This window comes from Pararge aegeria, chromosome 26 (assembly GCF_905163445.1).
Source record: "Pararge aegeria chromosome 26, ilParAegt1.1, whole genome shotgun sequence".
Taxonomy (NCBI): Eukaryota; Metazoa; Arthropoda; class Insecta; order Lepidoptera; family Nymphalidae; genus Pararge; species Pararge aegeria.
Genome location: NC_053205.1, coordinates 3,256,243 through 3,363,333, shown reverse-complemented (window position 1 = coordinate 3,363,333; position 107,091 = coordinate 3,256,243). Strand labels below are relative to the sequence as shown.

Here is a 107,091-nt window from a genome sequence, read left to right as displayed (position 1 = left end):
AATTAGTGACAATAATAGAGTGTATATATGAATAGTTCTTTGACGCTTAGGAATGAATAAGGAAAGTAGAGGTAGAGTTTATACAACTTCATTTTGTCTTACATTTCTTATTGTGAAAACAGGCTTTCAATTACTTTTTAGTGCAAATTCGTTTTGAAATTATAAAAAAGTAATAAAAGCATACATTCTTAAAGAATATCTTTTTGTTTTATTAATTTTTATTAATAACAATACATATTATGTTTATCTTCTATTTTTGAAACAAACTTTATACTAAAAAATATGAAAAGATTTTTATAATCAGACATGTTAAAAAAGTAGACTACGCGAAAAAAAGCAAGCTGTATGAAGTTGATACTAAAATGGCGACCAACGCTAAAGCATCCCATTGCTGCAAACGAATTTTTTTTTTTAAAACCTCGTAATCCAAATAACATTTATGTTTTTCATTGCTAAATGGAGTCTAGTTACTAACTTGCCTGTTCGAAACTGTACTAAAGTGGAGTGGTTTTTGATGCTCCAATATTAGTTGTGTACACGGTTTCTGCATGTTCTTTATTCTGTGGCGTAATATTAATTATTGGTATTTTTTTTTGTACCTCGAAGACCAAGTACCCGTTTTATAATTTAAAAAAATATTTGTAATCACATGTAGGTACTTTCTTTATACATAAACTTATCATAGTTGATTGTTGGTACCTTTTCAGTGTAACGTTTGTTTAAAAAATAGGAAATAAAACATTAATTATTGTATTAAAATTCAGCTTTATGTATTATACTAATATATAAAGATGAATAGTTTGTTTCATTACTTGAACTGGATGATCTCAGGAACTACTGGTCCGATTTGAACAAATATTTTAGTGTTGGATAGCCGATTTATCGAGAAGGGTTTATATATATAGCACATTGTAAGACCGATAGGAGAATAGCACCAATGAAGAATGTTTTTAAATCGGGGTTTTTTCCTTTTGAAAGCTTCCGCTGTGTGCGCTGCGTAAACGGTTAGTTTCGATAAAATCATGTATGACAAAGTTTTAAAGGTTCTAAGAAAAGTCTGTGGTAGCATATATCTTTTAAGGTTGATTTATACGTGGACGATGTCGCGAGGGACCGCTAGTATTATATTAAAGATCTGTTTTTTTTTTTATTATACTTTCGAGACAAAAGTAATTGAATTATTTGTATTTTAAAGTTGGTAAGAAAAATTTACAAGCTCTTTGGAAGTTGAGATTGGGGGATATGATGTGTTGAGAGTCATAGCATTAAAAACATACAGAACTCATTCAGCCTTTATCGTATGAAGTGCATTGTGTCCAAAACAATATTAGTCGTATACACGGTTTCTGTATATTCTTAATTCTATGGTTGTAGTAATTCTATTATATTATAACGCAGAGACTAAAAAGAAAATTCTCGATCGCTTGGAAGTTAACTAATACAAATTCGATTGAATGAGCGCCATCTAGTGTATGGAGGGTAGAGGTAAGGAGAGTCATCTGTGTATATGAAAAAGTGTCGTCAAAATGTATTAAATTAGGATGGCGCCACATTTGCATCAGGGTAACTCTTAAAAGAAGCGCCAAATATAAATATTGTTAGAGTAGGCTTGAAAAATAAACAAGGAAGGTTATATTTACCACAATATTTTGTACAACGTAAGTTGTTGAAATTCTCAATAATTAACTACTTTAGTCGATAATGACATTAAATTTTTTAACTCGGCATACTTCAATTCATCTACGATTGCTACATTCATACCCTGTGCATCCACCAGCGCCATTGTGGAGGATTTTTGAACTGTTATTTAGCGCATACACTGGACACTTTTTCAACTTTTCTCCCATATAAGATGATTCTCCTTACCTCTACCCTCCATAATCTAGTGACAATACTGCGCAGCAATGTTACAGATAAATGAAATTAAAATTTCACCGTGCAGATATGCCTGGTATGAGCAAATTGAGCTTTATATTCAATGTATATGATGGAATTCCGCAAAGTAACGCCTTATTCTATCCGATATTTAAGAAAATGCGAGGAAATGTTCTAGCACATTTATTTTCAATTGTTGTGTTTTTTAATTGAAGGCTTTACTTTTTTTTTCTTATGTGCTGGAACCTATAATGATATTGTATTATATAATATAATTGTATGTAATTATTAAAACTAAAAAAAAAAAATTCGGCGACCGTTAATCAAACAAATTGTGATATTGTAAACATATTATTTATGATATGGATGAATGAATAAAATGCATTTATGAGGAAAAGGAATCGAATTTTCATTTATTTGCCCGACCGCCTGTTACACCGGCAACCGCGCGCTGCAGATCGGAACACAGTAACAAAGATGGATTGTTGTACAAAAAGCTTGACTGATAAATTCTATGTTGTCTATGCTTGTTTAAGTTTATTTAAAATTGTTTAAAAAAAAAAAACACTTCACCATAATCACCACGTATCCGTTATCCTTAGTCGCCTCGTACGAAACCCGCGGGAAGTGGTGGTGACATAACTGTATTCTAATCTGCCATCACCAGACAAGTTTTTATTTATTTTATCGAACTTTTCATTTTGTATTTTTGAAAATTCATCATCATATCAACCCGTTATCGGCCCACTACAATGCACGGGTCTCCTTCCACAATAATAACTAAATAAATATACTACGACAATACACACATCGCCATCTAGTCCCAAAGTAAGCGTAGCTTGTGTTATGGGTACTGAGATGACTGATGAATATACACAAATACTTATAACAAGCACCAAGAAACTGTCATTTTCCAGTTGTGGGGATCGAACCCACTCACGTGGACTCAGAAAGCAGGGTCGCTGCCCACTGCGCCGATCGGCCGTCTGAATGGTTTTTCTCTCTCGACGTTCTTTGTTCACCGTTCGAGCAAGTGATATTGTAATCGCTTAAAACACACATAACCTTGAAAAGTTAGAAGCGCGTGCTGGGATTCGAACTCGGCCCCTGATAGCGAAGGCAAAGTCCTGCCCGCTGGGCTATCACCGCTTCTTTTTTTAATAACTTTACAATAAATAGTAATTAAAAGACTGTAAACATTATAAGACCAAGTTATAAAACTTTAATAAAACAAAGTAGGTGTACGCTTCGAAACCATTTATTTATTTATATTTATATTGCGTATTATCTGTGTGTGTGTGTGTTTTCGTTAGTCAAGCTCGAATTCTATTATATTGTCGAAGTCTATGTCCGCGTCGCTGTCGCTACTTCTCCTCTCCGCCGCCTGTAATACAAAACAATCTTCATCAAAATCGGTTCATCCGTTACACTCTTGCAATAGACAAATCTATACATAAAATATATATATAAATACTGGCTGATCTGTAACTTCTATGGAAAGAATAAACTATAGTCGAATCGAAAACGAAACCTCATCCCTTTTGTGAGCTGTCAAAAATATCATCCCAAATTAGACAAAGCGTGTATGGTGAACTTTGTTATTCATAAAAAAATACGCAGTGACAGCCACAAAATCAGCTGTGTTTGCATGTAGGGTCAAATCGGTACACGTATAACTAGGGCAACAGAAAAATATTAAATACACAATAGTAGTTGGTATATTGGTTAGGTTATTTGAATACAGATCCCGCGCATACAGTCCTGCGTTCGATTCCTGGGTCGGTGAGACCAAAGGCAAGAGTTTTTAGACCAGAATTTCTCTGTTAATTACTCTCAGAATCAGCCCGGTGTTAGTAAATTAAAGGCTAGCCCACGTACCTCGAAAAACATATTTAAGCCCACCAATCCGTATTCGAGCAGCGTGGTGGATGATATATAATGTTGTTGTATATTTACAATGTTGATTGTCATCTTTCATTAATTTGTCTTACAGTTATCCATAAATTATGTAGTTCTTTCTAGTTTATGTAAGTGGCCCTGTCGTACTAACAAGATGTAAAATAAATACATAATAAATAACTCATTCTGCTATGAGATAGAAGGCCTGTATCTAGTAGTGAGACTTTAATTAGTTATCGAGAGTGACCCACCCGTCGTCGCGTGCGCATCCGTCGCGGGCGTCGCCGCGGCGGCTCCTCGTCGCGCTCGAGCTCGTCACGCGAAGACTCGCCCGAGCCGGAGGCGGAGCCCGAAGCGGAGCCCGAGCCGGAGCCCTCCGCTAACTCCATCACTGCGTTGTACCGCTGCAGCAGGCTGGAAGCTACTGCGAAAGGAACAGCGTTAGCGTGTATGTCAAGAAAAATGTTACAGACGGACGCTGCTGGCACCATTGAATGAATGAATACACTTTTATTGTCCACCACATAAACATATAGTAAAATTATAAATAAAAATTTAACAAAAAGTATACAATTGGACGGCCTTATCGCTACATAGCGATCTCTTCCAGGCAACCAAAGGCGTTAAACACATTTAAGAGTGTTCCGCCACTGTTTTTTAGCGTTCAGTTACCAAAATTTAAAGCGGGGCTCCGTTACACCGTTTTTTAGCGCTTTGTAGCGTTTAGGGACTCTATTACTTAGAATACGCTGTCAGTCCGTCTGTCACTGTTCCAAAATGCCGGGGTCATTGCAGGTACGTGAGGTTTCATATGACTGTAATAACACCGGCACCTTACCGTTCAGACTGGAACACAGTTTAGCGGCATAAATAAGCAAGGCGAGTACTTCCCTGGACGAGCTCTGTCACATAAAGCTATACTAATCAAAAGTTGTAACTAATGCTATCCTTTTCCAGACGGTACAGTATAAGAAGGAAAGCACTATTTTAAACTTATCAGCACCGTTTAGTTCAGAGTTTTGTGTACAACAGCATTGTCACCAAACATTTAGTAACAATGTTTAACCCAGTTACATTGAACCCGCACCCATAATCGGTTTCTACGCGACATCGTACCGGAACGCTAAATGGCTTAGCAATTCTTTGTCGTGGTAACTAGCCACGGCCGTAGCCTCCCACAAGACCGGGATTAGAGAAAATTGAGAAATTATTAATTCCCCAATATCCCCTGTCGGGAACCGAACCCACACCCAAAACTACAGCGCTCACCGCTAAACCAGGGAGGTCGTCAAGGAGGGAGGGAGATAACAAGTAAATCAATAAAAGCTTTCAGAAGTGGGATAGAGAAGTAGCGCACTCACAGTCGTCGACGTTGTCGGACCCGGAGTCGGAGCCGTCGTCGTTGTCGGACCCAGCGGCCAACTCTTCCTCATCTTCCTCGTCCTGTAATGGAGAAGAACAATGTGTTAGGCATTTCTTAAAAATAAATAAATGCGCCTAGGAACTGTCTACCCTAAAATTAATAAAAAGTGAAAATGAAAACCGAAATAATACTTCCCAGGCTTTAGAGGTACATTATGTTCTGTCTAACAGTTTTTGAGTAAACAACTGCCATAATTTTTATTGAAAAAAAATTTGATACAGCCCTAACATCACATGCAAAATTTAAATCAAGTGACACCTGTCACTTTTTCATCTATTGTCAAGGCACGCGACGCGTAGGTAAGGTACTATGCGCGTGTCGGTCTTTTATCTTCAATAGGGTTGTCATGAGTAAACACTTAGAATGTTTTGAATTCGTCTGTATGGAAAAATAAATATGCTTCTTTGATTTAATATTTTAACCGGGTTAAATTCGGTTACACGTTGTATATGGGTATGTTTTAGGACCGACCATGCATCTAATGCTTAATAATATAAAATAATCTCTAAATATTTTCTAATGACAATGTGAGATGGTGATAACAAAAAGAACACCCGGCTAAGTTTGTTGTGGGCTTCTTCTTAGACCAGGGCGCGATTGGAACCCTCGTAGCTTTAGTTTTAAGTTTACGATTGTAGTTATCGCCATCACTACTCACTGCTATGTACACATTTTGTATATAATAACGCATCAAAAGTGCCATCTATGTGCCTATTTGAATAAAGATAAATTTGACTTTGACTTTGACTTTGACATCTATAGCATTTTCTTTTACGCCTTTAGTCGTCTGGAAGAGATGTTATAATACTGTTATTATAATGTTATTGTAATGTTATTATTATATTGTACTTTCTACCCTAACGCTCGAATGTATTAGCATTAACTGTGTTAATTTATTTGTAGTTAGGCAAAAATATGACACTCACCGCGTCGTCATCGTGGTCCCGTTTCCTTCCCACGTCATATAACTTGACGCACGACTCTTGCACTTGTTCGAAGTCGCCCATGTTCTCCACCAGCGATATCTGAGTGCCGTAGCGAGACACGCTAAGCGAGTAAATGTTTCTTTTCACGTCAATCGTTGCTGCGGAAGACGTTGTAATAATTAATCAAGTGTTTGTTTTGTTTGGCAGCTACGGGTCATGGTCGGTTCATAGGTCAGCTTTCAGAGTTAGTGTCGGTTCTTTGGTCAGGTAAAACGAAACACGGTCGGTTTATCGGTCAGGCATACGACTCACGGTCGGTTTAACGTCAAGTACACAAGTTACGGTCGGTTTATTGGTCAAGTATACGAGTTATTAAAGGTTCCATTGCTTTGTCACTAGTATACTAGTCAGGGTCGGTATATTGATCAGCTAAGATTTATGGTCGGTTCATAGGTCAGCTACGATTCGTGGTCGATTAGCTTTGTGAGTCACTGTCGGTTCTTTGGTCAGATAAAGTCACAATCGGTTCGTTGGTCAGGTCAGGACGAGTCGCGAACGGTTTATTGGTCAAGTACCCAAGTCACGGTCGGTTTATTGGTCAAGTATACGAATTATATATAATATAAAATGTAATGAATGAATGTTAAAATATAAAATGTAAATTTTTGATGTTGGAAAAGAGCAACTGCTGAGTTTCTTGCCGGCTTCTTCTCGGTAGAATCTGCCTTCCGGACCGGTGGTAGAGTCACTACACACGGACAGACTTGACGTTTCAAAAGTGCTTGTATTAGGCCTACTTGAAATAAATGAATTTTGAATTTTTGAATACGAGATTTAGGTGGATTCAGAGCTCACCTATACTGGAGTAGTCGTAGGGGTCGAGCGTCTTGAAGCTGGTGTCGAACTGGCTGCGCTCCTCCGAGTCCTGGTCGGAGCACACCGCATACAGCGCACTGCATGTGGGGTTGAATATTACCTACGACCACAATCACATACAGACTCCGCGTGCACAGACTTAACTTTTCAAAGGAGATGTTTCAACAATGTACGTGCCATTGGCTACGACTTTGTACGGTATACTCGGATATAGTCAATGTAGTGTTTGTATCTATATACAACGTGAAAACAAAAACCGAAATAACACTTAAGAGGCTTTAGAGGTACATTATGTACTGTCTCTGAGACTTATCTGCGAAACCGAAACGCTAACAGTTTTTGAGTAAACCTTTGCCATAAATTTTACATGAAAAAAAAAACTGATACAGCCCTGACATCACATGCAATTTTTTTTTTTTTTTTATATATTAATAGCGGGCAAACGAGCAAGTGGGTCACCTGATGGTAAGTGATCACCGCCGCCCATAAACATCTGCAGCACCAGAGGAGCCACCGATGCGTTGCAGGCTTTTAAGGAATTTGTTTATCCGCCCCTTGAATAACCCCAGATTGTATTTTTGAGGAAACACATCAGATGGGAGATTGTTCCATAGTTTGCAAGTGCGCGGTAGAAATGATCTGGTATTTCGAATAGTAGAAGAATACCAGGCATCCAGATGATGAGGGTGGAATTTATTTCTACGGCGTGAGGTGCGGTCAGAGAACAGGGAAGGAGGTATCAACGCAAACAACTCTTCGGAACACTCTCCATTATAGAGTCGATAGAACACACAAAGGGAGCTAACATCTCTTCGGTGCCCCAGGGACTCCAAACTGCAAGTCAATTTGGGATTGAAAATTAAAATCAACTGACTCCTGTCACTTTATTAAATACGCGTCGCGTAGCTTAGGTACTATGCACGTGTCGGTCTGTTATCTTCGTTAGGGTTGTCAAAAGTAAACACTTAGAATGTTTTGAATTAGTTTGTATGGAAAAATAAATATGCTTCTATTAATTTAATATTGTTACAGGGTGATTCCTTATGAAATGTACTTATGCACCCTTCAACATTGTTTCGTAATTCTGTTACACGTTGTATATCTCGGATGGACGTTGGTAAACGCAGCGTTGGTCGGCCGCCAACGAGGTGGACAGACGACATCAAGCGAGTCGCTGGGAGCCGCTGTAAACAAGCGGCCCAGGACCGTGGATTTTGGAACTCTCTACGAAAGACCTATGTCCAGCAGTGGCTGGAGTTATGATGAGTGTTTTATATCTATTTATACTACTGTCTCAGTATTGAGGTATATTCTTATTTTTTTTTTCTTTTAAGTTCTGTTATTAAATTTAAATTTTGGTTTGGTTGATTAGATTTAATTTCATTTACATATTTTTTATTTATTTATTTTTGATTTACCGTACAAGACTTAGCCATATTTGAAACGTCTCCTTTATACTCGATATTGGTTTTTTTTTTCAGTAGCAATTAATTTTATTACAAATAAATTACAAACATTCCGTCAAACTCTAGAACAGTTGGATCAGCTCTCTAATATAAATAAAAAAATAAATAAATATTTTTTATTTTATTTATTTATTTTATTTTTTTATTATGCTCATAGTAAAAAAAGAAAAATTAAAAATTTAGTAAAAATATGTTCTACACCCGATATCGAACCGCCAAAAAAAAACCGCAAATTGTATTATATTATGTGTATTTATATTTTAAACTTAATTTGCTGCACCAAACCGTTCCTTCGTCGTTCCTAACCTCAAAGGTTGTCTCGAAGAGATCGCTTTAGCGATAAGACCGCCTTTGCACGCCCTATTTTCTATTTATTATGTTCACTTTGTGTAAAATGTGTGTGTGCAAACAAACAAACAAACAAGATGTTTAATTTAACATCTATTTATTTTAATATCCTACTAATATTATAAATGTCATTGTAAGTTTGTTTGTTACGCTTTCACGCAAAGACTACTGAACCGATCATCATGAAACTTTGGAAACACATTCTTGGAGGTAATAGAAGTAGTACAGGATACTTTTTATCCCGAAATTAAGCTCAGTTCCTTTGGGAGAGGTGATGAAAAAGTTTGACGATTTTACACAAGGACTATATAAAAAATGTTAGAAATGTTCTTCGAACCTTTAGCATATAAATCAACTAACAATGCGATTTTGATTCGTCCTATAAAGATTACTATTTTTTGTAAGTGATAAGAGGAGCTTAGACTGGTCAGACAGTTCTTTTCATATATTGTTTATGCGTAAGTTTACACAACTTAAAAATTTCATTATAACTACACCTAAATTTAACGTCCATAACGTCCATGTGTCTCAAAAACAAAAACAAACGCAGACGAAGTCGCGGGCAACAGCTAGTATATTATATAATATATTAACCTAACCTCTGATTTATCTAATGAAGGCACTGTCCTTAGAAGGTGGAATGTCCTCAGGTCCCACACTTCCGTGTTTGATATTACCTGGAGATAATAAAAACAAAATATAAATAATTAAAAAAATATAATATATACATACTACGACAATATACACATCTTTTTTTTTTCTTAAATTTTTACTAATGTTTTTACCTACACTTGGACTTTATGAATTTAAAACGCATATAAAAGTTTTACATAAGCAAACATTACCATCCATACTCTTTCGGTGGTATTTCTTTTTAGGCAGAGCTTATTTTTTGGTTGTCACCGCGTATAACAGCATTGATGCGAGGAATAAGTTGTTGAACAAAAATGATTTACATCAAGAATGCGGTAATACCCTATCGGTTTAGTAAAACATTTTCTAAGAGCTTATGTTTTGGTTGTCACCGCGTATAAAAGCATTGATGCCAGGAAAAAGTTGTTGAACAAAAAAGGTTTACATCAAGAATGCGGTAATACTCTATCGGTTTAGTAAAACATGTTCTAAGACCTAATGTGTTGGTTGTCACCGTGTATTTTTTGTGAAAATTGTGCAGCATTGGTCTGCTGCAAAGTTTTCAAAACACACATTGCTTGAGACAGAAAGTTGTGGAACAAAAGTTTTTTTTTTCATGAATGCTATCCAACTAGCCTTCTAAATTCAGCTAAGAGTTGGTTGACACCACGTATTTTAATGGCAACATTGCACTGTATATATATTACATTCTAAAAGTTTTTATTCCAGACTCAAGACGTGAATGAAAGTTTATAATTAATACGTATACTGTTATTGAAACATAATACGGCGGAGTTTATTTTTCCTAATAACTTTCTTGGTTTATTTTTCATGGTAACTTTGAACAGTTATTTCTCTCTAAGTATTGATTCCAATAAATATGAATACTGCCATTGAAACATGCAATGTAATTTTTCCTACTAGCTTTCTATACACAGTTAATATTTTGGTTGTTACCGCGTATTTTTCATGGTACCTTTGAACAGTTATTTCTCTAAGCATTGATTCCAATAAATATGAATACTATCATTGAAACATGCAATGTAATTTTTCCTACTAGCTTTCTATACACAGCTGATATTTTGGCTGTCACCGCGTATTTAATGCACAGTTATTCCTTTAAAAGTATTGATTCGGGGAAAAATTTTAAACAATAGTTTGACTTGCATACACAACTGAAATGGCTTCCTATAAGGCATCGGCTTAATCTGCATGTATTATCTATCCTGTACTCTACTCTTTTTCTTCCTTGGACACCACCCTACCTTAAAGAACGATTCATTTTTCTTGGCCCAAGGCTCTCAGCGATCCACCCGAGAAAATTTGCTTAGAATGGTGAAGTGTAACTCTCGCAGTTATTCGGAGTCCTTTACAGTAAAAGCGGCAATGCTGTGGAATGAACTCCCTGATGACATTCGACGCTCTATATCACTTGCGATTTTTAAAAGTCGTGTAAGGAGGCACTATTTGTCACTATAAACATGTTGTCATGTCACATAATATTTTATATGTATATGTATGTGTTTTTATGCATATTTATTAATATATATTATATTTTTACATTTATTATTTTATTAAATTTTTTATGTATATAATATATATATATATATATATATAATTTTTTATATAATTTCGATTTCCCGTCTCTCATTGCCTTATTCCAATAGTTAATGTAGCCTGGAAGAGATCACTGTTAGTGATAAGGCCGCCTTTTGCATATAATTTATGTTAATGTAAGTCTTCCTGTGTGTGTTTCCTTTATTATGCAATAAAGTTGTTTAAATAAAATAATCAATAAGCCATTTCTATCTAGTTTAGCATATTCAAAAAATAACCAAATACCTCTAAGCCGTTGGGATGGAAAACTCCGCTGTGTGTTTGGTTCAGTTTGTCGAACTTGTGTATTTCTTTGCCTGTGTTCACATCCCAGAGGACGCCGTCTGAAAACATATAATTCATCATCATCAGAACTTGTTTATGGCTCTCTGGTATAGACTCTACTACAGTTGGCAAAACTCTACTTCAACTCTACTTTATTTAGCAAAGCTCTACTGAACTCAAATGGTAGGAATCCCACATAACCTGATTTCTCCCCCAAGAAGTCAGTTATCTTATTTGCCGATTTAGCAAAAACTGAGGTTTAAGTGTGCCAAGAAAAAGTGCTCGCACAAAACGTTTCAATTCAGAAGTTTCAAAGAAGAAGGTTATATACCAATCTGTTTAATACCAAATTTGCAAAAAGCCTTATACACACATCTAATGTTTTGGTTGTCACCGCGTAAACTTGGTGATACTTTAAGCAGATGTTTTTTTTTTTAAATTTGCTTGCTGGCGTGTCTTACCCGATAACACGAGCTCGTCCGTCGGGTTGAAGGTCGCCCTGTTCTTGGCGTACTGGTTTGAGATGGCGGGCGTGAGCGTCATAAACTCGCGGCCGGTGCGAGTGTCGAATATGCTAGCAGTTTCGCCCTTTGTGCCGATGATGCGCTCTTCGGACATCTTGGAGAACTCTACGTACTCCTCGTTGTCCAGCTGGAACCTGTCATAATCATACCAGGTGAGATATTTTTGACAACCTCTCTTTTCTTTTATTCCACTACAAGTTAGCCTTTAAGGGGTATTGCAGTTACGTTAAACCCATAATAGAAAAAAAATGATTTGGTGTCGTGGGACACCAGGTAGGAACGAAGTTCCTTCGGCTAATGTAGAATCCCGTCTCATTTAACGGTTTTATTCCAAGCACTTTTCCACGCACTTTTTTCCCAAATTTTTTCTTACGGCTTTACTATCACATTTTTTTCAGTTCGGTCGCGCAGCAAAATCCCTATCCCCTCCAAGCCTGCCGTAAGGAACTTCGTTCCAAAAATATATAAATTCACACCCCTAAAAGGAGATTTTGGCAAAAAAAAAAGTTTGGTTTGTAACATGGTTATATTCGGCTCAGCAGTTGAAACGATCCTTATACATAAATTGGCACACATGCAGCTTGTATATATTATATATGTAGGTCTAGTACATTATATCCGGTATAATATTTAAAAATAAAAGAGGATTCACACAGAATTCTCAAAAACCCGAACAAACGCGAGCAAAGAGTTCAAATAGTGAAACGAGCTCACTCACAGTTGCTCAAACTCCTTCATGTTCCATAGAGCTGAGAGGGTTCGCCACGAGGTCGTCGACGACGCCAGTAGAAGGCAACCGTCTCTGCTCGCCTGCGAAAAAAAACGTAAAACGTTCACTGGGTTCACTGACCGCTCGTTTTCGATCTCGCTCTTAGCAGAGCAGCATGCGCTCGCCCTTTTTTTAATGTTGTCTTCAAAATTCAAAAATCCTAAATTCAAAGTTCATTTATTTCAAGAAGGCCTACTTTATAGGCACTTTTGAAACGTCAAGTATGTATGTTTGTAGTGACTCTACCACCGGTTCGGAAAGCAGATTCTACCGAGAAGAGCCGGCAAGAAACTCAGTAGATGCTCTTAAAGATCCGATCCGATGAATCTAAATGATAGAATTAAACTAGTTACTTGCCAAAGAGCAATGGAAAGAAACATGATATATTATTACAAAAGTGCTTATAAAGTAGGCCTTCTTGAAATAATTGAATTTTGAATTTTTGATTTAAGAATTTAAAAATTTTGAATTTTTGAATTTTGAATATTCCGGATATGAGTTTAATAATTAATACTACAATTGATACCTTACTGACTGATGCGAACTGTGAAATTAACCGTGGGAACGGTCGTTTACCGCGTTCAAGGGCGATGCGTTTACGCTTACACCAGCGAACAGGTAGGGCTGGGCGCTTCACAGCTGTGCTATAAACTCGCCTTAACATAACAACTAATGGGCCTTATTTGTTTCGTATACTTTTGTTTTTTTCTTAGCTTAAAGGACGGAGAGCAACATGCAGGCAGGCTGCATGGAGAGCGAGAGAGAAAAAAAAAAGAAAAAAAAAAGAAAAAAAAAAGTAGTAGGCTACCTTTATAGGCCGAGTGGCGCAGTGGACAGCGACCCTTCAGAGTCCAAGGTCGTGGGTTCGATTCCCACAACTGGAAAATGTTTGTGTGATGAACGTGAACGTTTTTCAGTGTCTGGGTGTTTATCTGTATATACTAAGTATTTATGTGTATTATATTCATATAAAAAAAATATTCATCAGCTATCTTAGTACCCATAACGCAAGCTACGCTTACTTTGGGGCTAGATGGCGATGTGTGTATTGTCGCAGTATAAATTTTATTATTTACTTATTTAGTTTATTTATTTTTTTTACTTATATATTCAATTATTTTTTATTATAGTAATATTGTTTCTTTAAGATATAAATATAACCTAAAATAAACTATTTAAAACTAAATAAAATCTAAAACGTCCTCGAAACCACCGCAGCGAGGCACATTTCGCCGTTCTAGGATCACCGGTAGACTCGATAACCCTTTTCGATAATTCTTTGAAAAGGGCTCTTGCCAAAATTCAAAGTTTATTTATTAATTTTTATTTATTTATTTTATCCCAGGAAAAAGGTTGACGGTCTTACTTGCATATGATATATATATGACTCGTGCACTTGGTAAGAGTTCTCCTCGACGCCTGTGAACAAGTTGAACACCCGGATGTCGCCGGACGACGTCGCCGTTAGCAGTTGCTGTTGCAATGGCTGCAAGAAAAACAGAGAGTGAGAAAGAGAGAAAGAGTCAAAGAGTATCTATATATATAAAAGAGAAAGTGTGTGGGTATGTTCCGTATAGGCTCCGAAACGGCTGGACCGATTTCAATGAAACTTTCAGGGAATCTCCGGATTGACCTGGCGAGTAGTCCTGTAAATTTAGGTTACGATCGGAGCACCCCTTTTTTTGAACTGTCAAACTGTCAAATAAAGCTTTTATTTACTAAGCATGATGATATTCTATTGTTAGGTGCACATGGGTGTAGATAATGATCTTCACCCGCTCGCGAAGAGAATAAAAGAGAATGAAAACGGAGAGAAATAAATGATTTAATATGAGACTTAAATTAAAAAGTTTATTGTTTAAATAAAATAAAGCATAATCTAGCCCGGCGAAGTGGGCTGGGTACGCTAGTATAATATATAGTATCAAGTAGATTTTTGTGTAAGCTCGTCGGGTTTTGTTCAAATTAAAAATGTCTTCATGTAGGCCTATCACAGGCACTTATGAAGCGTTCATACATATACGTTTACATAATTGTAACGGGATGGTGGTAACTTCGTACGCCAACTTAAACCTAAAGCTACGAGGGTTCCAAACGCGCCCTGGTCTAAGAAGAGAGCACAACAACCTTGACCGAGTAAACTTTTTTTTTGTTACCACCATCTCACTGTAAATTGATATTAAGCTATTAAGTTATAGAGCAAAGGACGTCATTCTTGCGTGCCCTGGCGAAGGGTGGTTCTGTTTATAGGCGACGGTTTCCACTTACCATCAGGTCTGCTTGGTCCATCAATTATTACTATAAAAAAAGAGATCCATGATGAGCAAAGAAAAGCAAAAAAAAAAAAAGAGATCAAAGCCCGATTTTACTAACGCCGCACCAGGCAATGCCTAATAAATAAATAAATATATATACTACGACAATACACACATCGCAATCCATTCCCAAAGTAAGCGTAGCTTGTGTTATGGGTACTAAGATGACTGATGAATATTTTTATGAATAATATACATAAATACTTAAAATATACAGATAAACACCCAGACACTGAAAAACACTTGTTCATCACACAAACATTTTCCAGTTGTGGGAATCGAACCCACGACCTTGGACTCAGAAAGCAGGGTCGCTGCCCACTGCGCCACTCGGCCGTTATTGTTCCGAACGTCGTTTCAGTCAATGGTATTCTCGCGAAAAGCTTCGACCGACATCTTAAGAAGCTTTCGCTTGGTTGTTGGATCAAGGGTCGGATACAGAAGGCAGTAGTCCTTGAAACAGCGCGTATTGTGAGGAGGTTCCTCACTCTGGAGCCCTGACCGCCGGTTGCTTGGGCATTCAAAAGCCCCGCGAGCGGAGGGTATTTTATTTTTAAGTATTGTTAAAAATTTAAAAAAAAAAAGAAAAAGAATAAATGATAGAAAATAAACGATAATATATTATATTATATTATTATTATTAGGCATATAATATATTATATTATATTATTACATAATTCGATATTTTCAGGCAATACTCCCATACAATGGATTTGTTTTAAAGTACAATATTTTGTTGGAAAAGAGCAATCTGCCTAGTTTCATTTAATTTAAATATACCTATTAATTTAATAAACAGACATTATTTTATTGATCAAATTTGTAATGCTTTAACTTTTCAGTACGCTATATGTGATTCCTATCGGAGTCCGTTCTTTTATATCACTCGAATAAAACAGTTTCAATGTTTCACATCAGCCAGGCTTCCCGTGACGAAAAGTTCTGCAAAACCTATTTTTTTTTATTCCACTACAAGGTTGCCCTTGACTGCAGTCTCACCTGGTGGTAAGTTAGGATGCAGTCTAAGTTTGTAGCGGGCTTACCTGTTAGGGAGTATGGTAGTCATACCTCTAATAGGTTTCTACGCGTCATCGCACCGGAACACTTAATCGCTTAGCGGCACGTCTTTGTCGGTAGTGTACAACGGGTTCCCCGGACGTCCAATAAATCCAACGAGAGGGACATGCCGTGGTGGTTTTTAGTTCGGGTAAACGAGTCCCACATAGCCTCTGCCCTGCCCAAAAGGACAGAGGTAGCCATAAAGCTTTTCCACCACGACAAAAAAAAAAAAAAAATAAGGGTGGTAACTAGCCGCGGCCGTAGCCCCCCACCAGAACAGACCAGAGAAAATTCAGAAATTATAAATTCCTAAATTGCCCCTGTCGGGAATAGAACCCGAGACCTCCCACTTGAATTCACCAGGGAGGTCGTCAGAACTCACATGGAATATCGTGTGCGTGAAGTACGCGTCGTCGTCCTGCAGCCGTAGCGTGCGTACGTGCGAGAAGTACGAGTGCGCGAGGCGTGCGTGCGCGCGGCACGAGGCGAGGCTGTGCGTCTCGCGGCGTACGACGCGCGCGAGCAGGTTGGCCGCCTCCGCGCCTCGCACCGCCACCGAGGCGAGGCTGCCAGATGACGGCTCGGGGCATTTGTGCGGCCTGAGGGCGATAAGAATAAATGTTATATATATATATGAGGGAGGTTTTTTAAAAAAAAAATTAATAGTGTTTTTTGTTTTACTTTTTTTTATAATTCGCACTGTTGAAAAAATAAAAAAAAACCTAAATAAAATATAGTAATTAGAATGTTATACTAACATATAAAGAAAAGCTGAAAAGTTTGTTTCGTTCTCAGGAACTACTGGTCCGATTACAAATAAATAAATAAATAAATATACTACGACAATACACACATCAACATCTAGCCCCAAGGTAAGCGTAGCTTGTGTTATGGGTACTAATGAATAATTTATTAATGTTATGGGTGTTGATGAATAATTTTATGAATAATATACATCAATATACATATAAACACCCAGACACTGAAAAACTTTTATGTTCATCACACAAACATTTTTCAGTAGTGGGAACCGAAGCCATGGGCCTTGGACTCAGAGAACAGGGTCGCAGCCCACTGCGCCAATCTCTATGCACGCCATTGACGAAAGTAAAGTCGAAGTCCTACCACCTCGGGTATCACCTATCACCGCTCCGGTACAGGGATACTCACTCGAACAGGTTGAACTGCGGGCAAGTGACGACGGGGTTCTTGCATAGCGCGTGCTGGTTGTACAGGTACTCTGTGATGATGGAGTGCAGTGTGACCCGCGGGGGGGAGCAGGGCCGGTCCCCCCCAGCTGCGCTCAGTTGCTTCTGGAGGGAGCGTTTCTGTTCCGGCCCCGGGGTGGGCGGCCCTGATCCGGTCGAGTGGGATTGGTTCTGGAGTTTCCTGGGTAAATAAAAAAAAATTTTAGTTAAAAAAAAAATAAACAACACGCTTGGTATAAAATATTAAAAAAACGGGTGTCTACTTATGTACACGCGTAAGATGTTATACTTCTTTGGCGTAGCAAGATAAAAATCTTTAAAAAAAATTATACGAGTAGTTCGCCATATTGTTATATATATACAAAAGACACTAGCAATAGGAAAAAGTTATTTAATACATTGAAAGTTTTACTATATAACGCATGATCTAGTTATCTAATTATCGGACAACCAACCATGACGGCCGAGTGGCGCAGTGGACAGCAACCCTGCTTTCTGAGTACAAGGCCGTGGGTTCGATTCCCACAACTGGTAAATGTTTGTGTGATGAACATGAATGTTTTTCAGTGTCTGGGTTTTTATCTGTAGGTTATAAATATTTATGTGTATTTTATTCATAAAAAAATATTCATCAGCTATCTCAGTACCCATAACACAAGCTACGCTTACTTTGGGGCTAGATGGCGATGTGTGTATTGTCGCAGTATATTTATTTATTTATTAAAAGTTTCAGTGAACATTTAAATTTGAGATTTTTGTACAATTGAATCAATTTGTCTTAGTACTATACATTTATTGTTGGAGGTGGGCGTTAATTTTTGCGACACAGTTTATACTACTGCAACAGTTATCGTGGCACCATGTTTATTGTGTCAATTCTGTACCCTTACCAATATTCTGAATAAATGAATAAATTAAATCCAGCCTTTGACAGACTTGAGCAGACAATTGCAAGTGTACACTGTCAAACTAAAATGTTGACTATAGCTAACTTCAACCATAAACAAGAATTGAATTGAATTGAGCTAACTTCAGGGTGTCGTTTTTTTGTGACGGTGTGCGCGCGCATCGTAAAAATTTACTTTCATCATTTTTTCCAAATTGATACACATCAATACTGCTTGGCGGCAAAAATAAGAATGGCCGTGGTACTTCCAGAAGAAGCACTTAAAACTCTACTACTAAGACTTCCTGCATCCCTATACGCAGTTTATTTATTTGTACACCACAATATGTGAAGACTACACTAAAACATAAGTATACACACAGAGTAGTGGTATACAAAGACGGCCTTAACGCTAAGTAGCCTGCATAGTGGAAACTCACCTAAGTTTGATGACGGCCGGCATCGGGCTGTCTTCGTTATGGGGGGCGTGCGAGTGGTCTAAGCTGTCGCGGTGAAGCACTGAACCGCAGCTACTGGCTCGCGATACAGACAGACGCGACTGAAGACAAAATTTGAAAATTTCAAAATTCTTATAGGTTCAAAATTCTAAAAATTTATAATTCAAAAAAATCTAAATTCTGTGTGATATCTTATACAACGTGTAACTGAATTACGAAATAATGTTGAAGGCTCACTTATTGTATTTCATAAAGAATCACCCTGTAATAATGTTGAATCAAAAGATAAAAAAATAAAACCAATATACTACGACAATACACACATCGCCATCTAGCCCCAAATTAAGCGTAGCTTGTGTTATGGGTACTAAGATAGCTGATGAATATTTTTATGAATATAATACTTATAATATACAGATCAACCCCCAGACACTGAAAAACATTCATGTTCATCACATAAAACATTTTTCCAGATGTGGGAATCGAACCCGCGGCCTCGGAGGCGAAAAGCAGGTTAACTGCCCACTGCGCCAACGGGCTGTCAAAGATGCGTATTTATTTTCCCATACAAACGAATTCAAAACATTCAAAGTGTTTACTTTTTGACCATCCTAATGAAGATAAAAGACCGACACGGGCATAGTACTCACGCTAAGCGACGCGTACCAACAAAAGTGACAGGAGTCACATGATTTTAATTTTGCATGTGATTAGGGCTGTATCTAATTTCTTTCAGTAAAAACTATGGCAGTGGTTTACTCAAAAACGGTTTCGGTTTCACAGATAAGTCACAGAGACATATCATAATGTAGCAGCTCTGTGAAGTATTATTTCAGTTTTCATTTACACATTGTACACAAAAAAAATTTAAAAATTCAAATTACAAAAATTATTTATTCAAGTAGCGGTTTACTTGAATGAATAATTATTGTATTTCGAATTTTTAAATAACAAGCACTTATGAAGCGTTCATACATATATTATTAGATTCGTTATCTTAAACCTGAAGCTAAGAGGGTGCCAAATAAAATCTTATGAAAAAAAAAGGAAGGCTTTTGATCTTGTTGTTCTAATTGAACGCAACCCATCTGTCTATGGCACAGACAGGGAATGTGTTTTATGAGCAATTCATTCTTCTTTGTCTTTTTTTTGTAACCAATTTGTAACCAAATTTTGTACTTATACTTTCAGAGTAAAATAATTGACAATCTAAATAGTGTTCTTTATGTCTTTCTCTGCACCACGATAAAATTCTACATTTGTCAATAGCATGAATATCATAAATGATGAACACACTTTTATTGCACACAACAAAGAAAACAAAAGAAAATGCAAAAGAAAGATAAGAATGAAGGTACAATTTGGCGGCCCGTTTGCGGATTCTACAGCATGCCGATGAATTTTTTCTTGCCTTGGGTTGTCTGGAAGAGATCACTGTGTAGGGACGAGGCCGCCAAATTGTAACTTCGTTATTTTTGCGTGCGTGCCAAACAATTCATCGGCATGGTCCACCATCCCTTAGCATGCCAAAAAATTCATCGGCATGCTTCAGCATCCATTATCATGCCAACAATTCATCGGCATGCTCCAGCTACCCTTGGTATGCCAAAAAATTAATCATGCCCCAGAATCCCTAAGCATGCCAAACATTCCTCGGAATACTCCAGCATCCCTTTGCATGCCGATGAATTTTTATTATTCCGGTAAATTTCACATACCCTGACGGGTGTGGAGGGTGTGTACACGGGCGGAGGGTGGTGCGGAGGCGCGGGGGGTGCGGGCGGGGGGAGCCCCGCCTCCCGCTGCAACGCCGACGCGCTGTCCTTGAGCCCCCGGGCCCAGAGGTGCGCTGCTACCAGCTGAAGTAGCTGTCGTTCGTTGTAGCTGATCCTTGTCTGAGCCACCACGTTTGCCTGTGAACATCAATGCTGTTAAATCAGATTATATTTGTAAAACCCTCACCGCTCTGGCCGCTAACGCATTGCTTTTATAAAGAAATAAAGAAAAATTTATTAATATGTAACAAAAACATCATATTAGTCATCAGTATAAACTGAAATATTAATTTTTTTGGAAAGAAAATTTATTGGTGCCCTTATCTTCAGAACTAGTGCGAACTGGATCTCGGTAAACAAGGACTTCCCTCTTCCTTGTTTTTAGCAAAAACGACGTGTGCGTGCGTTCGTTTGTGCGTGTACGTGTGCGTATAGGTATTGTGGATGTATTTGAGTGTCTGGATTTTATTGTTTGTTTTTTTTTGTTTGAAAGTCGCGAGCGACCTATGTTTGATGGAACTTCGTCCAAGATGACCACCGGCACAAAATGGCGGATTACAGTTTTTCACAACTCCCTCAATATGGGTATCGAATTAGGCTTGACTAGAACAATACTGTCATCACTATCATAAATTTCAAATCTAAGATGGCCGCCGCCACAAAATGGCGGTTAACTTTTTTTTATTTTTGACAGGGATTTTTCTATTTTTTATTTATAGTTATGACGTCCGATCGGCGCAGTGCGCAGCGACCCTTTGTGTCCAAAGCCGTAGGTTTGGAAAAATGTTTGTGTGATGACAATAAACGTTTTTCAGTGTCTGGGTGTTTATTGTATATTATAAGTATTTACGTGTATTATTCATAAATTTATTCATCAGTCATCTTAGTACCCATAACACAAGCTACGCTTAGTTTAGGGCTATGTGGCGATGTGTGTATTGTTGTAGATTTTTTTTTAATTTATTTAGTAAAAGTATACAATCTATCTGAGGTTTTTAATTTACTCTGTGTATATTGGCGAGCGAGGTCTCGAACTCCGCCCCCATGTGTTTGCTCTTCCCGGAGACCCTCTCCAGCAGTTCCAGAGCATACTTCTGGAACATCACGTGCTCCTGCCTCTTCTCCTGGAGGATCGGATCCCGCATCAGCACTGAAAGAAAAATGTGTTTGTTTTATGAAAATATAATTTCATATTTTTTTTTTACGGCCGACTGGCGCAGTTGGCAGCAACCCTGCTTTCTGAGTCCATGACCGTGGGTTCGATTCGCGCACAACTGGAAAATGTTTGTGTGATGGACATGATTGTTTATCAGTGTCTGGGTGTTTATCTGTATATAATATGTATTTATGAATATTATTCATAAAAATATTCATCAGTCATCTTAGTACCCATAACACATGCTACGCTTACTTTGGGGCTAGATGGCGATGTGTGTATTGTCGTAGTATATTTATTTATTTATTTATTAAGTATGGTTGTTTGCCATACCTAGGGTAGAGGATAGCATTTGTTAATGAACCGATGATGGTTCAGACGATTCTGATGAAGTACTCACCCTGGAGGTGCGAGGTGGTGAACAGCGGCAACTTAGAGATGATCTGTCTGACGGTTGGGCACCGAGCCAACCCGGCCAGAGCTCGGCACGCGAGCCCTCGCAACCGGTCAGCGTCGGTGATGGGGGACTTCACCATCATCAGTGATAGCAGCACCTGGAAACCATCACAAGTGTCATTATATCAACTGTTTCACTTTGTCTTGTCGATAACGAGTTTTATGAACAGTTTATAATATATTATATACCTGCTGAACATTTATCGAAATGAAATAAATTAAATTGTTATTACAAACAAGCCTCTACGTTGGCATGTAAACATCAATGTTTTTTAAAACTCGACTTTGCTTGCGCGCCGCTACTACGAGTATACAAACAAGTCGACTTGTACATGTCGAACATGTCGATACATGTCGAATCTCTAGAGATATATTATGCACGAGTGTGTGCGCTAACACAGGTGCACTGTCTAACTCCCTCACTCTCATAGTCCGATAGGACGGCAGCCCCTGCATGACCGGACAGCGAACAGCCGCAGGACCGACAGCTTAACGTGCTCTACAAAGCACGGGGGTTCATTCATAAGTGATACTAACCATAATTCCATTATTTGTCCGTACACTCTCCCAAACCTTCTGTATGACATCCTCGTAGGATTTGACCGCTGTCTTCTTTTTACTTGAGCCAGTCAACGAGAACCTGGCTGAAGAAGGGCCACCCTGAGAACATAAAGTTACATTATTTGTCTAAAACAAGAGTATAATTAAAATAAAACTTTAAAACAATAGTAAAAAAGTTTACAATACAATTTATTCATCATCAACCTTTTACCGGCCCACTACAGGGGTCACCTCTCGGAATGAGAAGGATTTAGCGCGATGTTTCGATTCACGGTTGAATCAAGTGATATTTAAACTGGATCCATGTATGTGTGAGAGAAATGACTTTAATTAACCGCTAGTTTGTATCAATTATTTTTTAATAATTATTTTCATTAGCGTTTTTACCTACACTTGGAGGAATTTACAATTTTATTAATTTAAAAAGCATATAAAAAAAATTCAGCAATATTTTTACCAATTTAGCTCCGGCTCTTCTACCAGAGTCGCAGGTTCCGAAAATTTATATATGCATTTTAAATTTATAACATTGATAATTCCCCAAAGTGTAGGTAAAAACACTAATATATATTTTTAATAAAAAAGCAGTGTCTCGTCTCTTGTTTCAAGCGTGTCTCATTGTAATATGGACCTTTGAAAAAGTAGATAGAAACTGCAATGTTTCCTACTAGATGGCGGTACAGTCGCTATAAGACTGACGTAAAAGGCATACACTAATTTCGGCATCGACGTTAGGAGAACCGTAGCTTACTTGGTAAACCGTAGCTTAATTGGTAAACCGTAGCTTAATTGGTATAGCGCTCAAACGGCGATTGCCAGAGAGTCTCAGGTTTAAATCCAGTCCACGTTAAGTCTTACCCGATGCGCAGGCGCACACACGCAGTTGACGAGTACGTTCAACGCAGCTTTTTGTACCTCAGGCTCTGGGACGATGTCGCCGTCCGCCGCGCCTGTGCCAACCGTCATCATCATCATCATCAAAACTACAAAGCTGAAACTATTTCTGTTAGATTTTGAATCATAATAAATCACCGGCCCACTTCAGGGCGCGGGTCTCCTCCCACACGCTGGCCCAGTGCGGATTGGTAGTAGAGTTCACTGCACTCAAAAAGATTACGAAGAACTCTCCGGCACGCAGGTTGCCTCACGATGTTTTCCTTCGCCGTTGAAGCGAGTAATATTTAACTGCTTAAAACGCACATAACTCCGAAAAGTCAGATGTGCGTGCTGAGAATCCGAACGTTAACCCAATAGGCTATCACCGCTTCACTATCCTTCAGAATTTCTATGGAACTTCATATGAAGTAAAGCTCCCTAACCTTTCAGTGCTGTTTATAAAACAGCTGCTCAAATACCTACGAATTTCGTAGTGAACGACTGGATCAGTGGTTGATACTGCCGTCACACTGCCTACAGGGTCTTTTATTATTTGAACTACAGCTTTGTTGAATGCGAACGAAATCTTCTCGCCGACCGAATCTAGACAGGGTTATTTTTTACACACTTGCAATTTGTTCATGTTTGGTTCAGAATCGATTACATCAGCGAATTTTAATTATTCTGTCAAAGTAAAATAGATCTAATTGACTGGCATTAGAGTCGCTAATCTGGAATGCTGGCTTAGTGCGTGTAAACGAATATTACTATAACGAAAAACGATCAAACTACGATTGTAAGAGTATAGTCTCCAACAAAATTTCCACTAGGAAATATACGCGCAAAGTGCACTGAGTGTCAACGCGCTAAGAAAAATGAGAACAGTTCGGGAAAATTTCCAATTCATATAATGTAAACTGAAACACTATATACAATTAATTACGAATAATACCGAATTATTGAAAGGGCATTAAAAGCAACCATGTGCGTACCACTATCCAGCGGAATAGCAAGTCGAGTTTCACGACGCGTGCAGTATGGAATTTATATCAGTGTCCACGCGTTTAGAAAAACTGGGACATTTCGGTAAAATTTCCAATTAATGTTATTACAAAAGTAACGCGATCTGTACAATTACAACGAAATATTGATAGTGCATTAAACGCAACCCTGTGCGCATCACTAGACGAATAGCGAGTCGGGTTTTACGACGCGTTCAGTATGGAATTTATATCAGTGTCCACGCGTTTAGAAAAACTGGGACATTTCGGTAAAATTTCCAATTAATGTTATTACAAAAGTAACGCGATCTGTACAATTACAACGAAATATTGATAGTGCATTAAACGCAACCCTGTGCGCATCACTAGACGAATAGCGAGTCGGGTTTTACGACGCGTTCAGTATGGAATTTATATCAGTGTCCACGCGTTTAGAAAAACTGGGACATTTCGGTAAAATTTCCAATTAATGTTATTACAAAAGTAACGCGATCTGTACAATTACAACGAAATATTGATAGTGCATTAAACGCAACCCTGTGCGCATCACTAGACGTATAGCGAGTCGGGTTTTACGACGCGTTCAGTATGGAATTTATATCAGTGTCCACGCGGTTGCAAAAACTGGGACATTTCGATAAAATTTCCAATTAATGTTCTGTACAATTATTTTGAGCTAAATACCGCAATATTGCAAGTGTATTAAAAGTAACCCTGTCACTAGCCGCATAGCGAGTCGAGTTTCACGACACGTGTAGTATGGAATTTATATCAATGTCCACGCGGTTGCAAAAACTGGGACATTTCGGGAAAGGAGAATGCCGGAACACGGTTTCGTTTGGTGCCTCATTCAAATTGGTATCAAAAATTAAGTTTTCATTTTCAAAAAACCTCTCAAATCCCAAGCTTTAACTTCGGTTAGTATGGAATTTATATCAGTGTCCAAGCGTTTGGAAAAACTGGGACATTTCGGGAAAATTTCCAATTAATGTTATTACAAAAGTAACGCGATCTGTACAATTACAACGAAATATTGATAGTGCATTAAACGCAACCCTGTGCGCATCACTAGACGAATAGCGAGTCGGGTTTTACGACGCGTGCAGTATGGAATTTATATCAGTGTCCACGCGTTTAGAAAAACTGGGACATTTCGGTAAAATTTCCAATTAATGTTATTACAAAAGTAACGCGATCTGTACAATTACAACGAAATATTGATAGTGCATTAAACGCAACCCTGTGCGCATCACTAGACGAATAGCGAGTCGGGTTTTACGACGCGTGCAGTATGGAATTTATATCAGTGTCCACGCGTTTAGAAAAACTGGGACATTTCGGTAAAATTTCCAATTAATGTTATTACAAAAGTAACGCGATCTGTACAATTACAACGAAACATTGATAGTGCATTAAACGCAACCCTGTGCGCATCACTAGACGAATAGCGAGTCGGGTTTTACGACGCGTTCAGTATGGATTTTTTATCAGTGTCCACGCGGTTAGAAAAACTGGGACATTTCGATAAAATTTCCAATTAATGTTCTGTACAATTATTTTGTGCTTAATGCCGCAATATTGCAAGTGTATTAAAAGTAACCGTCACTAGCCGCATAGCGAGTCGAGTTTCACGACACGTGTAGTATGGAATTTATATCAATGTCCACGCGGTTGCAAAAACTGGGACATTTCGGGAAAGGAGAATGCCGGAACACGGTTTCGTTTGGTGCCTCATTCGAATTGGATTGATGAATTTATGATAATAAATTAAGTTTTCATTTTCAAAAAAACCTCTCAAATCCCAAGCTTTAACTTCGGTTAGTATGGAATTTATATTAGTGTCCAAGCGTTTGGAAAAACTGGGACATTTCGGGAAAATTTACAATCGATGTTACTACAAAACTAACACGATCTGTAGAATTATTTTTAGCTTAATACCGAAATATTGAAAGTGTATTAAAAGCAACCATGTGCGCATCACTATCCAGCCGCATAGCGAGTCTAGTTTCAGGACGCGTGCAGTATGGAATTTAAATCAGTGTCCACGCGTTTTGAGAAAACTGAAACATTTCGGGTAAATTTCCAATCAATGTCACTACAAAAGTAACACGATCTGTACAATTATTTTGAACTACTCAGTATTACTGAAATATTGCAAGTGTATTAAAAAGTGTACTGACGGCGGATTGGCGCAGTGGGCAACGAGCCTGCTTCCTGAGTCCAGGGCCGTGGGTTCGATTCCCACAACTGGAAAATGTTTGTGTGATGAACATGAATGTTGTTCAGTGTCTGGGTGTTTATATGTATATTATTCATCAGTCATCTTAGTACCCATAACACAAGCTAGGCTTACTTTGGGACTAGATGGCGATGTGTGTATTGTCGTGGTATATTTATTTATTTATTTATTAAAAGTAACCGTGTTCGCATCACTAACCGCCCATCGAGTCTAGTTTCACGAGGCGTGCATTACGGCACTTACTGAGCACAATATGCACGCCGGTGGTGAGGTCGGCGTCCCGCATGTTTATCTTGTCCGTTAGGAGCAACTGGACACGTGGCGCGACACAGCACACGGATATGACGTCCAGCGCTGACCTGACTGTCTCCGCTCTGAAAAAAAAAAAAACGTTTATGTACTTAGATGTACGTCCAACGCTGACCTTACGGTCTCCGCTCTGAGAAAAAAAAAAGTGTGTGTACACGCGTTAGGAGTTACACTTCTCTGGCGTCTTCTTTTCAAAAATTTTATCTCTCGCCTTATTCTACGTTTGTAAAAGAAACGACACAAAAAAAAGAAAAAAAGCTTATTTAATACCTCGAATGTTTCATTATGACGCATTATCTAGTGTTAACAAGTACCCAATAGGCAACCGACGGACGTGACGTAGTTGGCACATAGTTATTACAGGATACTGTTTTATGTTCATTTAACTATTTGATTGAAATTCCAAAATAATTGGTCATTAATGTAATCATAAATCATTAAACTAATTAATCAAATAGTATGAGCTATCTAAATATTGAATGTTGATTTGATGCATTGATGAAAAAACTATAAATAGGGTAGTGGAATAAATAAGTGGACATTATACGTGTGAGATTCAACCAGATTGTTACTCTGCCCGAAGTAATATTTGTTTTATTTTGCGGAAATCCTAGTTCTGCGTAAAACTAGTTAAATAAAGTTTATTAGAATATCACAAATAAATACATATCGCGCATACATTCACGCGATTCGCACCGCTAGAATCTGGAATACTCCTCAAGCTTCTATTTCCCCAGTACCTTCAAATACAGAGTGAATAGGCACCTTCTAGGCAAGCGCGCTCTTACTACACACACTTAGGCTGCATCGATCACTTACCATCAGGTGTGATCGCAGCTTAGCGCTCGTCTATAAACACAGTTGTCAGTTCTCACACAGACGTACGTAGTCCTTACCTTCACTTTGTTGACTATAGCTAACGGTAGGGTGCCGGTTTTGTTGTGACGGTGCAAGCGCGCATCTTTAAAATTTACCCTCTTAATTTTTCCCTAACGCGTCAAAAGAAGTATAACTTCGATAATTCAAATTTCCAATTAGTATATTAATATTAAAAATGTGATAAGTGTGTTTGTTTGTCTTTCTTTCACGCTCTAACCAAAGAAGCAATCTACTTGATTTTCGGTAGAGTGTTAGATGAAAGGACGGAGAGTAACATTAGCTACTTTTTATATCAGGAAAACAAACGATTCCGACGGTTAAAATATGTAATATACGCGCACGAAACGTCCATCAAGTTCAAAGATATAATGTGTGTTTGCGAGTGTGCGTGAGTGCGTGCGTGCGTGCGTGCGTGCGTGCGGGCGTGCGTGCGTGTGAGTGTGCGTGTGTGAGTTTGGAATATCTCGCGCCCATCAAATTAAAAATTATTTTGCAGCACGGCTAGCATGGGCAGGAGACAATTATATCCCCGGGAAAGGATATAAATTTATCTTCTCCCACAGCTTTATCAACTCTCGGAGCACTGGCGCACAAGTGGAAATAATATCCAAATAATATATGCGTCATAAGTAACGGGCGTAAACTTCTCCTATTCCATGTTCCCCCGCTTTAGCTGGTGGGCACGTTAATAATATCCCTTGTCAGGGTATAAAATCGGGGGATATAGTTTTTATCTCCCGTCCGTGCTAGCCCTACTGTTAGGTGTTACAATCGGGGGATATAACTTTTTGTCGCCTGACTGTGCTAGCCCTGCAGAAAGGAAGATTACCTTCCGTTGAAGTTCCAGTCGTAAGCGAAGCCAACGACCTGTAGTAACAGAGACACGCCGCCCAGTTCTAGTAATTCGTCTACGGGCGTCCACCGGGCCCACCAGGCGCTCTGGACGATTTCTATTTGCTCCTGTATCTCTTCTACTGTTGATTTTGACGCCTGGAAAACATTAAATCAATATTAACACAAACAATTGTCAGTGATTTACTCGAAAACTATTAGGTTTTCGGTTCCACAGATAAGCAGTAAATGATATACGTTTTCATTTACAAGTTGTATATATATATGAGAATTACACGGTAGTGAGATGATGGCGATAACCGTATTCGTAACTTAAAACTATAGCTAATCTTATTTTATACAATAATTGTATATTTTATACTATTTAATCTTATTTGTATATATATAAATAGAAATATTTATTATATTATTTTTATGTATTTTGTATATAATGTAATATCTTCTAATTTTATTGTATTAGTATGCAGAATTTTGTTGATATTTAGATATATTGCATATCCTTAGTAGTTATTATATGGTATATCGTACCTTTATTTGACCTATACCAAAATAAAATAATCTTACTCACATCCTGGGGTCGCTGGAAGAGATCTCTTATAGAGATAAGCTTTCCTTTGTACATTTCATATATCATATGTTCACAATCACAATTTATGGTACACTAGCGTACCCAGCCCGCTTCGTGCGGGCTAGATTTTGCTATATTTTATTTAAACAATAAACTTACATCATTAAAGTTTTAATTGAAGTCTCATAATATATTAAAACATTTATTTCTCTCCGTATTCACTCTCTTCTCGAGCGGGTGAAGATCATTATCTACACCCATGTACGCCCAACAATAGAATATCATCATAGTCAATAAAAGCTGTATTTGACAGATTGACAGTTCAAAAATAGGAGTGCTCCGATCGTCACCAAATTTTACAGGATTACTCGCCAGGTAAATCCGGAGATTCCCTGAAAGTTTCATTGAAATCGGTCAAGCCGTTTCGGAGCCTATACGGAACATACCCACACACTTTCTCTTTTATATAGATAGAAGATAGATAAATAATAAATAATCTCTTACTCACTTTATAAGGAGGTGGATCGGGGACGTTGTCACCTTGCTGTCTCAATACTTGGGCGGATCGTATCCTCAAGTGGGCTTCGAAGTATCTGGAAATTTAAAATCATCATTATAGTCATATCAATCCATTACCGGGCAGCTACAGAGCACGGGTCTCCCACAATGAGAAGGGGTTAAGGCCGTAGTCCACCACGCTGGACCAGTGCGGATTGGTGGAAATTTAAGATTAAAATTATTGAATGGCTTATGGTTCGTCAGTTTTATTCTGTAGACAAATATCTAAAACGAAAGGTTTAGATAATACGTACGTATTTACGTTATATTATTTAATTTTATGTTGATATTGTTATTTAGTTTCACAGTTTTGATTTTCCTTAATTTTCTGACATTTTGTATGAAATGGAAAAATAATTTTATAATTAAGGTGTTGTTATTATTTGCATGCCATAGAATGGATTGTAGCACGGAACTTGTTATGTTTTATTATAAGATCAAATTTGTTAAGCTGCAATCAAGCAGATAAAAATTTGAATTTGAAAAAAAAATTGAAAAGTAAACTCTATCATAAAGAAAATGTAGTTTATAATCGTCTGGACAGAGAATAGAATAATTCGTCTGGCAGAGGCCACGGGTGGCCTCTTGCCGGTGAGCGCGTTTGGTACTACATTTGTAGGCGAGGCCGCCGGCGGGCTCCTGCCGGTATAGAGACTTTGACTTGGATTTATCAAAGTCAAAGTCAAAAATGTCTTTATCCAAGTAGGCCCACTTGGCACTTGACTTTGATACGTACATTACATGATAAGTACACGGTAGTGAGACGATGGCGATAGCCATATTAATAAACCTGTCGAGTGAAACGGACTTCGGTACCGTTATCTATAAAAACGGCACAAATTTCATGAAAATTAAGCTTTATTTGCTATACTCCGCGAACAGCAGCAGAATCTGTATGGTGTAATTTATAATTACGTCAATCCTTATACTCCACACCAAACAGATCCTCGGCAATGCACCCTACACGCACGTTTTGCTTCGAAATCTTTTTGGTGTAAAGTATAAGGATTGAAGAAATTATAAATTACACCATACAGATTCTCCTGATTTTCGCGGAGCAAATAAAGTTTAATTTTCATAATATATTATGGATTTCCGCAAAGTAACGCTTGCTTCTATCAAATATTTGCACAAATGTCATCATATGTGTTATAGGGGGGCCACCCTTAAATATTTATTCTATTCTCTTTTTACTGTGTTGTTATAGCGGCAACAGAAGTATATCATGTGTGAAAATTACAACCGCCCAACTATAACGTTTCATAAGATACAGTCTGGTGACAGACGAACAGACATCGGAGTCATAGTAATAGTGTCCCGTTTCACCCTTTCGAATTTAAAATTAAATAAATAAATATACTGCGACACACATCGCCATCTAGCCCCAAAGTAAGCGTAGCTTGTGTACTAAGACAGCTGTTAAATATTTTTTATGAATATAATACACATAAATACTTATAATATAAAGATAAACACCCAGACACTGGAAAGCAATCATGTTCATCACAAAAACATTTTCCGGTTGTGGGAATCGAACCCACGCCCTAGGAATACGAAAGCAGGGTCGCTGTCCACTGCGCCAGTCGGCCGATTCTAATTCAAAATTTCTTTAATCATGTAGGCCTTTCACAGGCACTTATGAAGCGTTCATACATATATGTCTACATAATTGTAAGGGGATGGTGATATCTTCGTTCGCCAACTTGAAACTAATGCTAGCATTAGGTACGGAACCCAAAAAAAAGGTTGGTTCACACCTCCTGAGCGCAACGCAGACATGACGCACGATCTGTCTGGCCGCGCACGTTTCGTCATCAGACACCCGTGACTCCTCCTCATCGGAGCCCAGTATTGGCAGCGTCGATATCACATTGTACAGTTTCCGGAGACCGTCCTGTGAAACAAAAAAAAAAAAAATTATCCACTTCTGAAAGTGCAATGTGATATTAAGTGCAACGGTCCAACGCCGGACAAAAAAGGTACTAGAAAGTACACTTTTCATCACACTCGCCCGTAACGTGCACTTTATTGCATCGCTTTTAGGCTCATAATCAGTGATATCCATGAAACACAAGAATTAGAAATAAAAAAATCCTGTGAAATTTATCCACACACGGCGGAAGTGTAACTTCTGAAAAGTAGCCTACGAGAGATTGAGGTGGATGTAGAGTATCAGAACTATTGAGATATACGTTTATATATACGTAAGGGTTATACGTTTAGTTTCCATGGTAACTGGAATAGGTAAAAAAATCTATAACGCTTTCTATCTCACTCTGTCCTATACATTTATGTGTTTGGTTTCTCTATCTAGATATTATTCGGTTTCCTTGGTAACTTAAATAGGAAAAAAACAGATAAAATAGTATGTATCTTTCTTTGCCGGCTTCATCTTACACATTTTTGTATTTGTGTCTCTTACCTGTCTTTTTTCCGTTGCATCCGGTTTGAAATCACAACGATCCTAAAGCAGTTTCACTTAAAAAAAACGTCTGTGTACTTATGTACACGAGTTAGAAGTTATACTCCATTGGCGTAGCGAGATAAAAATTTGAAAGTCTTTTCAAAAATTTCATCTCTCGCCTTATTCTAAGTTTGTAGAAAAAGGTATTTGATACATTGAAATTTTTATTATAACGCAATATCAGTTAGTTGAATAATGTTTAGTTAATGAAATGGACATAATAAACATAAATAAATTTGGAATAACTAATAGACTCATTATCGGACAACCAAGTTTCACTGAATATTAAAATTTGAGATTTATGTACAATGACCGCAGACTGACAATTGAAAGTGTACACTGACAAACAACAATTTAATGAGAGCACTGTCGCCTGTAATACAGGTTTTTACCTAAATCAGGGACAGTAGATTTTAAATTGCGCCATTACATACATTTACATTGTACATACACACCGATATAATTTGTGAGGCACGCATTTGTTTGTATAAATATTATAATAACTACTTTACATTTTAAAAACTGTATGTACCTACATTCTTGTTAATAAATTATTATTACTATTATTATAATGATTTTGAACAAAAAAAAAAAAAAACCTTATAGCTAACTTCAGGGTGTCGGTTTTTTGTGACGGTGTGCGCGCGCATCGTAAAAATGTACCCTCGTAATTTTTCCCTAACGCACCAAAAGAAGTATAACTTCAAAAACATCACTACGTAGGATAAAACAAAGTCGCTTCCCGCTGTCTGTCTATACCTATATATGTTTCATCGTAATTAAAAAAAAAAAATAGACAAGAATTTACGAAGCTGACTGCCAACCTTCGCTAGTCGGAGAGGCACCGCAAGAAGAAGATCTTAATTCAAAATTCAAATTCTAAATTAATTTATTTCAAGTAGGCACAATATAAGCACTTTTGAAACGTCAAGTATGTCTGTTTGTAGTGACTCTACCACCGGTTTGAAAGGCAGATTCTACCGAGAAGAAGCCGGCAAGAAACTCAGTAGTTCCTCTTTTCCAATATCAACTGTTTAAATGTTATATATTAACATTCATTTTTCTATCTTGTGAAAGATGAAAGCGGAGCCGGATGCTTCCAAGCAACCTTGTCATTAACAAATTCATCAATTGTATAGTAACCTTGCTGTAATAAATGTGTTTTAACATATTCTTTAAACTTATGCATTGGTAGGTCCAAAATTACCTTAGGAATCATATTATAAAAGCGTATACTCAATCCCACAAATTACTTCTGCACCTTTCGCAGACGATATGCAGATGTCACTAATTTATAACCATTTCTTGTAAGTCGACTTTTATATACTAAACTACATTATATACTACGACAATACATACATCGCCATCTAGCCCCAAAGTAAGCGTAACTTGTGTTATGGGTACTAAGATGACTGATGAATATTTATTTATTTTTTATTAGAAATTTTATTTAGAATACTTTATTGCACAAACTTAGAAACAATACAAGAAACACACAAGAAAACAAAAAAAAAATAAGTAAAATTAAAAACAATTAAAAAAAAAAATAATAATAATTAAAAAAAGTTAAAAGTTACTTTATAAAAATAAAAAAAAAGGTAAAAGTTAGTTTTATGAATAATATATATAAATACATATAATATACATATAAACACCCAGACACTGAAAAACATTCATGTTCATCACACAAACATTTTCCAGTTGTGGGAATCGAACCCACGGCCTTGGACACAGAAAGCAGGGTGGCTGCCCACTGCGCCAATCGGCCGTCAAAATATAGCCTAAATAGTATAACGGGCTAAAGTGGATATTAAGGCAAAAGGATTAAAAGAAAGGATTATTCCAAACCTGCTTATCAAACTCCTCGAGTATGACCCGGAATTGAAAGGACAGCCCAAAGAACATGGTCGCATGGCAACGCCCCGAGTCGTGCGAACACTCCAGAAGCCATAGCGCGTATCTGCAAAGAAAACATTTATTTTATTATTTTTATTTATTTATTAGTGTTATATTATTTTATTAGTGTTGTTTTATAAATTTAAAATGCATATAAAAATTTTCGGAACCGACAGGATTTGAACCTGCGACTCGATGGCGACATAAATAAACATAGGTGACGAAGTGAGTGATTCCAAAATTTACGTCTGTCGCAAGCCTGTCGCGAGATACGTTATCACCCTATCAAGTCTTTAGGTTTTTACAGAACACCGTACCGGAACGCTAAGTCGCTTAGTGGTACTGGTGGTCTGGTGGGATGCTTCGGCCGTGGCTAGGTACCACCCTACCGACAAAGGCGCGTCGCTAAGCGATCTAGCGTTCCGGTACGATGTCGCCTAGAAACCGATTATGTGTGGGTTTCATATAACCGCCATAACGCTTACGGGCTAGCCTGTTACCATCTTAGACAGCTTTCATTATATATTATGAAAATTAAACTTAATTTTCATCATATATAATGGAATTCCGCATAGTAATGCCTGCTGCTATCCAATATCTAAGACTGCATTATCACCAACCACCAGGTGAGATTGCAGATTAAAAAAAAAAAACTCCCCAGCACGAACCTCTTTCGGAGATAGGTGCGTTTTCAATTTAAGTAATAAAATAACACTTGCTTCAACGGTGAAGGAAGACATCGCGAGGAAACCTACATGCTTGCGAGATCTACATAATGTTCTCAAAGGTGTGTGGAGTCCACCAATCCACACTGGGCCAGCGTGGTGGACTACAGCCTAAACTCTTATCACTGTGGGAGGAGACCCGTGCCCTGTTAATGATGATACTATAAGGGACAGTACTCACTCGACGAGGTTAGCGAGGATGTGAGACGGCATAAGGCAAACTCTTTCCATCGCGTCCTCGCAGTACGCCAAATAGTATAGACAGATGGACACGCCGGTTGCGGCGACGGACGGGCGGGGGACTTCCAGAAACTTCTGCAAGCACAAAAAAATAATATACACCGACTTTTTTGACATCTTACAACAGTAGCGCTTCGCAATTTTATCTTAGAGCAGGGTTTCGAACCCGGGTTTCGTAGCTTTAGTTTTAAGTGTACGAATGTAGTTATCACCATCCCGTCAAAACCATGTACACATTTGTTACGCATAAAAGTGCCTATTTGAATAAAGAAATACTTGCCTATATATATAGTATAATAGCCCAGGTGTTAATTTTTAATAAAAAGAATTGCTAGTTTGGTGTAAAAGAAGCACCTATATAGAGTATAAGCAACGCGGTGCGGCGGCTGAGTAAATTATTAGTGACACAAAAAATTTAAACGGCATGTATGTGCCTATTTGAATAAAAAAATACTTTGACCTAGTTATTATTATTTGAAAAAAAATGCTAGTTTGGTGTAAAAGAAGCAACCTATATTGAGTGTAAGCAACGCGGTGCGGCGGCTGAGTCAATTATGTTTGACACAAAAAATTAAAATGGCATCTATGTGCCTATTTGAATAAAAAAATACTTTGACCTAGTTATTATTATTTGAAAAAAAAAATGCTAGTTTGGTGTAAAAGAAGCAACCTATATTGAGTGTAAGCAACGCGGTGCGGCGGCTGAGTCTATCTCATTTATGAATATTTATAAATAAATAAACTAAATAGGCCAGTAGTATATATCTATACTACTGGCCTATTTGAATACATAAATATTCGACTTTAATACGGTTATTAATAAAAAAATAAAAATGATTGGTGATTTTAAATGGTCAGATTTTCTAAAGTATTTTTATTATATTAGAAAATTAGACCCTTTAAATAAGTGAATTAGCTTTTTAAGGAAAATAAATGATAGCGAAATGTGTACATTGCACATTGATTTTACGGAAAAAAATGATTGCTCCGGATGCATTATTCAGAGAATACATTGTGTTTTTTTTATTCGCCTAATTACCCTTTACACAAGCTACGCTTACTTTGGGACAAGATGTCGATGTGAGTATTGCCGTAATATGTTTATTAATCTTTATTATTATACTTAATAAAAAAAATGTGAAAAAATAATTTAGTGAAAAGTATCCTATACAATGCCCGTTTTCACTAACGACGGTCAAGGTAATTAACGCATTAGGCGTTACTTACAAAGGAGATTTCTACGCATTAGCTTTTAATTAATTCTATTTTCACTAGGCAACGCATATAACCTAACTTGTCTATGGTTTTGCCACAAGTAGTGGTTTTTGTGTTTGTATTATCATATTTTTCATTTGTCGAAGATTAAAAAAAAAAAAACATCTCTGCCAAGTGTCAGTTTACGAGTCCGCTAAACTTTACGACGTGTGTGTGTGTGTTGTTGAGTGCGCGTGGGTGTGCGTGTGAGCGCGCACATATTTGCTTGGGTGCGTGTGTGAGCCTTGATTTATGTAAAAGTGTAAAGTATTATGTTTATGTAAAGTGTGTTAACTAATTTATATTATATCATTTATTATTTCACACGATACAATTTATTATTTACTTTTTATTTCCTAAGGTATCTTATATGAAAAGTTTTAATGGGCATAAGTGGTTACAAAGTTCTTACCTGCAATCCGCCCATGTTGATGAAATCTATGGAGAACTTCTTATGGCATAGCAGGGCAGCTAAATACTTCAGGGCCTCGAACGCAAGCCTCGAGTCCCGGGACTCCCGTACGTTCAGGTACCCCAGGATGAGGCCCAGGGCGTTCCACTCGAACACGTGTGATAGGAACTGGGGACAGTGCAAACAATATGGTGTGAAAATTAAGCTTAATTTGCCATAACTCCACCAAAAGCAGAAGAATCTTTACGGTGTAATTTATAACCTTTTAATTTTAATGCTCTTCACCAAACAAATTTTCGGCAATGTACCCTCTACGCACGTATTGCTCCGAAACCGGAGCATCCTCAGGAGATGTTGACTTTACAATGAATAATTGTTATTTAACACTGAATAATTATTATTTAACGGTTTTTCATTGTTATTTAACTATTATTCATTGTTATTTAACGATTCTTTATTGTTATTTAACAATTATTCATAGTTATTTAACAATTATTCATAGTAAAGTCAACATCTCCTGAGGATACTCCGGTTTCGGAACGAAACCTGCGTAGAGGGTACATTGCCGAAGATATGTTTGGTGTGGAGTGCTTCGTACGTCATAATAAGGGTAACTAATAGTTACCTGAAATAAAAGCAAAAAAATAAATGTACGCACTCACCTCTTGATATTCACCGATTGGCGTCAGGTACCTAAGTATTAACATCTGTTTTGTTGCGTCCGTCGGTGGATGGATTTGTATGTTTCCTGCAAATGAACATAATTGTCATATTTTCATAAGTGACGGCCGAGTGGCGCAGTGGGCAGCGACCCGAGTGCTTTGCGATATATTATGAAAATGTAACTGAAATAAATCTGATTTCGATTCCCACAGCTGGAATGTATTCCCGCAATGTATTGTATCAATTATTCCCTACGGGCTGTAATGCGATTTGAATTAAGAAACATTTAGCAGCTCAAAAAAAATCTGTTTATTCTAATAACACTATCTCGCTTCGACGAATGACGAATGTCAACGATTATAAACCAATTTTCCCCGCCGTAATGTACTGTAATGTAACGTATTTTTAATGCACTGAAATCAATTATTCCCTACGGGCTGTAATGCGATTTGAATTAACATTTAGCAGCTCAAAAAAAATCTGTTTATTCTAATAACACTATCTCGCTTCGACGAATGACGAATGTCAACGATTATAAACCAATTTTCCCCGCCGTAATGTAACGTATTTTTAATGCAGTGAAATACATTACTCCCTATGGGCTGTAATAAATTTGAATTCAGAAACTTCTCGCAACCGAAGAACATTCTGTTTATTCTAATAACACTATCTCGCTTCGACGAATGGCAAATGTCAATAATAACAAAAAAAAAATCCCTGCCGCAATGTACTGTAATGTAACGTATTTGTAATGTACTGAAATCCATTACTCCCTATGGGCTGAAATGTGATTTGAATTAAGAAACATCTTTCAGCTTAAGAAAATTGTGAATATTCTAATAACAGTATCTCGCTTCGACTAATAACGAATGTCAATAATTATAAACTAGTCTTAAGGTCAGTTTAGTGGATACTTGATTCACTGTCTTACCTATGACGTATGTCTCCATCTCCACCCAGCTGGAGTTGGAGGAGGTCTCGTGGTGCAGGGCGGGGATCGCGAGGGGGGGTGGCCGCGCGGGGGGTGACATGAGCCCCCACCGCTCTGGGGACCCGGCGCTACCTGCATACAAGAGTTGGAGCCATCGTTATCATCTTTAACCCGTCACCAACGTTGCCTTTGTTTTTTTGTCAAACATTCAGTTTTTTTTTTACACCAGCATTATTTTAACAATCTGTTTCGAGATAAATCGGATGTGGAATAAAAGAGAATGCTTACAATTAAAGTTTTTCACTGGAGTCTCGGGGTCTTTCGCTATGGGCGCTATTTCATCTGTTAGCATAACACCACCTCCGCCATCGTCTTTCTCGCGATCTGACAACAAAGACATGATAATAAAAAATAAAAAAAATAATAATAATTGTGTATACTTTTGTACACGCTTTAGAAGTTACACTTCTTTGGCGTAGCAAGATAAAAATCATTTAAAAAATTTTACCTCCGAGACCTAATAATATCTAGATAAAGAAACAAATACATAAATGTATGGGACAGAGTGAGATAGAAAACATTATACATTAAATAATAAACCTTTATCCCAATAGTTCTGATACTCTACATCCACCTCTATCTCTCGTAGGCTACTTTTCAGAAGTTACACTTCTGCAGTGTGTAAATAACTTGCACAGGATTTCTTTTTCTATACTTGTGTTTTATGGATATCACTGATTATGAGCCCAAAAGCGATGCAATAAAGTGCACGTTACGGGCGAGTGTGTGAAAAGTGTACTTTCTAGTACCTTTTTTGTCCGGCGTTGGTCCATTGCACTTAATATCATTATTCTTCTTCTTGTCGAATCGCGCGAAATGTCTCGTCTGACTCGGAGGTGTCACGAGGTTGGCGCCAGGCTGAAAGCATACATAAATAATAAATATATTTAAAAATATTGGATAAAAGCAGGCGTTTATTTTCGGAAATCCATAATATATTATGGAAATTAAGCTTAATTTAATAATTGTTAAGTTCTTAACAATTATTCATTGTAAAGTCAACATCTCCTGAGGATGCTCCGGTTTCAGAGCGAAACGTGCGCAGAAGGTACATTGCCGAGGATCTGTTTGGTGTGGAGTATACAGATTGAAGAAATTATAAATTACACCATACAGATTCTCCTGCTGTTCGCGGAGTGTAGCAAATTAAGCTTAATTTCATAATAAATTTAAAAACATGACCGACGTAGAAACTGCTAGACTGGTATATTTTAGTTACTTTCACAGCATTATGTCATATAGAATTTTAGTTTGGGGTAATGCTGCTGATATTAGCACTATTTTCGTGCTGCAGAAGAGGGCTGTTCGTTGTATCTACAAAATGGGTCCGAGAGAGTCATTGAGAGATAAATTTAAAGATCGTAAAATAATGACAGTGTATAGTCAGTACATATTTGAAAATTTAATGTACATCCATAAAAACATTTCTAAATTTAAGAAAAAATGTGACTGCAATAATTTTAACTTTAGAAGTAAGAATAAACTTACAGTGCAATATACTAGGTTACATAAAATTCATAATTCGTTTAAAGGAAATTGCATACAATTCTATAATAAACTACCAATTGAAAAAAGTTCAAAGTTTGTATTAAACGTAAGCTTATAGAAAAGTCCTATTATAGTATAAAGGACTACGTAAACGATAAAAAAGCTTGGGTGTAAATTATTGCTCTAACCAGGTTGCTCTTCTCTTCTTTAAAATGACATTGTGAGATGGCGATAACAAAAAAAAAAAAAACACCCGGCTAAGTTTATTGTGGGCTTCTTCTTAGACCGGGACGCGTTTGGAACCCTCGTAGCTTTAGTTTTAAGTTTACGAATGTGGTTATCGCCATCATCTCACTAACGTGTAATTCTTAAGTACGCATCAAAAGTGCCACCTGTGGGCCTACTTGAATAAAGATATTTTTGACTTTGACTTTGAACACCTATACTTTCAATATAGTGTACATTATTCTACTAGTCACGCCCTATGATTTGATTTAGTTATTTTCATTAGTTATTTGTTTATACTCAGTAATGGACGATATAAGGTTACCAGGACGGGCTGTTTTAATCTAAATTTTAACTCGACTGTGAGATGGTGATAACAAAAAAAAACTGGCTAAGTTTGTTGTGGGCTCTTCTTAGACCAGGGCGCGTTTAGAACCCTGCTAGCTTCCTACCCTCCAGTTATCACCATAACCTACATTAGTGTAACATGTATGAACGCTTCATAAGCGCCTGTGATAAGGTCAACTTGAATAAAACATTTTTTATTTTTTTATTTATGCATCTCTTGATAATTATGAATTACAACATCTCAAGTGTTTTAAAGCCCCTTATTATAAAACAGTTGCATAAATAACTATAATGAATTTCAATTGAAATACTGAAAATCGTGAGAACATATACTTATCGTTAGCTTTATAATAGCTATTCTTTAGTTTTAGCTTCTGTAGCTCGCAACTGCACGTAAATTAAAGATTCAAAGTTCTGTACTTACTTTGTCATCTTGGGGCTTTGCTCTCAGCTCGTGTAGCCTCTTCAGCATCAAAGGTACCAGCATTGCGTTGAGTTCCCTGCAACATTAATTATTTTATTAGTTTTCATTAAAAATAACGCGGTGACAACCAAAACCGTTGAAAGAAAGCGTATCAGACAACTGTCATTTGACAATAATTTAAGTATTATTGTTATCTTCATTATAATACGCAGCTTATTAAGATTCCACTGCTGTGCACAGGGGGGTCTGTGCCACTCATGGGATATACGGTTTTAGAGCATACCCCCACCACGTTACTCCAACGCGGGTTAGTTGTCCTAACGGGACAGACGGCTTCACGTGCTCTCCGAGGCACGAGGGTGCTAAACGCAAATTCTGGGCTTGTATTCTTTGTTAGAAAAAAAACACAACACCTAACTAGAACAACAGGGTTGTCATTAATACTAATTTTAATTTAAAAAATACGCGGTGACAACCGTAACCGTTGAGATAACGGGTTATAAAAATCTTTTAGTTAGTCATGTAAAACCATTTGTTTGTTTGCCCATTGTACACACTCTAAAAAAAAAAAAAAACAAATTCATTTTTGGCATACAGTTAGTGGAAAGGAGAGTAACATATGCTTTTTAGTTTAAATAAAACGTAAGCTTACAGAAAAATCCTTTTACAATATTAAGGATTACTTAAACGATAAAAAACCTTGGCTGTGAATTGCTGAATATAAATTTACTGTGAGATGGTGATAACAAAAAAAATGTTTACCCGTCTAAGTTTGTTGTGGGCTCTTCTTAGACCAGGGCGCGTTTAGAACCCTCGTAGCTTTAGGTTTAAGTTGGCGAACGAAGTTATCACCGTCCCCTTACAATTATGTAAACATTTATGTATGAACGCTTCATAATTCTTCATTTGACAGCCGACTGGCGCAGTGGTCAGCGACCCTGCTTTCTGAGTCCAAGGCCGTGGGTTCGATTCCCACAACTGGAAAATGTTTGTGTGATGAACATGAAAGTTTTTCAGTGTCTGGGTGTTCATCTGTATATTATAAGTGTTTATGTATATTATTTATAAAAATATTCATCAGTCATCTTAGTACCCATATCACAAGCTACGCTTACTTTGGGGCTAGATGGCGATGTGTGTATTGTATTGTCATAGTATAGTATAGTATAAGTGCCTGTGATAGGCCTACATGAATAAAGAAATTTTGAATTTGAATTTATATATCCTGGGAAAACCAAAGGTTTCCTCAAAATCATAATAAACAGCCCGGTAAATAAAGAAACAAATGACTGACTCACCTGAAGTTCGTAGCGATTTCTTGCACCTCCATAGCGGCTGCCAATAGTCCAGTGGCATAACACTGAAGGGGCTCCGGGGAATTCGTGGCCCAGTTCAGTAGTCGATGGATTAGGGCTTCGTTGTCCTGAAAAGTATGTATGAATACTAAAGTCACTTTCTCAAAAGGTTCTTTGCTTTTGACAACCTCCTTCGAGAAACATCGAAATTGATGTATTGGCCAGAAACTTAAATACATTTGACCCCTCGTTCCTTGAGATGTGGCCAAAAGTGTAAGTATTTATCAGGCAAATTAGTACCCATAGCACAAGCTACGCTTACTTTAGGGCTAGACGGCTATGCATTAAAGAAATTAAGTAGCATTTGGTGGAAGCTTTTTGAATCCCAGCGCTAACTTTTCTAAGTTATGTGCGATTTAAGCGAAATATCACTTGTTTCAACGGTGAAGGAAAACATTGTCAGTAAACCGGAATACCTGAGAGTTCCAGTCCTTAAAAGTATGTATGAATACTAAAGTCACATTCTCAAAAGTGCTATGCTTTTGACAACCGCCTTCGAAAAACATCGAAATAGATGTACTGGCCCGAAACTTAAATAACCCCCGGAATGTTTCTAGGTATGGCAAACTTTGTAAGTGCGAGCGCTTACGGGGCACTGAGGGCTTAACAGGCACATGTTCACAGGACACAGATCTAAGTAGACTCTGTAAAAAGGCTGCGGAGACGCCGCTGCACCTAATCTGTTCCTGTCCCGCGCCGATACATTAAAGCAACACTCCAACACTCTTTTGGGGAAGTATATAATACAACCAGAGTATAATAAATAAATATACTACGACAATACACACATCGCAATCTAGCCCCAAAGTAAGCTTAGCTTATGTTATGGGTACTAAGATAGCTGTTAAATATTTTAAAGAATATAATACACAAATACTTATAATATAGCGATAAACACCCAGACACTGAAAAACAATCATGTTTATCACACAACCTTTTTTCAGTTGTGAGAATCGAACCCACGGCCTAGAACTCAGAAAGCAGGGTCGCTGCCCACTGCGCCAGTCGGCCGTCAAAGTATGCTTAACTTCTTCCAGCAAGGAAAGTGCTGCTATTGCTGGCGGCGTGACACCAGGGACCAGGCGAACCTGAGCCGCAAGCAGCAGAAGAAGAAGAAGAAGAATACAAACAGTTAAGTTAAGAACAGTTAAGTAACTAACCGCCTTTTTATAAATTTAAAATGCGTATAAAATGCAACTGTAAAATGCATATAAAAATGCAAGTATAGGTAAAAACACTAATAAAAATTATAAAATATAAAATATAAAAAAGCAATGTGTCATCTCTTGTTTCAAACGTGTCTCATTGTAATATGGACCTTTGAAAAAGTAGATCGAAACTGCAACGTTTCCTACTAGATGACGCTACAGTCGCTATAAGACTGATGTGAAAGGCATACACTAATTTCGGCATCGACGTTAGGAGAGCCGTAGCTTAATTGGTGAAAGCGCTCAGGCCGCGATTGCCCGAGACGTAGGTTCAAATCCTGTCGGTTCCGAAATTTTTTATATGCATTTTAAATATATAAAATTGATAATTGCTCCAAGTGTAGGTAAAAACACTAATAAAAATTATAAAAACAAACCGCCTGTTCGAGAAACACTACTAAAGTATAGTGGTTTTGATGCTTCAATATTAGGCGTGTACGCGGTTTCTGTATGATCTTAATTCTGTGGCTTAAAGGTTAATTCCGAGCTGGGTGTTGAAACCCAAAGAAGGTATAAGTTACCCGCATGGGCAGGGGATATTTTACTCAGGATTACCTGAAACACCACGCTCATTTCCAGTCCCGGCATCAGATCTAGTGTGAGTCTGCACGCAGCCACGTTAAGTTTATGTACATCCCGCCCCGTTATGTTCTGGCGGGAGTAAAAGGTGTCGCGCACATAGTCGTTTACTAGCTGAAAGCAAGATAAACATCTATATTTAATAAAAGACGGCCGACAGCGAATTGGGCCGCTACCATGTTTTATGAGTCATAGCTGTGGGTCCGATTGCATTTTCTATCAGATATGCAAAAAAAAAGGGAACATCTTGGTATGCCAAAAGTCTGTAGAACTGCATCATTTAAACCATTTGTCAATAAAATAATTTCAATGTTGTCTTTACAAGAACTTTATTTGAGGAATTTAAATGAGGAAACAACATTTTACTGCACTGTTACAAAGATAGGCGGCCGATTGGCGCAGTGGGCAGCGACCCTGCTTTCTGATTCCAAGGCCGTGGGTTCAATTCACACAACGGGAAAATGTTAGTGTGATGAACATAAATGTTTTCAGTGTCTGGGTGTTTATCTATGTATTATAAGTATTTATGTATATTATTCATAAAATATAAAAATCAGTTAGTATACATAACACAAGCTGCGCTTACTTTGGAACTAGATGGCGATGTATAAATTGTCGTAGAATATTTTTTTTTTTTTTTATGTCACCTGTTCTTTAAGGAGAACATAACGAGTAAAGAGAAAGAAATTCACCTTGGTCATAAAGTTGTCCTTCTTGAACATTACTTTTAGCGCATGCCCTAAAGCACACTCGGGGTCTGTTCGTGAAGGATGTCTCTCATCAAATGGATCTGGGTCCTTTTTCATGAAATTCTCAGTCTCCGCTTCTATTATTTCTGCTATCCTGGTAACAAACATGTTAGTTAGCCTAGTGGATATGGTTTTTATTGAGTATATTTGAAAATAATTGTCATTATTGCATCATATAATGCAATAACATTATTGTTATAATACTTTATTGTGATAAATTAATGTGCATAATTATTTAAAATTCCTGCCTGCGTATCATCTTTGGAATCTTTTGGCCTGAAACAATTTCTAAATCAGATATCTAACCAAAACAATATCCTTGACCATGTAGAAGAAACATGGAAACTGTTTCTCGAAGCGGAATTAAAGGCAGGACCACCCATAACTCTGCAGCTCGGGATAGGTCCAGATGAAAAAAAATATCTCAGCCCTATACACAAAAGGTGTTAAATGACTATGCATCAGTCAAAATAGGTGAAATAAAGCATTCTTGATTACAGATATAGTTACATTATTTCTCTATCATTTATTCTTTTTTTTTTTAATTCTTAACAATGCTTGAAAAAAAAATGCCCAAGCAACCGGCGGTCAGGGCTCCAGAGCGAGGAACCTCCTCACAATATGCGCCGTTTCAAGGACTACTGCCTTCTGTATCCAACGCTTGATCCAACAGACAAGCGAAAGCTTCTTCAGATTTTGGTCAAAGCTTTTCGCAAGAAGACCATTGACTGAAATGAAGATCAGAACAATAATGGTTGACTCAACATTCATGTTACATTATTATTTCGTACTTAATATTCAGTAGTCATAGAGCTTTTATGACAGAGCTGGTTTGGAAACTACTACCACCATGCTTACTGCTTCAAAGTTACATTCCGATCTGGAGGGTATGCGTTTGGAGTAATTTCACGTTGACGAACACACTGTGGCATGTTGCAGAATATGTTCCTTTTACGACCTGCACACAGTGGCATGTTGCTGGATAAGTTCATTTTATAACCTGCAAAGTGTTGCTCAGTTTAGAAGCAATGGTTTAAAATTTACCATTGTCTTGCTTCTGTACAGTACAGGTGACAAGCCTGGAGCTAGAGCAACATAATGATTTGTCAGCTGAAACAGCAAAAACAAAGTGAGTATCACGTACAACAAGTGGACATCACCCTGCTAGGGCTACATACTGATTTCTCAGCTGGAGCAGCAAAAACAAAATGAGAATCACGTAGTGGACATGACACCACCAAAAAAAAGTACATTTTATTTTAATAACAACTTACATGCCAAACGAAATTCTAACCCACATCCCTAATCGAGAGAGAATAGCTTTTTAAATATGCATACATAACCTTAGGAGAATAGTTATTTAATAATTTAAGGCATGTGAAATTTTGGAGCTTACCTTGTCAAAGTAGGTATTGGGTCATAGCCGGGTGTGGGGTGCTGCTCCTCCCACTGTTTCAGTAATTCAGTCACCTCTTGAGCTGGTGCTGAATCCATTTCTTATTGCTGCAAAATACGCAAAAACTGCTTTCTATATTATAACCTCACTTGACATTGGCTGTAACATACGCTTCCAATAAACTGTACACCTGTGAGCACGCACTTATCTTTAAGAAAGTTATCGTGAAAATAATAGCTATACATATAAATTACAACAGAAAAGAAAAATTAATGCAATAATATTATATTATTTTCCAATCATTTTGGATTTTATCTTTCATTTTATCCTAAAAAATAAAAATTAAAAGAGTATATTCGTCTTTGTAAAATGGTGTACCACAGACTACATACTCCTAAAGAGCACAGATAACTACATACTAGTTAGAATAGTTAGTAGTGTCAGTACAGAGTACCGCAGCAAGAAAAAGAAGAAGAAGAAGAAGAAGATTTATTTACTGGTCTGTGTATCTGTGGTTTTGATTATTTATTTACTCTTTTAAGGCCTTAAAGAACTTGAATCCATAGCCATAAAATATATTAAAAAAAAAAGAATTACTCTTCTATGGTATTTATTATTATTCTTCTGTTAGGTACTTGCTAAGCTCTTGTGCGTTCAAAATTTAAAGACTTGTAAAAGCTAAAACGTTATGTGCTTAAATTGAATTTTAGCTGTATCTGGGTGACATATCAGGAACGTGAATAAAGTGAAAATACAGCGAATCGAACGTGGGTGATGCCTACGCCCTTAAACCATTTTTGAATGTCGTTATAAATCTTTGAGTTTAAAAGTTTTAACTTTGTTACAAGAAGCTGTGTGTATTGCTGTTATTCACACTATCATCGAATATAAATCACTGTGAATTAAAACACTATGTCGGGAGTATCTGAATCACAGCCCAACTCTAGTTACACCAGCCATGAAAAACGATTCCTCTTCGGGGCGTTAACACAAGAAGTTATGAACATATCAGGTGAGTAATATGATTTTGATTATGCACTAAAATGGCTATTATTTGTGTTGATGTTGAAAATATGGCCTTGGCCTTGAAGTCATTTAGCACAAAATAATGTGAAGTTCTTTCGTTGAGGAAGCGGTGATAGCCCAGTGGGTAGAGCTTGACTTCACTTTCAGGGGGCCAAGTGCGAATCCCAGCACGCACCACTAACGTTCTAAGTTATGCGTGTTATTTAAGTCATTAAAGTATCACTTGCTTTAATGGTGAAGGAAAGCATCAAAAATTAAAAAAAAAATCAAAATTAATTTATTTCAAGAAGGCCTAATATAAGCACTTTTGAAACGTCAAGTCTGTGTTTTTGTAGTGACTCTTCCAACGGTTCGGAAGGCAGATTCTACTGAGAAGAAGCCAGCAAGAAACTCAGCAGTTCAATTTTACATTTTAACATAAATTTTTCTATCTTGTGAGAGATGAAAGAGGAGCCGGATGCTTCCAAGCAACCTTGTCATTAAGATAATTCATCAATTTTATAGTAACCTCGCTGTAATAAATGTGTTTTAACATATGTATTCTTTAAACTTATGCATTGGTAGGTCCAAAATCACCGTAGGAATCATATAATAAAAGCGTACTGTAAAATGGGGGGAATCTGGACACTTTCTAAATTCGATATTTTTTTTTCATAGCTTTTTTCTTTACTATAACTAGTCAATAGTCAATAGTCATTTATTGATAAATATTAATATTGTACGTCACATATTATTCTATAATAACAAATAAGTAAAGTCATTCTTCACAATATTTTACTTTCCAAGAATTCATTATAACTGTAGAAAGCCTTCTCGACAAGCCAAGTCTTCAGTTTTTTCCAAAATAAATTATTATTTGGTGCATCTCTTATGCTACCTGGTATCCTAATAAAAACTTCTGGGCCCATGCCTGCTACAGTCTTTGTTGCCTTTTTAAGGCTGTGATATTTGGATAGAAGTCTATGAAGGTACTGTAAGTAACAATGACTCCTTTTGGCAAACTTGTTTCTGTGCTGCTCTACATATATTGCTACATCATAAATGAATAGGCAAGGTAGGGTTAAAATACCTATTTTAATAAAGTAGGGTTCGAGCTGGGGTGTCTTGCGATAGGTGAGCAAGTATAAGTAATATCAAAATGTTTCCAGTTGTTTATATTTTTATTTACAATTAATTGTGATATAATTTTACTAAAGAATAATTACAAAAAATAATAAAATAATGCTTGACCTGATTCACCTACGCTCTGGGGTGACTAGGGTCGCGTATGGGGTTAAAAGAGATTTGACAGGGTTGGCACTTGCCTGTTGTTACTGAATAGGTACTTACCCTACCTTCCTGTTTGAAAAAAAACCTCAGTTCAAAATTCAAAATTCATTTATTTCAAGTAGGCCTAATATAAGCACTTTTGAAACGTCAAGTCTGTCTGTTTGTAGTGATTCTACCACGAAGCCGGCAAGAAACTCAGCAGTTGCTCTTTTCCAACATCAACAATTTACATTTTGCATTTTAACATTCATTTTTCTATCTTGTGAGAGCTGAAAGCAGAGCCAGATGCTTCCAAGCAACCTTGTCATTAAAAAATTCATCAATTGTATAGTAACCTCACTGTAATAAATGTGTTTTAACAAATTCTTTAAACTTGTGCATTGGCAGGTCCAAAATCACCTTAGGAGTCATATTATAAAAGCGTATACTCAATCCCACAAATGATCCCTGTACCTTACGCAGATGATATGCAGATGACACTAATTTATGACCATTTCTTGTAAGTCGACTGTTTATGTCCACTTTTTGTTTATAAACACTTATATGTTGTCTTACAAATACTATATTGTTATAAATACAGTGTAAACTCTTTATAACGAAACTCGAGGGACTGAGCATTTTTTGTTGTTATAGAGAGTTATCGTTATATGGAGTGAACAAAAAAAAACCAAATTAATAAGAATTTTTAATACAAGAATTTTTAATTGTATGTATGTCTTAGATAATAAATGCTTATACATATAAATTATTGTTTACACATATAGTCTGATAATTTCGTCTGACGTTTTTTGCTATGCCAGTACTTGTTTTGTATTATTTTATGTATCCTATTCATATCTAGATATGTGGTGGAATCGTCTTGATTAAACAACAAAAAAATTTCTACCAACTTAGCGGCATCTAGGGCTTGTTGAATTGTTGGTGGTGATTCGGCTTTGTCCACTTGATCGTCTTCTTCATCTTGATTATCGGGTGTTTCCTGACTTTTTGACACTAAATCAACAATTTGTTCATCTGTAAGTGTACCAGTTGTGGCTACATCCTCATCTATATTTTCGTACGATTGTAGATCTTCTTTAAAATTGTTTGGTACGTTGAACTGGCTTATCCATTCACTCAGTGGTAGATTGTCTTCACTGTTAAATTGGTTCGTTTCTTGGCTACTACATAATCCAGCATGTCGAAAAGAATGTTGGATAGTGGCCGCTGTTACCTCTTGCCAGGCTTTTGATATGAAGTTCACTGCTTGTAGCATGTTGATCGAGACCTTGCCGTCAGTTTCTATCATATCCATCAACATTTTCCGTCTATAGTGGCCCTTTAGGGATTTAATTACACTCTGATCCATTGGTTGTAAAATACTGGTTGTATTAGCTGGGAAAAATGCTAACTCTATGTTTCGAAGATTATATATGATTGGGTGAGCAGGACAATTGTCTACTAGAAGCAAGATTTTCCGTGATTTTAATTCAGCATCCCATTTTCTCACTTCCTCTTCAAAAATCTGCGATGTCATCCAAGCTGACTTGTTTGCTTTGTACGTAACTGGCAACTGTTTTATGTTCTTGAAACACCGAGGGTTTTTCGATTTGCCTATAACTAAAAGCTTTCTTTTTTCTGTGCCACTCATATTTGCAGCCACTAGAACTGTAATGCGCTCTTTAGACAGTTTTCCTCCAACACATTTTTCCCCTTTGAATTTTAAAGTTTTGTCGGGAGTCAATTTGAAAAAAAGCCCAGTTTCATCTGCATTAAAAATGTCTTCTGGTGAGTATTTCATCTTTAAATTAGGCCACACTGTACTAATCCAATTGTTAGTCACATTCATATCGACATCCCGCGCCTCTCCGTTCATTTTACCGTACGTAATTTGATGACGGTGCTTAAATTTTCCGAGCCAACCTTCAGATGCTTTAAAGTCAATTATGCCAAGTTGGTTGGCAAACTTTTCAGCCTTAGCTTTTACAATTGGCCCCGAGATGGGTACATTATTCTGGCGCTGATTGTTAAACCACGACAACATTGCCTGATCTAAGTCTTCGAATTTTGGCTTTCTTAATTTTTTAGACAAGTTTCCTTCCAGCGCCGCCTGTTGAATTGTTTTTTGGTTTTTCCAAATGGTAGCAACAGTGGATTGACTTAGTTCAAAACGCCTTCCAACGTCACTTTTCTTTTCTCCCTTTTCAATCGCACGTATCACACAAATTTTTTCGTCAACACTAATCGCTTTCCGTTTACTGGCCATGTTAACAGTTTCAAAGTAGGTTTACGACTGATAATACGATAGGTACCCAGTATGCTTGGTCGAAGACCATCACTTCCGAGAAAACAATGCGTCATACTGCACGTGTACAAGGCAATTAAGGATAACAAAAGCTAGACCGACCTCGGATGTTTCGGAGCTTCAAAGTCTTTTGTTACCTGATAACATAACATAAACAATAATACCGATAATAAATATTTACTGTCTACAAATATGAACACATTTCTTCGTAATAGAGAATGGCGTATCGCTATAAAGAGTGTTTCAATATGTGAGTTTTAACGCAAACCAACCAACTTGGGCTCACTCCAACGTTATAGGGAGTTTATCGTTATAAAGGATAACGTTATAAAGAGTTTACACTGTATATTGTGAAGCTACAGTAAGTATGCCTATTTCTTTAAACTTCTCACGGAGGGATTCGCGTGATTTAAGTTTATATATTGACCGTACAGCTCTTTTCTGCAATATAAATATAGTTTCGATATCAGCTGCTTTACCCCATAACAAGATTCCATAGGACATAACACTATGAAAGTACGCAAAATAAACTAGCCTAGCTATTTCAACGTCAGTAATCTGTCTAATTTTTCTGACTGCGTAGGCAGCCGAGCTTAGTTTACCCGCTAGTGAATCTATATGGGCACCCCACTGTAGCTTATTATACAAGGTCACGCCCAGAAAAACTGTGGAAGTCTCTATTTTTAGTGTTTCACCATTTATCATTATATTTTTATCAATTTTCTTTACATTTGGTAAGATAAATTCGACACACGTTTTTTTTTGCATTTAAAAGTAAGTTGTTAACTGTAAACCAGTGCGACACATGCGACATAACACGGTTTACTTCGTCAGAGTTATCTTTACTCCTATCAGTCTTAAAAATTAGAGATGTATCATCTGCAAACAATACAATGTCGCATGTTCCACTGACATGGTACGGTAGATCATTTATATACACTAAAAATAGAAAAGGACCCAAAATCTAGCCTTGTGGGACACCCATTGAGGTATTTGAACCCTGAGACTTTGCATCATTAATGCAAACTCTTTGGGTTCTATTGCTGAGAAAAGAGGAAACCAAATTTAGTGCAACGTTTTGGATACCATAGTGGCTTAGCTTAAGAAGCAAGGTTTTATGATCAACACAATCGAAAGCTTTAGATAGATCACAAAAAAAACACATGGCGTTCTGTGAACAGGCATCATAAACATGTTTTATAAGTTTAGCGCCTGCGTCCGTTGTGCTACGACCTTTAGTGAAGCCATACTGCTCAGGGTGTAGTAAGTTATTTACATTAAAATGATATAAGAGTTGATTTAATATAATTTTTTCAAATATCTTACTAAGAGCTGGTAAGATTGAGATAGGTCTGTAATTGTTTATATCATTTTTATTACCAGATTTAAATAGAGGAATGAGTTTACTATGTTTCATTAGGTTCGGGAAAGTACCTAAATCAACACATTCATTGAAAATTATGGCTAAAAGAGGAGCAATGACGTCAATAATTTGAGATATTACCTTTACCGACATCCCCATATATCACCTGTTTTCTTCAATTTTAACAACTTGAAGTTTTTACTGATATCCGATGCATCTATATGTTTGAAATGAAATAAAACTTTGCACTCATTAATGTTGCCTCTTAATAAATTCTGAGCAGTAGGTAAGGAATTTAGTGAATCTGTTAACAAAATAGGAACATTCTGAAAAAAGTTTTCAAAAGTACTAGCAACTTCTGTATCAGTAGTTACCATATTATTATTAATAATTAATTCAAAATTTCCGTCTCGAGATTTAGTTTTCCCAGATTCATTATTACCAATTTTCCAGGTTGTTTGTATTTTGTTTTCAGATTTTACTATCCGATCTTTAATGTATAGCGACTTAGCTTGTCTACAAACATTTTTAAATGTTTTGGAGTAACTTTTTACATATTCAAGGAAAGTTGGATTCTGATTGTATTGTTTTTCATCATATAGCTCATACAACTTATCCCTGCTTTTGTAAATGCCTATAGTCGCCCAATCACTAAACCTCATTTTTTTATTAGAATCTATGTATTTAAAATTAAATACTTTATTAAATGCACTTTCTATTTCATTGAAAAGCGTACGATAAAGATTGTCGGGATGACAGTTTTCAAAAAAGAGAGCAGGAATTTTGGCTGATATTTCACCTTCAAATCGCGTCAGTTTACTGTGAGTTATGGGCCTGTACTTAACAATATGTTTATTTCTATTTGTACCAACAACAGTAATTTGTTGGCCACAATGATCTGACCTTAAATTGTTTAATATCGATTTACCTAAGATATCACAGTTAAAAAAAATATTATCTAAACAAGATGCTGAAGTTGCTGTGATTCTAGTAGGTTCATCGAAAGCATTATTCAAATTAAAGCATTTAAATAAGTTTAACAACCTAGTCGTAGTAGTATTATGTAATAAGATATCAACATTGAAATCCCCGCATACTATTACATTTTTAGTAGACATACACAATCGCTTAAGGACATCTTCCATTACATCCTCGAATTGGTTGAAATCACCTGAGGGGGGATGGTACACACACACTATTATAAAACGCTCCAGCTCCACACAAGACAGTTCAATTATGCGCTCCACAGAAAGACTAACTATATCTTTTCGCTCCTTACATGTTATATTATTGCGTACAAAAATTAAGGATCCACCATGAATAGCAGTCTTTCTAAAGAACACACTTGACATTTTGAAGTTATTGATGTTAACTGCTATTTGTGCTCCAGTGAGCCAATGCTCAGTTATACACAATATGTGTGTATTGAATTTTTCAACAAACAGTTCTATTTCTAATTCTTTGCCGGTGAAGCTCTGTATGTTTTGATGTACAATGTTCATATTACAGAGCTTCCCCGTTGTCTCACTGTCTAGTTTAAATAACTATTTGAATTAATTATAGTACTAGAACAAGTACTAGGGTCAATATTAGAAATATTGGTGGTACTTGAAGTACAATATGTAGAGATGTCAATAGACTTAGTTACAATACTTGTAACAGTATCATTTAAGTTGTAAGCTAGTAAAGATGCCAAGTGATGCTTACTTTTCTTAGATAAAATTAAACTATCTCTAGACAATAGGGATGACATGGATTTATTGATGTCAAAATAAAAAACTGCGTCACTATGACGGCATGTCAGGTTATAAATTAATAAATTTAAATTATAAATATGTTCATTCTGCTTTGAACTAAATGTGCCACAGTAAGGAAAGGCACACATAACGAATTTACATTGAGTTTTACTATGTAAAGCTAGTAATTTATCAATGCATCTTATAATTTGATGCTTTTTGACATTCAAACTTTCTCCTATTAAGAGAACAACATTTTTATTTACATCTAAATAGTCACTATTCAAACTATTAATAAGATAATCTAAACTAGCCCCCGGTGAACATCTATTAGTCACTGAGTGATCAAGGTAATGGTTCATAATAGGTCCAAAACCTTTACCTAACATGTCGGAAAATATAATTGTCTGTTTTTTAGGCATACTTTTTAATAAAGGTGAAGGGTCTGGTATGACAGTTGTGCACTGCTCCAGGCATGTTTCTAATTGGTTGGAAGATACTGTATCACATAATTTTAGGTTAGTCATAGGTATCTCATGAGTACAGTTACATTTATTTGCTAAAGACTCAAAGCGAGCCATGTTGTAGGTACCTAGGGCTAACAACTCATCAGCTGCCAGAATTTGTTCATCAATCTGCCTTTGTGATAGCTCATATTTAATGGTTACAGTTTTAAGTGAGTCCTCCAATTGTTTAATTACATCATTGAGGCTTTGAATTTCACTTTCATAGTTTTCTCTACTTCTCTGAGAGAATAATGAAAGGGTGTTTAATTTATTTACTAAAACTGAGCGTTCCTTTCTTAATACCAGGTTTTTTGTGCCAGCCCTTTGTTTTTTTATTAAAGTTTGAGTTTTTTTAATTATTTTACTTATTTTAATCTATTTTTTTATTTTGTTATGGCTATTTAAATAGGAACAGGAATGTTGCTGAGGCTTGGGGTTTTTAATACAAGGACTATCACAAGTCAGATCGATACACATTGGCATTGTTGAGGATGAAGCAACAAGTTCATCGTACAGATTATTTGTTGATAGTATTTCAGCACTGTGTAATTGTGACTGAAGGTCATTGATTGTTGAACATGCCCTACTTAATTCACCCTCCAACATAGAAATTTTCCCTAGAGCTTCTTCATAGGTTGATATGCATTGTTCAAATGAGCTGACTGCCTTCTGGAGTTGGTTGCGCTCCTCTATGACCAGATTGTGTGCACTGTTTAACTCTGCTAGTTCACCTTTCAGTTGGGAGTTCTTGGCTATAATTGCTCTCAGTTCAACTTCACTGTCATCTTGTTCCCTCACCAAGTCAGCATTTACTTGTTTGAGTGACTTGAGTTCACGGAGGGCATTCTTTAGTTTCAATTGCTCTTCCAATGCAGCCGCTCTTCTGGTTAACATTGGAGGAGCCATTTTATAGAACTTGTCTCTGAAACACACCAAACAGTGTATGTAAGTGAAGGAAAATAGATGACCTACAGAAGAGAGAGACCAAAGGAATAAAAGTAGGATTCAAATTATTATTAAACAGAGTAATATTAAAGATCTGATTAGAAATATAAAAACATTCTAGTTTGGCATATCCAACAGTTACAAATACTATTTTTTGCGCTGACTATTGAAGTTATTTCTAAAATGTATTAATTACTAAAGTAGATTACTAGAACAGTGACCTATATCATAAGGTGTGCATGAGTAGATGCTGTAAATGTTGTCTGAGACAGTTTGAAATGAAATGAAATGAAATGAAATTTAATGAAATTTGAAATGAAATTTATTTATTTGCCCACAGAATCGCTTACAATTATAATACAAAAATATATCTTACAAAAAGCATGTGGACAAATAGGGTTCAACCTCAGCACGAAGCCGCAGCGAGCTGCAGCGCTGGTTTTCAGGGGGACCCTGTGTGCTCACAGACGTGTTTGCGACTACATCATCCGTGCCACAGTCTATACAAAATAAAAATAAAATTAAAAATAAAACATGGTGCGGAATATAAAATTTACAGATCTAAACCAAGAAGCCTACCACAGGCAGTGTCCAAGGAAATGCTAGATACTTCGTCTGTACATACGCCAGAAACAGATTACAGCCCTGCTACTATAGTGTTTTTCACACACAAACACATACGGAAAAATAACTGATTCAAAGAAAAGCCTCATTAATATCGATTTAAGAACTATAAATTTTTTGTTGCTGTAGTAAATGTGCTTTGAGTTTTTCTTTAAATAGCCGAACAGTTTGTATATCACGTATGGGTGGTGGCAAGTCATTCCAACACTTAGTAGCAGAGAACTTGAAACTGCCGCGAAAGGCGGCAGTTTTATGTCGTGGCATCGTCAAAACGATTGAGGAGCTTCTTAACCGGCCAGTGCAGCGATATTCTATCCACCTCAACTTTTTGCGTAGGTATTCCGGGACACCGTTATTAATCACCCCAAATAGCAAAGTAGCGAAGTGAAGTTTTCTTCGCTCTTCCATTTTTAAGAGGTTTGCGTTATTGATATAAGGACTGATATGACTTCTTGGTGGAATGTCATAACAGAAACGGGCGCATGCATTTTGAACACGCTGTATAAGCTTCTTAGTTCTACCCAGTAATCGTGCTCCAAAGACAGAATCAGCATAATTGCGCTTCGATAGGTCCAATGACTCGCACAGTTTATGTCTAAGGTCCACACCAATATACGGTCTTATTCTATATAATAACTTAAGCCTAAAAAAGCAATTTCGAACGGCTTCCAACACATGGGATTCAAAGTGCAGTGAAGAATCAAAAATAACACCCAAATTTCGAACCTCATTAACTCTTACAATATTCTTATTATCTTTATTTATGTTAAAACTGCGTGTACTAAGACTACTAATACAATGCTTAGAGCCCAGAACCATAAACTGCGATTTTTTTGGATTCAATACTAAACAATTCCTCAATGCCCAAATGTGTATGCGATTCAGATCGCAATTTATTTTGTTTACAGCCTCTTCTCTATCTTGTGGGTAAAAAGATAAATATAACTGTACGTCATCAGCGTATAAGTGGTAGTCGCAATTATGAAAACAACTTGTGATGTCAGATGAATATAACGCATAGAGCAGTGGACCCAGTATAGATCCCTGGGGAACTCCTCTGTTAACTGAAGATAGAGCAGATTCCATATAAGTGTTATCGCTATTTCTTACTTCGACATACTGCGATCTACCTGAAAGATAACTGTCGAACCATTTGATCGTGGAGTTATCAAACCCATAAAAGGATAGTTTAGACAGAAAGAGAGTCGTATTTATCGAATCAAAAGCTCGAGAGAAATCAAGGAGGACAAGAATAGTACACATTCCCTTATCCTGCGCGGACAAGATGTCATCCACAACATCATACATCCGTGTTATGTCGCATGTGTCGCACTGGTTTACAGTTAACAACTTACTTTTAAATGCAAAAAAAACAAAGTGTGTCGAATTTATCTTACCAAATGTAAAGAAAATTGATAAAAATATAATGATAAATGGTGAATCACTAAAAATAGAGACTTCCACAGTTTTTCTGGGCGTGACCTTGGATAATAAGCTACAGTGGGGTGCCCATATAGATTCACTAGCGGGTAAACTAAGCTCGGCTGCCTACGCAGTCAGAAAAATTAGACAGATTACTGACGTTGGAATAGCTAGGCTAGTTTATTTTGCGTACTTTCATAGTGTTATGTCCTATGGAATCTTGTTATGGGGTAAAGCAGCTGATATCGAAACTATATTTATATTGCAGAAAAGAGCTGTACGGTCAATATATAAACTTAAATCACGCGAATCCCTCCGTGAGAAGTTTAAAGAAATAGGCATACTTACTGTAGCTTCACAATATATTTATAACAATACAGTATTTGTAAGACAACATATTAGTCTTTATACACAAAAAGTGGACATAAACAGTCGACTTACAAAAAATGGTCATAAATTAGTGTCATCTGCATATCGTCTGCGTAAGGTACAGGGATCATTTGTGGGATTGAGTATACGCTTTTATAATATGATTCCTAAGGTGATTTTGGACCTGCCAATGCACAAGTTTAAAGAATTTGTTAAAACACATTTATAAGAGCGAGGTTACTATACAATTGATGAATTTTTTAATGACAAGGTTGCTTGGAAGCATCCGGCTCCGCTTTCAGCTCTCACAAGATAGAAAAATGAATGTTAAAATACAAAATGTAAATTGTTGATGTTGGAAAAGAGCAACTGCTGAGTTTCTTGCCGGCTTCTTCTCGGTAGAATCTGCCTTCCGAACCGGTGGTAGAATCACTACAAACAGACAGACTTGACGTTTCAAAAGTGCTTATATTAGGCCTACTTGAAATAAATGAATTTTGAACACTAACAAGTGCAGATGTTGTAGTGTATGATTTCCTGTAACCTGATTGGTTGGCTGGTAGGAGATTATTTTTTTCAATGTACTCTGTAATTTGAGTAACTACTACTTTTTCTAGGATTTTGGACAAACAAGGTAGGATGCTAATAGGTCTTAAGTCCTTGTATGATGTAGGATTGTTACATTTTGGAAGCGGTTGCACCTTAGCTATCTTCCACAAGTCAGGGAATGTAGAGGTTAAAATTGAGTTATTAACTAAGTTGGTTACAGTTTGTAGGCATTGGGGCAAGGATAATGTAAGCATTTGCAGTGAAATATTATCGACACCCATAGCCTTTGACTTAAGACCCTGAATAATTTTAACAATAACTCGTTCATTTACCGGCTGCAGACCGAACGTGCTATTACCGAGCCTATGGTACTCATAGTAAGTGAGGTCTGATATTGACACAGAGTTATTGCCAGGTACGTCAAGAAAATGTTTATTTATTAAATCCGGGTTTCCAAGCGCCATAGGAATATCTCTCATTTTACTCTGTCCCGTTACTAAGCCAGACTTTTTTAAGTTTTTCCATAAGACTTTTGAATTTTTGATAAAAGCGTTAATATATTGCACGTGATAAGCTCTCTTTTCCGATTCGATTGCATTAACAACTACAACTTTCATATCTTTGTAAAACTTTTTATGCGCTGCCATTTTAGTTCGCTTTGCCCTCGCGTGACTTTGATTTCTTAGATGAATCATTAGTTTCACGGTTGCAGTTATCCAAGGATGTTGTTCTTTTATAAGTATTCTTAGTAACGGCGCGTGTAAATCGAAGACATTAATAATTGAGCTATTAAGATTTGCCACAGTATGATTCACGTCAGTACTATTATTTAGTAAACTCCAGTCTATATTATCTAAGTCGACATTCAATCGCGACAAATTTATATTATTGAAAGATCTAACCGTGATATAATGTGGAGGAACTTTATCTTTCTTAAGGTTTAAGGTAATGGCTAATAACGCATGATTGCCCAACTCCGGTATGTGGCTAACGGAAATATTACGTATATTTGCATCTGTACATATGATGTCTATAAGTGTAGTGCTATGTTCTGTGAAGTGTGTGGGCTCAGTAACTATTTGTTTTAGATTGGTGTAGTGTAAAAATTCATAAAATAATTTTGCTTTATTTTCATCCCTATTCATTAAATTAATATTAAAATCCCCAAGTAGCACTATATAGTCAGCGTTCGAGAACGAGGCGACTGACTGTGTCATCGCGTCAAAAAAATAATTTATGTTTAGCCAAGGCGGGCGATAGGCCGTTCCTATGATAAGACGGCGGCTGTTGACGGTTAAGCTTACCCACATTTGTTCGATTGAGGGTGACTCTGGTTGTGGATGCCGGCACATTCGCACATTTATACCCCTGCGTATGTAAAAACCCACACCCCCTCCACGACCACCTTGAACATGTGACGGCCGTGGTATATGTTTTAAACTATAACCGGGCACACAAGGTGCTCGTGCATCTTCATTTTCTCGTAACCAAGTTTCATTAATTGCAAGAAGATCTAAGGAAAAATTCCCTAACATAGCGATAAATTCATCATGCCGCGTTCCCAACGACCCTGCATTTAAAAACCCAACTGTTAGAAACTTCTCCTCAATCATCTTAATTTTTCATAATAATTTAGGTACATAAAACAAAATTGAAATAAAAATGAAAAAATATAAATAAAATAGAATTCAGAGTAAAATTTAATATTGGGTACTATAAACAACTGGTTGCAAAGAAATACATCTACAAAAAATATTGTAATTAAAAAATACACATTAAAGGCATGGGTCGAGATTAGTTTAGAATCCTGTATATTATGTGATAGTAAGCGGCTGCAAAGATTGCACGTATAAGAATAAGAATCGGACATACAAACTACAAATACACAACATTCCAACACCACCAATATAATTTCAACTAATTTACCTATAATAAAACAACACACAACGACATAACTGAAATCTACGTGATTGAGGCTCGAAATTTGTACACTTGCAAAGTGAAATCTCAAGGAATTACTTAATAATTTATAAAGATAACTCATAATACATATTACTACTACGCCCCGTATAAAATAGGTAGAAAGAACGTGTATACATTTAAACTTTCGTATCACTAACATTGACGTTACCAAAAACACGCGCACAGTCTTCTTCAGTACGAATCCAATGGGCGCGTTTACCATCGCCCTGCCGCGAGTAAATACGGCCGCGCCTGGTCCAAGTGTACTTCCATTGATGATGCCGTGCTGTTTCCCGCACAAAGTTAAATAATTTCCTATTTGCCGCTGTGAGCCTCTCGTTAATATAGTAGCGTATGGCTGGCCCGTCCCAACCAAGATCAGCAGAGGTCAAATTACGACGCACACGAGCATGCCGTAGGAACTCATCCCGCAGGTCACGACGCGACAGTCGGACTATTAATCGCCTATTTTGCTTGTCCGGGCAGCCTCCCATGTACTCGACTATTTTACCGACTCTCTCTGCGAACACTATGTCCTCAAGCTTAAGCGTCATCCCAAGCTTCGTTGCCAAAACCGCAACAGTTTGCACGGAATTTTCACCCTTATTCTCAGGTAAATATGAGATTTCAATATCAGCTTGCAGAAGATCCTGTTCACGGTCGTTTAGATCATACTTGAGTTGATTTATAGTTTTCTCCAGTGTGCTCACTTTAGCAATACTTTCACCCTCCAATCTAACTTCCATTGCTGTCAATCTATTTTCAAACTTTCAATAATTCTTTTTCTTCACTTCCACAAATCCGTCAAGTAAAGCAAGAATGATTTTGTCAGAGTGTATATAGGGACGTGTCTCGTGATCAACGAGAATGTACTGTGTAGGGAGTAATGTATTTAATAGCTAGCGGGATATTATAACGTGATAACAGAGAACGATAAAGAAAATAAAAGCAATACTCCCCAGTAAAATCCTTTGAACGTAAATCATACGTCGTTACAGACGTTGGATTTTGAATTCTCGCCGAACGAACCTCCTGTCACATGGATAGTTCGCTTTTTGTGCTCGCTGAGTTGAGTACACTTTTTATGACTATTTATCTAATGAACAAACACTTATTTACAAATAATTTACACAGTTTTACGAATATTAAGACAAAAATTAAAACTTAAATTATAAATAAAATACGAGCAGCTGATTATACGACATGTCAGCTTGACAGCGACCACAGATGATGTTCGTCTTTTATAATAGTAGTACATAGTGCAAACTGCAAATAAAGTTACCTACTACAGTTAGGGAATTAAGGAAAAATTAAACAACAAATCCAGGTACAAAATCAATGTGTATCAAATGCTTAATAAAGTTCTAAATGTAATAACAAATATTTTATAAATCTTTTGTTTTATTCCTAATAAAAACGTTTACGGAATATATCCAATTAGGGATATTTAACTTTGGTGTTATTAATCTCTGGTAGGTAAACAATCAAACTTACAACAAACTAATTTACTTAATCAAGACTCATTTATGCTATAATATAAAAGACATACCTACTAAAATATGAAGGCATACTATAATATAAAAGACTATATAAGTGATACAAGCTTGGGGGTTTATACCTTCTCATTATAATGAAATAATCATAACATAAAGAGTTTTTTGTGGGCTTCTTCTCAGCGGCAGAGCGCGTTTGCGAACCTGGTAAACTTAGTTTTAAGTCGTGAAATAGTCGAGAAATGAAATGCTTTGTCATAAATAGCTAGGTTAATATGAATAAATAAAGTACCTATTCTGATTCTGATTCATGCTCGAGAATCTTTAAGATTTCATCACTATTACTATAGTAATTTTTCTCCACCTGAGGTGTCTTCTTTATGATTTTTATTTTTTTATTCACAGCAACAGGTTTTTGGAAAAAGTTTCATTAATTGTTCTTGAGATATTTCCGTATTACTCGTAATAATAATCGTTGGCTTCTCTGCATGGTTACATTTTTCAGTACCACTGTTATAAAAACGAAATGTGTATGAGCCTTTGTGACTTTGTGATTGCACATAGTATTCGTATGCTACAATGTTTGATGTAAAAACAATAATATGTAACTTCTTACCTGAAATAACCACAATTTTTCTTTTATTTTTTTGTTCTATGATATTCATACTTCCGTATCTCATTTCGTTTAATATATTTATTACTGATTTGTCTATTGCATCTTTCACATCATAATTATTTTTTTCAGGTTATCTTGTCAGGACTTCGTTGGGATTTAATGGACTGATCCCTAAAACAGAACATTAATAACATTATTTATCACTGGATACTTATATTTTTTTTTACTTTTTATAATACAGGTTGTCGTTCCATGCTCACTAGTCTTACGAAATCCGGCCCGAAGATTGTTTGCAGAATTTATTTGAATTTGATCCATAAGTAACTTTAACATTCGTGGAAAACATCCTTTTGGTACACTTGACAATGACCTGCCGTCAGTTTTTTTTCCATTTTTGAAGAATTTGACGCCATACAATTTTCATTGGGCGGAAAAATGCGACATCTAACGGCTGCGTCAGATGTGGTTGAATTAGCCGGTAAAAAAACGAAATGGATGTCATAAGTCTTGCACAGAGATTAAATCCATTGACAAATGTGTCGATAAATTATCTCCCAACAAGACTTTTTTCCCTTGCTTTTTTTCTAAAAACGGAATGACCGTTTGTTTTACCCAATCTTTAAATACCTCTGCATCAAATCACCCTGACGATGTTGTATTATATCGTGCGTATTCGGGGCCATTTTTCACCCATGTATCGTAGAGGTTTGTGGATTTATAGACTACATAAGGTGGTAGAAGTTCTCCTTCTGCAGTTCCTGCCATCATTATTGATACTGATGCTTTCGAATGGTTCAGTATCCTTTCTGGATATTTACATCCTCGCCTCGTTATTACTTTATGAAGGCCTGGCCTGTCATCAGGTCACATAAGTTGGTCTCGTCGTAATTTATTACGTTGCATAGAGGTACACCCTCAATTGATTTTTCTAATTCGGAAAAATACTCATTAATAGTGCTTGATGATACGGATGCTCTGGCTCTTTTATATTCTGACATAGCCTCTGTGAGATATTATTTTTATGGCGCTCTAAAAAATTGAAGACAAAATCTCGCTCTGGTAAGTTATTTTTAAACCTTTTGTGCGAAGTAATCCCTAACATATCTAAATAATTTTTTACTATAAACCTTAAATCCGTTACGTCTAAGGCGTAGCCCCATTCAGCACAAGGTTTAAGATTTAGCACAATGTAATTTTCTGCTTCTACAGTAAGCGCCATTTGGCCTCCTGGTGACATCATTTGCCTTGCCTTTGTAAAGCTGATCTGGATATATCATATTTTTGGCAATAGATCGTATTGTTGCATGACGATTTAAATTTAGCTCGTCGAGCGCCTGTTTAATTATTTGTTTGTCATGTTTTTTATATCTTTTCCCACCTGGTCTTATTATTTATGTGTATAACAATTACTATTAACAACCTAAATGTTTAATGCTACTTATAAAATTTAATAATTTTGTCTCTTATTAGGTTTACAATAAATAATTAGGTATCTACTTAAACAATTTATGAATCACGACAACCCTACCCATAAAAACCCAATTCACCCGCCGATCACAGTTTGATTCCTAATTAACCCATTCCTGATCCGATTGCCCCGCATAAGACCCTTTACACCCTCTAGCTCGACCCGTTTCACCCCATTTTCTTCTTAAATCCACCTCAGTATGATTTTGTTATACTATTTAAAAAAATAAATGTGATAAATCACTTACTTTATATTATATCTTATTCAAAGCCTAAAACACTTACACAAAAGATACAATCTTTCACTTTGACACAATTATTGTAAACATAAAAGAAAACTCAAATGTTACACCAATTTAATAACGTTTTTGACCCACTAGTTTGCAGCCCGTTTTTTTTTCATAATTTGTATTGACAGGACCACTTAATGTTGCTAGAATATATAAAAAATGCTGCAAGCTTTAAATTTTAAAACCGACCATGTAGTCTAATGACTTCCGTACCTTCCATCTTACCATCGTGATGAAACCTGCATGCCTGAGAGTTCTACATAACTTTCTCAGAGGTGTGTGGAGTACACCAATCTTCACTGGTCCACAAGGACAACGGCCTTAAACCCTCGTGCCTCCTCATTGTGGGAGGAGGCACAAGGTGTGTGTGTGTGCCCTGTTTTGGGCTGGTTACACTAAATTTAATAAAAGCTGATACCCAGATTTAGTGACAAACATGTCACATCACTCGGCAGCTTCTTCATTAATTGATGATTTGATTAATCATATGGGGATCATGATGTACTATATAAACATTTTACTATGTGACTGATAATTAACAAATTACTTAAATTATATCTGAAGCATCTATCTCTTATGTTGATGAAAATGCTTGTATCCCGCTAATTTTTGTTAGGTTTTAATACCCAGAAAGGACGTAAACGCTACAATGTTTTGTAACTGAACCGGAGTTATTACTCTTTTTCTTGCATAAGATATAAATATCTTTTTTAATTTTTTGACTCAGTTTCTTGTTAGGCATTCCCGTTTTTCTGCAGCTTTTGTTAATATTGTACTTTGTTAAGTTGGATATCACGGGCAGAATCTGACTTTGTGTTCTTTATGTCAGTATTTCACGAACTGTTCGACACACTACACTGTTAAAATGAGAAGCTGTACGATGCTTTCTTGGTTTGCATAATTCTACCACTGGATACCACACACTTGCTAATTTAAAACCGTCCTCACAATTTAAGTTTTTGTGCTTCCGAATTTGAATCGCTTCACGAACTAGTCTTGGAATATAATGACGGTCGGTGGAGAGAACTTTCGGGTCTATCCAGTGCTGGTGCCGCAATCAATGACTTCTTTGTTTCCTTTAGCCTTTAGTCTGAGGGCAGCGATTGTGGATTCCTCTTTAATGTGCAGGTGTAGTGTTGGTATGGCGAGTGTAACCTCTTGCGCCGTTGTTGGGATCGTAGTCATGTGATTGCAAGGCACCCTTGTCGTTGAAACTTTTGCATTTCTTGTTGCGTTCTCTTAAGTGTTGTTCTTGGCCACCATATAACTGATGCGTAAGTTAGCGAGCTTCTGACGACTGCTAAGAGTTACTTACTGGAATTGAAAATATAAAACATACAATTTTGGTTAAATTTTTAACTATAACGCAGTTTCTTATAAAATATGCCCACAGCTTATCATTTGTCATTTTAGTTTTTTCTTCTGGAAGGCGATTTATCCTAAAAATTTTTTTTTAATCACTGTACATCAGTGTTAATATCATTAAAATTTTTTAATTTTTCTATAAGTTCTAAGATCTCACTCCATGTGAACAAAGTTTCTTTTTTTAATGAAAACTTTATACAAAATTTTGTATAAAGACTCCTCACCAAAACGTTCTTCCAAATACCTAATGGCCCTTTGGAAAAACTGTTCTGCTTCTTTGTTAAAGGTTTCTTTTTCGGTGTTTGGCAATTTTGTTAAAAAGGACCTATTTTTACTGCCATAAAATTTGTCCTGTAATCGGCTTTTTAGCTGCTGCTAAAAAAAGCTTTCTCATAATACCATCTATTTACATGACATCATCATTTTCCAATGCAAATGTCGCCGTCTGAAACTCTAACATAACGTAATGTACAAAATATAAATATACACTCAAGAAATTCCTCCTCAGATTACACGATTTTGGAAATGGAAATAAATGTTATTTCCATTTAGTGGATATATGTTAATGGTTTCATGTATTTTATTATAAAGTCTAGAGCTGAGGATATAGAACTGTCTCAAGAACAAAGGTACAAGTTATTTAAATTTGTGTAACAAAGACGGCCTTATCACTTATAGTAATTTCTTCCAGGCAACCATTATGAGGAACTCGTATTACTCGTCTTTATTTTTATGTGAAAATTGGTGAAGTTCCTGGATTCTGTAAATCCAGGAATTTTGGAACATTTGGAACCTATCATAGCTTCAATGATTATAAACAATGTGCCTATTAATTTTAACGAGGGCTAAGTGATATTGCTAGATTCGAAACTAAGAACATTTTCCTATTTTGAGGGATATTCCCTTATAATTCTACCCCCCTAATTGTTTACTCTACTATCAATACAAAATATGAAATCTAGAAGAATACCAATTTAAATGCCTTCATGAAAAGTATGACTTAGGGTCAGGTTGGGTAAGACCGGCATACTTCATTTTAAATGTTACCCAAATCAATAAAACTAAGATTTCGTTAGTTCTAGGCCGATCTTTAGCATTCCATGTAATGGAACATATTATCAGTAATAAATGTGTGCTCTATGAATTGCAATATCATATGGCATAGTTAAAATACATCCTCTTTTTTAAAAATCGTCGTGTAGACGGTCTTCCCGTGCTATGGAAGGCAAGACCGTCTATTGACATTTAACACGTCACTCGATATATTCTATGTATTTATAGCATCTCAAAAGAAAAAATATATTTTAAAGTCGTGTAAAATTCATGTTTTTTTATTTGAAGGGTAAGACCGGCATATCGCTACGAAAAGGGGTTGTAAACATTTTCCGAGAAGATATGCCGGTCTTACCTTTCAAACATGGAAACCACAATTCCGTGCGACTTTGAACATTAATTCAGTACTATTAAAGTGCATTTTAAAGGTCTTAAAAATATATGGGGATTGAATAATATATGGGGATAAAGTAATTTTCTGCCAGCTTATAATTTTATCAGGTTATTGTTATATATTCTGTTAGGTACTAGGATTTTCGTAAGTTGTTCTTAATGATTTTTACTAACCTGTCAAAAAGACCTTACCTGTATTTTTATCTAACTGTAAAGAGGGTTTTGTTCTAATTCTTCATTAGTATTTTTTTATATTTATGATTCTACAAAATCTTTAAATAAGTATAGTACAAAGACGTGTATAGTATTTTTCAAATTGTGTATAATAAATATAAAAGACTTCACTTAAGTGAAATAAATGGTGTCCACGTTATCAGACAAAACAAACTCTTTAGGATTGTTCGGCGCTTGCATCAAATGTACTTTTTTAAGTACAGATTCTAAAGGTACATCATCACAATCAATTTTTTTTGTCAACACGAATTTAAGTGGATTTTTCACGGTCTTGTAAAACCTAATAGTGTATCGCACTTCTTCGGCAGCTTTTATATCTTCTACGTATCCCACATAGTATGTCCACTTTTTGCGGCTGTAATATCTTACCAATACATGATCATTTATTGCAAGAGTATTTTCATCTTGTGAATTTTCCATCTCGTTCCCCTTCTCTGGTATGATACTGCCTTCCATCGCCACTTTGCTTCCTTTATCAGAATTTATTGCAAAATAGTTTTCGTTCATTGTGTCACTGTCTTCCATTCCCACTTTGTTTTCTTTATCAGAACTGTTACAGGTTTTGTTTGACTTTTTCTCATTTTCAGTCTCTTTTATTGTTTTCGATTCCATCATGTTTAAAAGAAAATTATCTTCACAATCGTCGGAATCACTGTATACACTAAAACAGTCTGAAACACTTGTGACTGGGGTTATTACTTTAGACCGTTTCTTTTTCTTTACTTTAGGTTCATTTATTTTCTTCTGTCTGTTTTCCTTTTGATTGTCACAATTCTTTTCCTTCATATTCTTTTCATTTCTTGTCTTCTTTCCGTTTTTCTTTTGACTGTCACTTTTCTTTTTCTTCATATTCTTTTCATTCATTTTCTTTTCTCTGTTTTCTTTTTTGATAACTTTACTTTGTAGTTCAATTTTCCGCTTGAGTACATCTTCATTTGTTATCACTTCGGCACCTGATGCCATTTTGCGCCGTTTTACTGTTTCGTTGTTACCAGCTTTTACTTTTAGCAGTAGTAGATCTTCAAATGACACAATTTTGTTTTCCAGTATCTTTATTTTTGGTGTAGTTTTTTGTGGTTTTTCAGGTAAAGCTTCTGTTGCGATATCGAGAGCCAATACCAACAGGTTCTTGGGAGTTTTTGCAACGATTGTTTCTGAATTTTTTGTAGCGGCTGTCACTGAATTTCCAGAAGCAGTTGTCGCTAAATGTTGTCGCCAACGTTGAAGTTTTAACGAATCGAAATTCTTTTCTGCAATTTCGTCAACATTGTATGGGAAGATTCCTGTCTTGCGAAAACCACTTTTTAAAACTTGCCCATCAATTTCCTTCCAAACTTCTCCTATCAGTTGAGCAAATTTTGCTTTTGGTAGTGGGACTCCCACATTTAATCGCTGTTCTTTAACAAGCAAACTGTCCCACTTGTCTTTAAACGACTTCATGACTGCTACGTCCAGTGGTTGCAATACATGGCTTGTGTGCGCAGGCAATTTCAGTATTGTAACGCCTGCTTCACGAGCCTTCATGATTATGTTAAATCCGACAAGAGTTGCGTGCCCGTCGTATATAAGTAAAATTGGACGTTGATTTTCAATGGTGGGCAAAAAATTCTTGATGAAATATTGTTCAAATATTTCGGACTCCATCCAGCCATTGTCTGTAGCCGCGTAGGATGTGATTGGATAGGCGTCTGGAGATACCCACGAGTCCCATATACGTTTTTTCCTTTGTATATGATCATAGGAGGCGCCTTTTCCCCGCGTGCATTTCCACACTCTCGTGGATGCATGGCCTTTGGCGCCGACAGTTTTTGTCTTTTCAGGATCTTTAGAAAAACTGGTCTCATCCATGTTCCAAATTGCTTCGGGCTTATCTCTTAAATTTAATTCTTCCAGTGTATTTTTAAGAAGATCAAAATACGGGTACACAATAAATGGATCAATTGCCTTTTTTCTTGCATATTCGACGGCTTGTGGTTTTTTGATCGACAAATTGTGGCGGTTTTTGAATCCAGCAAACCACGCTTGACCTGGAATCCCATTTTTAAAATTTGTAAAGATTTTGTTTTTCTGCACGTATTCGCCAACCGTTTCTAACAGTTCCTTCCGGCATAGCCCAAAGCCATGTTTTTCCATCAATTTAAGGCCATTAGCCAACATAGTTTCAGCTTCTGTACCTAAGGTCGTATTTCTTCCCAGAGTGTTTGACTTATTTCTTCTTTGGTTCACGCAATCCATTATTGTCATCCGGGGAATGTTAAACAGCTGGGAAGCTTTATATCCACTAAGACTTCCATTTCTAACAGCTTCTGCCGCTTCTTTCAATTTTTCTTTCGAGTATGACCCTCTTTCAGTTTTGCGCTTACAGTTACTCACCATTATTAAATTTCAAGCGGAACTCACTGGAAAAAAAACAAGTCATCAGTAAAACTCACCTTCCTGTATAAAAATATGTTACAGTGATCTTGACATAAACTCGAATAACAACTCTTTAAATTATTAATTTAATTAATTAAATTAAGACAATAAATGACTATGATTTTAACATTCATACTGTTCATATTTTTTGTATTGACAAATGTTATTTATTTGTCTACAAAATAAATATGAGATTAGTGATTGGAGTTTAGATCCTTTCGAATCTGACACGTATTTCGTACTTTGTTTGGTCCGGGTCCGTGTGTAAAATGATTCCTGCAAAAAAGGTTGGCGACCTCTTCCTGAAGGCAAGACCGGCATATGACGGTCTTGCCTTATGCCACCCAGACGATCTTCCCAACTAGGAAGTGTTTAGGTTATAAATATTCCACTGCAGATTATGCCAAAACTAAAGGTGTTTTGAGCTATCTAACACGTAAATTTTATAAAAGTGCAAATTAAATACTTACTCAATCACTTTGTTGTAAGAATCTCAATCATGAAAGTCTTTTTTTTTATTTTTTCGTCAACACGGTGTCACTTTTTAATCTCTGCTTCAAAACGCGAAAAAAATGGCTGCTTATTTTCTCCCACCATAGTATTGCTAGCGACATCTATGATTACAAATTCGAACCAAACTATGATACTGTTTTACCGACTGCTAATGAAAGTTGCGTAGCTATTAAAAAAGGGAAGTTATTACGCTCAGACGGTCTTGCCTTGTAGACGGTCTTCCCCAACCTGACCCTAATCATAAAAAAACAAACATAGCTTAAGAATTCATTATATAAAAAAATATGAACTGCACAAGTCACACATAAATTTAGGAATAGTGTATATTTCAACTACAACCGTTTTTCTCCAGCAATGTTATTTGTTATAATTGGTGGTACAATGAATGCACGCCACTTCTTTATTACCTTCCGCTTTCATTAGATTCTAGCCGTCGATGATGACTGTAGAACCTTTTTTTTTATCCTAGATTAGCTTGAGCTTGACAACTATTATGACTGATGGAAAGCAATCCATCTAAGTTGAGGCACGCTTGCCTAAGAAATGCCTATTAATTCTTGCCTTCAAGCCGATGCCGGAAAAGCGTTCAAGCCATAGCGGTACGTAGATGAAAAGCGCTTCGTACGTTTAGACTAAATGATCACATAAAGATGAAACTGTTCAAGGCGTAACCTTCTTTTGCCTTATAATTTTGGATTTGGAACCATGTGCGTTGGCCTTGGATATCTGCACCGACAGCGGCACTAACATGGTTTTCGTTTACTCAGAAATTTTAGTGCATTATTTTGAGTTTTTTGTACTAAGCTGTTTTTCTAACTCAGCTTGGTGTGGTGAACTTGTCACTAAAAGATGTTAACGATACTTTTCATTGACGATGAATTTTAAAAAGACAATCTGAAATAAATAGTGTTTTTTTTTTTGTTTTAGAGCAAGATAACGTCAACACCGAAGAGAACTTAAAGAGACTCGATGTAATCATTGATACAGTTGTGTCCGAAGCTCCGAATGTCAACAATAGTTTGTATACAGGTAAGGTTAGATTTAAGACAAGTTCTTCCCTAACCTTCTTTTTATTTTGAGAGGATTAGGTAGACGTGAAACTGACACTGGAATTTATTGTCGATAGGTGAACATTCCCCAAAATCTAAATTCATCGTTTATGTATGGGTCAAATTTTGGACGAACACTTATTGTCGTTTTTGACGAAATTTCAAAAATGTTTTATTCATGTAGACCTTATCACAGGATCTTATGAATCGTTCATACATTTAACATGTTAACACTAATGTTTGGTGATGGTGGTAACTGCACTCGTTTACTTAAAACTTATCTGGGATGTTTAAAACGCGCCCTGGTCTAAGAAGAAACCACAACAAACTTAGCCATCTTGTGAGAGACGAAAGCGGAGCCCGATGGTTTCAAAAATTAAAAAAATTCTGAAACGTCAATTCTGTCTGATTGTAGTGACTCCACCACCGGTTCGGAATGCAGATTCTACCGAGAAAAAGCCGGCAAAAACCTCAGCAGTTGCTCTTTTTGAACATCAACTGTTAAAATTTTAGATTTTTCATTTTATCATTAATTCTTCTATTTTGTGAGAGATGAAAGCGGAGCCGGATGCTTTCAAGTAACCTTGTCATTGAGAAATTCATCAACTGTATGGTAGCCTCGTGTTATAAATGGTGTTTTAACGTATTCTTTAAACTTATGCATTGGAAAATATGAGATTATGACGATCCTACCTTGTAGGTGATTATTACATACACTCGAAAGTGTTGAAAGACACCAGCGAGCTCACGAAGCGCTGCACCGAGGGTGTCACTGGAGAAGTTGACAACTATGATAAGTTCGCACTCGCCAATCATATTGTAAGTGCTACAGTTATGAAATATGATTGTTATTATAAAGTTAATTTAATACGATTAATGCCAGTTTTCGCCTAATGTATGCCTTGTGATTTTGGTAATTTCTTTAAGGCAAAAAAACCTTTCTTATGTGACCGTCTTAAGTTACGACACCGATCGTATAGGGGATCGTGTAGGGGATTCGTAAACTGACACTTAACGGATGAAAAAAATGTATAAATTCAGTGGGCCCTGGTTTTTGTCCAAGGCCGTGGGTTCGATTACCACAACTGGAAAGGGTTTGTGTGATGAACATGAATGTTTTTCAGTGTCTGGGTGTTTATATGTATATTATAAGTATTTATGTTTTTTTTTTTTTTATAAATATATAGACAAGTGCTTGACTGCAATCACACCTGATGGTAAATGATGATGCAGCCTAAGATGAAGCGCGCTTGCCTAGAAGATGCCTATTCATTCTTGATTTGAAGGTACCCAGATTATAGGTATCAGGGAAGACGGAAGATGGGAGGGCATTCCAGGCCTTTGCGGTGCGGATCAGAAAGGAAGAAGCAGAACGCTTCGTACGTGTTGATGGTATTTCAACCATGTGTATTATTATATTATTCATAAAAATATTCATTAGTCATCTTAGTACCCATGACACAAGCTACGCTTGCTATGGGGTTAGATTGAGATGTGTGTATTGTCGTAGTATAATATTTTCTAATTTATTAATTATTATAAAAACGAGTGGTTAAGATCACCGATGACCTCAACATGCGCGTCACTTATTGCACCACACTAGCGACTTGGAGTATAGACCTTTTATTCTTCCTATCTATTCCTATAAATGGTATTAGATCTATTTATTGTATTAATTTTCTGTTAATTTCCTATGCGTAAAATTTACAAGTAAAAAATTGTGAAATTAACTTACAATCTAATAGGAGAACTATCCAGACTTCTGGGATTTCATGTTCCCGGGCGAAGTGCCCTCGGTGTCGTACCTATTTGGCACGTTTGCCCCCACTCCCCTGGAGCAGAGACCCCGTGCCCCACGCAAGAGGGTCGAAAGACAGCGAGCCCGCGATCTGAAGGCCCCTCAGAAAATAGTAGCGTAAGTATTGGTGTCTAATTCTGTGTAACACGGCTATGTGAAGTTTTGTTTACAGTATTATAAGTTAAAACAATCAAAAACAAGAAGGCTTAAATGGCTTAAGACAGGACGCAGAAGAAGAAATAGTTTATATCATGCAAACTTAAAATTATACAGGAAATAAAGTAGCGAAAACAAGAAAAAAATTATATTGTAGGCAGGCTTACTTCTATGGGCCTCATAAGAAGGCTCAGCGAGCGATGGAAAGAGCTATGTTAGGAGTGTCTCTACGTGATCGAATCAGAAATGAGGAGATCCGTAGAAAAACTAGAGTTACCGACATAGCTGAACGAGTCGCGAAGCTGAAGTGGCAATGCGCGGGGAACAAAGCTCGCAGAACCGATGTACGTTGGGGTTCCAAGGTGTTGGAGTGACAACCCTGCACCGGTAAACGCAGCGTTTGTCGACCACCAACCAGGTGGACAGACGACATCAAACGAGTCTCGGGGAGCCGCTGGATACAAGTGGCCCGGAATCGTGGAGTTTGGAACGCCCTACCAAAGAGATATGTCCACAAGTGGACGTCTATCGGTTGATTTGATGATGATGATGAGGCTTATTTCTGATAGAGAGGACCAGCTGCAATAGAGCGGGATCGTGCACAGATAAATATATACGAGAATACATTGAAAAATATAAACAGAACGAAAAGAAATGAAAAATGGACAATAGATTTCACAGAATGGTATCCGAGGGCTAAATAATTAATAAATATACTACGACAATACACGCATCGCCATCTAGCCCCAAGTAAGCATAGCTTGTGTTATGGGTATTAAGATGACTGATGAATATTTTTATGAATAATATACATAAATAGTTATAGTATAAAGATACAGACACCCAGTTACTGAAAAATATTAATGTTCATCACACAAACAGTTATCAGTTGTGGGAATCGAACTTACAGCCTTGAATTCAGAAGGCAGGGGGTACCTGCCCACTGCGCCAGTCGTCAAAGGCAGGCAGGATGGAAAGAGAATGGAAGGGAGAGGAAGGAAAAGGTGAGAAGATGAAGTTGATTGTGGCATGAGCAACGTGGCCTAGATCAGCACAGAAGTGGAAGTCCCTGGAGGAGTTGGTAGGGGCAATTTGGGAATTTATTTAGTTACGGCAAAGACTTGAGCAAAAGAGATTTAGTATTCCGATACGATCTAGCGTTGAAACAAATTTGGGATATGAGTATCATACTCCCTAACAGGTTTACCCGCTGCCATCTTGGACTGCAACATCATTAAAAATTTAATTTAAAAAATGGAGGTATAAGATCTGCATGCTCGCAATTGTTAAGTCGCTTTCGAGTATCGTCAATATCAGTCTTATGAATCCTCGGAATAAACGCATTTCCTTTCCTAGGGTTAAACAGCCTGACGAGGGTTCGGAGAGGGTCAAACAGGTGCTTCGCTTCCTTAAGAAGAACTACAGGTCCGACCCAGTCAGTTATTTCCATGTGGTGCTGGACCCCACGTGCTTCACCCGCACCGTTGAGAACATTTACAACGTGTCGTTCTTGGCTAGAGATGGCCTTGTGTCCGTCACTTTGGGTGAGTCTGCATTCTCTTTTTTCTCCTTTTTATAGGCAAATGTTGTGTTCCCATCCGAAGGGCGTGGTCCCATCCGGTAATTACGGGCACATTAGGCTGTACACGTAAACCTTAGTTGGCACGTTAAAGTCAAAGTCAAAAATATCTTTATTCAAGTACCCACCTCAACCACAACACAACCTCAACCATAGGTGGCACTTTTGATGCGTACATGAGAATTACACGGTAGTGAGATGATGGCGATAACCATATTCGTAAACTTAAAACTAAAGCTACGAGGGTTCCAAGCGCGTCCTGGTCTAAGAAGAAGCCCACAACAAACTTAGCCGGGTGTTTTTTTTTTGTTTTTAGATTTATCATCTGAAAGGCCATCTGTTCGGTCCATCAATTATTATTAATTTTTTATTAGCAGCCTGATGCGTCCCACCGCTGGGTACAGACCTCGTCTCACATAGGAAAGATGGTATTAGAGCATAGACCCACCATGCTGCTCCAATACGGGCTGGTGGTCAATGAATTATGTAGTTAATGCAATCATGTACGTTATGTTATAATGGTAATGATAATCATTTATTTCAGGTTTTACTTATAAACATTACACATTGTTACACACTGTTTTGAAAATTTCTTTATTTTGTCAATAAAATGTAACAAACGCTAAACAATAGATATAATAAGTTTCCGAAAGCACTTTATTCACGCTTATTTAAATAAATTATACTATAATTATAACTTGTACTATAGACGATCTCACATAAAACTTTTGCGTAGCTACATAGTTTTTAAGTAAAAACAAATTTTGATTTTACACCATGCGGGTGGACGTAAAAAAATTTACCAACGGAATCGGTAAACTGCAGCGTAAACCGGTCGCGTGATCTAACTCACTGTTATGACTCACCAAGAAAATATTGATGTAATAATAATCTATATCTCTTATATGTATAATATATTCAACATTGTACATCAATTAATAAAACAGTTTACGAATTAAATCAAATGAAATTAAAATTTTAAGGCGTAGCGTAGGTATTATTTTGCACGTGTGGTCGGCGCGGCGGTGTCCTTGGTCCGTTGCTATAGCAACGCCCCCCTCCCCCCGTGCGCCTGCCCGACTAACTCCTTAAGTCCTTACTCCACCCCCGCACCCGCAGTCCGCTTGCGAGCGTCTTTACAATAGGACGTACGCGTTACATTATACTACAATTGTGTTAAGAGTTCGTAATTCCTAGTTAATTGTGGTGTATGTACTTTATTATGTGTTTTTTTTTTTTTTAGAATAAACGTTTACACCTATTACAAAAATAATTAATTGATTAGGAAAAATAAATTAAAATTAAAGTTAAATATAGGATATATTTATTGCTTTTTTTTGGGTCCGGAGGCACGACCTCTTTTTAAAGAATTATCAAAAAGTCGAGTAAGTCGTTATCTCGAGTCTACCGGTGATCCAAAAGCGGGCAGTAACTTTGGCCAAAGAATTAGGTTGGCCATCCAAAGGGGCAACGCTGCCAGCATCTTAGGAACTGTGCCTCGCTACGGTGGTTTCGAAGACGTTTTAGATTTTATTTAGTTTTACATATTTTATTTTAGGTTATATTTATCGAACAATTCCGAAATTCCAATTATACATATACAGTCAAAACCGTTTATGGCGACATCGTTTAGATAAAACATACCGGTTAAATTGACCAAAATCAAAGCTATATGACCACCTTATCGGAAAACATTGGTTTTTACGACATTGTTTACTACGACATACCGCATTAAGCGACCACATTTGGTTAATGTTTTCGGAGAATTATATCTGTAGAACGACCGGTTCAGCTGTATTGTAAACAATTTGAATAGGTAACAGTATCCACATCTGGCACAGTATAATGGTCAATGGCTATTATCGTAAAAGTAAACTAATTCTTAGAAACAAAGCACATGCATGCCGTATCCTCAAGGCCCACTTCGTCATATCTGTTATGCCAGTTTGTTACTTATCTTTACACAAGACGCCCCAAAACATATTGTTGAGTTAACTGTGAAAATTGTAACATGTCGCAAAAAAGAAAACAAATCAATATCGAAGAAAGATCGCGTATTATTTCAAAGCTAGAGAGAGGAATTCCAAACAAAGACCTGGCAAAAGAATATGGTGTATCACACTCGACAATTTCAACCATTTGGAAAGAAAGGGAGAAAATTGAAATCCTTTACGACAAGAATTTTTTGAAAATGAAATGAGCCAGAACAACGCGGCATACAAAGATTGAGGAAGATTTGTTAAAGTGGTTTAAATATCAAAGGACAAATAATGTGCCAATAAATGGACCAATTCTTCAACAAAAAGCAAACGATTTTGCTCAACGTTTTGGGGATGATTTTGTTTGCTCGTCTAGTTGGATTCAACGTTTCCGGGCTCGACATGGCATTGTCGGCGGGAAAATGAGTGGTGAGTTGTTGTGGTGTACACAAAAGTGGACTTCATTATGCGAGCGCATTTATAATGCAGACGAAACCGGACTTTTTTTCAGTATGACACCAGACAGGACTTTAAAATTCAAAGGAGAGAATTGTTCGGGAGGAAAAATGCCCAAGAAGAGACTAACGATCATGGTTGCAGCAAATATGACAGGATCCTGTAAAAGGAAGCTTTTAGTTATTGGGAAATCTAAGAAACCGAGATGCTTTAAAAACATACACTCACTGCCGGTAATGTATGAGAACAATGTGAAGTCATGGACAACATCATTGTAGTTGCCAATATTTTAATTGTACCTAGTAGTAACAATTTAAAATTTTAAACACTACCCTGAAAATATTTTGCATGCCAATTTGTCGTGGTACAGTTAAGATCTGCATATATTTTTTCTTGTAACACCTATTTACCTGTATCAGCAAATAAATAAAATTGAATTGAATTGAATTGAATCGGAAATTTTTGAAAGATGGTTACGAAACTGGGACGCTGAATTAAACGCAAACAATAAGAAAATTCTTCTTTTAGTTGATAATTGTCCTGCTCATCCGGCTGTTACTAATCTGAAGTGTACTAAACTCGTGTTCTTACCACCAAATGTTACATCTGTACTGCAACCTATTGACCAGGGTGTAATAAGATGTTTAAAATCTCATTATAGAAGACTGCAAGTGTTAAAGTTAATACAAAGCATTGACAGTAATAATCAGAACAACTTTATGGTTCTTGATGCCATCTTGATGTTATCAGAAGCATGGGAAAAAGTTTCACAAAGAACTATAGCTAACTGCTTTGGGCATGCAGGTTTTAAAGAACTTACAAGTCTTATAACAGGAACCTCAGATAATGTGATTGACGATAATGAAGACGACAATATTTCTTTGGCTCAATTAGCCCAAAATTGATATTGTACGTGAAGATCAAGAGGAAAATGAAAAAGAACAGGAAGACTCGGAAGAACAATTTACAGTGCCAACTTTGATTGACGGTCTCAATGCTGTTAGTGTATTAAGAAAGATTGTTCTTTTTAATGAAGAGCTACACATGCAGGGAAATTGTGACGATACGCTGATTAAAATCCAACGTGAATTACAAAATTCCAAACAAACTAAAATTACAGATTTTATGCATACAAAAATGATGGAAAAATGATATTGTTCTTTTATATTATAAGTTTGTATTGAAGTAAACAAAATGTGGTTTGGATAGAAGCAGGCGTTACTTTGCGGAAATCCATGATATATTATCAAAATTAAGCTTAAAATTAAAGCTTTGGTGTGGGGTATAAGGATTGAGGAAATTATAAATTATACCACACGGATTCTCCTGCTTTTCGCGGAGTATAGCAAATTAAGCTTAATTTTGATAAGATGTGGTTTAATTTCCTACATTAATATACATACATATTATCTTTTCTATTAATACCTGTTACCGGTTGTTACAACTATCGGTTTTTCCGACTAAATATGAGTAGTCCCTTCGATTGTCGCTATAACAGATTTTGACTATATATATATATCTATATATATATATATAATTGGAATCTCGGAATTGACTTCAACGATTTTCATTAAATTTAATATACAGGTGGTTTCGGGGGCGATAAATCGATCTAGCTAGGATTCATTTTTAAACATTTTAAAACAAAACAAAATTTTTTTTATTCATTTAACATAAAATGTCATTTTCTAACATGCAACTCCAAGGATTTTCATGAAATTTAGTATACCCCCTCTATACTAAATTTCATGAAAATCCTTGGATAAATCGGGGGCGATAAATCGATCTAGGATTCATTTATATTGGACATATAACTATTTTTTTAAGTCGACTCATTCGCGGACGAAGTCGCGCAGGTCCGCTAGTATTATTAAAAAGCAATAAATATTATCTAAAAATATGATATATAGTCTTAATTTAATACAATTAAATTATGACATAATTCAGAAACTATGTTTTTTGTAGACCAAAGAACCGGTCTGCCTTTTCTAGCCAGGATTAGTGACGAAAAGAAGCGGCGAGCGGAACCAACCCGCGAGGAGAACCAGTTTATCGTATCTATGGACATGGAAAGATGGCAGGTGAGTTAATTTACTATCATTATTATCAACCAATCATCGATACACTAGCAATTTGACGGCCGATTGGCGCACTTTGCAGCGATCCTGCTCTCACCGTTGCGCCAGAAAGTAGAATATTTTTTAAGTTTCTTGTTTTGTTGCAGGATCTCATACAAGCGTTTGGTATACGTGAACCGTTAATGACATGGTGAAGTCACAGTTTCCTCGTAAAAACACAACCAAAGCTATTCAAAACTGTGATTATTTATATATAAATTGTAGTACCTTATTAAATTTAAACTGTTAAATTGTCGTCTATGTTTTCCTGAATAAGATGGATTTTTATTTATTTATTTTTTTATTAATGACACTATCAATAACATATATACCATATACAGTAATAAACTTGTACAATACTCAACACATTCACTTATATGTACATCGATAACATGACCTTCACATCCTTCGCCTTATTCTGAGTTTGTAGAAAAAAACTACTCTTACAATAGAAAAACTTATATTTAATACATTGAAAGATAAAATAAGAAAAGATAAATATAACGCATTTAGTTATCTCATTATCGGAAAACCAAGTTTCATCATAAAAATGTGGGATTTTTGTTTGTACGATTGAATCAATTAAATCACCAGAATTATCCCGGATGAAACTTCTTATTGAAAAACAAAATTGTTGACTATAGCTAACTTTAGGATGTCACTTTTTTGTGACGGTGTGCGCGCGCTAATTAAAAATTTACTCTATAATTTTTCCCTAACTCGCCAAAATAAGAAACTTCAAAAATAATAATAATAAAACAATTATTTGGAGATTTCGGAGATTTAACAAAAATATGCGTAAATGTAATGCATATTTATGTTATAGGTGAATTCGCGGTTGATTCACTGTCAATTGTTGAACTCAAACAGTAACAATTATTCATTGTAAAGGCAACATCTCCTGAGGATGCTCCGGTTTCGAAGCGAAACGTGCGTAGAGATAGGTACCTATTGAAGAAATTATAAATTACACCATACAGATTCTCCTGCTTTTGGCGAATATATAGCTAATTAAGCTTAATTTTCATAATATATCATGGACTTCCGCAAAGTAACGCCTGCTTCTTCTTCTCCTCTTCTCCTCTCTGGGCTTGTCTCCGTACTTGGTTGGCCGGAATCTCCCGTTGTACGTAGTGCCACTGGTACGGCTCCCCGCTGGGTCACTCCAGCCAGCCGAGCTCACTCCAGAAGCTTAGCAGGCCGCCCAGGTCGTCAAGTGCTTCAGGGAGTGATGCTGGGGAGCCAAGGTATGCTGCGCGTTGTTCTGCTACTCCTCTACATTGGAGCAGTACGTGAGTCGGTGTTTCATCAGCCTCCATGCATGCCCTGCACAGGGGACTGTCCGTTATACAGACAGTCGTTTGCGCATCGTCTGTGTCGTCTGTCTCTGCCACCCTATCCCATGGTGTCATGATTGGTGGGTGGGTGACCTCGGGCTCTATTAGCACTGCCTGGATTTCCTCCAGCACAGTGTCAACGGAGGGTCCGAGCGTGGTGTCAGTTGTCGGTGTGTCCGTCTCCATTGTTGTTTCTGGCTCGGGGGTTTTTTTAGGCGGTACATCACTCAGCCCTTCGCTGTCGAAGAACCGGATGTAAATGGAGCCCGTGGAGTATTCTACTCTCCTCCCCCGAGACAACAGTTCATCGAACTGCTCCGTGGGTATTCCAAGCACCAGGAACACACCGGGAGGCTTACTGCGTTTGTAGGTGTACAGGGTCCATGATGAGACTTTGTACCATGGGTTTTTGAAGGGACAGCACTTGCTGGAGATTAGCTATCCCCTCTTCGAAATCAGGCACGTAAAGTGCCGATCTCTAACCCTTATGGGTATGTCGGCCTGCTTTATCAGCATGAGCCCTGTGCCCTCCCTCGGCGACTTCAGTCGCGGAACGACCTCCTGAAGCCAGGAGAGAGAGCTTGTTCATCGTGGCACCATAGCTTTAGCACTCCTTCGTTCAGGAAGACTTTTCCTACGAAGGCTGCAGCATATGGTGTCGTTCCCGGTTCTGGTTTTTTGTAGCAAGTAGCGAAGATCTGCTTTTATACTTGGCTTTGTACGCTACTTGCCTCAAGTTGGGTCATGTATGATCTTGGTGACAGGGTTATGGCTACGCTTAGATGCGGCTGGGTTGTATGTGCGTAGGTTCCCCTCGTGTTGGTCTGTCTGTCTGTTCGTTGGCGTTTGTGTTCTCCCCGGGGCGAGATCGTATCGTCGAGCCTGTCTCTCTTAAGGTTGAATGGGCCGCGCACCTTGCACCAGCCTCACCAGTGCTCCGCCATCTCTAGTATGCATTCGACCGGCGGGCGACAGTGTGTGGCTGGCGTTGGGCGGGGGTGTTGGTCAACACCTGCTTCTATCCAATATTTAAAAATGATGTGAGTCATAATGCCCTCATCCAAGCTACACTTACAGATAGAGTTCTCCCTTATCCGAAGTTTGGCCTGAGGAACAGGTGTGCAAGCGTGACCATGGCGCAAACGGGAAATTGTGAATGTAATCCAGCGATTTGTACTCCGATAATGGCCACTGCCGAGAAATTTGGAGTGATAATGGAACTAACTTCGTAGGCGCAGCCAAGGAACTTAAAATATTATTCAAGGCTGAAGATATATATGCAAAAGTTATGGCTAAAGGGTCTTACTTGGGATTAAGAAGTTTCACAAAATCTTTTAGAAGATTGGAATAAATATAGAACTAACTTACTTTTACTAAATAGTCTACAAATTCCCAGGTGGGTTGGTACGAATGGTTCTTCAGGTGCTGAGCTTCATGGATTTTGTGACGCATCAAATAATGCTTATGCCGCTGTAGCATACCTTAGATTGGTTGACAAAGAAGGTATTCATGCTTTTCTCGTTGCTGCTAGAACGAAAGTAAAGCAAGAAGAGCCCCGGTGAAGCAAGTATCAACTCCGCGCGTTTAGAGCTATGCGGTGCTGTGCTACTCTCAAGGTTGCTTTTAGAAGTGTCTACAGTGCTTGGTATACCCCAATCAAAACTGTATGAAGAGGAACTGTATGAGTTTAGAGGAAAAACAAATTAGATCACATTTAGTGACTGCAGACAGCAGTCAATCTCTGACGGTTTGGGATAGATATTCCTCCCTAAAGAGGGTTATTCGGGTTATAGGTTATTGCAGAAGATTTATTTCAAAATTCAAAGATAGAAGTAAGCAATTGCCAACATATCTTAATCCTAACTGTTAATAACTTACTTTTAAATGCAAAAAAAAACCAAGTGTTTGGAATTTGTATTGCCTAACGTAAAAAAAATTGATAAAAACATCATAATTAATGGAGAAACACTTAAAATAGAAAACTCCACTGTTTTTCTAGGAGTGACCTTAGATTGTAAGCAACAGTGGGGTACCCATATAGAAAGCCTAGCGAGTAAACTCAGCTCAGCTGCATATGCAATCAGGAAAATTAGACAGCTTACCGATGTTGAAACAGCTAGGCTTGTTTATTTCGCATACTTTCACAGTATTATGTCCTATAGGATCTTGCTGTGGGGAAAAGCTGCAGATATTGAAAGTATATATATACTACAGAAAAGAGCCGTACGATCAATATATAAACTTGGATCATGCGAATCGCTTCGTGAAAAATTTAAACAAATAGGTATTCTTACAGTAGCTTCGCAATACATTTATAATAATATAGTCTTTGTGAGGCAAAATATTACTCTTTATAAATCAAAAGCTGAAATTAACAATCGACTTACCAGAAACGGTCATAAATTAGTGATATCTGCATATCGTCTGCGAAAGGTGCAGAACTCCTTTGTGGGGTTGAGTATACGCTTTTACAACATGATTCCTAAGGAAATTCTTGACCTACCAATGCATACATTTAAAAAATGTGTAAAAACGCATCTAGTACAGCGAGGTTACTATACATTTGATGAATTCCTCAATGACAAGGTAGAATGGAAGCAGCCAGCCTCGCTCTCATCTCCCGCAAGATAGCAAAATGATTGTAAATGTTGATGTTGGAAAAGAGCAACTAGTGAGTTTCTTGCCGGCTCTTCTCGGTAGAATCTGCTTTCCGAACCGGTGAACCGGTAGAGTCACACAAACATGCATACTTGACGTTTCAAAAGTGCTTATAAAGTAGGCCTACTTGAAATAAAATAATTTGAATTTAAGGAATTAGAGGAGGCCACAATTGTGTGCATCGAGCATTGTCAAGCAAGTGCGTTTCAAGACGAAATAGTACAATTACAAAAAAGGAAAATGTATGGAAAAGGGAAGTCGTACCTTTTCATTGTGCCCTTTTTTGGATAAAGACGGAATAATGAGAGTGCGAGGAACGAATGCATCAAAGTATGGAAGAATATGAAACCAAACATCCAATTCCATGGACATCATATCTCGAAACTTGTGGTAGAAAAGGCTCAGTCAGTAATTTGAGATGGTGGCAGCTAACGCAAAAACTAGTTCAACATTTTTGGAAAAGGTGGTCTGAGGAATATCTACTTCACATCAGGTATAAATGGACAAAGATTTCCCCAGAACCCAATATAGGTGTCGTTGTCTTAGTCAGGGAGGATGATCTCCCTCCCTCCCAATGGTTGTTAGGGTTAATAGAAGCCAAGCACCCTGGTCCAGATGGCATTACTCGAGTGGTTACCTTAAAATGCAAGGGAGGACAAAGTAGACCTATTTAAAAATTATGTATTCTTCCAATAAATGATTAATGTATGTACAGTAAGGAAATTATATTGTCGATAAATATGACTATTAATTTGTTACCGATTACACCAAAATTTGTATAAATTATAACTCTTGGTGGACGGTTGTAATAGTAAAGGACACCTCAGTGGTCCTTGGTGGGCGGCATGTTGACTAGCATTCTTAGGTTTTTAATAATGTTTATTTGTAGAGTAAAACCTATTTTGAAATTGTAATTGGCTGGTTTAAAATCTTTTGAAATGTGAAATCCACATTAATCGCACACCGGGTGCAACAACGTCATAAGTAACAAATTACGGTTTTTTTCAGGAGATCGATTTAAAAGTTGTTGTTTTAATAAAATGAAATGTAATTACAATACTATTATATATCGATGACCAAAATATTGTTTATATTCTATATTTTGAAATTAAGGTTGTTTTAGAAATAAAAATATTATATAAGTGGTACATTTTTAATGTTTTTAAAAACGATACCTACATTTATGACGTTACTAGCGACCCGCCCCGGCTTCGCACGGGTGCAATGCTGATACTAAATTAAATACACTAAAGAAAAACTATGAACGTTGTATATAAAAACATAGCGGCCCGCTCCGACTTTGCACGGGCATAAAATATATATGCTTATGTCACTCAATGAAAACATGATTAAAATCGATCCAGTATTTTTGATTCATTCATTACTGCCCTTGGCCTGCACGAATTCAATACATTAAAGTCAGGGGTATCTGCTGGAATACTCTCAATCGCAGTTTTGAAAGACTGTATATAGTAATTATGAGAATGTAACATATCTTGCAGAGATCTAATTAAATCTCTATCAATTGGTTTTGCAACACTTGAACACCGCGTAGATGCTTGTGTGTCTGGATCTGCAATAAAATATATTTGCAGAAATTTGTGATCATCGGGTCGAAGTGGTAGCAAGCTCCCAGCTAAGTGGTACACTTGCCCTTGAATTTTAAACGTAGGCATGAACCCACGCTCAACGACTTGCTTACTCTTAAAAGAGGTCATTTGAAATGCGTTATAACGGCGTATATTGCGCATGAATTGTTTGGATTTCTGATGATCACCCGTAAGAAGAGAGTGAAGTGGTTCAGGTGGAGGGAGAATTTCTTCTAATTTGACTTTTCCTTGTAAGCAACACATGCCTTTTGATTCGTCCTTGAATTTCAATGCCAAGCAATATTCACATACTACTGACATAGTACCTATTGAAATTATACGATCGTCCTTGTAAGAAATCGAAGGATCGTAATTCATGGCAGAATTTTCTTTATTTACCCATGAATTAGTAACTCGTGCTGATGATTCACTGGCTCTCTGTATTCGATGTCTATCCCTATCTCGACTGCGGCGAATCTCACGCTCTACTGAAGATTCTCTCTTTCTATCAGCTCTATATCTATCCCTAAGCTGACTGAGTCGAGCCTCACGCTCTACTGACGATTCTCTATCTCTCTGAACCGAATGCCTATCTCGATCCCGGCTGCGGCAAACCTCACGTTCTATTGAAGATTCTCTCTCTCTCTCTCAGCTCTATATCTATCCCTAAGCTGACTGAGTCGAGCTTCACGTTCTGTTGACGATTCTTCATCTCTTTGTGAACGTACTCTTCTAGCATTCACTGAACTACGACCTATGTTCGAACGACGACGTCTTCCAGACATGACTTTATAATTTCTGAACAAAGTTGACTCAGTTCTAGACTTATGTATGATTACCTACCTATGAACAAATTGCCATATTATTGGTACCTATGTGCCGCAGTAAAAAACATCTAAATACTTACCATTTAGACACAAATGATAATCAACAATCATAAAAAAAAAAAAATTTATTCTATTCTTTTCTTTTTTTTTACTGAAATAACTTAAACTACGATTTTAATGAAATCAACTTAAAATACGATTTTAATTAAATTAAAAACACCTAAACAATAATTTGCCATGCGTGTGACTAAAAACAAAAGATAATCTACACTCATCAAGAACAAAAGATAGCTATATTCTATTAAGTTTTTTTACTGAACTTACTTAAGATTTTTGAAAATAATTTTCTTATTATTAAATTAATTGATTATTATTTATCGTAACTTATAATTATTAACTGATACGTTGTCGCGCTGAAAAGCACGTTTTTATCAAGTACTGTTATTTTCCTCGCTAGAGAGCTCCGATAATAAACGCGTCCGATTGCTGCTAAATTCAAAGTGCTATAGGGAGAACCGCGCTTTTTTTTCTTTTTCGGAAGGACACTTGCCGATAACCACCTAAGGGGTTGCTACGGCGTCACCGGGGGAGTGGGGCGAGCGCGAAAGCTCGCCATGAGAAGAGCCCCAGGGCTCGACGACATCGGGGGGAGTATGGGAGACGTCGACCTGCGAGGACTCGGACCTCGGCTCGGTTCGACGTTAATCTGACTGTTGGTGGACTTTTGGACTAATCATTGTTTAGTCCGAACGCCCCCGTGACCGTGGTAAGGATCCACGTCCGGATGACGTCAGAAATCGGGGCCCTCGTCTTCGCCGGCGAAGACGCTGTGTATGTTGCGTGTGTGTGTGTTGTTGGGACACGTTGTCGGTAGTTATTTTGTCGTCAGGGTCGTCAAGGACATGCTTCGGACGTCGCCGCTTAAGCTCGACGTCGGGGACGGGGGTGTAAGTGGACGCCTCGACCACTAGGGGGTTGGGGTGTCGGACTGCATTTTCAAAGTAGGTCTTTGATAATGATTTCATGTACTGAGCTATGGTGTGGAGATCTACGTTGCGCATGAACCACGGACTGTCCGTGGTCATACGCATAAACTTGTTCTGCAGGACTTGAAAGCTCCTGTAGGAGCTGTGAGGGCGATGGGCGAATACGACGCTGGCGTATGTCATAATGGGACGTATGCACGTTTTATACAAGGTTACCTTGTGACGGAGGGATAATTTGCTTTTGCGGCAAATCATCGGATAGAGACGACCCATCACATACGCAGCCTTGTTGCGGGCCTTGCGAATGTGTGCGGTGAAGCTCATTCTATGATCGAACGTTACTCCCAGGTATTTGGCCTTGTCTTGCCAGGGTATGGGACGCCCGTAGAGGGTGACCTCTGCGGGGTTTACCGTGAAGCGGCCTCTCGGTTTGCCCGTGAAGAGCACCGCTGCGCTCTTCTCGGGGTTAACCTCGATCCTCCAGAGGCGGAACCACTTGCCCAGCAGGTGGAGCGCCTTTTGGAGTCGACTTGCAATGTTGCTCTTTTTGGGATCGGTCGCAAAGAGAGCGGTATCGTCGGCGAATTGGGCCAGTTTGACCGTCGCCGGTAGGTCGCGGGGAATGTCGCTCGTGAAGAGTGCGTATAGAAGTGGGGAGAGCGCGGAGCCCTGAGGGACTCCCGCTCGTATAGGTCTAGGGGAAGAGAGCGTACCGTCGAGACGATAGCGAAATGTGCGATCGGTGAGAAACGCTCGCAGCAAACGAACGAGACTAGCTGGCACGCCCAGATGGTGCAGCTTGTACAACAAGCCGGCGTGCCAGACCCTATCGAAGGCCTTGGCAATGTCTAAGAACACGGCCCCAGTGGGGCCCATGTGTCTGTATATCCTGCCAGTATGTGCTCCGTGAGGCGGTGCGCTTGGTGGACGCAAGAGTGCTTGGCTCGAAAGCCGAATTGCTCGTCGTTAAGGAGGTTTTTCTCCTCTACGACTGCCTTCAGTCTGTGTAATATTACCCTCTCATACACCTTTGCTAAGGTGTTGAGGAGGCTTATAGGGCGATAACTGGAGGGAAGGTCGCGGGGTTTGCCCGACTTGTGGATACCTATGACTATTGCTTCCTTCCACTGGTTGGGGAAGTAGCAATTTGCCAAGAATACATTAAAAATTACCACTAGTAGGTTGATAATTTGTCCTGGGAGTAACTTTAGGGTTTTATTGGTAATGCCGTCGGGGCCTGGGGCTTTCTTAGAGTGGAAACCCTTGATAATAGTATGAACTTCATCGCAGGTCGTCGGGGCGAGAGGTTCACCATCGGGAGGGGTCGAGAGGATTGTTGCGAGTTCGCTTTCGACTCGCAAGACGTGGGGCCTATCAATGGATACGGTGCTCGGAGAGCATTGGGATTCGAGGCAGTCAGCCATGCATTCAGCCTTATCGATATCTTCAAAGGCGGGCGGAAGGTCGGGCCGTGCTAACGGGGGGAGGGCGGGAGCGCGGGTCATTTTGAGAGCCTTCGCCAGTTTGTAGAACGCACTACGCGATGGCGAGAGCTCCCCCAAGAACCTGTCCCATTGTCCGTGTCGGAGTGCGGTAATGATAGACACTACCTTCCTCTGGGCTCTCCAGAGTTCTAACCGATTCTGTCGTGTCGGATATTTGTCATGCTCCCTATGGGCCCTATTCTTGTTTGTGATAAGCTCTCGCGCGTCCTCCGTGAGTACCATGCGGTAAAATCCGCACGGCATCTCGCGGGAGCATTCGCTCGTAGCGTCACAAACGTGGTTGGTCAGGTGCAGTGAGGCTGCCTGGGCTTGCTCTAATGTCTCTACGACGTCAGGAATTTTAGAGAGGTGCACAGAGTCCTTCGCTTCGAGTAGCCCGAAGAGCTTCTTGAAGTCGATGACTTTACGGGTCGGGAGGATCGCGGGGCCTACGGGGCCTAGCTGTAGTTTGACAGGTCTGTGATCCGAATATAGCTCGGATAGCACTTCCACAGAGTTCTCCTGAATTGTGATATTCTTGAGGAGCGCTATGTCGAGTATGTCCGGTCGGTCGATCGAACTATCCGACATCGGGAAGCGAGTCGGCGAGTCTGGGGAACTACGATAAAGTTGAGGTCGGGTCGTCTGACAAGTATGTTAAGTTGTCGTCCGTGCGCGTTAGTGGAGCGGGACCAGTCGGTGTGCTTAGCGTTGAAGTCGCCAGCCAAAATAACAGAGTCACCTAGGGAGAGGAGAGCGAGTAAGTCGCTCTCTAATAAGGTTTTGTTCGGTGAGACATAAACGGATGCTAGTATGATCGACGGATGGCCGGTCATACCCACCTGACATACGGAGGCTTCCATGTTGGTAAGCTGTGGAGGATCGAGAGGAGTGCAGTGAAGAGCCCTTCTGTAATAGATCGCGGTACCACCTAACCGGTTGGTGGTCCGATCATTTCTAATTAAGTTATAATTTCCAACTTTGGGATCGCTTCTACTAGGTTTTAAGAAGGTCTCTTGCACTAGGAAGATATCGATTTGTTGTGCACATAAATTCACGGATTTGATGCATTTGATCGATAATGCCGTTTGCATTAAAGAAGCTGACTGCCTGACTGTGTGGTTTTACCCTACCTTTATAAGTACTACCCATTATCGGATTGCCTTTTGGATAGTCCCGATGGTTGTTAGGAGGCTAGAGTGCTCACGCATAGCCTGGTTGAGGGAGACCTTTGCCTTTGCAAAGAAAACGTTTCCTCGTTCATGTCTACCGCAGACACTAGGTACTGGATGAAGTCCAGGGGGTCCATATCCGGAGATAGGTGTATGGGCGAGGGCGCTGAGGCCGGGTGGGCCGCTGCCGGAGCGGTGGCCTGAGGGGCCACCGGTACCGGTGCGGGGGCGGGGGCGGAGGCGCTAGGCGCTCCGTTGAGGGGCTTGGCCCATGCGCTGGTAGCTGGTACCCATGCGGGTACCGGCGCTGGGACGAAGCGTTGGGCGGGTTGGGCTGCGGGTCACCGAGCCGGCGGCGCACCCCTTCGCCGTGTAAACTGCGGCGCCTTTGGGCATCCGCGATAATTCGCGGGGTGCCCTTGGGTGTAGCAGAGTACACAGCTCGGTGGTTCGTCGACGGTCGGGTCCCGTCGGGAGCAATCGGCGGTGCCGTGATCGCCCAGGCACTTGACGCACCTAGGGCGGGCGAAACAATTCCTTGCGGAATGGCCGTACAGTTGGCATCGGTGGCACTAGCCGACCTTGCCTCTGTTGTGGGGCTTCTCGATGGTAAGGCCAGACAAGTGGCATACCTTCTCGAGGTTATATATTTCTTTTCCTTCCGGGGAAAGTTCAAGGAGTACGAGAACCATCTCGTAGACGTATTTTGTCCTGGTATTGTACATCCTATGTACCTCCAGGACAGGTAGTTTTTGCGACAAAAGGTCGGCTTTTATTACCTCGGGGCTAATCTCCTTCGGTAATCCTTTAATGACGACGCGGAGAATGCGTTCGTCTTTTAGGGCGTAGGTATGAAACCCTACATTGTGCTCTCTGAGCATTGAAGTGAGCCGACTGCCGATGGCCGATGGCGGTGGATCGGGCACCGGTGAAGCCGATGCCGTTCGCTTCTAGAAGCGGGATGATTTTCATCCATGCGAGCTTGTCGCGGATGAAGAGAGGTGGGATTCTATCCCTGGGTTGGGGTTGCTCCTCCATAGGGGAGTCTTCGGGCTCGTCTTCGTCCGCAGGGGAAGCCTGGGACGTTGCGCGAGGCGCTGCGCGGGGCGCTTGGGACTGGGTCCTAGCGGGGCGGTCCGTTACTATTTTCTTTGGCGGGTTTGCCTTGGATTTGGAAGCCTTAAGCTTCCGCTTTTTAGCACCGACGACAGTGAAGCCGTCGTCGGCCTCGGAGGATGCCGGGGAGGTAGTGACCGGGTCATCGTCTACGGTTCACGGCTCTGCGGGAGCCGGGGATTGCGGGCTGTCCGTAAATACTCTAGGCCTAACAGTCCTAAAGCGGTTTAGGTAACCCGCGTTGTTCTCCTGGAGGTCCTTTAAGGGTCAGCGCAGACAGAGAGGAATAATCCTCGCGCGGTCTCGGGCATTTTTTTACGGATCGTGTATGCTCGAGCATGCGTGCGACCGCGCGAGCCTGCGCGAGTAAACCGTTCTGGGTTACCTCACGCCAGTTTGTCGCGAAAGTTCGTCAACGATGGTGGACTGGGATATGATTATAATTGCGCTTTTGGCGGAAGAAGAAGAAATGGAAGAACATATTAATAAAATAAGGCGCCAGAAAGTCAGACGAAGAATATGGGTCGAGGAATGTTGGCAGGAAAGGTGTAGTTATGGTGAATTTAATACACTTTGTACAACTTTACCATCAAAAGGAGTTTTGTTTTATGATTACTATAAAATGGATTATGAAAAATTTCGAATGCTTGTGGAAATTTTACGTCCATATATTCAAAAGAAGACCACTAATTATCGTTCAACCATTTCTATTGAGGAACGCTTAACCATTTGTTTAAGGTAAGTAAAATATCAAATGTAAGGTCATTTGTTTTTTATTTATTGAATTAAGTATTTAAAAATCAGAACATTTTTTAGATACGAGAGATTTCTCATGTTGGAAAAGAAATTAAGTACTAATATTTTTCAGATACAAAGGGTATACGGTGATGTTTAGATAAAATAGCGTTGTTGTTAACTCTTTCAAAACCACAATCGTATAAATCAGACAAAATATAGGTGAAAAAGAATTATTTTTCTTAAAGTTCTACCCTTTATATCTGGAAAAAGCTAATACTTTGTTAAAACTAAAAATACAACTGGATTAAGCGCGTACTATTTTTAGTTTAGATCTAATAGTAAGTAATACTTATTCAAAATTATGTGCATTATCAGAATCTTCAGTCGAATAGTTCGTTTGCCTTAACAAATATGAGTTACTTGTATCTAAGGACGTATAGTAACTTTGCATAGTTGGATTGTCTGTATTCGTAGTTATATTTTTAGTAGTATAGGACTTTGTTATAAATTCAACTGGCGGACTTTCTTGAAATTGAAATGATGTACTCGGAGCGACTGATGATGGTACATACGTTGTGTCTTTAGTATTATCTACAGTATATACTGTAGTAGGATTTTCAATTGAAGAACGTGATTCATCAAAAGGTAGAGTTCGATTAATATCATGCTTAGCGTAAAATTTTAATTCCGCATCATTAACTATTTTAAATACGTCTTTCTTTATTTCGGCCTGAATTTGCTCTGGAAGTTTTTTTACAGTGGAAGCCATTGTCTTAAAAAAGATATCTACAGGATCTTCGGATTCTTTACTAAGGAGATATTTTTCTAGAATATCTGATGCACGTCCCCGATTCTCCTTCGGTTGTGAATACGAGTAACTAGACATTTGGGATGATGGTCGTGGGGAGTTATTGTCATTGTCCAGGCTCAAAGTATCTGATGTTTGTGTGTCTTCTTCTGGCGATGAATCTAAATTCGACGTTTGTTGTCTATGCTGCAAATGTGGTTTGAGGAACTCCAACTGCCTTTCATACTTTATTGGCCGATGCTTTCCACCAGCAGCACCACTCTTGTACTTTCTTAAATTTACAGCCTTTCTAAAATTGTCCCGTATTGATTTCCAATGTTTTTGACAATCTGAAACTAATAAAATGAACAATAAATTTACTTGTATTATACTTACTTTTAGCTACCCTAATAGGTCAAAAACATGATAAAGATAATTTTACTTTTTTTTTCAGATTTTTGACTGTAGGCAGTAGTTTCAAATCCTTGGCTTTCAACTACCGCGTGGGTTACAGCACAGTTCGGTCAATAGTGTATGAAACTTGTGCTGCAATTTGGAAAGTATTGCAGCCTATTGTCATGCCGAAGCCAACAGAGGAGACTTGGTCGCAAATTGAAGAAGGGTTCAAAAATATTTGGCAATTCCCGAACTGCATTGGAGCACTGGATGGCAAGCATGTACAAATACGATCGCCCCATAACAGTGGAAGTCAGTTTTACAACTACAAGAAATCATTTAGTACCGTATTGTTAGCCGTTGTAGACGCAAATTACAAATTTGTTATAGTTGATGTTGGTGCATACGGCCGCAATAGTGATGGCGGTATATTGTCAAATTCTAAGTTAGGACAAAAATTAAATAATACACTTCATATACCTCAGAATAAGTGTTTACCATCCACAAATAAAGAAATACCACACGTATTCGTAGCCGATGAAGCATTTCCGTTAACCAATAATATAATGAGACCTTTCCCTGGAAATGTCATTAGAGGTGACGAGCAGAAAAAAATATTCAATTATAGACTGAGCCGAGCCCGACGCATGGTGGAGAGTGCATTTGGAATAATGGTACAGAAGTATGAAGTTTTTCAAAGACCACTAAAAGTGCAACCTCATCATCTAGACAAGATCATACTTGCTTGTACTTGTTTACACAATTTTCTTATTGATGAAAAATATATTCATACTCAATCTCACGAGTCGAATCAATCTGAAATTATATTTCAAGATTTTGAACAGCTAAACGAAGAAGAAGAAGACGGAAGTAATGTAACTGAAAGTATGAAGATACGAGATGAATTCAAAAAATATTTTAGTTCAGAAGCTGGGTCTGTTCATTGGCAAGACAATATAATAAATCGACGTTGTTAATTCATAGTAAAATATGTTTTAATTATTATTTTTTCATTCATTTCATTCGAACCTCGGACCTTCTGAATGGAAGTCCGATGCTCTAGCCACTAGGCCACCGATGCTCCGCTCCGCTGTACTATACCTGCATAAAACAATTACACTTAATAGGTACCTACCTGGTTTTCCCATTTCTTCGGATATTTTTTCCCACGCATTCATCTTTACTACTTTGTCACTATATGTTCTGTTCGATACATTAAATAAACATTCATGCAATGATACCAAACATATTAATTTTTCTTCGTCCATTTTACTGTTCGTTATGTAGGTACTTCGGATTAAAAAATGACGTCCACTCTCTTTAAACTCAGTGGTAACACTGAAAGTACCCGTTCCGACGCGGGCGCCGACTCGACGCCGCGCGGGGATTCCCGCGCATCCTCGAGGACGCGCGAGCATTTTTTGTCAGATTCAAGCATTTTTGCACTTTATTGTAATAATTGTAAGGTTTATTTTCAAGTGCGGTAACAAAATCCTCTCCGCTGCGCTCCGTTCTGTCTGCGCTAACCCTAAGGGCCATCGCCCACGGCGACTTTTTGTAGCGATACAGTAGCGATGCTGTCGCGTGTCCGCATCGATACAGTCGCGAAACGGTCGCTAGCTGTGTGCCCTCGCCCACGGTCTTAGATTCAGTCGCGAAGCAAACGCGATACTGTCGCGCTTCTGTCTCGATGCAAACGCGATTCAGTAACAGCACAAAAATACCTGCGATCGCTACAGTTGCAAGATGGACTCCGTTGAGGCAACATTAGTCACGTTGTCTTTGGTGCTGCTTTTACGTAAGCAGCCGAAGCGCAGGCAACGAAAGCAGCGTCAATATTGGATGCACCCATTTAATAAAGAGAGATTACTCAGTGGACATCATGTAACAACGTTTAAAATACTAAAATCCTATGATCTCAAATTCAGAAGTTGTTATAGAATGTCATATTCGACGTTTTGTGAATTGCTTTCCATTGTAAAACCAGAGTTGACACGCAGAAATACAGTGATGAGACAATGTATATCAGCTGAAGAACGACTAACAATAACTTTAAGGTAAGAAAAACCAAATTTTATGTTAATTATCTTTTAATAGTTTTTGCACATTTTTAATCACAACTTAAAAAAATAATTATTATAATTCAATATTAATCATACTTAAACTTAATTAAGGTTTTAATTTCTTACTTTTTACTTTACGGCGAATATAGGTTTGTGATAATAGAATCTTGTGTAGAATCATCATTACTGTAATTATATTCATTATCATTATCATTATGTTGCAATGAACTACCTGCAGTATTGACATTGGCACCAGCAGGCGTTGGCGCCGAGTGGTAGCTATTTATTAGTTGCGACACACTACTTTCATTGCTTGTACGAGCAGGAGTTGTGTCGTAGCTTTGGTATCCAGACTGATATCCATAGTGACTGGTGTATGCAGACGTTTGTGCCATATTGTTATATTTGCGAAGCAAATTTATCATTTCAGCTTTCGCATCGAGTTTATATTCTTCTTTTATGGAATTAAAATGTGGAAAAAGTGAAAGTAAAAAATGTTGATCTGGATGTTGAATGGCGGGCGTGGCTTTGTTCAATTTCTCAGTTAGAATTTCGTATAATTTGTTTTGTGCATCATCAACGCCATCACTTGTTTTAAGCTTCTTTGATTTTGGAATAACAAAAGATTCCAAACAGCCTTCGGAGTCGTTTTCCTCAGTAACTGTAGGTCGACTTGGTGGTCTGATTTCGGTCAAAGGTTGTAAAAATGACAATAATTTATAGTAAACATATTGTTTTCTGGGTTTAGCCCCGGACCCACTGGGACAATTTTTTTCTTTCAGCCGTTCTCTGTTAAAGCAATCTTTTAAACTTTTCCATTTTTTCTGGAGTTCAATAGCTGAAAAAAGATATACAAATTTATTATTGTTATGCAATTGAAAAATTAATGCAAATGGAGCTAGAACCTTACGACCTTGGCATCCCTATTTAGCTCGGATCATCTTGACTCGGAGAGTTAAAATGAATATCACCCTTAAATTGCCTACCCCGACAAGGATTACAGGTTTACAGGCGTGATTTATATATTTGTAGGTATGTATTTTTTATTACTTTATTTTCTTTTTTCCTTTTTTTACAGGTACTTAGCAACTGGATGTAATTTCACAGATCTTCATTTGGACTTTAAATGTGGACATACTACTGCACGTACGATTGTAAAGGAAACTGTGGAAGTAATATGGAAAAAAGTAAAAGACATCTCCATGCCAGAGCCAACAGAAGAATTACATTTAGAAACCGCTGAAGGATTTATGAAACATGCTAATTTTCCTAACTTAATTGGAGCAATAGATGGAAAACATATAAGAATTATAAAACCATGTCATACCGGCTCAGAATATTACAATTACAAACATTTTTTTTCCATCGTTTTGTTAGCAATATGTGACGCTAATTACAATTTCATAGATATAGATGTCGGATGTTATGGAAAGAGCTCAGATTCAACAATACATGACAGCAGCGAATGGGTAAAAAAGTTACGACAAGGAAATTATAATTTACCTCAACCAAGACCTATATCTAACAATGGAATACCTATACCGTTTTCGTTTATTGGCGACGAAGGATTTGCTTTATCACAACACTTGCAAAGACCATACGCTGGTAAACATTTACCACGAAAGAAGAGAATATATAATTACCGTTTGACGCGCGCAAGGCGTTATATTGAATGTACGTTTGGTATATTGAGTAACAAATTTAAAATTTTCAACCGGCCCATAAACGTTAATGTAGATTTTGCTACGAATATTGTTAAAGCGTGTTGCGTATTGCACAATTTTATACGTAAGCGAGATGGGTACAAGTTTGATCACACTTTGAGTATAGTCGGATTCCAAGATCCACCTGCCAGTGATAATTTACTTTTAATTGGAAGACGAAGATCAGAACTAAGTGGTACTGCAATCCGAAACATATATACTGACTATTTCACCGGTGTAGGTTCTGTACCGTGGCAAGATTCAAAAATTTGAAATAATTTCACCTAAAATAGCTATAAGTAACTAGAAAGGGCTGTAAACGTAACTTAATTCACTTATTCTGGAACATCTATATCTCATTAATTCTCACCACTCATCTACATTTATAATGATAAAATTTAATAAAGTTAAATAACTTACCACAAGCATTCTTTTCTTTATTTGTTTTTTCTCCAAATTCTGAATCAAATATTTCATTTATCTCTTCCCATGCCTTTCTTTTTGCAATCTTATTCGAATACTCAGGAAGACGCGAGTCCCATATTACAGGACGGTTCTGAATTGCCATAATAAATGATTCAGTGTCGAACGACTCCATTTTACGCATGTGACGGACAACAGCACTCTCGACCTGTCTGTGTTGCACTGATGCTCGGTTCTCCATTCACGCACCGCCCTCCCTCCGTTCTTCCCCCGATGTCGTCCGACACGGTCGCGCGTTTGCATCGATACAGTCGCGATGCAGTAGCGCGTTGCAAATGCGACTAACACGCGTTAGTAGTGATGCTGGCGTGCGTTTAGTAAATGCGCGACAGCATCGCTACAAAAAGTCGCCGTGGGCGAGGGCTCTAAGAGGGTCTCCAGATTAAGGTCGGAGTCGGCGAGGGCCATGGCGGCCCCCGGGGTAGCGGTTGACCTCCCTGCCATGCAGGGAGGTGTGTGCCTAAAAAAAGGGTGTGGCCCTATGGGGCCTCGCCTTTAGGTGACGAGGGTGTTAAACTACGCTAATAATAACACGTGTACTTACAGGAATCCTAGACCCTAGAACTACACTGCACTACCACAACGCAGAAACGGACAGTGATTTCCACTGACACTTTCACCTCGAGCAATCGAATGCGAGACAGACATCCGACCGGGACGGATGCGCGAGTCGGAATAGGGAGAACCGCGGCCTCCGACGCGCTATTTATAGGCATGCCTCCCCGCACTGTCCCGTCCGACCGGTACCGCTCGTCGCAAACGCAAATTTTAAATTTGTAATATCTCCGAAAATATTTGTTTAATTTACATGCTGTAAGGAACCATATTGATCTATATTAATTGCACACTGTATTTAAGGTACTTAATTCGATAAGGATTAATGCCGTATTGCTTAAAATAGCTTCGTAAATAAGCCATTTTTTCACGTAAAATGTAAACAATAAAAATGGTTAATGTGGGTTATCCCTAAAATATAAACATATACCATCGCGGACTTTTTTGTAGACCTTTTTATGGTGTACAATACTGTAGTACATTAATTTGATCTAACTCGTAGGGTTTAGGCAGCGTTTTTGCTAAATTGCTAAATAAGCCCAAAAAAATAGGTTAATTTACGACATCACGTTAGAAACCTCTAAAATTAGCAATGTTGCCTTAGTATATGATGCATGTATTATACATATAAACCTTCCTCTTGAATCACTCTATCTATTGGAAAAAACCGCATCAAAATCCGTTGCGTAGTTTTAAAGATTTAAGCGCACATCGGGATATAGGGACAGAAAAGGCGACTTTGTTTTATACTATGTAGTGATTGTGCAGAAAGTTAAATTGAAAGTAGAACGTTTTTGTGCAATAACGTCATAAAGTCCGAACTAAGCAAAAATCAAAACTCTAAATGTATTAAATAGCACTTACAATTAACCTTTTCAGTGTTTAAAAATAATCAACATTATTATTAAAATAAATTGCATATAAAATCTAAAAAAATATGAAAAACTTCTTACATTTAAGTACCCATAATCAGACTTTTACGAGGAACTAACAGGCTAGAAATAAAATTTGTAGAAAAACAATCAAAGGTTTTTTTTACCATAACAGGCTTATACTGGTACAGTTATGTAGCAGTTTATAATAATTCTAGCATCCTTATGTCTTTGTACTATGTACCTAATTACTCTTACATTTAATAATCAGTTTTCATTAAAAACAATCTTAAAAATCAGAATTAACCAACTAAAGCTGATTATAAAAATATTCATAATAGCGAGGCACTATATTTTTTTGAACCAATTCTAACAGATCTTGTTTTTTTCTATCACTTATCGGTATATTAGACGTATAAGCAGGATTCAAAGATATTTCCTCTATATTTATATAATTCCTTGGACGTGTTGTATTTTGCCGCAATGTCCTGGTTTGGCAGTAAATGTTTGCCTTATTCAAAGTATCAGTGTATGTAGTTTTATACTTGTAAATATCACAGCCCTTCATAAAACTTATAACTTTAATATCTGTCGTTTTAATAGCTTCTCCAGAAACATTTCTTGTTGTATTTATATTTAAGTCATCTGCTAGTTTCTTCAAATCTATGAAATCGGTATAGTTTAATTCTTTTACTATAAAAGGTTTTCCTGTCTTCTTAGCGTTTCTGATTAAAGAAATGTACTGGTCTGGTACGTAAATAGCACCAGATTTTTTTGCCCTAGTGACGGATTTTTCAATTACTGAGTGAGCCGCATCTCCCTCATTCTGTGTGTGGCCCTTTATTAAAAATTTATGGGTCACGGAATTTATCTGTAACTTGTTAACAGCATAGTAGTACATACAAAATATGAACCTGAAACAATGTTATTATTTTTAATATATAAACAGTAAAAATAATTACTAACATTACACAATAAGGTAGTTTGCTAACTTATACTTTTGCTGTCCGCAGCAGTTATCTGAATAGAATATAACATCGCAACCTGGGCTTTTCTCAGCTAGATCTCCTAAAAAGTTGTATATGCACGATCCAATTTCTATGGCACCTCGATTACCTATTCCTTCGTGCCAAAAGAAGCATGTTGTTTCTTGATTTTTGACATCTGACATCTGAAATATAAATACATTTTAAATAGACGCACTTGATGAAAAATATATGAATGTAATAATCAAATAATAGATTATCCGTTAAATTATTATTAGTGACTGCAAGAACTTACCGTAAAATTGTAACAATTAAGTTTAGATTTGTAGAAGAAAGCAGACGACTTTCCGATCGGACATGGCATTACAGCTTGTAAATCGTATATTATTACAAAAGTATTGCCCTCCGATTTACACTTCCTCATGTCCACATCTTTTTCTATCCTAGATAAACTTTTTTCTTCGAGGTGTAATTTATAAGAATTTTCCAATTTTGCTTTCTCTTCGATAGATGCGTTTTTATAGGCTTCACAGTCGTCACAGGTATCTTCTTTTGGAATAAAAAATCAAATTATGACAAATATTTTCATACAATTTTGGGGCAAGAATGTCTCAAGTGAACACTTCTGACTTTGTGGTTCTATTTTCTATTACAAGCAGCAAGTAATACTATCATTTTGTACAATTATGTCAATATTGTCCCAGAAAATGTACTAAATATAACCTAGAAATCGTTCAGATTTAATTTTATTCCATTTTAATTATAAATTAAGGAATATTTATGTACAGTACTTACAAAATGTAACCTACGTTTTATTCTTATTCTTAGCTAAAATAAAATTATGGAAGGACGAGGTAAAAAATTAGTGCAGTTGGTTCTATTAGACAAAGAAAGCCATGACGAATGTGAAGTCAGGGATATAGAGCCAAGTAAGTTTTTATGTATTTTATAAATTAAAAGTTTATCAGTCCTACCTAATTATTTACATAACGTTTTCATTTTTCATTCAGCTTTATCGATAGCACCGAGATCTCCTTCCATTTTAAAATCTCATGATGGTGATTTAATAAAACATTCCATTACGAATGTTGTTGAATCTTCAAACATCCGTGATGATAAAACTCAGGTATGGTATAAGATTTTCTAATACAGAATTATTAATGTAATTAATTTTTTTGTTTGTGTTAATATTTTTACGCAGTTAACTTAATTTCTTTAAACCTTTTCTAGCCTATTAGAGTTTCCGACGATGGAAACTCATCTGGACATGCCTTTTCTGGAACCGAAGAAGAGCAATATGTACCTAAACCATCATCTAGCTCAAATATTAGTATAAATGCTGTTGAATCTTCAAGCATCCATAATGATCAAACTCTGGTATGGTATATTGTTTCATTCAAAATGATATTTTTTGGATCTATTTTAATATTTTTACGCAGTTTACTTTTAATTTCCTAAAACTTATTTTAGCCCATAAGAGTTTCCTACAGTGAAAACTCATCTGAACAAGACTTTTCTGGAACTGATGATGATGAGCAATATGTGCCTAATCCGTCAACTAACTCGCATAGTAGTAGTAGCTCTAGCAGCAGCTCTAGCAACAGCTCAGAAAGTTCTTCGTCATCGGAATCTGACCATGAAACGCTTACCACTGGAAATATCAACCAAGAGTCCGGACCATCGACCATGAAACGTAGTAGAAAACGTACTCGCAATCAAAGCAAATGGAAAAAAAATGTTGCCAAAATGCTGAAAAATTCTGGTCAGCAATATACTTCATTAAAAACTGGTATGGTTAAAGCAGCTAAAATAATGGGTCCGACTTGTTCAGATAAATGCCGGCTGTCTTGTTCATCAAAATTTTCGACAGAAAAGAGAACTAAGCTATTTGATGCGTATTGGCAGTTAGGCCAATTACAAAGGCAGCGTGATTATTTGGCATCTTGTGTGAGACTTTTAGAGTTATCGTATCGGAGAATAAAAGAATCTCGTAAAAATAATCCCAGGAAACCAAACACAACTTTTTATTTATACAATGATGAAAGAGAAGTTAGAGTATGCAAGACATTTTTTATGAATACTTTGGGTGCCACTGAACGAATTTTACGTACAGTTATAGAATGCAAGTATAAAGATGAAGGCCATAACATTATGAAAGAAGATGGAAGAGGAAGACATGGCAAACAAATCAGATTGGACGAAGAAATAAAGCAATCTGTGTATGCTCCGATAGCAGATCTAATGAGTTTAAAACGCTATCAACAGATTCGTAGATTTCTACACTTTGCTGATAAAAGCTTAGAAGATACTGATAGATATTACAAAGTAAGACCAATAGCAGAAAAAATAAGAAAAAACTGTTTGCTGCAAGAACTCGCACGTAATTTTTGAATCCCCACTTGTTGGGTTTATCTTTCATGTACTGCTTTCTGTTGCCTGCCTTTCTTCCTTTATAAGCAATCATCATCTCATCTATACTAAATTTGTTTTCATTTCCTTGCAGCAAACAAAATGAAAACAAATTTAGTATAGATGAGATGATGATTGCTTATAAAGGAAGAAAGGCAGGCAACAGAAAGCAGTACATGAAAGATAAACCCAACAAGTGGGGATTCAAAAATTACGTGCGAGTTCTTGCAGCAAACAGTTTTTTCTTATTTTTTCTGCTATTGGTCTTACTTTGTAATATCTATCAGTATCTTCTAAGCTATTATCAGCAAAGTGTAGAAATCTACGAATCTGTTGATAGCGTTTTAAACTCATTAGATCTGCTATCGGAGCATACCGGAATCTACTGCTCCAATAGTCTAGGTAACTAGGCATTGAGACAATACCCATAAGTATATGGATAGCTATAAAATCACGCATTTCGTCTTCTGTCACTTGAATAGATTTGCCAGTTTTTTGAACAGAGTATAGATTTGACTGTACGGTAATATCGGTCACAATGTCTGAAGAAAAAAAAAATTAAAATATTCTAGGGAATCTGCAGTGGGCAGGAAAGAGGCATTCATTATATTATGGTCTTGGTTTTCTTCAATTGTAGCTTGGTGACGCTTTTTTTCCATTTATAGGTTAGTACAAATTTCGGAACTTTCTTTCGTCTTTTAGCCAGCACTGGAGTAATGTGCCTTTGGGCTCGAGTTTTCCTGGTAGCACTTTCAGGAGTTGATAAAGGGGCTTCAGACGGAAGAGATGGTATAGAAGATAAGGAAGGTATGTTCTCGTAGTTCGGTTCTCTAGTCGGCGTAGCTGGGCAAATTTGACGTAGAACTGGAGTCAATTGCAATGATGTTTCTGTAAAATCAAATTCAGGTGGATCGTCCCCAGAGTCTTCAGTGATCTTCAGCATCAGGTTCAGGACTGCTTAAAATATGCATTCGCTCTAAAGATGAATCTAGAGATGGTGATGATGATGAAGCTAAACTTGGAGTATGCAGATCTGCCAATTCATTGTCCATGTCGGTCCTATCACTGGACCTCAGATGAGGGAGCATGCTGTATAGGCACAAGCGCCAATATTTTTGCCGTGCGTCCATGCAAAGTATGCTGTTGGCAACAGAAAATACCGAAATAAGCAAAATAAAACCCATAACTTCAAAATGTTAAAAAAAAGACATAACTATTTTGGATTAATTTATCATTAGGTATTTGGCATCGTTTACCGTGATGAACATAACAAATTGTAGGTACTTTATAGGTTATTTGGCAATGTTCATCACAATAAACATAAGCTTTTGGCGGGTCATAAAACTTGAGGATTCACATAAAGGCACATAATTCACACACCAAAATATAACAAATAGTCTAGATAAGTTAGTGAAAGCATTAAAATACTTGAAACAATAGAAAATCAAGTAAAATCTTTATATTTACCTTGCGGAACATAGACGATCTGCGAGGCGCCGACATTTTGATTTGACAATGACAAGTAAAAGTGTTGCCAGGTGCGTAGACTATTTTTTTACTATTACAAAATATTATATACGGTATGATAATATTACAAAAAATACGTTAAATACGAATTTGGTGTAAAAATATAACGAAATCATTTTTTTTCTCATATGTTTCTCACAGTGAACAAAATCAAATTAAGGGTTAACAAGACAGTTAACACGTTGGCTGCTGAAACACAACGTTTGTGTTTTAAAACTACGTAACGCGTGTGCGGCTCAAACACGCTAGGCGTGTTAAAATAAATGTACCTACAAGGATGCGGCCGAACACGCTGGGCGTGTTTTTCCGGCGTTCTGCGAGTGCGGCAAACACAAACGCTGTGTTGTTTAAATATACTGCTAGAGCGGCCTTTACGCAACAAGTGTGTTATACGTTACCGCAAGTACGTTTTATTAAATATTAGTTAAACGTTAACGCAATCACGTTTTATTATATATTAGACAATATACCTACTTTAAATTCGTTGTTTTGTGAGTTATCTAATCATTATACATGAGTGTAGATTTCTTAATGAGTCCCATGCCATCAAGAGAATCGACCATCACACGTATAACTAACAAGTTCATATAAAAAACATGTTTTCGACCAAATATTTGCAACAATAGTATAATACCATCGATCACTAAATAATACCCACCTAGATAATTGCATTGTTTTAAAATATTTTATAGGGACGCGAAATAGATATTGATATCGATATAGGATCCTCGTCGTATATTTTAGCATACTCTTAAATGTTTTTCTGCAATAAAGGTATCCGCAACATAAGTTTGACGTCTATTTGTATATTTTTTTAATATTTGTACGCCTGAGTTCGCCTGCACTATTTTCACTGGTATCGGTATCGTCGATAATTTATTTTATAAATATCGGTTTGCATTCCATTATACCGACAGAATTACAAAACGATGCATCCGCATCCCTATTTTTTCTTATCGTCTTGAATAAACCTTATCGGTGCGGCCACCGGTACCAATAAACTACTCAGTAATGAGTTACTATTTTTTCGAATTCAAAAGTAAATTTAACAATGGTTCTGTATATTTACTGGAGGGATTATTACATTTAAAATGCATATTATTTAAAAATATGTTTCTTTGTCGGCAATCCGCATTCACAATTTTAAGTGAATCACAAGGAATCGGAATCAGTTTGCTTTGGCTCTCACCGCAGTACAGAAGTGAGCGTTGTGCATGCACCATGTCTACCGACGAAGTTCCCGCTCAACTCGCAGCTATGTTTGGAGATTCTGAGTGAGTAAATTTATTTTTACTGTAATTTCAGTGAATATTATTAATTGTTTTTTTTACGTGTGACGTAATTCTTTTATTTTCTTGTTTAATTTATGTGATTAAGAAACCTATTGAAATTGTATTTTGTTAATTAACTTATAAACCGTTAAATAAATCAGGATCAAAATCCTATTTAGACTTAATTCGATTAATTTATCTTCATACTTTGTATTTTTGAACAAGCAAAGCTAGGTACTAAAGTAAACGTGGGTGAAATTTTATTTCGTCTGTCCAATAGTTGGAGCGAAAAACTTCTAAATTAAAAAAAAAACATTGTGGGTAATTCTAAATTCAATTGTGTAGTGGTCTTTAATCTTTAGATTATAAATGCAAAATTTGTTTGTTTATGTTCTTGCTTTAGCTCTAACTAAACCACCAATTAACTTTATTTTTGGCATAAAGTTGTTGAACGGACGGAAAGTGTCATTTTTTTTTCCCTCTTGTCTGATGTAAACAATCTTTTATTTTCTTTTAGTGTAAATTTTCCTATATCTTTACAAATTACGACGAGCTTAACATTTAATTTAAAGTGTCATAACTTATAAACTGACGTGGTAATTTTATTAAACTCCTCCGAAACGGCTTATCCGATTGTAATGATTTTTGCATATTCGGTAGGTCGATTTCGGTCGTAATCTATTTTTAAATCGAACAAATAAAAAAATATTTGGCTAACACTAATTAAAAAACAGATACTAAACTAATGATAGTAATTATTGTTCTGTAAAAATCAATATAAAATGCTAAAAGTAGAAAATAATTAATCTGAACTGACAATAAATAAACAAATAATGAAAAAATAAAATTAAAGTTCGAAATACTAAGTGGACTAATTTTAAACCAAGTTAGCGACTATAAAATACGATGCGATAAATAAAGTGTAAATATAAAAGTAAAGTCCAAATAGTAAAGTCGCTTTATAATACCCCGTAATACTACTAATATCTAAAGTTAGGTTAGGTTAGAACATAAATATTCATGTACCCTCTTAGTTTTTATATGTTGTATTTTAGTAAGCCTTATTCCGTTATTGCCTCCTTTAATATAAGCACAGTCATAGCTAGTTTAAATTCTACCCATTTCAATATACCAAGGTTGTAAATTATTTGCATGTATAGGGAAGAAGAGGGCAATACTTCTTCTTCTTCTTACGGAGATGAAGAATTGCTTTCTGACCAAGACGAGAGTGACCAAGCCTGCCTGCCTGAGCCTGAAGGATGGACTGCAGCGGGTTTCCTGCAGACGTTCCCATTTACCAAAATAGCCCATTTCAACATTGGTCCAGCTGAGTCCCCTATCGATTTTTTCAATTTATTTTTTAACTCCACATTTATGGCAATGATGGTTACAAGCATTAATTCTCATGCCTTACGCATGTTATTAGAGAGCAACTTTCCCCATAGCAGAGCTTTAAATTGGAAAGATACGAATGCTGATGAACTCCGTGTTTTCTTGGCAATTCTGTTTCATATGGGCCATATACAATTGAGTAGGATCAATTATTACTGGAGTAGAGATGGCATGTATCAATTGCCTTTTACAAAGAAAATGTCCCGGGACCGTTTTCTCTTAATACTTCGTAATCTAACTTTTTGTGACCCTAATTTATCATACAGTAACACTGACCCTAACAGATACGTCAAACCAATCATTATTTTTTTTAATACACTTATGAAAAGTTTAGTAAGTCCTCCTAAAAGATTAACGATTGACGAAAGCATAGTGCAATGGCGAGGTCGCTTAAGAATTAGGCAATATATTCCAAGCAAAAGGCATAAATATGGAGTTAAAATGTACGTACTTACGGATACAAATGGCATAACGCAGAAAATGCATATGTATTGTGGATCACATGATATCGATCTTAAGGGCAAAGGTCATGCTGAAAAAGTAGTGATGATGCTTATGGAAGATTACCTAAATGCAGGGCACTCCCTTTATACTGACAATTTTTATAATAGTGTGTCACTAGCGGAAAAACTATTGGATAAATGCACTTATCTAACTGGTACACTTAGAGCCAATAGGTTTGGGAATCCTAGTATTACTAAGGCTAAAATCGCTAAAGGTACACTGCTTACGAAGTACAATGCCCGTGGCGTATGCGTCACCAATTATCGGGACCAAAGAAATGTACTGATGATTTCAACTGAGCATCACTCAAATTTTGTTAATTCTAGTAATAAGCATGGTCGGGTTTCGCAGAAACCAAAAGTTATAGTAGAATATAACAAGTTTATGAAAGGCGTTGATAGAAAAGATCAAATGCTATCATATTATCCATCTTATAAAAAATCAACCAGATGGTATAAAAAAATTATAGTACACGTAATGCAAGTTATGTTGTTAAACTGTTTCCTAATGTTCAATGAACAAATGAAACGAACCGGTAATAATAGAAAAGAAAAATCATTTTTCGATTTTCGTTTAAAATTGTTTAGACAGTTATTAAATATTGGCACACTGACTGATAGACAGACTGGCGTTAGCAATATTCCAACATCATCAACTGGCAATCTCATGACAACAAAAACAGACTATATCATACATTGCATAGCTGACCTGCCTAAAAACGCTTCTGGTAAAACTAAACGAAAAGATTGCAGACATTGTTTAAATACGCATAATATTCGCAAAGCCACCCTATTTCATTGTCCCAGTTGCATTAAAAAACCTGGGCTATGCGTTAAATGTTTTGGTGACTATCATCAATACAAACATCGCTACTAAAAATTAGCTCTTTATTATCATTTTGGAATAGGTAAGCCCACAATCATTTGTAAGCATCTCATAGCTTTCTTCCTGTATTGCATTTGTATCCGAAGGTAGCTTGATAGAATTACGGTTTAATTCAGGATTCTCACATTTA

General features: G+C 37.4%; 6 protein-coding genes across 8 annotated transcripts; 4 read left to right on the top strand and 2 right to left on the bottom strand.

Moving 5' to 3' along the window:
- Positions 1–3,117: 3,117 nt before the first annotated feature.
- Positions 3,118–46,550, bottom strand: LOC120635137 (protein mahjong). 3 transcript variants are annotated; one of them, XM_039906069.1, is made up of 34 exons: positions 46,194–46,550; positions 44,741–44,891; positions 44,025–44,162; positions 42,205–42,329; positions 40,907–40,982; positions 39,171–39,279; positions 38,650–38,745; positions 38,362–38,493; positions 37,430–37,515; positions 36,768–36,935; positions 35,043–35,176; positions 34,089–34,200; positions 31,534–31,670; positions 29,727–29,811; positions 28,628–28,788; positions 26,809–26,984; positions 23,353–23,444; positions 22,471–22,593; positions 21,878–22,031; positions 21,326–21,471; positions 20,265–20,459; positions 18,529–18,647; positions 17,165–17,383; positions 16,377–16,593; positions 13,987–14,106; positions 12,570–12,661; positions 11,789–11,985; positions 11,289–11,386; positions 9,413–9,490; positions 6,979–7,099; positions 6,124–6,281; positions 5,136–5,217; positions 4,026–4,198; positions 3,118–3,259 (listed from the first exon to the last, which is right to left on the bottom strand). In XM_039906069.1, the coding sequence occupies exons 1-34, from the start codon at positions 46,289–46,291 to the stop codon at positions 3,185–3,187; spliced, it is 4,443 nt and encodes a 1,480-aa protein (XP_039762003.1). In that variant the 5' UTR covers positions 46,292–46,550; the 3' UTR covers positions 3,118–3,184. The 3 variants fall into 3 exon arrangements, with proteins under 3 accessions (XP_039762003.1, XP_039762004.1, XP_039762005.1); XM_039906070.1 differs by having other exon boundaries at positions 4,026–4,195; XM_039906071.1 differs by having other exon boundaries at positions 26,854–26,984; positions 46,194–46,549.
- Positions 46,551–46,812: 262 nt separating this feature from the next.
- On the top strand, positions 46,813–79,513 carry LOC120635184 (EP300-interacting inhibitor of differentiation 3-like). The gene is made up of 7 exons (XM_039906118.1): positions 46,813–47,205; positions 71,015–71,116; positions 71,837–71,955; positions 72,882–73,051; positions 74,447–74,634; positions 79,070–79,185; positions 79,329–79,513. The coding sequence occupies exons 1-7, from the start codon at positions 47,106–47,108 to the stop codon at positions 79,374–79,376; spliced, it is 843 nt and encodes a 280-aa protein (XP_039762052.1). The 5' UTR covers positions 46,813–47,105; the 3' UTR covers positions 79,377–79,513.
- An 11,492-nt stretch (positions 79,514–91,005) lies between these two features.
- Positions 91,006–93,313, top strand: LOC120635236. The gene is made up of 2 exons (XM_039906190.1): positions 91,006–91,128; positions 92,370–93,313. Exons 1-2 carry the CDS (start codon positions 91,013–91,015, stop codon positions 93,286–93,288), a joined length of 1,035 nt encoding a protein of 344 aa, XP_039762124.1. The 5' UTR covers positions 91,006–91,012; the 3' UTR covers positions 93,289–93,313.
- Positions 93,314–93,842: 529 nt separating this feature from the next.
- LOC120635237 lies at positions 93,843–96,774 on the bottom strand. Its single transcript, XM_039906191.1, has 2 exons — positions 96,498–96,774; positions 93,843–95,212 (listed from the first exon to the last, which is right to left on the bottom strand). Exons 1-2 carry the CDS (start codon positions 96,739–96,741, stop codon positions 94,509–94,511), a joined length of 948 nt encoding a protein of 315 aa, XP_039762125.1. The 5' UTR covers positions 96,742–96,774; the 3' UTR covers positions 93,843–94,508.
- LOC120635235 (protein ALP1-like) lies at positions 94,031–96,932 on the top strand. The gene is made up of 2 exons (XM_039906189.1): positions 94,031–94,368; positions 95,453–96,932. The coding sequence occupies exons 1-2, from the start codon at positions 94,058–94,060 to the stop codon at positions 96,348–96,350; spliced, it is 1,209 nt and encodes a 402-aa protein (XP_039762123.1). The 5' UTR covers positions 94,031–94,057; the 3' UTR covers positions 96,351–96,932.
- Positions 96,933–99,249: 2,317 nt separating this feature from the next.
- Positions 99,250–101,364, top strand: LOC120635014. The gene is made up of 4 exons (XM_039905922.1): positions 99,250–99,902; positions 99,984–100,099; positions 100,204–100,350; positions 100,444–101,364. The coding sequence occupies exons 1-4, from the start codon at positions 99,815–99,817 to the stop codon at positions 101,362–101,364; spliced, it is 1,272 nt and encodes a 423-aa protein (XP_039761856.1). The 5' UTR covers positions 99,250–99,814.
- The last annotated feature ends 5,727 nt before the right edge of the window (positions 101,365–107,091 follow it).

Coding starts and splice junctions, on each gene's coding strand:
- LOC120635184 (XM_039906118.1), top strand. CDS start 47,106: ATGTCGGGAGTATCTGAATCACAGCCCAACTCTAGTTACACCAGCCAT. Junction 71,956..72,881: donor TCGCACTCGCCAATCATATT/GTAAGTGCTACA, acceptor ACAATCTAATAG/GAGAACTATCCAGACTTCTG. Junction 79,186..79,328: donor TGGACATGGAAAGATGGCAG/GTGAGTTAATTT, acceptor GTTTTGTTGCAG/GATCTCATACAAGCGTTTGG.
- LOC120635237 (XM_039906191.1), bottom strand. CDS start 96,741: ATGGAGAACCGAGCATCAGTGCAACACAGACAGGTCGAGAGTGCTGTT. Junction 95,213..96,497: donor TAAAGAAAAGAATGCTTGTG/GTAAGTTATTTA, acceptor ATCTTTTTTCAG/CTATTGAACTCCAGAAAAAA.
- LOC120635137 (XM_039906069.1), bottom strand. CDS start 46,291: ATGGATTCAGCACCAGCTCAAGAGGTGACTGAATTACTGAAACAGTGG. Junction 29,812..31,533: donor GTCTGCGTTGCGCTCAGGAG/GTGTGAACCAAC, acceptor TTAAATTTCCAG/ATACTTCGAAGCCCACTTGA. Junction 12,662..13,986: donor CATATATATATCATATGCAA/GTAAGACCGTCA, acceptor TTTTTTTCGCAG/GCGAGCAGAGACGGTTGCCT.
- LOC120635235 (XM_039906189.1), top strand. CDS start 94,058: ATGGACTCCGTTGAGGCAACATTAGTCACGTTGTCTTTGGTGCTGCTT. Junction 94,369..95,452: donor CGACTAACAATAACTTTAAG/GTAAGAAAAACC, acceptor CTTTTTTTACAG/GTACTTAGCAACTGGATGTA.
- LOC120635014 (XM_039905922.1), top strand. CDS start 99,815: ATGGAAGGACGAGGTAAAAAATTAGTGCAGTTGGTTCTATTAGACAAA. Junction 99,903..99,983: donor AGTCAGGGATATAGAGCCAA/GTAAGTTTTTAT, acceptor TTTTTCATTCAG/CTTTATCGATAGCACCGAGA. Junction 100,351..100,443: donor TCCATAATGATCAAACTCTG/GTATGGTATATT, acceptor AACTTATTTTAG/CCCATAAGAGTTTCCTACAG.
- LOC120635236 (XM_039906190.1), top strand. CDS start 91,013: ATGGATTATGAAAAATTTCGAATGCTTGTGGAAATTTTACGTCCATAT. Junction 91,129..92,369: donor CGCTTAACCATTTGTTTAAG/GTAAGTAAAATA, acceptor TTTTTTTTTCAG/ATTTTTGACTGTAGGCAGTA.